The sequence below is a fragment of the Scyliorhinus canicula genome, chromosome 15 (genome assembly GCF_902713615.1).
Source record: "Scyliorhinus canicula chromosome 15, sScyCan1.1, whole genome shotgun sequence".
Classification (NCBI taxonomy): domain Eukaryota; kingdom Metazoa; phylum Chordata; class Chondrichthyes; order Carcharhiniformes; family Scyliorhinidae; genus Scyliorhinus; species Scyliorhinus canicula.
In genome coordinates, this window is record NC_052160.1 from 58,637,405 (window position 1) to 58,781,583 (window position 144,179).

At 47.8% G+C, this 144,179-nt stretch overlaps 3 protein-coding genes across 5 annotated transcripts in view; 2 read left to right on the top strand and 1 right to left on the bottom strand.

The window, feature by feature from the left end:
• Nucleotides 1–6,556: 6,556 nt before the first annotated feature.
• On the top strand, nucleotides 6,557–39,240 carry LOC119978913 (mesothelin-like protein). The gene is made up of 11 exons (XM_038820849.1): nucleotides 6,557–6,780; nucleotides 12,265–12,380; nucleotides 14,744–14,775; nucleotides 18,939–19,008; nucleotides 23,692–23,873; nucleotides 32,097–32,243; nucleotides 33,233–33,366; nucleotides 34,294–34,427; nucleotides 34,635–34,729; nucleotides 36,967–37,153; nucleotides 37,577–39,240. The coding sequence occupies exons 2-11, from the start codon at nucleotides 12,317–12,319 to the stop codon at nucleotides 37,660–37,662; spliced, it is 1,131 nt and encodes a 376-aa protein (XP_038676777.1). The 5' UTR covers nucleotides 6,557–6,780; nucleotides 12,265–12,316; the 3' UTR covers nucleotides 37,663–39,240.
• A 2,116-nt stretch (nucleotides 39,241–41,356) lies between these two features.
• LOC119978802 (mesothelin-like protein) lies at nucleotides 41,357–116,994 on the top strand. Of its 3 annotated transcripts, none has more exons than XM_038820678.1 (11): nucleotides 41,357–41,495; nucleotides 80,333–80,431; nucleotides 81,841–81,872; nucleotides 82,711–82,804; nucleotides 87,671–87,852; nucleotides 91,845–91,991; nucleotides 92,429–92,562; nucleotides 94,368–94,501; nucleotides 94,692–94,786; nucleotides 105,309–105,495; nucleotides 116,396–116,994. In XM_038820678.1, the coding sequence occupies exons 2-11, from the start codon at nucleotides 80,362–80,364 to the stop codon at nucleotides 116,491–116,493; spliced, it is 1,173 nt and encodes a 390-aa protein (XP_038676606.1). In that variant the 5' UTR covers nucleotides 41,357–41,495; nucleotides 80,333–80,361; the 3' UTR covers nucleotides 116,494–116,994. The 3 variants fall into 3 exon arrangements, with proteins under 3 accessions (XP_038676606.1, XP_038676607.1, XP_038676604.1); XM_038820679.1 differs by lacking the exon at nucleotides 41,357–41,495 and adding an exon at nucleotides 63,572–63,626; XM_038820676.1 differs by lacking the exon at nucleotides 41,357–41,495 and adding an exon at nucleotides 64,756–64,786.
• Nucleotides 116,995–134,168: 17,174 nt separating this feature from the next.
• LOC119979023 (UDP-glucuronosyltransferase 2C1-like) overlaps nucleotides 134,169–144,179 on the bottom strand; it is a 21,204-nt gene continuing 11,193 nt past the window's right edge. Inside the window, exon 2 of the mRNA XM_038820996.1 lies at nucleotides 134,169–134,282. Within this exon, the coding sequence (XP_038676924.1) occupies nucleotides 134,250–134,282 (33 nt within the window). The 3' untranslated portion in view covers nucleotides 134,169–134,249. The remainder of the gene's footprint in view (nucleotides 134,283–144,179) is intronic.

The window sequence follows — 144,179 nt, forward strand, 5'->3', positions numbered from 1 at the left end:
GACTTGAACCTGGAACTCTGACTCAGCTACTCTCGCCAGTGCACCACAAGACGGCCAACAGGATTATATGATGTTGGTTTTTGAGTTAGAAAAGTTCATTGCAATTCATACCCATTCTTCCTATATTTAATCTGGGAGTGGGGTCTCCCGGCATTTGACAGCCACGTTGTGCCAAAGTGCACTGCTTTTTGGGCACAGCGTGGCCAGGAGATCATGCCCCTGGTCATTTTATTGGAGCATGTGGGGTTTCCCACTGCATCATCCCACACATTTGGACTTGCAAAAGTAGCATTCCAAGATCCAGCTGGTGATCCCAAAGCTTAATTTAATCAACTCAAGATGCATGTTGGTAAGTAATCTTACAATTTGGTTTGATGATTATTTGATGAGTTATTCAAAGACACAGTTAATGATTGCAATTTGTATGAAATAGGTATCAATGCAGGATTGCAGCATCATTCAGTGTTTTATTGCATTCTGCACAAAACAGATATTAGATACAGTGTCCAAAAACAATCATTAATTCAATCCACTGCAGATTAATCATCATCATTGTCACACAACTGCTATATTTATGACAGTTTACCTAGAAACTCAGCTCCGTAGAAAAGAGAATAACAAGAAGGTCATCATATTTCAAGCAGGTTTAATAATAATAATAATAATAATAATAATAATACTCGCTTATTGTCACAAGTAGGCTTGGACTAGATGAACTCAGACTACTTGCCTGTCATTAAGCAAATAATATCATGTTAGATTTTCAGTGAAATGGTGCAGGGTCAACAACAGACCACCGATTCACTATTGCCCAATTATGTTAATGCTCAAGAGACCATTTCACCCACGGTATTTCTATTTAAGGACAACTCAGCTAGAGCTACACAGTTCTGATTGATTGGAGGCAGTCAGACTAGGATTGGAGTGAAATCCTTCTGACTAATGTTATTGACAGATATAAAACACGGAACAGGTTGAAGCAGAGACCATGTGAACACTCCGGATCAAATTGAATAGGTAGATGAAGGAGATGGGGTTGAAGGGATCTGGAACAGGGCTGGTATATATGTGATTAAGATTAGTTACTTGCATGGATTGTAAAACACATCACATTTGGATTGAGCGGCCTGTCTTGGTATTTTTAAAAATGTTTTTCTATATTTGTTACTTCTTCAATAGTGTGTCCCTCTTTCTGACATATCATTAAATAACTACATAGAACCAAAAATGAACATAATCCTGTTGTTCCAATATAACCGATTTATTTTTCAGAACCTCATTACTCAGAACATACGAGATCTACTTGGAATAAATCTGAATTCTCTTACAGTGAATGACAAATGTGAAATAGTACGGCGTTGGGTTAACTCACACATGGTAGAGGAGTTTCTGAATCTGGGAATTGGCTTTCCAAGGAGGAATACCACCAGCTGAACTTGAGAACTTTTCCTTTCAGAAACATAAGTGGATTTTTACATCTGTTCTTCTCCACACCCATAAAAACATTGGGTGGTATCTAGGATTAGTTGACACCGCCATGGCAGCAAAGTAGAAATAGTTTATCAGAAAGCCTACCATCCTTGGATATGTATATATACTTCTATAAAGGCTCATACTAACAATGCAGTTAATCTACACAGTCACAGGCACTTCAATTGAGACATAATGATGCATCAAAACCAGCTAATAACATGTTATTGTGCATCACCAGATGAATTGAACAATGTAGTCAGAAAGAAAATGAACAATTTGAAAAGTGCAGCCCTTCAGTATGAAGTGATACTCATATAAGATCCATTTACAAAAGGTTAATTCACAGGACAACTATTAACAACGTGTTTCTTTATTTCATTTTATTTTCCAGTGCCCAGTTCTCTCCAGTCAACAGCTCCAGTCTCCTGCTTTCCATCTGTATCACTGCAATGGGAATCACATTGCAATACCTTTGATAAACCTCCATTCAACACATCTGTGTCTTCTGCCATATTAAGTGGAGAGAATCAGAGATTCCAGCATCAAGTGACGGATATTAAACAAAGTTTAACAAACTGACCACTTTTTAGACTGATATCTGCTTACAGCAATCCCCTTTGGACTGGCTTTAAACAGGCTTTCTCAACACTGGGCTGATCAAGTGTTAAACACAATAATTGAAGAACAATTTTGGATTGTCATTAGAATGATGAAAGTTATACTTAGGTTTTCAATTTTGAAAACCAAATGATTGTACATGAACTTGGTCATACCTGTCAAACACACAGAAATTATTTGGAAATAGTCAGTGTTGGGGCGAGGAGCGAGGATTCTAAGTTCTGTTCTCCAAGATGTAATTATGGAAAATAGGTATAATTCATATTTGGCAGAAATCGATTTCTCTCCAAGGGTAACACATGCTGGGAACATCACATTGATTACTTAGGGATTGATGAGATTTTGAGCAGCAATTGTTCATATGGCTGGCATCAGAGGGCATCAATACTCACTGAAAATTAGGGTAGACTCAGCGGCCCAGATTTTTGTCCTGGTGCACAGAGCTGGGAGAGTTCTCGGTTCTGTGAACCCAATTTTCCACAGGTCGGGTTTTCAGTTGGGGGTGGTTGTGGGCAGGCTGAAATAGGAGTCGGACAGGAACCCTGAACGAATATGGAGGTTGCTGGGTGCAGTGGCGAGCTGGGCACATGGCCTTCCTCTGGCCTCTGAAAATGTTAAAATTCAAACAGTTTTAAAAATCCTTCCAGCTCACATCCTTCACACACACTTGCTATGCCCTGTCCATGCCGGCACTCATGCTTCACCCTTTTCCAACTCCCCTCATATCCATGGACAGTTCCTAGACAGTTTTGACACTTCCTTGGCAGCGTTGACAGTGAACAGTTCCTTGACAGTTCCAATGAGTTTCTGTGCAAAATATGAATCATGTTTAATGTTAACAATCCAAAAGGATGCCTCATCTTTCCCAAAGGTATCCCAGCACCTAACCCAAAGGGATACCGTACCTCTCCAAAGACTAACTAAAGAACCCACCAAGTTAAGATCTCTCTTTACCTGGTCGAATCTGTGTACTCCAGGATTCACGCAGCTAGAGTCAAAGATCTCACGTCAGTGGGGGTAACTGGTGATTTAAATGATCAGTTGCCTCTGCAATTCATGAACTCCAGTCTGACTCGATTCCATTCCTGCCGTCTCTATGAATATAGGAAACACCAAGTTCGGGGGCAGGACATTGTAATTTTGGCCAAATCTGTTATTCTCACCATGATAGTGAGCATCCCCATTGTGCCGAAAATCTGGGTCAGAAACACTGTTGTTCTGACACTGTAGGGGTCTTAAGTTCCCGTCATTGAAGGCAAACTAGATAGGTTTTAAAGGCGATTTTTCCAAATGCCAGCTCACAAATTTTCAGATTTATTGAACTGAACTTTACAACTTGCTTTGAACTCCTGAACCTTGGCTAACTATTTCAGTACACTACAACTCAATAGCCTGTTATATATGTAATGTAATTTACTACTAACCACTTACAGTGACTTAGTCCCTGCTGAGTGTCACTTCTTATATTAAATATGAATACAGAAAATAGAAGTAGATATTAATTATGTGGCCAATGAATATGGACCTCTACATCTATTCCACTTGTCTACCTGTCTCTTGATACCGCAGTGCTCAAAATCTAAGAATCTCAATCCTAAACATACTGACTGACTGAGCATCCACAATCCTCTGGGGTGGACAATTCCAAAGATGCACAACCCTCTGAGTGAACCAATGTCTTCTTATCTCCTCCTAAGTTACTGACTCCTTATCCTGAGACTGTGACCCTCAAGTTCTAGACTGTGCAGTCAGGGGGAACAGTCTTTCAGCTTTTACTCTATCAAGTCCTCAAAAATATGTTATACATTTTCAATGAGATCACCTTTCATTCCTCTAAGCTTTAGAGAATATAGGCCCTTTCTACTTGAGCCCTCCTCACTGGACAATTCTGCCACCACAGTAATCAATCTATCTAGCTGCATCTCATCTGAGGTAACAGTATCCATCCTTGGGTGAGTGGACCAAAACTTTCCACAGTACTCCGGCTGTGGTCTCAATAAAGCCCTGTCTAGTTCCATCAACATTTCCTTACTCTTATATTCCAATCTCCTCACAAGGCTATTTTCCTTCGTAATTGCTTGCTGTACCTTTATGATAATACTTTGATTTACAAAGAAGGACCCCACTAAAACTCTCTGAATGCCACCATTAAATAGTCTCTCATTTTTTTCAAAACATATTCTGTAATTTCATTCTTCCTGCCATAAGGAATTATTACACACTTTCTCATATCATATTCCATCCATCATCTCCTTGCCCAATCAGTTAACTGGTCAACACGTTTCAGCCTCTTAGAATCATCTGCATTGTTTACTTTCCCTCTGAGCTTTGAATCGTCAGCAATCCTGGATACATTACACTTGGTGTCCTCATCTAAGCCATTGATACAGATTGAAAGTGGCGGAACCCCAAGCATGGATTTGTGTGGCACTCAACTATAGGTACACCTTGCCATCCTGAAATGCCTTGTTTATTCCTACTGTCTTTTCTGTCTGTTAACCTGTCCTTAATCCATGCTATATTACCAATGAGCCCTTATCTTGTGCAACTACCACTTGTATGGCATCTTTTTGAATATCTTCTGTTAGTTCAGCTACCATGTCCTTGGAGAATGTCAGTGACCATGGACTCTTTGGTTGTTCCACCCTCAAAAACAAAACTTCAATGGATCTGTCAAATGTACTTTCCCATTCATAAAAACACATTGATTCTGCCTAATCATATTTTAATTTCTCAACTGCTCTACTATAAAATGCTTAATAATGGGTTCCCGCATTTTCTCCTCTACTGACTTCAGTCTAACTGACCTTTGTTCCCTGTTTTCTCTCCTTCTTCTCTTGAATGGCAAGGTTTCATGAACTACTTTCTGTATTTTTTCAAATTTAGAGTACCAAATTTTTTTTTTCCCAAGTAAGGGGCAATTTAGCGTGGACAATCCACCTACTCTGCACATCTTTGGGTTGTGGGGGTGAGAGTCATGCAGACACGGGGCGAATGTACAAACTCCGCACGGACAGTGACCTGGGGCTGGAATCGAACCCGGGTCCTCAGCGTTGTGAGGCAGCAGTGCTAGCCACTGTGTCACTGTGCTGCCCACAACTATCTTCTGTTATGTATGAGAGTAACACCCTTGGCTAGTGCAATGTCATATGAAATGAAATGAAAATCGCTTATTGTCACGAGTAGGCTTCAATGAAGTTACTGTGAAAAGCCCCTAGCCGCCACATTCCAGCACCTGTCCGGGGAGGCTGGTATGGGAATCGAACCGTGCTGCTGGCCTGCTTGGTCTGCTTTAAAAGCCAGCGATTTAGCCAAGTGAGCTAAACCAGCCCCTGGTGTCATCGGAGCATTCCCGGGCTTTTGTGGAGTTCACCAATGCACCCTGTGTGAGCAGCATCTTGTAAATAAACCCCTTGCACTATGTTATATGAACGCGACATGATTGTTTCACTTTGCCGCTACAACAAAGGACAGAACATCTTCCAATCCACAGGGACCATTATAGATTCTAAGGAATTTTGGAACAGATACATACACTGCCCCTGCAGCCCCCTCTTTTAAAAATGTTGGGGTATGGGCCACCAGGTTCAAGATATGTTCCAATCTTTAACTCCATTCATTTCTCCAGTACTTTTGCTTTCCAAATATCAATTACTTTAAGTTCCTCACTCTCATTGAAACCCTGGTTTCCGCATAATTTCCGATATGTTCTTTGCGTCTTCTATTATGAAGACAGGCACAGGACGCTTGTTTAATGTCTCTGCTGTTTCATTTTATCTATCAAAGTCTCTGCCTACAAAGGACCCACATTTACTTACACTATCTCTTCTTTGTGACCAAGGTTGATTCGAGACAACTCATCCTTCTATTTGTCACGGTGTTTGACTTTCCTCTGGAACTTACATTCAAATTTTCCCCAAGTCAGGCCGGGACAATTTTGTGAAATGTGCCAGGAGACAGGACCTCAGCTTTAAAATTCTCATCCTTATTTTCAAATCCGCCCCCGTAGCCTTGCAACCACCATGCACGTGCGCACGGGACATAGAAAAGCTGTTTTACACAACAAATTCAAAACTTGCTGTCACAAGGCTGAGGTAATAGCGCTGACCTGTTTACGGGAAACTACTCAAAGAGGTGAGGGAGTAAGGAATAGAAGGATAGGTTGATGGGGTTAGAGAGGTGGAAGGTGGGTCATGTGGTGCGTAAGTACTTACGTAGGCCTGTGGAACCAAATGGCCTGTTTCTGTGTCTTAGAGTTGACGTAACTCGGTGAATTGGTTGTAATGGAAACTCGGAGTGTTTTTAGAAGTGTTGCAAGAATATCTGCCAGAAGGCCTTTGGTGTTGTGGATGTTAGTTGTTATGGGAACTAAAGGAGAGAAAAATGACTAAATAGAGTGACTACAGAGAATAGAATGTGGTATTTATTTACCTTAAATTGAAGTTATTTAGCCTTCCATTTTCTGGCTGTACCAAATAGCCTCAGAGCATGAATCACCCCTTTCCATGCCAATATGAATATCACTCATGTATCTTATGTGTTCAAAGGCGTAGGTTATGTTCGTAAAGACGTAGGAGCCACACCTGGATTCCACTATAAAGAGAAGCAGATAGTGGTTAGCTACAGTTACAAGCCCTCTGTGTTCTGTTTCTCTATCCGGTGCTCAGCAGGCTGCCCACAAAACAGGAGGTAAGTTTTCAAGATTTGATTTATTTCTATGCATTTAAGATTAACACCGTTTTATTAAATGTCAACACAGAATTTACTTTGGGAAAATGTTTTGAGATCACGGAGTACATTTTCAAATCACATTGGTGTCAGATGGAGTATTATCTCACTTTCAGAGTGACTTTGATATGACTTGTGGAACTAAAGTTTGAAACCTTTCGGGTGGTTCATATGTATCTCAGTCTATTGGCACATACCTCCCACTGACGGTCTGTGCAGAGTACGATGGATCATGTCCGAGGATACACCGTGTCCAAATCTCCAGATAAGGAATGAATATACTCAATGTCACCCTCATCCTGATGGACACCTTTGCTGCGTCAAGCTGTGGGTAGGTCCTCGGTATGCGAATATCAAGTGTCACCACGTGCTGAGGTTCTAGTCTGTCTCTGGTGTTGCGATACTGCATATCGACAGTACTTCAGACCACTCGCAGACAAGTGAAGACCGCGTTACCGCGGAACGCCCCACGTAGTTGGACTATGTCATATCACCTGTCCCTCATGGAAATATTTATTCAGAAAAGCAGCTTTGACACAAGTCCGTCAAACAGCCATGGCCCTGAGGGGACAGGAGATGGTGGATCCTGTCGGATGGTTCCCTGAGTAAACTGTCAAGATCATTTGGCAGAATGCCTCATTACCAGAACTTTCAAACAAGCATCAAGACCTAGCTTGGCTGGTGGTGTGATCCCCGCCAGATCCTTCATGCACGCCTGAAGCCTCTGTGCCACCTGTGTGCTGTCCTTGAAGTGGCTTCAGGGGGAAGAGACGGTCGCACACTTCCTCGGGGAAAGTGCCTTTGCAAAAGAAATCTGGAGGAAGATGCAATGGCATTTGTCGAGATTCATCCCGAGCAGCTCTGTGACACAGGACTCTGTGCTCTACGGGCTGTTCCCATGGACGCTCACAGAGACAAACATCAACTGCTACTGGAGGATCATCAACTCGATGAAAAACACTTTTCGCTCTGCCCGAAACATGTCGATTTTCCAGTGCAAAGAATTGTCCTCAACCGAGTATTGGAGAATAGCACATTCCAAGGTCCAGGACAACGTGCTGAGGGATGCACTCAAGCTTGAGGCAGCTGCCGCCAAGGTGCAATGGGTAAAGCCCACTATATGGCGCAGATTGCAACATGATCAATGTAGATAGTTTGAACAGAATTGTACTCCCTGCAATTAAAATATTGACGTGTGTGTAATGTTCTCATTACTGAATTGAAGCATCTCAGAGTGCATCTTGATCTCTGCAGGAAATACGAACATCATTGCATTTTCCTGTTCTGACAATTTGAAATGTTTTTGTAATGTTTCTTTCAGAGATTGAAGTATATTTTCACATGCCTGATTGGAAACCTAATCTCCATCTGTCTGTTTCTACTTCTCCAACGATAGCCATTTGCAGCAAAACATGCTTGCAAAATAACTGCACAATGAATTTTTATTATTTTTCATGTATTGGGTTAAACATACTCAACACAACATTGTGAAAAATACCTTAGCTAGTTTAAGAATTTACGATGATTCTTAAACTGTTTATGTCAGATCTTCACTTGTCTGCGAGTGGTCTGGAGCACTGGTGATATGCAGTATATAAAGGGATGAATGTTCCTCTTTATCATCTGGACCTTAAGCATCTCATTACCAAGCACCGAATCGAAGATCTGTGGGGACTTTGCATGCCGCTTACGGAACTGGCGGATTTTACCTCAATTAATTTTAACGGCAGGGACATCAGTTGGGTTCTGCATGATGGGGTGCTCAATGTTCCGGCCAACCCCCTATCTTTCTTTAACTCCCTTGTCAATTAAGAATGTATCCAACTCAGCTTTAAAAATATTCCATGACCCTGCCTTCACTGCACTCTGGGGAAAGAGAATTCCACGGACTAATCACCCTCTGAGAAAAATGATCTTTCCTCATGTTGGTCTGAAATGGGACAGCCCTTATTTTTAAACTGCGTCCCCTATTTCTAGTCCCTCCCATAAGGGGGAAACATCCATTCAACATCCACCCTGTCAAATTCCCGCAGAAACCTATGGGGCGGGATTCTCCGGCCTCCCAGCTGCATTTTTCCCGGCAGTGGGAAAACCATTCGCTGGCAGCAGGATTCTCTGCTCCCGCTGCTGTCAATGGAAATTCCCATTGAAGTCACTCATACCGCTAGGAAACCCGTGGGGTGCAGTGTGCAGCTGGAGGGACCAGAGCATCCTGTCACCAGTGAATGGCCGGAGAATTCTGACCATTAAGTTTCAATAAGACCACCTTTCATTATTATAAATTCCAATGCATACAGGCCCAACCTGTCCCACCTTAATAAGATAACCCCTTCATCCCAGGTACCAGATGATTGAACTTTCTCTGAACTACTATTAATGCTATTATATCATTTCTCAAGTGTAGACAGTATGCACATAATACTGCAGATGTGGTCTCATGAAATTTACAAAAAAACGTTCCTACTTTTATACTCCATTCCCCGGCAATAAACAACAAAATTTCATTTGCTTTCCTAATCACATGCTAACATTTTGTGATTCATGTACCAGAACACCCCGATCCCTCGGAACCACACAGTTTTACAATGATTAAATAAACAAGCATTAAATAAATTTCCCTCATGGGAGTTATCATGGCTCCAACGAATGTATCACCTTTCTCTGTTAAGAATGTTTTGTTTAAAAGGATTGGGAGTCTATGACGTTTTAAATGTTTAATCTCATTTTTGGTTTGAAATGTTTGATCCAATATTGTAAAAATGGACACAATGATGGAGTGAGAGCCACCTACAACTTCTTCAACTAATTACGGCATATTGAGCTATTGAAAGAGTACTTTTAGTAAAAAAATATGAGAAAAGACACTGATCAAAAGATGGGCTGCTACTGTAAAGTGACCACTTTCTGGAAAATTCGTATGTGGATTATGTTCAACAGGTTTATTTAAAATCACTAGCTTTCGGAGCACTGCTCCTTCCTCAGGTGAATGAAGAGGTACATACACATACCTCTTCATTCGACTGAGGAAGGAGCAGTGCTCCCGAAGCTCGTGATTTGAAACAAACCTGTTGGACTTTAACCTGGTGCTGTAAAACTTCTTACTGTGCTCACCCCCAGTCCAATGCCGGCATCTCCACCTCGTGGATCATGTTGACAGACCTATTCTGGGAGGGCATGGAATTTCACACCTGAAGAGTTGTCAAGGTCCACTTCAAATGGAGACTTTTGGAACGAAGGCATGGAAAATCCGAAAGGCTGGACTTCAATCTCCTATATTGTGAAGACAATGGAAACTGTCCCCCCTCAGCCAACTACATCCCCATTAGACATCCAAAAACCCATCTCCTGGTGATTTATATCTCAGAATGAGTCAGAAAAAAGTTTCTGGGATTAAAGCAAAAGGGCTTTGGGATGCAACTTCCCCTCCCAGGAATACACAGGGAAATTATCTAAAACTGGCTCTGATGATCAATATAGGCAGTGGGAGAGGAAAAGAACCACAACAGCATCACTCTTTCCCTCTCTCTCTCTGTCTCTTGCTGGAGGCAAGCGTGTTTTAGCGGAGACAGACAGCAAGCAGGAGAACACAGGGCACCCTCCCCAGTCACCCCTGCAGAGGCAAGCATGTCAACCTGCCCTTTGGGATAAACCAACAAGTGTCTCCAACAGACTGCCAAACCTCCAAAATGTGCTCCAGGCTTTACCAAAAGTACATAAACAGCCACAGTGTCCCACCATATACACCTCATGGACAAGCCAAGGACTGATTTGTATATTTCTTTTAACTTCTTTTTGGGCTCAACTTTTATTTCTGATCTGTGTGAATGTGGGTTGCATCTTCTATTATTTCCCCTCGGGTTTGAAAGACTCAGAAACTTACTCACTTCCTCCTCATTCGCTGAGGTTTCAGCAAGTTACTCAAGAAACCCTGGTTTAATTGGCTCCTTATTAAAATATAAATACATTTGGATTGGGAAACAGTATTCACAGGGAAAGAATTTTAAACTTACCTTTGTTGTGGCCAATCCTGTGGGGTGGATAAAGAGGGGAGCCGGCTCATTTCTCCTCACCGTCAAATGAACAGTAATCCCAGATAAATGACAAGTTTCATTTTGGATGTTAAGTCTTCATGAGATCAGATGAAAGATAGACACTCGAATGTTGAGATTTTAACTTATTCACAAGTTACCCATTTGTATCTTAAATCAGGCCTGAAATGCCAGTTTGTCCTTTCGCCTCACTGATGTCGACTGTTCTTTTGTCCATTTTCATGTTTTGATTTTATCTTTGTAAAGTTTAAAAAAAAATAACATGGACAATAAGCTGACTGGCAGCAAGCTTTCTGGGTCACGTTGGTCTTTATTCAGTTCCAGTTATTGTTTTGAGTCGAATTGTTATGAACCATTCATAAGAAAAGGACACCTGGTACACAGTGACAGAACTGATTGGGCCTATATTAAATTAACCTGACCTACTCAGCGCCGAAACCTCAGAGAATGAGGAGGAAGTGAGAGCCAATCAATTGCAATACGATTGATAGCTTAGAAACAAATCTACATCCAAGAGTATTCAGTGAAGAAAGTTGTGATGTACCATCAATTGGACTTGAGACACGATTAAGATCCAAACTGTGGCTTTAATCAGCTAGTTGTTAGCCCGTGGTCGACTAAAGAGAAAGGCCGACCACCGGGAACTCTGGGTACTTATGCCCCGCCTCAGAGGCGGGGTCTACTTGCCGCGCGACCAATTGGTGAGCAGTCACATGACTAGTCCCAGCCAATCGGACAAGAGGCACATGACGAGCCAGAGCCAATGGGAAACCCATGCTCTGCACCAATGGCAGTGCTCACATTCATACCACCACAAGTTGGAAATTACTATTGATTTTAGAAAGTTAAATTGGCCAACAAAGCTGGAAGTGGTGTTAGAATTCAGATTGACAGCACCTTTTCTTGTATTGTGACTTCCCTAATGCTGAACTAAGAGGAAACGGAAATAGAAACAAAAAATACTGCATTCAGTTGGGATCCTTTCACTCAGAATCCATAAAATCCCTCCAGTACAGAAGGAGGCCATTGCATCTGTGCTTCCCTCTGAAAGAGTACCCCATCTAGGCCAACTCCCCAGCCCAGTCCCAGCAACCCCACCTAATCTTTGGACATTAAGCAGCAATTTAAGCATGGCCAATCCACCTAACCTGCACATCTTTGGACTGTGGGAGGAAACTGAAACTCGGAGGAAATCCACGCAGACACGAGGGGAAAGTGCAACTCCACACAGGCAATCACCCAAGGCTGGAATTGAATCCGGGTCCCTGGTGCTGTGAGGCAGCAGAGCTAACCACTGTGCCACCATGCGTTTCCCAACCATATATTTTGGTCTGTGAAAACCAAGCATATTGCATCTTGCTTGCCAGTATGATAATTATGACCCTTGTTTTTACAGGAAAAGCCTTGGTTCTTTTTGGTTTGGAAAGGGCCACATCTGACCAGCGAAGATGAAGAATGCAGCGTTGTTTGACTGTACCATTTCAATGAAGGTCACGGTAGTCACCATCATTGGTAAGTCAATCCTCTTGCTCAAACAAGAACAGAGGACACTGGGAAAACTCTGCAGATCTGCCAGAATCTACCAGCAGAGAAACCGAGAAAATGTTTTGAGTCCTCTCGACTCTTCGTCACGACTACAAGGAAGGAGAATGTGGAAACTGTAACAAAAAGTAACAACTTTAAGAGCCTTAAGTGGAGGAGACAGGTCAAAATTTAATGTTGCCGAGTAGGGCAGCACGGTAGCACAGTGGTTAGCATAGTTGCTTCACAGCTCTAGGGTCCCAGGTTCGATTCCCGGCTTGGGTCACTGTCTGTGCGGAGTCTGCACGTTCTCCCCGTGTTTGCGTGGGTTTCCTCCGGGTGCTCCGGTTTCCTCCCACAGTCCAAAGCTGTGCAGGTTTGGTGGATTGGCCATGCTAAATTGCCCTTTGTGTCCAAAATGGTTGGGTTGGGTGGGGCTACTGGGTCATGAGGATAGGGTGGAGGTGTGGGCTTGGGTAGGGTGCCCTTTCCAAGCGCCGGTGCAGAGTCGATGGGCCAAATGGCCTCCTGTATTGTAAATTCTCTGAGATCTATGAGAACTCAACATTGAGTCCCGGGAGCTGATATCGGAAGTTGAAATGCTGCGGCAGGGGAGGCATGGTGGCACAGTGGTTAGCACTGTTGCCTCGTAGTGCCAGGGACCCGGGCTTGATTTTGGTCTTGGGTAACTGTGCAGAGTTTGCCCTTTCTCCCCGTGTCTACATGGGTGCTCCAGTTTCCTCCCACAGTCCAAAGATGTGCAGGTTAGGTGGGAATATGGGGTTGCAGGATAAGGCAGAAGAGTGGGCCTAGGTAGAGTGCAGACTCGATGGGCCGAATGGCCTCCTTCAACACTGTAGGAATTCTCTGCTCCTCTAGCTTGTGTCTGGCTTCACTGCAGCACTACACCAGGTTAAGGCTGCTTACTGTTGTTCAATTCCAGAAACCACCTGTAGCTGAATGCTGGTTCAAAATGGGAAAAGCCAGCGTAATAAAAGCAATGGCATTTTCAGATTGCGCTGGTAACACCGGCTTCACTGAGCAGAGGATCATTTGCAGCCACTTACAGGCCAAAATAAAGAACTGCTGGACAGACCATCAGCCCCGATTGGAAACCTGGTGGAGAAGAGCCTTCTCAGCAGCCGGGCTCAATGAGTCCTGACAGTTTTTAAATTTAGTTTTCAGCTGGCTCACAAAACCCTGCGCTTAGAACTCGGTACTGCTGGCACAGATAAAAGCATTGTAATTCAAACCTATCATCAGAGGAATTTAATTTGCGGAATTCGATACCTCAGAGATCTTGAATATATTGAAGAGTTCACTGGTCCAAGATTCTTCCACTTGTGCCGGTTATGAAAAACATCAGTGGAAAATTTGGCAGGAATAAAATACTAAATATAAAGTTAAGTCTCCAATTGTTTGCACTTGGGGTTGGCGAAGCATTTAGATGGCTTTGTAGTGGCTTCAAGTGATTGGCTCTAAGTATTGTAATGGCATCGCATCATGTAATATCAAGCTTTTATATAGCTAAATAACTCTCCTTTTGCAGGATAAAATAGTGGATGCTGGAAATCTGAAATAAAAACAGTAAATGCTGGATAAACTCAGCAAGTCTGGCAGCATCTATGATGAGAGAAAAACAGAGTTAATGGGGTAAATTTTCCGCCTCCTCAGCCGCATGTTTCTCTGCGGTGTGCTGTCGTTGGCAGCAGAATTCTCTGTCCCCGCTCCAGACCAATGGGATTTCCCATTGTAGCGACCCAACACTGCCGGCGGAATGGAGAATGCTATCAGCGGGGATGTCACTCCAATGATTCGGGTCCATATGACGTTGACTCTGTTTCTCTCTCCACAGATGCTGAGTTCATCCAGCATTTTTGTTTTTGCTCCTTTTACTAGGAGTTTGATCCATGCACTGACCATCCCCATCATCGGTGCTGCTCAATATTCAATCGCCAGTTGCTGGGTTAGAGGATCTGAATCAGTGGGTGGGATTTCCTGGCTCTCCCACCCCACCTGACCCCCACCCCAGCGGAGGTGTCCCATCATTGGCCGGTGGCAGGGTCTTCCGGTCCCGCTGAGACCTACGGGGCTTTGCGTGCTCTGCAACCCCTGCTGACAGTGAACACGGGGGATAGGGGGGGATGGGCCGTCATCGGCCAGACTAGAAGATCCCACTGGGGGTCAGGGGGACGGTGACAGAGCAGGAAATTTCGGCCAGTGTTTTTTCTTCTTCGACTCGTCAACGTATCAACTATTAGACACCGGGTTGATTCATGAGGTGCATGTGTTTTTATTAACAAATGATTTGTGGGACTTTCCTTTAACATTTTTGTTTTGATATTTTCTTCTAGGATTTTTTCTGACCGTTTTGTACACTCAGCTGGTAAGTAAACAAAACCTCCCCACAAAAAATTTCCAAAACAACTTTATGCAACATTACTTCCAATAACACATGTAAAACTGAACTTATCACATTCCCTCAGTGCCTGTGTTACACATGCTCATGCCTGGCCTAGTGCTCCCAGCCCAGTGGCTAAAGCATGGCTGGTGGAAGGCTGCTGGAGGAGACTCCAGTTGGCCTTAGAGAAAGGCCTCAAGCAGATCTGGGCCTTGTGGGAGTGTGAGACTCCAGACTTCTTCACCTCAACAGGGGTAGCAGCATTCTGGGCTGGCTGACTGACAGCCCACAGCGAAGGCGCTGGCAGAGTGGCATTGCTGGGAGTACGAAGGCTGCCTTCCAGAGAGAGGACAGCAGCACCCTGAACCAGTTGCCATGGAGCCACTCCCTCAGGGCAGTACTTCCAAGTGATATGCTGGAGCACAGATTTCTGGATTGTGGCAAGGGTCTGGTGGCCCCTTCGAGCACTGGTATCTGTAGCTATGACGACAGCAGTCTGAGCCTGCATAGCTGGACTTGTGTGGAAATAAATATGGTTCTCACGACCTCAGACTAGGCTTCCCATGTAGCATTGGGACATTGGGTGACCTCTGCCTGTGCTGCGGTGGAAGCTGAGATGTCAGTCCAGATGCTGCATCACCAGTGGATCCATAGCTGCCATCTTAGAGTCAGCCATCACTTCAATGTTGAAAAGGATGAGCTCCAAGCTCTGTACAAAGCCCGAGACATGTCAGAGCCAAATCCTCCCTGCTCCTTGATAGTTACAAGCGGCTCTGTGGCAGGCCTGAATTTTGATGTGCATTTGTATCAAACTTCTCCTCGACCATTGAGCCCACAGTCTCAGTATTTGTCTGTGAGCACCTCCTCTGGTGCATTGTCACACAAACTATTCTTTGCACATGGCCAGTGTGGCTTATTTGTATCCAGTGATTCACCACATACCTGATTCATCGGCACAAGTTTATGCAGTGCCAAACTGTGCTGGTGGTTGCCAATGTCAGATAAACTCATGGTGCTTCTTCACCAGGGGTCGAGCATTGTTCTCAGTATTCACACGGAGGCTGCACTGGTTGGCCAGGCTGCAGTTCTTGGGTATCTGAAAGCAGAGGGGGAGGCTGAGGTGGGATGGAAAGCAATAGATTCACCATTGAATGAGCCATGAGGTCATGTTGCAGCTGTACAAAACTCTGGTGCGGCCGCATTTGGAGTATTGCATGCAGTTCTGGTCGCCGCATTATAGGAAGGATGTGGAAGCATTGGAAAGTGTGCAGAGGAGATTTACCAGAATGTTGCCTGGTATGGAGGGAAGATCTTATGAGGGAAGGCTGAGGGACTTGAGGCTGTTTCCGTTAGAGAGAAGAAGGTTAAGAGGTGATTTAATTGAGGCAAACAAGATGATCAGAGGATTAGATAGGGTGAACAGTGAGAGCCTTTTTCCTTGGATGGTGATGTCTAGCACGAGGGGACATAGCTTTAAATTGAGAGGAAATAGATATAGGACAGATGTCAGAGGTAGGTTCTTTACTCATGGAGTAGTAAGGGTGTGGAATGCCCTGCCTGCAACATTAGTGGACTCGCCAACACTAAGGGCATTCAAATGGTCATTGGATAGGCATATGGACGATAAGGGAATAGTGTAGATGGGCTTTAGAGGGGTTTCACAGGTCGGCGCAACATCGAGGGCCGAGGGGCCTGTACTGCGCTGTAATGTTCTATGTTCTATGTTCTATTGGCAACCTGTACTTCATGCCGGATAGCAGGATGAGTGCAAAGCGGGGTTTAAGAAGGTGCATAAGGCAGGAACTTATCATCATCCTCATTGTTGACACCAACTGCAATGGCCTAGGTCACAGCCAGCTTCATGATGAGGAGCACCATCTCCTCCTGAGGGCTCTGGAGATGGAGGTGTGCCTGTCCCTCAGTGGTTTTATTCTGATTCTTTCAGTTATGTGCCTGACAAAACTGAAAAGTTGGGAGTCTGTGGAAGTAGTGAGGGGCAGTTGCAAATCTGGCAACATTGGAAGGTGTGTGAGAGTGCATTGAGGAATGTGCTAAGCTGTGATGTAGTGGTTCGGAGTTGTTCTTTGAAGATGCATCCCTGCCATTGATCACGTGTGTTATCACCTTCCGGAACTGCAGCCAGGGCCAGATTCTGAGAACTGACTTTCCTGACCACTTACTCCCATTCCCTCCTCTGGGTGACCTTGAGAGCCTGCTGGCCCCTCTGTGGAAATCTGACATCCCTCCTTTCCAGCTCCATCATTAATCTGGTTTAGCACACTGGGCTAAATCGCTGGCTGTGAAAGCCGACCACGGCAGGCCAGCAGCACGGTTCATTTCCCGTACCAGCCTCCCCGAACAGGCGCTGGAATGTGGCGACTAGGGGCTTTTCACAGTAACTTCATTTGAAGCCTACTCGTGACAATAAGCGATTTTCATTTTCATTTTTCATCACAGCTGGAAAATAAATATTTGCTGTCTTTTATCTTCCACCCTAGCCTCCAGAGAGACAGTCACAGCAGCTTATATTAAATTAATTCAGATCCTCTTTAAGAGGGATAGGCTGCCTACAAGAGATTGTGATCAAAGTAGGACAGTGTCATATTATATTTTAAAATTTGTTGTAGTAATGTTATTAAAAACCCTGGTTTAATATACCTACAGGCAGTATGTCTACTAAAGCTGTGATTAAGGAGTCATAAAAGGGAGGTAATAATTGCTTCTGCATGGCACGGGGGCACAGTGGTTAGCACTGCTGCCTGCAGTGCTGAGAATCCGGGTTTGATTATTTAAGAATTGTTTACATGTTAATTGTAAAGCTGTTTCTTTATTGTAGTTAATTCTGTTTTTAATTAAAGTTGGTTTTAACATAAAAGGTATCTGTTGGTCAGAGTCATCACTCCTGGGGTGAAGCATCCTTTCCTCACAATTGCAAATTGTTTGGGGTTTCTCGTCCGACATTCTAACAGAAATTGGGATTTGGTCTGTTGACCTAACAAGAACCAGGCTGTCTGCGCAATGTTAACCAGGCATGTAACTGGGTCCCCTGTTGAGAGTTTAACCAATCGGCAGCATGGTCCACTGGGTTGCATGCTAAGTCATTTAAATGAGTAGGCAGCACAAAATCTGAGTGCTTCAATGGAACCAGGGGTGGGTTAATTGTGCATTGCGATCCCTGCACCTGTAATTGGGCCTTATACAACATTCCCCTCAGAGTGTGTATAGAAGCAACAGAACCGACTTAAAACATCAAAACCATTTAATACCATGGGTGGAATTCTCCTTTCGCGGGACTAAGTCCCCACATCGGCAGGAAAACGGGCACGAACCCACTCTGGCATCAACAGCCCACAAAAGTACGGAATTCTCCGCACTTCCGGGGGCTAGGTGGACGCCAGAGGGGTTGCCGGCACCGAAGGGACTGTGCAAGTTTGAGCATGCGCCGAAGGGCCGGCATGATCTCGCGCATGCGCGGAACCACCGGCGTGATTCTGCGCATGCGCAGACCGGCCAGTGTATTCTGGCACATGCGCAGGGGGTTGTCTTCTCTGTGCCGGCCATGGTGGAACCCTACAGGGGCCGGCGCGGAAGGAAGGTGTGCCCCATGGCACAGGCCCGCCCGCAGATTGGTGGGTACCGATCGCGGACTAGGCCACCGTGGGGTCCCCCCCCTCGGGATCAGATCCTCCTATGCCCCCCGAGGACTGCCACAGCCGACTTACCTGCCAGGTCCCACCATGTGGGTCCATGTCTAACCTACGCCGGCGGGGCTGGCCAAAAACGGGGGGCCACTCGGCCCATCGGGGCCCGGAGAATTGCCGGGGGGGGGGGGGGGCGCTGCCAAATGCCCCCAACCAGCATGGTGTGAACCCCGCCCCCGCTGGAAATCCAGCGCCAGAGAATATGGCAGCCGCCGTTGGGGCGGCCATGCGGGATTCGCGCCACCCCCCCCCCCCCCCCCCCCCGGGATTCTCCGACCCGGCGGGGGGGGTCAGAGAATCCTGCTTCACATGTTGATTGGTGGTGTATAACCTACTTGCTGAATATTCACCATTGGCTACTTTTTTGAGTTAATTGTTCACTTCATTGTTCATTTAAATTGTATCACAAACAGATTCGCAGTTATATTATTATTTCCCACTCTGCAGGCTGTCGGTGAGAACGAATCACAGAGATCCAGTAGAATGTTATTTAAAAGAAGCTTGAGAAGCAACACTAGTAAGTAACAGACAGTGAAGCATAATATTCACCTGACTGTATATGCTGTTAGGGAAGGGTGTCCTAGTCGCTAGTTTGCTGTATGTCTTAGATACTGAGTTATTTCAGAGATCACAGTGCAGTTAGGAAGGAATTTCCAGGATCATGATCCAGTGACAGGGGAGAAATGATGACAAAGCTCCAAATCAGGATGGTGTTTGGGTTTGAAGGGGAAATTGCAGGCGGTGGTGTTCCTATGAATCTGCTGCCCTTATCCTTCTAAGTGGGAGAGATCGCGGATTTCGAAGGTGCTGCAGTGCATCTTGTAGATAATAATCTTTATTGTCACAAGTAGGCTTACATTAACACTGCAGTGAAGTTACTGTGAAAAGCCTCTAGTCGCCACATTCCAGCAGACACGGGGAGAACGTGCAGACTCCGCACAGACAGTGGCCCAAGCTGGGAATCGGACCTGGGACCCTGGTGCTGTGAAGCAACAGTGCTAACCACTGTGCTACCGTGTCTGTCACCACTTTTGCCACTGTGCGTCGGAGGCAGTCGGAGTGAGTGTTTTAAATTTGTTTATTGTCACGTGTACCGAGGTACAGTGAAAAGTATTTTTCTGCGAGCAGCTCAAACAGATCATTTAGTACATTAAAATAAATTTTTAAAAAAAATACATAAAAGGGCAACACAAGGTCCACAATGTAAACAAGTAGACACCGGCATCAGGTGAAGCATACAGGAGTGCAGTATTAATCAGATAAGTCCGTGCTGTTTTCTCCTGGATGGTGTTGTGTTTCTTGAGTGTGTTGGAACTGCTCATCCAGGCAAGAGGACAGTATTCCATCAAGCCCCTGACTTGTGCCATGCTGATGGTGACCAGGCTTTGGGGAATGAGACAGTGAGTTACTCGGTGCTGAATTCCCAGCCTCTGACCTGCTCTTAAAACCACAGTATTTATATGGCTAGTCCAGTTCAATTTCTGGTCAATGGTAACCCCCCCAGGATGTTGATAGTGGGGGATTCAGCGATGGTAATGCCATTAATGTCAGGGGAGATGGTTGGATTCTCTCTTGTCAGAAATGCTCATTGCCTGGCACTTACTTCTCACTTACCTGCCCAAGCCTTGTCCAGGTCTTGCTATATATGGCACAGGCTGCTTCAGTGCCTGAGGAGTCACAAATGGTGCTGAACATGGTGCAGTCATCAGTAAAATCCCCACTTCTGGGCAGCAGTCGTTAGCACAGTTGCTTCAGAACTCCAGGGTCCCAGGTTCGATTCCCGGCTTGGATCACTATCTGAGTGGAGTCTGCACGTTCTCCCCGTGTGTGCATGGGTTTCCTCCGGGTGCTTCGGTTTCCTCCCACAGTCCAAAGATGTGCAGGTTAGGTGGATTGGCGATGATAAATTGCCCTTTAGTGTCAACAAGGTTGGGTGGGGTTGCTGGGTTACGGGAATAGGGTGGAGGTGTGGGCTTAAGTGGGGTGCTCTTTCCTAAGGGCCAGTGCAGACTCGATGGGCTAAATTGCCTCCTTCTGCACTGTAAATTCTATGGTTCTATGATTCTATGATTCTGACATTATGAAGGGAAGTCATTGATGAAGCAGTTTGGCACTGCATAAACTTGTGCCGATGAATCAGTACTCTGAGGAACTCCTGCAGCTGAGATGATTGCCCTCCAACAACTACGGCCATCTTTATTTCTGTTAGGCATGACTCCAGCCAGAGGAGAGTTTTCCCCGATTCTACATTATCTTCCCGATGCCACACTCGGTCAAATGCTGCCTTAATGTCAAGGACAGTCTCTCAAACCTCACCTCTTGAGTTCAGCTCTTTTGTTCCTGTTTGTACCAAGGCTGTAATAAGGTCATGAACTGAATGATCCTGGCGTAACTCAAACTGAGCATCAGCGAGCAGGTTACTGTGAGTTAGTGCCAATTGATAGCATTATTTTCTTTTTAATTTAGAGTAAACAGTTCTTTTTTTCCAATTAAGGGACAATTTAGTGTGGCCAACCAACCTACCCTGCACATCATTTTGGGTTATGGGGGTGAGACCCATGCATACACGGGGAGAATGTGCAAACTCCACACGGACAGTGACCCGGGGCTGGGTTCAAACCCAGGTCCTCGGCGCCGTGAGGCAGCAGTGATAACCACTGCGCCACCGTACCGCCCCAATTGATAGCACTATCGATGACTCTTTCCCTTACTTTGCTGATGTTTGAGGGTAGACAGATGGGGCAGTAATTGGTTGAGTTGGATTTCTCCTGTTTTTTGTGGACAGGACACATCTGGGCAATTCTCCACATTGCTAGGCAGATGCCAGTGCTGTAACTATGCTGGAACAGCTTGGCTAGCGGTGCAGAAAGTTCTGGAGCACAAATCTTCAGTACTATTGCCAGAATATTGTCAGGGCTCATAATCTTTGCAGTCTTTAGTGCTTTCATCCATTTTTTGATATCATGTGGACTGAATCAAAATGGCTGAAGACTGGCAGCTGTGACCTAGGCACCTCGGGATGAGGCCAAGATTAATCATCCACTTGACACTTCTGGCTGAAGATGGTTGATAATGCTTCAGTGTTGTTATTTGCACATATAGGAACAGAGGACTTAGTTGCATAAGTAGGCCATTCAGCCCATCAAACCTGCTCCAGCATTTGATAAGTTTATGGTTGATCGGGTTGTCACACCAACTCCACTTTCCTGTCTGCCCCTCCATAATCCTCGACTCTCTTGTCTATCCAAGATCCAGCCAACTTGGAACAATAGAATCAGCATAAGCTTGCAAAGTGTCTGTTACAGGAGTGAGAGAGAATTGCAAAAAATACCGATGATATAGCTTGTCACTCAACATAGGTACGTTAGTGCCAACATCAATAAAAAAATGACACGGAGATACCCACAATCTCAACTCAGCACTCCTTAAAATGACCTGGTTCTTTGTCTTTTCTAATAGTATACCGTATATACTCGCGTAACATGCGACTTTTGAGCACCTAATTTGAAGCCTAAATTTCAGGGGTCGCATGATACGCGAGGTACAAAAATCGCGGGTGTGAAATGCTGGCCAAGATAAGTCACATAGCATCCAGCTGGCTTTACTAGCGTCGTTCAGCCACTTGCCGTTTCCATTCATAAAAACATGAATGGAAACGTCAAGTGGCTGAACATCTTCCCATCAGAATACTACTCTTCAGATTTTGACCACAGCATTCTGATGGGAAGATGTTCAGCCACTTGACGTTTCCATTCATGTTTTTATGAATGGAAACGGCAAGTGGCTGAACAACGCGAGTAAAGCCAGCTCGAAAGCTGTTCGAATCGCGAACAGCTTTCACAGCAGAATCCACTCTTCCCATCTTCCCATCAGAATACTACTGATTGTGACCACAGCATTCTGATGGGAAGATGTTCAGCCACTTGACGTTTCCATTCATGTTTTTATGAATGGAAACGGCAAGTGGCTGAACAACGCTAGTAAAGCCAGCTGGAAAGCTGTTCGAATCGCGAACAGCTTTCACAGCAGAATCAACTCTGCAGAAACCACACACAATGATACCATTTGGAAATTTTAGTTTCCAAAATTAATTTCCAAAAAAGTCACTCGCATGATACATGAGGTATACTTAAAAGCATGTTTTTGGGCCGAAAATTTAGGGGTCGCATGATACGCGAGATCGAAAGTTACGCGAGTATATACGGTACATGTTGTATCTCACAGTCAGGAAGAGATACATCTATGTGGCAAACCAATGAAGTTTTCTTCTTAGGTGACCCACACACCTTTGCAAAATGTTTCCATTTTTAGCATGAGTTGTACTTCCTCCCTCAAGCTCGCCATGAAGTTCTGACCAGATGAGCATTTCCACAGGATGATGAGCTAACTGAGATCTCCTTGTCCGCAATTCTTTGCACTCGAGCTGACCTTTTCCAGGGGTTAAGTTATCAATCTGCATGAGGAGATGTTCTCGATTTCATGAAATTCAAGTATTTTCAATCAATTGGTCACAAGTTAGTTCATTGATTGATAATTTGCCACAATGCTGCCATATATTGTTTGATGGACATGCAATTTCTCGGGAATCTCTGATGAAATGTTTATCATTTGATCATCACATTTTTCTACGGCCTGAAGTATTTTGCGAGAGCACTCATTGCTGTATCAAGCATAGATATACCTTCTCTGAGCTACTTGAACACCCGCTGACCTTCTGTACTGGGACAAGTTACAAGCACAGCTTTCTTGTGCATAATTGCGACGTCTAGACTGTTTCCCTGTAGTGAGGTAATAGATCTTGAAACTTGAAAATCCTTCACTCCTGCGAAATGGGGGGATCTCCTGGCAATGAAGAATTCATTCTCTAGCTAGTAAATTTAAACTTTCGCAACCATCCTTCTCGCCAACGTTTGGTATGCATTTGACAGTTTGTTACATATCTTAGATATCTGATTTATTGCACATATTACTCGAGTTTTAAAATTGCGGCTTTCAGGACGCACCCACACTAACATGCCCATCACAGAATAACATTATTAGGCATTGGATGTGATGAGAGCGATGGGCTGACTAACATTTTCTCAATCTGGTTCTTCCTCGGTCCCTATGTACTGAACAAAGTGCTGATTGGCATTGTGATATCCAATATAAAATGATACTTGCAGACTTCTCGCGCATCAAATATGTTTTGTATTCACAGGTTGTACCGAGGGCTTTATTACAAGAGAAATGACCAACAATTCATTATTGGCTGCATTTTATTCTGCTGACCAGTTAGACGCCTGTTTGAACAATAGTGTGCTGGTGTCGAACCTCACTGAACTGGGACATATCGCCTTTAGCAGAGGCCAGCTTCTTATTCTGAAAAGGAAGCTGAGAGAGGTAAGCCTGCAAGATTTGAGCAGATGCTTTTTGTGCTGAATCCTTCCGATACCCAAAGCAACTGACCCCCTAGAACCACAGGAACATAGAAAATAGGAGCAGGAGGAAGCCATTTGACCCTTCGAGCCTGCTCCACCATTCATTATGATCATGGTTGATCATCCAACTCAGTAACCTGTTCCCACTTTCTCCCCCATATCTTATGATCCCTTTAGCCCCAAGAACTTTATCTAACACTTTCTTGAAAACATATGTTTTTGCCTCAATTGCTTCCTTTGGTAGCAAATTCCACATGCTCACCTCTCTCTGGGTGAATTAATTTCTCTTCATCTCAGCCCTTAGACTATGATTCCTGGGGCAGAATTCTCTGACCCCCCCGCAGAGTTGGAGAATTGCCCAGGGCCGGTGTAAATCCCGCACCCGCCGCGGCCGGAATTCTCCGCCACCCAGGAATCGGCGGGGGCAGGAATCACGGCGCGCCGGACGGTGGCCCCCCCGCGGCGATTCTCCGGCCCGCGATGAGCCGAAGTCCCGCCGCTGTCAGGCCTCTCCCGCCGACGCGGTTAAACCACCTCTGGTGCCGGCGGGAGCAGGCAGCGCGAGCGGGCCCCGGGGTCCTGGGGGAGGGGGGGGGGGGGGCGCTGGCCGATCTGGCCCACAGTGACCTGACCCGCGATCAGGGCCCACCGATCGGCGGGCTGGCCTATGCAGTGGGGGCACTCTTTTTCTTCCGCCGCAGCCACGGCCTCCACCATGGCAGAGGCGGAAGAGACCCCTCCACCGCGCATGCGCCGGGGTGACGTCAGCGGCCGCTGACACTCCGACACATGCGCGGACTCACGCCGGCCGGTGAAGGCCTTTCGGCCAGCCGTGGCGCCGGTCGGCAGGGCGCCAAAGGCCGTTTGCACTGGTCGACGGAGCGGTAACCACTCCGGCGCGGGCGTAGTCCCTAAAGGTGCAGAGAATTCGCACCTTTGGGGACGCCCAACGCCGGAGTGGTTCTCGCCACTCCGGTTCACCGGGACCCCCGCCCCGCCGGGTAGGGGAGAATCCCGGCCCTGGTTCTGGACACCCCCACCATTGGGAACATCCGTCCTGCATGTTCCCTGTCTAGTCCTGTTAGAATTTTATAGCTTTCCTTAAGAACCCCTCTCATTCTTCTGAAATCGAGTGAATGTATTCCTAACCCACTCAATCTCCCCTCATACATCAGTCTCGCCATCTCAGGAACCCGTCCAGTAAACTTCTGTGCACTCCCTCTATAGCAAGAACATCCTGCCTCAGATAAAGTGATCATAACTGCACACAATATACCAGGTGTGGCCTCACCAAGGCCCTGTATAACTGCAACAAGACATCCCGGCTCCTGTACACGAATCCTCTCGCTATAAGGCCAACATACCATTTGCCTTCTTTACTGCCTGCTGTACCTGCATGCTTACCTTCATTGATGTTGTGTATCAGGACACCCAGGTCTCATTGCATATTCCCCTCTCTTAATTTATAGCTATTCAGATAATAACTTGCCTCCCTGTTTTTGCTACCAAAGTGGATAACCTCACATGGATCCACATTATACTGCGTCTGCCATGCATTTTCCCACTCACTCAGCTTGTCCAAATCACACTGCAGCATCGTTGCATCCTCCTCACAGCCCACGCTCCCATCTAGCTTTGTGTCAGCTACAAATTTGGAGATATTACAGGCGGGATTCTCCCAACGGGAATCTAAGTGCTGATGCCGAAGTAAAAACCGGATTGTTCTTGACCCCATTCTGGGGCCTCCGTGGGGCTGGCAGGGGCGTGGCGCGATTTGCAGGGCGGGGCCTTGGCGCGGCGTCGGAGACCTGGTGCCGCGTAAAAGACACGGGGCCTTGGGTCCCTCACATGCGCAGTTGGGTAGGCACTAACTAGCGCATTCGCAATGGCCGTCCTCCCCCAGGCCGCCTCGCACAAAAATGGCGCAGGGATCTCACATTGCCGTCAGAGGAAACGAGGCCTGCTAACAGAGAGGCCGGCCCGCCAATTGGTGTGCCCCGATCACGGGCCAGACACCATTGGAGGCTCTCCCCCCCCGGTGAGGGAGCCCCCCTTCCCCCCACCCAGGCTGCCCCCCCGAGCGTTTCCGCAGAGTTCCCGCCAGCAGCGACGAGGTGAAACGCGCCGGCGGGACTCTGTTGTGTTGGAGCGGCCGCTCGGCCCATCGGGGCCAGAGAATCAGCGGCCCCGCCGATTCCAGCGGCCCATGGCCGGCGCTGCACCAAACGCACCGGCGCAAATGGCGCAGATACTCCGCACCTTGGAGAATCGCACGGCGGCGTCGGGGCATCGTGGCGCAGTTGCTCCGTTTCTCCGGCCTGGCGCGGGCCTCGGAGAATCGCCCCCTATATTCAGTTTCATTCTCTTGTTATGGGCCAGGGTTTAGAAAACCCCAAATTGTATCATGGAGTTCACCTGACCCACAACTTTTAATAGATTGTGGTATGGGGAGCACACGGTCCACTCTATAGGTGTGGTACAGCAGAAATGGAAAAGTAATTTTAAAATCAAAACAATGTTTGTTCTATCAACTCAAGTTAACCTTTTTGAAACATACAGTGAACATCTTAGCAACCATCAATTCAAATATAACCCCCAGAGAATACAACACTAAGTAATCCTCAATAACTTCCCAAACAATGTCCAGAAGACAGAAGAAACACCTTTCAACATTTATAATTCTGAATTCACCAAATGATCAAGAGATACTCTTTTGATGGCAGAGAGAACAGCAGTACACCTGCTTGGTCTGGCTTCAGCTCCAACACTGAAAACAAAACTAAAACACACCCTGCAGCAAACAGCCTCAAGCGAAAGTAAAAGCTGACAGACAGCCCAGCTCCACCACACTCTGATAAACACCCATTTCTTAAAGGTACATTTCTAAAACACCCATTTCTTAAAGGTACTCTCAAATGACACTCTTAAAACATTAATATATGTTGTGAAAAGCTGGGGTCCTGGCACCAATCCCTGCGGTACCCAACTGGTCACTGTCTGCCATTTGGAAAAGGGCTCGATCTGTCCATTCCAAGGTCCAGTCCACAGATAAAGTACCCCCCTTCCAGCGATGAAAAGCTCCTCAAACACGGTCACAAACATCCCCCACCTTTTCTCAAACTCCCCTGCTGAGCCCCTTAACTCATACTTTATCTTCTCTAACCGTAGGAAGTTGTACAGGTCACCCAACCATGTTGCTACCCCCGGTGGCGATGCCGACCGCCACTCCAGTAAAATTCGGCCCAGTGCAATCAGAGAGGCGAAGGCCACGACATCTGCCTTCCTCCTCTCCATGAGCTCCAGCTTCTCTGAAACCCCAAATATTACCACCAAAGGGTCCGGGTCCACCTCCTCCCCCACTACCCTGGCTAAGACCGCGAATACCCCCGCCCAGAATCTTCCAAATTTTTCTCAACCCCAGGACATGTGCGCGTGATTCGCTGGCCCCCGCCCGCACCTCTCACACTCATCTGCTACCCACTGAAAGAACCCACTCATTCTCGCCCAAGTCTGTATCAGGCTCATCCTTGCACAAGAGAAGGTCCCATTTACCCTATGCAGTGCCTCACTCCATACTCCCCAATTGATCTCCCCTCCCAACTCCGCTTCCCATTTCCTTTGAACTTCACCACCCACTCGCCTCCCTGCTCCCCAGCCACTTGTATATATCCCCAATTCTTCCCTCCCCTTCCACATCCGGAAGCAGCAGTCGCTCCAGCAGGATGTATCCCGGCAACCTAGGGAACCCACCTTCAGACCATTCGCGCAAAGTCCTTAACCTGCCGGTACCTGAACTAGCCAACAACTTGTTGACAAAAGCTGTATCATCCCAGTTCGGTGCATACAAATGGAGTACCCACCAATAACTCACGTACAATCATGGACCTCCCATTTGGATCCACCAAACTTTTTGTTGCTGAGAACGATACTCTCTTATTCACCAAAACTGCAGCCCCTCCGACCCTACTATCAAATTCCAAATAAAATACTTACCCCACCCAGCCCTTCTGCAACCTTGTTTCATCCTTAATTCACAAATGGCTCTCCTGAAAGAACATCACATCAGCATTCAAACCCTTAAGGTGGGCAAACAACTTGGAACTGTTACTGGCCCATTCAACCCCCTTACATTCCAGGTGACCAGCTGAACAGGGGACTGCCTAACCCACGCTACTGCACCACCCCTCCCCCTGACCCAGATACGGTCATTCTCACCATGGGAGCAGACCAGCACCTACTCAAATAGAACCCATACCAGGCCCATACAAGATGGCCACCAAATCCCCCATCCAAACAGGACAAAGAAAAAGTAATGGCCACCGTCAGAGAACTAACTCCACCTAAACCCCCCTCCCCACACAACTCCCATCAATATTGCACCCAAATCAACCAGTAAACCACAATAAGGCAAACAAAGGCCCCTACACGACCCCAAACAAAATGTGGTCCCAACCGAACTCAGGAGGGAAAGACATTCCACCCTCCCCCACCATCTTTCCAAACAGCTGCGACATATATTTTGTTTGGGTTCGGACCTTCCAGACTCTCCGCCAGCCCAACGACTCTCAAATTCTGCCCTCTGGAGCGATTCTCCAGATTGATGACCTTTGCCCTTAATGGCTTAATGTCACTAGCACCCGTGTCATCTCCACTTCCAGGGAAATGATCTGGTTACTCTGCCTCCACATCCTTTAGCACCATACCTTGCACCTTTATCGTCAGGTCAGCTTTTCCAGGGCCGCACGAATAGGCCCCTTTGATTGCTCTGTCTGTAATCATCTCAGCAGTTAATGGAGCCAAGGGCACAGTAGGAGCCTCAGCAGATGATGCTTTTGAAGCTCCTGAGTCTTACTTTTCTGCTGCTTGGTTTTATACTTATGGGGCATTCCTTTTACATGGGGCTCTTACCCCATCAAACTAACCAAGTTTCTCCCCAAATCACCTCTGGAAAACGGTGGGAAAGGGTCAAAATCAAGGTACTCTGGCAGGAGTCACCTCATGTGTGACTGCTCTCTGCTCGTCTAGATGCCGCCACCAAAAGTCTATTTTCTCCTTAATCAATCACTGGGTCCTCATTTGCTGAATTGTAAACTGCTCCAAATCCTCAGGTCTGTTGTTTTTCTTGCCCAATTTGTATGCCTCTTCCTTGGATCTAATACTATCTCTAATTTCCCTTGTAACCCATGGTTTGGTCACCTTTCCCATTTCACTCTTGCGCCAGACAGGAATAAACAATTGTTGCAGTTCCCCCCAGTGCTCTTTGAATGTTTGGCATTGCCTATCCACTGTCATCCCTTTAAGTAATGTTTCCCAATCCATTGCAGCTAACACGTGCCTCATACCATCGTAATTTCCTTCATTAAGATTCAGGACCTTAGCCTCAGAATCAACTCCACCACTTTCCATCTTGATGAAGAATTCTATCATATTATGGTCGCTCATCCCCAAGGGGTCTCACATAACTAGATTGCCAATTATTCCTCTCTCATTACACAATACCCAGTCTAGGATGGCCTGTTCTCTTCTTAGTTTCTCAATGTCCAAAAAACCATCCTGTACACACTTCAGAAATTCCTCCTCATTATTGTGACTAATTTGATTTGCCCAATCTACATGCAGATTAAAGTCACCCATAATTGCAGGTGTTCCTTTGTCACATGCATCTCTAAATTCCTTTTAATGACATTCCCAACATTACCACTACAGTTTGGGCGTCTATATACAATCCCCAGTAATGTTATTTGCCCCTTGGTGTTTCTCTGCAGATTCCACATTGTCGGAGCTAATATCCTTCCTCACTATTGTGCTATTTTCCTCTTTAACCTGTAGTGCAACTCCTCTGCCTTTTCCTTTTTGTCTGTTCTTCCGAAAGACTGAATGCCCCTGGATGTTCAATTTCCATCTCTGTGCATCCTGCAGCCATGCCTCCGCAATCCCAACTGTATAATATCAATTTAATCATCCACTTTATTGCAAATGCTCCGCATGATAAGGCACAATGTCTTATGGCTTGTCTTTTTAACATTCCTTGTCACATTCTGACTATTATTCAGTGTGGCCTCCATTTGATTCAGGTTTCTCTGCCTATCACTTTTCTTATTCCCTTTTCTGTCTTTTTGTTCTTTTCCGTGTTTCTCCCTCCTCTGACACCTTGCACAGGTTCCCATCTCCCTGAAATTTTAGTTTAAACCTTCCCCAACCACTCTACAGCAATCTGAAACCCTCCACTTGACACTGTCTCTTCAGCCATGTATTCTTCTGCTATATCCTGCTGTTTCTGCTCTGACTAGCACATGGCACTGGTAGTAATCCTGAGATCACTACCTTTGAGGTCCTACTTTTCAGCTTACTTCCTAACTCCTTATATTCTGTTTTTAGGAACTCTTCCCTTATTTTGCCTATGTTATTGATACCGATGTGCACCATGACCACTGGCTGTTAACCCTCCCCCTCCAGAATGTCCTGTAACCACTCCGCGACAACCTTGACCCAAGCACCAGGAAGGCAACGTACCATCCTGGAGTCTCATTTGCAGCCACATAAACACCTATGTATTCTCTTTGCAATTGAATCCCCTATAACTATTGCATTCCCACACTTTCTACTCTTCCCTTGCGCAGCAGAGCCAACCCTGAGGCAGCAAATTTGGCTGTCGCTGCTTTTCCCTGAGAGGCCATTCCCCTGAACTGTATCCAGAGCATGATATCTGTTTTTCTGGGGAATAGCCACTTGAGATTCCTGCAGTGCCTGCCAGTCATCTGGAGCCATATGGAGTCTGAGCTTGCGGTGTGACCACTTTTCTTTCCGTGCTACCCAGAATACTCTTCGCCTCACGGACGTGCCACAGTTGCTCCGAAACCCAGGCTTCAAGGAGCTCCAGCTGGATACACTTCCTGCATACATGCTGACCCTGGGCACTGGAAAGGTTCCTGGATTCCCACATGGAGTGGGAAGAGCACACCATGGCTTTGATCTCTCCTGCTATGACTTACCCCTTTAAATTAAACCTTTGGAAGATGCTTAATATCAGATAATATCAATTACTCTCGGACCCTTCTTTGCTGGTCCTAGTTACTAAAGAATATAACCCGTACAACTTATAAATCACAAAAAGACCTTACATACTATGAGCAATAAAAGTAATAAATACTTATCCGACCTTGCCCACTAATTACCAGTCACCTCTCCCTTGTCGCCTCTACTGGTGTAGCAGGGCAAGACCACCCTGAAGATTAAAAAAGTTAGAAAGCAAAGAACAAAAGCAAAAAAAACTCCACTTTCTCCTCTGCATTGTCCATGCATTACTGCAGCCCACTTTGTTGAGCCTAATGGTCAATGGATGCCAAAGAAAAGTCATCTTTAAACTTTTGGTGTATCTTAAAGAATGTTAGATTGCAGCTTTAGTGCTGTGCTGAGTGCTCCATTCAGTTACACACCCACGATGGTATTTTCCCCTTCTCAAGGTGAGGTGAATGGTTGGGTTTTGAGTGATTTTAACCTGTCACGTTCCCTAGATCGAATGTCTCCAGAAAAACCCAATAAGAAGCAATTGATTGAACGGAGAAGACATGGGGGTCACTAAGATTAAAACCAGGAGAGTGACCCACTACAAGTCCACATTTGTTAATGTGCATTTTTGACAAGTTCCACCAGTAAGTTCTCTTGTAGCATGACAAAAAGAGAAATCCCATGACACAGCTGTCATAATATACACCAGTATATCATGGTGCAGACACACACACACTGATGGACGCACAGTAGGACCAATCAACACGCATAACACCGCAGCCAATCACCAGTTAGAGCACACTCACTATAAAGACAGAGGGCATCAGTTTTCCCGCTCATTCGGGATGCAGCCTGTCAGAAGGACAGAGCTCACAGCTTGCAGCACAGATCCTCACCATGTGCTGAGTGCATAGACTGGTTAGGATAGGCACAGGTCTTTAGTTTAATCTAACATCGTGTTGACCCACAGTGAAAGTATGTTCAACAGTTTCTAGCTTAATAAAATAGTGTTGTCCTATTTTAAGTGTTGGTAGCCTGTATGTGTTCCACGGATCCAGAGCACCCAACACATCAACAGCCATATACAAAAACCAGGAGTTACAGGGAAACGTTGAAAATGTAGTTTTTGGAGGGAGCGCACTTTAATCTAACTCTTATTTTTGATATTTTGGAACAGATCTACACAAGTGGACTGCCGGAAGATCAGATACAACAGTTGGGATTCATTATTACTGTGTATGGCCCTGAGGAGATCAGCACGTGGAACATAACTCGGCTGGATACCCTTGCACTTGTTTTGAGGAACAGCCCAAATCTTAACACGGTACGGATTATCAGCAAGCTTCTGACTGCATGACTATCTTAAAGAGATTGCCTTGTATCCAATCGCTCAATGCTGTTTGTTGATGTATCTCATTTGCTTCAGAAGACTTGGTAAAATATTCTGCATTAAATATTTTTCCGAGGGAATGGGAATCCTGTCTCTGATTGATGCTTCCATTTCCCATGACATCATGCTTGGGTGCTAGTGACATAAAAGTTACTTAATAAGGGAAAAATAATTATTAGAGAAATAAATCGCCCATTAACCTGAATCTGACAAAACCTATTTTGATGTCAGTGACCACAGTGAGTGCTGGAAATACCGAGCAGATCAGTCAATGTCTGAAGGATCGTCTGTTCTGTTTTCATCCTTTATTGTTGTGGTAAACACCACTGGTGATATATTGTATGTATTACAGCACTGCCCATATATTACAGGTACTATGGTAAATCCCTGCCTGTTGGCTCCTCCCAGCAGGCAGTGTATAAAAGTGTGTGCTCTCCTGCGCTGCTCCCATTCTGGTTCAAGCTGCAGGAGGCACAACACCTTGTGCAATAAATTGATGTACCGTCAATTACCACGAGACGAGAATGGTGAAACAATCGAGGCTTTATTGCACAAGATGTTGTGCCTCCTGTAGCTGAACCAGAATGGGAGCAGCGCAGGAGAGCACACATTTTTATACACCGCCTGCTGGGAGGAGCCAACAGGCAGGGATTTACCGTAGTACCTGTAATATACGAGCAGTGCTGTAATACATACAATATATCACCAGTGGTATTAACCACAATTGTTTTCTGTTTTGATTCCAGATTTCTAGTAAATTCACCTTATCATTTTGTAATTTCCACTATTTCAATTATTAGGCCCTCACATATTTTATAAAGCAGTTCAAAAGTGAATATGCCATGAGAAAACACTCTTGAGTTTTTACAGCGTTTGAAGCGAATGTTAATAACGTGAATGCTCGCTGTTTCCTTCCATTTCAGACCAAAGTAATTATTGAAAATTACTTGAGGGGCTCTGGGTCACTAAATGCTGGCGTGTTGGATGTGATCGGTGGTCCAGCATTGTGTAGTCTGAGTGAAGAGAACCTGAGAACCATTCTTCCCAGTGAACTAAAGTGAGTGTTAATCACCCAGCCAATCTACTCTTTCAGTTACATTTTAAAAAAATTAATTTATAGTACCCAAGTCTTTTTTTTCCAATTAAGGGGCAATTTAACGTGGCCAATTCACCTACCTATTTTGGGCTGTGTGGGGTGAGACCCATGCAGACAATGTGTAAACTCTATACGGACAGTGACCCGGGGCCGGGATCGAACCCCTGTCCTCAGCGCCGTGAGGCAGCAGTGCTAACCATTGTGCCATTGTGCCACTGTGTTTCTTTCAGTTGCATATATAATGGGCTGGATTCTCTGCCGGCTGGATGCTCCATTTTTCCGGCAGCCCGGGGGGTTTCCCAACGGCATGGGGCTGCCCCACAATGGGAAACCCCATTGACCTGTCGGCGTAATGGAGCATCCCGCTGGTGGGGTGAAACTGAAATGTGGCGCGGCGGGATGGAGAACCGGCCCATCATTCCACCCACTCATGTCTATGAAGATGAACGTGGCGCATGGTACAGAGACAATTGGTATGGATCCCAAACGCAGGTACTTTCTGAAGAAAACAGTTGAACAGTTTGAGATTACTGACTACTGGGCAGAGCAGCAAAACTAGAGGAGCGTTCATCACGGTCAGCACTATGCCAATTGAACACTGTATGTTCAAGCTGCTAGCCCACAGAAGTTAGATTTGAAAGTCAAGACTAAAGGAAGAAAACAATTGGATGCCATCACTTTCGGTGGAGCCCACAAAATATCCCCTTAAACCTCTCACCAATGACCCAATGAATGTTTAGAAGACCCAAGGGACCATTTTGTAAACAGAGATCTTCTGTCTAAATGAAATAAAGTTGGATTGCTCATCTAGTCATTGAATACAGACCAGCAAAACCCTAAAAGTTTTAATGTTAAAGAAAATATAACATCACCACCATTCTGTTGCAGGAAAGCCAAGCCACTTGATATTTCCACGTGCACTCAGGCAAAGAAAGACATCATTTTTGGGATCGCAAAAGTAGCATTCCAGGATCAAGCTGGTGATCCCAATGCTTATTATAACCTCACCAGGCCATATATTGGTAAGTAATCTTACAAACTGGTTTCGGATTATTTGAAGAATTATTCGAGAATCTTCATTTTCAATTCAACACAATCTTTACCTTGGAAAGCTTGTTACTAATACCAAATAAATTAAATCTTCATTTTAACTCTATATTATGTGTAGTTATGCATATAAATATATCAATATACAGGTTAATCTGACGGTTCTTTCTGTTCTCTAAAAGGTGGTGCACGAGCATCTGATTTACGAAGTTTAGCTGCTGGTAACATCAGTATGGACTTCCAGACATTCAGCACACTCAACCCAGTGGAAGTGGAAGTAAGTATCAATGGAGGATTGCAACATCATTCAGTGTTTTATTGCATTACGCACAAAACAGGCATTAGATACAGTCCCCAAAAATGTTTAAAAATACATTTAAAGTAGCCAATTCATTTTCTTCCAATTACGGGGCAATTTAGCCAATCCACCTACCCTTCACATCTTTCGGTTGTGGGGGCGAGATCCTCGCAGACACGGGGAAAATGTGCAAACTCCACACAGTGACCTGGGCCGGGATCGAACCTGGATCCTCGGTGCCATTAAGCAGCAGTGCAAACGACTGCACCACCGTGCCGCCCACAGTGTCCAAAAACAATCATTAATTCAATCCACTCCATATCAATCACCACAGACCAAACCATTACCACACAACTACTCTGGCAGGGATTCTTCAATCCCGCGGCCAAGTTCTAACACCAGCATGAAAAGCGGCGCCAACCACTCCGTCGTCAACGGTCCTCGATCATCAGGTATGCTCCCCTTCCTAGGAGGCTAGGTCGGTGCCGGAGTGGTCTCCACAACTCCAGCTGGCGTGGCACGTCTGCCATGAGTTTGCACATGCACACTACGGCCGGTGCGAGTTTACGCATGCGCGCCACGGCCGGTGTGATTCGGCACATGTGCGTGGGTTCCTGTCTCTGCGCCGGTACCCGGGCAATATGGCGGAGCACCCACGGAACCAGCCCGCCCGCCAATCGGTAGGCCCCGATCGTGGGCCAGGCCACCGTGGAGGCCCCTCCTGTGGTCGGATCCTCCTGCCTCCCCACTAGGAGGGCCTCATGGACACAGAACGTCCAGGTCCTTGGGGAGGGGCCGCTTTCAACAGCCCCGACTGGCGTTGCGGCGATCTCGTGGGTGGCCAGGAATCGGTGCCGGAGAATCGGCGAGCCGGCATCGGGGCTGCGTGGTGTGGGGTTGGAGAATCCCAGCCATTATTTTCTCAGCTGTGTAGAAAAGAGAATCACCCATACCTGGCAGGGTGGGTGGCCCCGGCGGGACGGAGTGGCATGAACCACTCCAGCGTCGGGCCGCCCCAAGGTACAGAATCCTCCGCACCTTAAGGGGCTAGGCCCGCCCCGCAGTGGTTTGTGCCCCGCCGGCCAGCGGCATATGGGCCTGGTGCCACGCCAACCGGTGCTAAAGGGCCTCCGCCGGCCGGTGCGAGTCGGCACATGTGCAGGAGCGCCAGCGCATGCTGGCGTCATCCCCGCACATGCGTGGGAGGGTTTGTTTCCTCATTGGCCATCGCGGAGGACCACAACGGCCGATGCGGAGTAATAGGATGCTCCCACGGCACAGGCCCGCCCCGGATTGGTAGGCCTCGACTGTGGGCCAGGCCACTGTGGGGGCACTTCTTGGGGCCAGATGCCCCCGCAACCCCCCAGGAACCCCGGAGCCCACCCGCGCCGCCAGGTCCTGGAGGGAAGGGACCTACTCTGATTTATGCTGGCGGGACCGGCTACAGACGGGCCGGACTTCGGCCCATCGCAGGCCGGAGAATTCGGCCGGCCCCGGCGCCCATTGAGTCGTGCGGGACTTCGCCATTTTCCAAGGCGGGCGGCACGACTCACGCCCGGCCAGTTTTTGGGGGCGGGTGAATTGGGAGGACGGCGGGGACGGGATTCACACCGACCCCCAGCGATTCTCCCACCCGGCGGGGTGTCGGAGAATCCTGCCCAAGAAGTTCATCATATTTCAAGCAGGTTTAAAGTGGAGTTAGATTAACTCAGACTGCTTTCCTGTTGTTGAGCAAATGAGTTAATGATAGATTTTCAGCTGTCATTCATTTCTAGTGAAATGGTGCAGGGTCAACAACAGACAACCTGTTGTCGAATTGTGTTAATGCTCAAAACCTTTCCACCCAGAATATTTCTATTTAAAGACAATTTATAGAACCATTCAGCTGGAGCCACGCAGTTTTAATTAATCGTAGGAAGTCAGATCAGGGTTGGAGTTAAATCCGTCTGAATAGTGTTATGAGCAGATAAAAAGTACTGAAAAGATTGACGCAGTGACTACATGAACACTTATGATTCGATTGGGTAGGTCGCTCATGGAGATGGGTTGCTGACCTCTGGGAACGGGGCAGGTAAACGTGATTAAGATTATTTACTTGCGTGAATGATAATGGTCAACACAAAACATTTAGGCCAATTGACTGTTCCTGAGAACAACATGAAAACAAGAGTGAGGATAGCATTTACATTGTATTGTGTTCATTTTATCTTTTTCAGAAACTCACGGCTCAGAACATACGAGAACTGCTTGGAATAAACCTGAATTCTCTTAAAGATAATGAAAAGCATGAAATAGTGCGGCGCTGGGTGAACTCACACACAGTCGCAGAGGTTATGAGTCTGGGAATTGGCCTTCGAGGAGGAATATCACCAGCTGGACTTGGGAATTTTTCCTTTAAGGAATGTAAGTGGATTTTTACATCTGTAAGAACATTGGGTCGTATCTACGATTGGCTGACACCACCATGGGAGGAGATATTTTATTTGAAAACTATGCCATCCAGAGGTTACTATATGTGCGCAAACATTCAAACTCAATATTGATATAGCGGTTAATCTACACAGACTTACAAACAGTTCCAATCGGGTAGAATGGTGGACAGAGCCAACTCACACCAAAATTGATTGAGCATAGCTAGAAGAAATGAACAATGTAACGTGTAAAAGAAGACCACAATTTGAAAAGTAAACACTCTGCACTTTCGTGTGAAATGACTGTGAAAAATGTTGTATAGAAACTAAAACCAATTCTGGATTGAAAACGGTTAAAGCTTACCCCAGACAAAGATTATTTACTAGATTTTCTCTGTTTCATTTTATTTTCCAGTGCCAGGTTCTGCTCCAGTCAACAGCTACAGTCTTTTGCTTTCCATTTGCATCGCTGTGATAGGAATCACTTTGCAATACCTTTGATAAACTACGATTCAGCCACTTTGTGCTTTCTACTCTGTTAAATGGAAAACATCAGAATTCTCTTTTGGGTACTAATGAAGATTTAACAAGCTCAGCAGATGCAAAGTGAAATCTGCTTATATTGCTGCATTGTGGACTGACTTCAAACCAGATCCTAGGCAATGTTCTGATCAGTTGGAAAACATGAAGCAACTAGATTGGGTTTTCAGAAGAATGATGACAATCCAGCAGCAGTGGGTACTGTTTACCAAGTCGTGTGTTGTAATCTTTATTCAGTTTTGTTTCATGGAATCCTTACAGAGTGAATAAAATTCCAAATTGATTGCATAGACTTGTAACTGGTAACTTGAGCTAATATTCTGACATGTTCTGAATAAGGGGAGTTGAAGCAATCTTGCACACTTACCTCTTGTAAGGTTGTATAGTGAGTCGCCATCAGTGCAAATGTGGAGACTGGTGTCACAGTTTTGTCGTGACAATGCCACCAATACATGCATCTGCTAGTTCACCTGGTTTTGTAGGCCCAGGGGAGTTTGTTGGTTGTAAGAATGTTTTTGAGGCTCTTGATTTATACATTCATCTATATGTCTCAAAAAGTTGTTTGAATGTTGTCACATTTTGTGCTCTGCCTCATAGGTAAAGGGCACTGCTCTTGAAGCAGTCTGAAGCTCAGAGTGGGTCTGTGCTAACTTCGCTTTTTTTAGTGCAACAGCAGTTATGGCACAAATGTTTACCTTGGTAATTTGGAATAGAAAAGATATTTAGAGTTCCTGCCTCTGAGCTTTGCCTTGTTACCCAATTGGGAAGTGCTTGTTGCCATCTTCAGCCTGAATTGTGATATGCTTCACAATCGAGCAGTGTCATTTTCAGCCTCAGCAAACTTAAAACAGTGTCCTCCTCAGACATTAACTGATAAAGTAAAGTTGCCAGGGTCCCAGATGACCATAGCCTGCTTTCCCCTTTGAGGAGGAGAGCTGGCTGGTGGCGACTTAACCTGAGGATCACCACACCTCAGAAGAGGAGCAAGATTGAGAAGGTGGGGCCTTCATGAGTAACCTCAGCCAGTACAGGAATATGAACCCCCGTTGTTGGCCTGACTCTACATCACAAACCAGCTGGCCAGTCAATTAAGCTAAACCAGTTCCTCATTCAGGATAAAGAACAACAAGTGGGGAAAGGCCGCTGGCACGATATTCCAGCCAGAGTCAGAGCCTCCAAGAGGGAACATGAGAAAATTTGGTGAAAAAGACACAGATTCTCCGATCCCTCAGCCGTGTGTTTCCCGGCGGAGGGAGAGGGCGTGTCGTTTGCTGGCGACGGGATCTCTGTTCCTGTTGCTGTCAATGTGATTTCCCATTGAAGACACCCAACGCCGCAGGCAGGGATGCCCTGCTGGTGGGACCAGAGAATTCGCCCGCCAGCAAACGACCGAAGAATTCTGGCTTGGATTAAGCAGTCACCTATATATTCTTGATATCGAGCAGTATTCAATGCCATTATTATTGGATGTTTACATTATTTGATGCCTTATCTTACCGCTTTCTTACATAATGTATTTATTAAATTTATTGCATGATGCACCTATTGATTTATTTTGCTTGTTGCCTTATACGGAAAAAAATATATTTTCAATAAAATTGTAAATATATCTGATCAGAGATCCATCAATATCCATCCAAAATCCATCAATTTTGGGCCTCACGGTAGCATGGTGGTTAGCATCAATGCTTCACAGCTCCAGGGTCCCAGGTTCGATTCCCGGCTGGGTCACTGTCTGTGTGGAGTCTGCACGTCCTCCCCGTGTGTGCGTGGGTTTCCTCCGGGTGCTCCGGTTTCCTCCCACAGTCCAAAGATGTGCGGGTTAGGTGGATTGGCCATGCTAAATTGCCCGTAGTGTAAGGTTAATGGGGGGATTGTTGGGTTAAGGGTATACGGGTTACGTGGGTTTAAGTAGGGTGATCATTGCTCGGCACAACATCGAGGGCCGAAGGGCCTGTTCTGTGCTGTACTGTTCTATGTTCTATGTTCTAATACCTCAGACATTAATCTGGTCATCCACCCACATACAGTCCGGAAATACTCAATGTTGTTGAGGTGAGGAACGTCTGTTCTTCAACAGATGATTATGTAAATAGGAATAATATACATTTTTCCAACTGCCCTCAGGATGTAAATAATGCTGTCAAGGCCACGTTAATTATTTATATGTTGATGCACATCAAGGGAGAAGATGCTGCCCAAGTCATAGTGACAGAGGGGATTAACCGTAGACTGGGTGACCACATTGCGGAACACCTTCACTCAATCCGCAATCATGACCCCAACCTTCCTGTCACTTGCCATTTTAACTCAGCACCTTGCTCACATGCCCATAAGCCCATTCTTGGCCTGCTGCAATGCTCCAGTGAAGCCCAAACCAAACTGGAGGAGCAGCACCTCACCTTCCGACGAGGCCCGTTACAAGCCTCAGGACCCAACATTGAGTTCAGCAACTTTGTTTAGACTGTGAACTTTCTCCAACATCTTAACCCTGGTTTTTTTATATCCCATGCATTTTTTTTTGTCTCAATGCCAGCCCTTCCTTCCTCCCTCCCCTTCCCACACTGGCCTGTCTGTCTTTTGTTCTTGAGGTTCCTACACCTTGTTGTAATCTCTCTCAACTACAGTTAAGAACCAACACATCTTCCCTCTCTTTAGTTATGATGAAGATTCGGACAGACTGGAAATGTTGGGTGAGATTCTCTGTTTCCCAACACCGATTTTGTAATCGGCGATCGGGCAGAGAATCCCTTTTTACGATGGATTCAGGGCCGCACCTGTTTTACACAGGCTTTTCATGCTCCGCCCCCTCTGAAATGGCATCACCGTTGGGAAGGCCTCAGAACGTCACCCGGAGGCCCTCCCCCGATGCTCCACCCCCCATGGGCAGTATCCACGATGGAGCTGGGGACATATGGACCCAGTCATGTGGGAACCCGGTGTGGCAGCTGCGGACTGTGTCCAGCACCGCCACATTCGGCCGCTAGTCGTGCTACTGGCGGGAGGTGCTTCCGTGAGAGCTGGGGGGACTTGTGTGGGGGGAGGGGGTTGGTGAGGGTGTGTCCAGGGGGGGCGCGATCTGGCAGTTCGAGTCCGCACATGGCTGGCGCCATGTTGTACTGCGCGACTGCTGCAGTTTGTCGCCGTGCGCCTGCGCGGCCACGGAGCTGGCAATTCTCTGGCCGTTTATTTTGTGGAGGCCGGGCGTTTTACATGACGCGTCTACTAGCCCCTCACCATTCGCAGCATCGGTTAGGGGGCGCCGTGGATTTATTTCCCACTTAAAATGTCACGGATCTCCGCACTTAGCCTCAGAATTGGAGAAACTGGCCCGTTAACTCTGTTCCTCTCCCTCCAGCACTGCCGAGTTTTCTAGCATTCTCTGTTTTGTTTCAGATTGCAGCATCCGATCTGATTTGTTTCTTTTTCTTTTTTTTTTCTTTTTTTAAATTTAGAGTACCCAATTCATTTTTTCCAATTAAGGGGTAATTTAGCGTGGCCAATCCACCTAGCCTGCACATCTTTGGGATGTGGGGGGAAACCCACGCAGACACGGAGAGAATGTGCAAACTCCACACGGACAGTGACCCAGTATTTTGTTTATTTTGGCTTTACTGAAACTTGATATATCAGCAGGATCAGAGTCCAGGGATAACACAGACGTCCAGTCACAGCTGTCTCTCCAACACACCACCATCCCAGAGACACTCACCTCAGCTGGGTCATTTAGTGGAGAGGCTCCTGAGACACCATCTGATGCGCACCACACAGCTGCTCTGGTGCAACAGGTGAAGGTAGGAACACCGAAGGGGGGGAAGTTCAGAGGGCGTACTGACCACAGGAATCAGCTGCCGTCCAGATGGGCTTTGGGCTTCTGTAGTGGATGGTCCCATCGATCGTGGAGATGTGGTCACAGAGCCAGGAACTACATAAGTGGTTGTCGGCGAGCATCCAGCAGGTGCAGCTGGAAGAGTCCAACTGCATGCAGCAGCAGGAGGTGGCGCCAACCATGCATGACACCCAGGCTAGCACTGCACGGGTGGCGTCCCTGGTGGAGGCATGTAGGGTGAGGGCCTTGGCTGTGGATCAGCATGTCGAACGCCTGCCGCATTCTGTTCAGGTGCTGGCCGAGGCCCAGGACAGGACTGCCCTCCCACAGGAAGCCATGTGCTAGAGCCACCTGGAAATTGCAGCGGTACATCTGAGCGTGGCTCAGTCACAGTGGGTCATGGCTGAGAATGTTGGCGGTATTGCCCAGGTGCTGGCCGATGTGGCGCAGTCAGAGAGGGAGGTGGCTCAATCCCAGAGGGTGATAGTCCACACCCTATGCTCCATGGCCGCGAGCTTGCACACCCTGGTGGAGACCAGAGCGGGCCTCCAGGACTGGTACCGCCAGGTGGTGGGGGGGCCTCAGGGGAGCTTTCAGGAATCACTGGAGGCAGGAAGGGTCCCAGAGGACTGGAAAGTGGCTAAAGTAACACGGCTGTTTAAGAAGGGAGGGAGGCAGAAGATTGGAAATTATAGGCCGGTTAGCCTGACTTCGGTCATTGGTAAGATTTTAGAGTCCGTTATTAAAGATGTGATTGCGGAGTACTTGGAAGTGCATAATAAAATAGGACTGAGTCAGCACGGATTTGTCAAAAGTAGGTCATGTCTGACAAATCTGTTAGAGTTCTTTGAGGAGGTAACAAGGACGTTAGACAAAAGAGAACCAGTGGGCATAATTGATATAGATTTCCAGAAGGCCTTTGACAAGGTGCCGCATAGGAGATTGTTAAATAAGTTCAGAGCGCATGGTGTTAAGGGTAAGATGCTGGCATGGATAGAGGATGGGTAACTGGCAGAAGACAGAGAGTCGGGATAAAGGGGTCATTTTCAGGATGACCCTCAGGAGCCTGTGCTGGAACCACAACTTTTCACAATATCTGGAAGAAGGAACTGAAGGCACTGTCGCTAGGTTTGCAGATGATACAAAGATCTGCAGAGGGACAGGTAGTATTGAGGAAGCAAGGGAGCTGCAGAAGGATTTGGACAAGCTAGGAGAGTGGACAATGAAGTGGTAGATGAAATACAATGTAGAAAAGTGTGTGGTTATGCACATTGGAAAGAGAAATTTAGGCATAGACTATTTTCTAAATGGGGAAATGCCTAGGAAATCAGAAGCACAAAGGGACTTGGGAATCCTTGTTCAGGATTCTCTTAAGGTTAATGTGCAGGTTCTGTCAGCAGTTAAGAAGGCAATGCAATGTTAGCATTCATGCCGAGAGGGCTAGAATACAAGACCAGTGATGTACTTCTGAGGCTGTATTAGGCTCTGGTCAGACCCCATTTGGAGTATTGTGAGTAGTTTTGGGCCCCGTATCTAAGGAAGGATGTGCCGGCCTTTGGAAGGGTCCAGAGGAGGTTCACAAGAATGATCCCTGGAATGAACAGCTTGTCATATTAGGAATGGTTGAGGACTCTGGGTCTGTTGGAGTTGAGAAGGATGAGGGAGGATCTTATTGAGACTTACAGGATACTGCGAGGCCTGCATAAAATGGACGTGGAGAGGATGCTTCTACTTGTAGGAAAAACTAGAATCAGAGGACACAATCTCAGACTAAAGGGACGATCCCTTAAAACAGATGAGGATGGTGAATCTGTGGAACTCTTTGCCGCAGAAGGCTGTGGAGGCCAAATCACTGAGTGTCTTTAAGACAGAGTTGGATAGGTTCTTGATTAATAAGGGGATCAGGAGCTATGGGAGAGGGTAGGAGAATGGGGCTGACAAAATTATCAGCCACGGCTGACTGGCAGAGCAGACTCGATGGGCCGAGTGGCCTAATTCTGCTACTATGTCTTACGGTCTTATGGGAGAGCTCCGCTCGGACCCCTGTCCAATGGAGTAGCCCAGGGGCCATCAGGCACACCAAGGGAGGAGGAGGTGATGGGCCCTGTGCCGGTGACTCCCGCAGGGGCGGTTCTGGAACACCGCAGCACCTTGGACTGCCCCCTCCCCTGCCCCTGGCGCATCTGAAGGGCAGCGGGCAGAACAGGGCGGCACTACACCACCTGGGACACCCGAGCAGCAGCCCCTGAAGATGGCTGTCAACAGGGACCCAGGTCACAGGGCGGGAGTCACAGTAGGCCTCCTCCAATCCTGATGTACCATCTGCATCCTGCTATATCCTCCACAACATCGCGCAGCAGAGGGGCGACGTGTTGGAGAAGCATGAATGGCGGGCCATCTGGGGATCCATCTGGAATTAGTGTTAAGGCCTGTAAGGCCAGAAATTCAGACACCAGTTAGGTTGGCTTGGGTGCGTGGCACAGTTTACTTATAGAGGCTAGGGCACAAATCTGTACATATTTGTGCACATTAAACATCTGTAAACACTGTTACAAACTGCCTTGGTGCTCTGTCAGGTGGTTGTGAGGGCTGGCTGGTCTGGGCTGGCCAGAGAGGGGGTGCAAGGGGTGGGGGGACCTGGGCTCTCTACCCTCAACCCCCTCCTCCCCTTGACCACCTCAATCACCCCAGGGAATCGATGACACCGTATGATGGAATGGCTAGCTCGCTTGCAGGGTTCACCCAGGTGGACGGTAGAAGGTGCTACCGTGGACAGGAGCCAGATGTTACTATATGATGTGGAGCACCACAGCTCATCACAGAGTGGGTTAGCATAATCCTCCATCCCATGGGCCAGTCCTGGTATTACTGCCAACCCAGGGCCTCACCGTGTAGTGCGGTAGGTATGTATCATGGAGGGAGTTACAGATGGGTTGGGGGGGGGGGGGGGCGGGAGAGGGGTGGCGGTGGCTGGGGGGAGGCAGGAATGTGCGGGTGTGGAGGTGGGATGCGGTGTCTGTGCCCTCCCCCGCATCCTCCTCCTTGGAGAAGCCTACCATTCACCCTCCTCCATCACGTCGCCTCTCTGCTGCGCGATGTTGTGCAGGGTGCAGCAGGCCACCGCGTTTTGGGTGACCCACTCAGCGTCATACTGGAGGGCTCCTCCAGAGTGGTCCAGGCACCTGAATTGCATCTTCAGGATGCCGAAGCACATGTTGATCATGCCCCTGTTTGCGGCATGGGCGTCGTTGTAGAGGGTCTCGGCGTTTGCCGTGGCCTCCGGATAGGCGTCATCAGCCATGATTGCAGTGGATAAACCCCAGGGCCGGCCCAAGGCACCGGCAACTCGGGCAGTCGCCCGGGGCGCCATGTGTTAGGGGGCGCCAGAGACTCGGGTCCCGCGCATGCGCAGTTGGGCCGGTGCCAACCAGCGCATGCGCGGTGGCCGCCCTCCCCCAGGGCGACCCCCTCGGGCCCGCCCTCGGGCCCGCCCCCCCCGCGCGCCGCCTCGGGCCCGCGCGCTGCCTCGGGTCCGCCCCCCCGCCGCCTCGGCCCCGCCCCCTGCCTTGCCCCCCCCTGCCCCGCCCCCCCCCGCCCCCCCCGCCCCCCCGAGAATGAAGATATTCATTGAAGATCTGCACAGTGTCTGCGAGGTACGGAGTCCCGTTTCAACACTCACCCAAACACCTAATGTGTTCTGTGGGTGGTCAGGAAATCTGCACAAAGAGTGAGAATCAAGTGGCGTGGATGTCCTGGGATCTGGTCAGTCTATCAGGAAGAATCTGGGATCAGGTCAGTTAATTGAGGCTGGGGGTGGTTGGCAGGGTGTCTGGGTCAGAGTGTTGAAGAAGGGGCTCAATAACATGGCAGGAGGTGATCATTAACGATGAGATGGGGTCAGTGTAATGTGGAGAGGATCAGCTTAAAGGGGTAAGAGTCAGTGTAAGGGTAGGAGGTGGTGGTGTTTGGTGTCTAGGACCAGTAAGTGTAATTGGTGGAGGGGCCAGTCATTGTATTGTGGGAGGGTTAGGATCAGTTGGGATGAACTGTGCATGAGGAGCTGATAGGACTGGTTAAAGTGCAATTTAGTTCCTTTCCTCTATCTAACCCCCGCCCCGCCGTGGCCCCGCCCCCGCCCGCCTCGGCCCCGCCCCCGCCCGCCTCGGCCCCCCCCCGCCCCGCCTCCGCCCCGCCTCGCCCCCCCCCCCCCCCCCCCCCCCCCCAAGGGCGCCGAAGTTCAGCTTGTCCGGGGCGCCAGCAACCCTAGGGCCGGCGCTGATAAACCCTGCCACCCAGGAGCCAATACCCCCAGCTTGGGGGGGGGGGGGGGGGGGGGGGCATCTCGAAGAGGCCAGGAATCATCCAGTGTGCCAGGATGAAGATATTGTCCACACTGTCCGGGGACTAGGCACACACGTGTATGATGCGCATCTGATGGTCACATATCAGCTGCATGTTATCGAGTGGAACCCCTTTCAGTTTGTATAGAGTTTGTAGGGCGATATGCATCCATTGAACAGCCCGTGGACCCGCGGCATGTTGGCGATGGTGGCCAACCCCGCTGCATCCTGGTAGGCCTCGGTCCACATTGAAATGGATGTATTGTGCCGACTGGGCGTATAGGGCTTCCATGACAGCATGGATGCACCTGTTCATCGAGGTCTGTGAGATCCCGGAAGGACACCTTGGCATAAATATTCAGGGAAACCATCACCTCGACAGTCACCAGGAGCACGTGTCCTCCCCCATACCACGCGGTGCCAGGTGTGCCACCACCTGGCAGAAATGTCGCACCACCTCCCTGCTGAGCTGGAGACCCACCTACATGCCCGGACCGGCAGGTCCTTGAATGACAGGCACCGCCGGTACTCAGGAGGCCTCATGAGGCGCCTCCTTGGCACCTCCTCTTCCTACTCAGCCTGTTGGGTGGTTGGTTGTCCATCCTGGACAGCTGCCTCCTATTCCTCTGGGGCACGCTCCGCTGCTGCAGCTTCCTCTCCTCGAGCCGCGCCAGCTCGTACAGCCGCAGGACATCCCCCAGGACTGTGGCAACTAGCAGGAAGGCCACCATTGCTGGTTGAATTCCAATATCCATTGTCTGCAGGGGGTGAAAGGCCGACGTGTTAGCACAGTGCGTAACCTCGTGTCCCCAGGTCCAATGGGCTACATGGTGGCCCCGGTTGACATTGCCGGCTCTGCCCTGCATGACCTCCCTCCCCCCATGATCCCAGCATCACTGGTCTCATCGACCCGGTGCCATGGGGACTCTGGACCTGGTGCCCATTCCTGCTGCCAGGGGTACCGTCGGCTTGCCAGTGGTATGCTCTGCGGCCCCGACCCAGTGTCCCGATAAGGGCTATATTGGGCGTTGCCCTGGGTGGGCTTTTGGTGCCCCGCCGGCGGATGGTGACTGGTTGGGTGGTGGGGGTATTATGGCAGAAGGTGGAGTGCAGGGGTGGTTGGGTGGAGGGTGGGACTGGGGTGGTGTGGTGGGGGCACCCATATGGTCGGTGTCACTCTGGAGAACCATGGGCCAAGGTGGATGGTCAGTGGCGAATTCGGCAAATAGCTGTCCTGTAGGCCATGGTAATGGCGGTCAATGCCTGGACACAGCCCCAGCTCAGCAGTGGGTCACCCCGGCCACTCGGCCTGTTTCCCATCATCCCCTTCCACCCAGCCCCAGCAGGGCCCCTTCCACCCCAGTCAGCCCGGCCATTGTACGGCCCGGCATCCCATGGTCACTTCTCTCCGGGTCCTACCTCCTCTTTCTCTCCCTCAGCAGCCACTTACTGCCGTCACCATGGCCTACAGGGCAGCTATTTGCTGCAGACACCACTGACCATCCACCTTGACCCATGGTTTTTACGAATTTATGATTTTTAAAAGCATAAATGAACCTCGTCGTTGGGAACTCGGCCTATTGGAGGCGGAGATTCGGGGAGGCCCCGGAGAATACCAGGTCAGGCTTGCTAACGATATGCAAGCGGTGTTTCTTGTACGTGCTATCCAGAATGCATTGACGCGGCTGTTGAGGCAACGGAGAATTGTGATTTGGTTGAAATCGGCGCCCGCCGTGATTTCAGCGTTGGAACCGATTCTCCACCCAATCCCGTTTCCCGATTTTGGCATCAGCCATTTGGCCCTTGTTGTTTTGACCCATGAATGGAAACGGAATCATCCTCAGATTGTGGATGATAATCTGAGGAAAACTGGTTGAAGAATTTCATTTTGTTTTGTTAAAATGTGACCTTTTCCCCATGCTGGGAATAAAGAGCCATTCCCCCACCTCCCATTGAGAAGAATGGAAACACGTTGTTTGTCATTTAGCCAATTAAGAAAAGTTCATAAATTTTAGGGTAGTCAGAATCTGAAGATCTAGTAGAGGTGGGACTGGTCCAACAACATAGCTTTGTGCACTTTAATGTCCCTCTATCCACACCTGTCTGTTTGATTGCATGGATTGTGCAATGCACAGATTATAACCGCTCCCCGCATTGTGTTACAATTTATTAATTTGCCGTGAAAGCTAACACAACAGGAATACAAACACAATGGGATAAAGAAACACAGCCTTTAAGGACACAGAGACTTTGCAAGACAAAAACTGTTTTTGCAGAATAACAGAAACTGCAAAAAGGAATCCCATCAGGCGACAAGTCAATGGTCTTTGGAGACCGGGGAGCTATCGAACAGAAATGATTCTAACTGTGGTAATGAGGAAGAATTGCCGGGTGTTTCCCGACAGTGAGGCCGTCACCGGTATCTAATTTAATGAGAGCACCTTATGATGTCCCACGGGCTTCATGCTTCAAATGACCGTACCGCCAACTGATTGCCCGGGATTGTGCCCAGCAGCTTCCCGCTAAAGGATGGAGCATTACTTAACTCAACCCTCACGGTGGGCCTCACGGTAGCATGGTGGTTAGCATCAATGCTTCACAGCTCCAGGGTCCCAGGTTCGATTCCCGGCTGGGTCACTGTCTGTGTGGAGTCTGCACGTCCTCCCCGTGTGTGCGTGGGTTTCCTCCGGTGCTCCGGTTTCCTCCCACAGTCCAAAGATGTGCGGGTTAGGTGGATTGGCCATGCTAAATTGCCCATAGTGTAAAGGTTAATGGGGGGATTGTTGGGTTAGGGGTATGTGGGATTAAGTGGGGTGATCATTGCTCGGCACAACATCGAGGGCCGAAGGGCCTGTTCTGTGCTGTGCTGTGCTGTACTGTTCTATGTTCTATGTTCTAACCCCACACAGCAAACCCTAGACAGCGCGCAGTCATGCCACCGCGCAGACTAGCCCCACGATTCAGAGATGCCGACCTGGCCAGACTGATAGACGCAGTCGAGTCCAGATGGGACACCCTGTTCCCCCGAGGGACTCGGTGAATCAGTCACAGGGCAACCAGTGCTGCCTGGGGAGGCGGTGGCAGCAGCCGTCAGCGTGGGGAGTGTGACAGGTAGGACCGCCACCCAGTTCCACAAGAAGCTAAACGACCTCCATCAGGCCGCAGGGGTGAGTTGGCATCGGCCCCCTGGCACCGGTCCTGCCTGCTACCCCTCTCGCACTGGAGGCCCCCACCTCTGACAACCCAGTGCTTGGCACCTCCCCCCGCACCGCTCCCCCCTCCCATCTGTACAATACCATGGTGTCTAGCACACCCTGGCATTCATTACCACACCCTATCCATGCCCAGCAGTGGTGCACCCGCCTGTCACCCGCCATGTTCCCCCACCCCAACGATGCATGAAGCGTTGGCCTCACATTGCCGCCTGTGTCCCTGCACGAGACGGCCCACAACAGATGAGATAGGGCCCAGAGGATGTCGGGGCGGGGTGCCAGACCTCCGGGTCTCCCCCACTATGAGGTACAAATTCTGGAGACCGTGGACTGAGGACAGATCGGCCACTGATATAGAGATTAGTCACCGCTGCAGAGGTGTGTATCCACCGGCCCTAACCCAGGGGACCTGTCACACATGAGTTGTCATGCCAGGACGATGATCCTTCCCTCTCACTTACCACATGTCCATTCTCCCGCAGGATCTCCATTCAATGGCGCTGCCACCCCCACATCCCCCCCCCCCCCCCCCCCTCCCCCACCGCCGCTCATGAGAACACCTCGGAGGAAAGCTCCGAGGATGCCACCATTGAAGCGTCATGCTTTCATCGCCACCCTCGACCAGCACAAAGACACAGACCTCAGTGGGCAAACATCGTGGACAGGCTTCAGGGCGACAATCTGGTGAACACCACACAATTGCACTGCTCCAGAGCATGGCCCGGTTGCTGAGGACAGTGTGCCAGATGCAGGGGAACATTGGCGAGGCAGGGCAAAGAATGGCCTGCTCACCGAGGGGCATCGCTGAGGGCATCAACACCTTGGTGCAGACATTGGGGAGCTGCTAGGCTGGCAGGTCAATCCAGCTGCCCCTCTGACCCGAGGTGACCCCCAGGGCCCTATAGGCACCGATTGGGAGGAAGGAGCGCTGGAGGTCAACCCGGAACTGCTCTACAGGGAGACAATGGCGGGCACCAGCTCACCAGAGACCACCACCCCCTGACAGCGGCGCATCTTGGGGTCAGCATGCCATTGCCAAGTCAAATGGAGCCCTCCAGCCCCAGGAACATGGTGCAGAAGGAGACCATTCAGCCCATTCAGTCTGCACCGACCCATTTAAGCCCTCGCTTCCACCCTATCCCCGTAACCCAATAACCCCGCCTAACCTTTTTGGTCACTAAGGGCAATTTAGCATGGCCAATCCACCTGACCTGCACGTCTTTGGACTGTAGGAGGAAACCGGAGCACCCGGAGGAAACTCACGCAGACACGGGGAGAGTGTGCAGACTCCGCACAGACAGTGACCCAGCAGGGAATCGAACCTGGGACCCTGGCGCTGTGAAGCCACAGTGCCATCCACTTGTACTACCGTGCTGCCCAATGGCAACTCCAGTGGCATCAAAGGCCGCAGAGTGCGGTAAACAGAGGCCACACCTCTGATGAGCATCCTGGGGAAACACTTAGATGTAGCGGCAGAGCAAGGAGAGCTAAGCAGAGAATCACTGAGTGGGCACTATGCGGAGGGGGGGGGGAGGGGGGGGGGGGGGGCGGGGGCAGCATTATCAGGGCCTAGAGGCAATTGGACTTTCGATTGTACAACATTAAACCATGTTACACCTGAGGCATGCAAAGCCTCAGTGACGTTATTCCGCATTGTGACCATCCTGCACCCCCCTGCCCCAGTTGCCCTCAGACCTCCCCCCAGCCCCAGCAGCTAGGCCCTGCTACTGACCTAACCCCTGCCCCCCAAAGACGTACCACGTGCAGGTGATGGGTGTCAGAGTTCAACCATCATGAGGACATCGCGCGACAAACGCCAGGCAGGAATGTTCCCTTCCAGTTGGGGAACACTTCAGCAATCAAGGGCATTCAGCCTCTGATCTTCGGGTAAGCGTTCTCCAAGGCGACCTTCAGGACCTAAGCGTTCTTCAAGACGACAATGCAGAATCACCGAGCAGAAACTTATCGGCAAGTTCCACACACATGAGTGCAGCCTCTACTGGGACCTCGGATTCATGTCGCATTACATTCACCCCCCACCATCTAGCCTGGGCTTGCAAAATCCTGCCAACTGTCCTGGCTTGTGGTAATTCACACCTCTTTAACCTGTGATTATTCCTCTTTCCAGTTGCTCCGTCTGGACCTGTCGACTTAATTACCTGCAAAGACTCGCATTCAAAGTATCGTATTGCATCATTGACTTTGTCTATGTATGTTTCTGGAAATTACCTCTTCATTCACCTGAGGAAGGAGCTGTGCTCCGAAAGCTAGTGATTTGAAACTAATCTGTTGCACATTTAACCTGGTGTTGTCAGACCTCTTACTGTGCTCACCCCCAGTCCGACGCCGGCATCTCCACATCGCAGATTGAGGTGCATCAGAGCTCAGCTCACAGCAGGTTATCATCACCCTCCTGCCTTTTTTATTGACCCGCTGACAGCGCTGACACAGGCCCATCATCATGGAGTTATGTAACAGACTTGGGAGGGCAGAACAGAGCAATTCCGGGGGGGGGGGGGGGCAGAGAGGTAAGGGGGCAGGTAATAGGTGGGGGAATGGTTGGGGGGGGGTCACAGGTACAGTGGGATGATGATGGGAAGGAGCGAGGTGGGAGGCAAAGCCACGTCCTATGAGAAATGGTTGGGGATGAGGCCTCCCTGCTCTTCCCGGCCTGCTGGACCCTCACTGCCGCCTGTCCTCCATCCTCCACCGTCTGCTGCTCCCACAGGTCTGCCCAGGCTTGATCTCCAGCCCTTCGTGGCACAGTTCCTTCTCGGAGGTGGCCGCATGATCCTCCTCCTCCAGCACATTGCCCCGCTGCTGTGCCAGGTTGTGAAGGGCACAATAGACCATTGCCACATGGGCGACCCTCCAGGGGGTATACTGCAATGCACCACCAGAATGGTCGAGGCATCGGAACCACATTTTAAGCAGTCTGATGCACCGCTCAATGACAGACCAGGTGGCCACATGGGCCCCATTATATCGGTCACCGGCCTCCGTACTGGGTATCTTATCCTCCAAAAGCCAACCTTCAGCTTGGGGTGCCCCTCAAAAATTCTGGGGATCTCCGACTGCCCCAGGATGTAGCTGTCGTGCAATCTCCCAGTAGTCGCACATACGTTTGGCGTTTAGGGAGTGGAAACCCTTCCTGTTGATGAAGGGTACAACCAGACCGCCCGGTACGAGCAAGGTGACATGTGTGCCATCTGTTACTCCCTGGACCGGAAGCATTCCGGCAATGGCAGAGAATCCTGCTGCTTGGGCACCTTGCTGGGTCCAGGTCAAAGTATCTGTAGTCAGCTGCCCGGGCAAACAGGGCACCCCTGACTTCACGGATGCAGGAGCCTGCACATTCTCCCAGTGTCTGTGTGGGTTTCCTCCGGGTGCTCCAGTTTTCTCCCACAAGTCAAGAAAGACTTAGGGCGAAATTCTCCGCCCCCCACGACGGGTGGGAGAATAGCGGGAGGGCCTTCCCGACATTTTTGCCGCCCTCCCGCTATTCTCCCCCCCACCCCGCCGAAGTCCCGACCCGAATCGCTGCCGCCGTTTTTTTACGGCCGGCAGCGATTCACAGCGGTTAGATGGGCCGAAGTCCCAGCCCTTTACGCCGTTTTTACGAACGGCAAACACACCTGGTCTTGCCGTTCGTAAAAACGGCGTGACTAACTCGCTATTAATAACCATGACACCGATTGGCACGGCAGTACCACGGCCGTGCCAAGGGTGCCATGGGCCCGCGATCGGTGGGCACCGATCGCGGGCAGCGGGCCCGATGCCTGCGCACTACTTGTCCTTCCGCCGCCCCGCAGTATCCATTCGCGGGGCGGCTGAGGGGCAACCTGGCCCGCGCATGCGCGGGTTTCGCGCAAAACGCGATGACGTCACCCACGCATGCACGGGTTGGAGTCTTCCAAACTGCGCATGCGCGGCTGACGTCATATGACGCGTCAGCCGGCGCTAACTCCGGCAAGCGGGCTTAACGATTTTCGTTAAGCCCGTCATGCCGGAGCCTACGGCGTCGGGCTGCTAGCCCCGACCGGGGACCAGAATCGGTCCCCGGTCGGGAAGGGGCGCGCTGCCGTAAAACCCGCCCGGGTTTTACGCCAGCTTTACGATTTCTCCCGTTTTGGGAGAATCGCGCCCGTGGTGTTAGGTGAATTGGACACTTTGAATTCTCCCTCAGTGTACCCAAACAGGCGCCAGAATGTGGCAACCAGGGGATTTTCACAGTAACTTCCTTGCGGTGTTAATATAAGCCTACTTGTGACAATAATAATGATTATTATTATTACTTGTGGGCTGTTGGTTGGGATATGTCGCACAAGTCCCCACTCAAGCCCTGGAATGATCCTGAGGCTTAGAAGTTCGGGGCTGCGGTGACCGTGACGCTACTGGGAGTGGGTATCTTCCTCCTCACGAGGACGTGGCACAGTTCCTGCAACATCTCCTTGTTGAGGTGGAGCCTCCTGCTGCACATGCGGACTGTTATCTGTTCGAAGGACCAGCGATGCCTGTACACCTTAGGCTGCTGCTGGCCTTCCCCTCTGGGTCCCTCTCCAGCCCGATGGGCATCCGGGTCCTCAGGGTGGAGGATGGGGCTCTGAACATGGGGCACCACCTTGAGCCTCTGTCGAGGTTGCTGCCGCCTCCTTCTCCAGCATCCGGCCGCCTGGACTGGCAACGCCATTCCTCAGGGTGTCGTCGAACACGCCCTGCACATGCACCCCCGGTCACAGCAATGGTCCCTAGGCACTGGACCGCAGACCCTGTACCCCAGACACTCGCTGGAAAAGTTTCCTTGACTGAGCGCTGGTTTCTGCTCTGGTCCAAACACCCACCCTCTGGTGGTGGGGATTTTCCAGCGCTTGGATGTTCGAATGTTGGTTGATGCCTCTGTGGTGTTGATGCCTCTGGAGTCCAAGACATGTTCAACCCCACAGCCTGATTAAAATGTTAGGCACTAACAACCACCTGCATCATGGCACAACTACCCACGGGAGTTCACTTGGGAGCTGTGAAGTGCTCACATTCCTGGGGTTGCCTATTCCCCATTAGCAATAGCCTTCAGCTGTGCGGCCAGCAGCCGCCACAGTTAACGGGGGTTAAAGTGATGATCACCATATTACCACGCACAGGGCTCTGGGGGCGTTTGATGCGACAGACAGGCAGCAGTTGGAGCTCCCTCTGTCTGGGGGGCCATGGTGGACTGGTGGGCGCTGGGCCCCCTCGCCCCACTGTCCAGTGGCGACCCCCGAACGATGGTGGCTCACCTTCCCACCCCTGACCAAGCCCGCCCCCCCATCTGGGGGTCTCCCCTCACCCCCGGCCCCGAGCTGCCCCAGTGCCCCCCGGCTGACTGCCTGAAGTTGGCTAATCACCTCATCGGATCCCCACAGCAGGAATTGTACTAGCTTCACATTTTAAAATAGGTGTACTAAATGGCCTCCGCGTGACTGCTCGCTGGGGAGGCAGTTAGATCACAGGATGCTGTTCGATAGGGGGCGTTCCTCGCTGGGGAGGATGCTGTTCGATAGGGGACGTTCCTCGCTGGAGAGGCAGTTAGATCACAGGAAGCTGTTCAATAGGGGGTGCTCCTCGCTGGGTGGATGATGTTCGATAGGGGGCGTTCCTCGCTGGGGAGGATGCTGTTCGATAGGGGGCGTTCCTCGCTGGGGAGGATGCTGTTCGATAGGGGGCGTTCCTCGCTGGGGAGGATGCTGTTCGATAGGGGGCGTTCCTCGCTGGGGAGGATGCTGTTCGATAGGGGGCGCTCCTCGCTGGGGAGGATGCTGTTCGATAGGGGGCGTTCCTCGCTGGGGAGGATGCTGTTCGATAGGGGGCGCTCCTCGCTGGGGAGGATGCTGTTCGATAGGGGGCGCTCCTCGCTGGGGAGGATGCTGTTCGATAGGGGGCGTTCCTCGCTGGGGAGGATGCTGTTCGATAGGGGGCGCTCCTCGCTGGGGAGGATGCTGTTCGATAAGGGATGTTCTTCGCTGGGGAGGCAGTTAGATCACAGGATGCTGTTCAATAAGGGATGTTCTTCCCATTAATGGGATGGAGATCGGTCTTTTAAAAAAAAATTTAGAGTACCCAATTATTTCTTTCCAATTAAGGGCCAATTTAGCGTGGCCAGTCCACGTAACCTGCACATCTTTGGGTTGTGGGGGTGAAACCCACGTGAACACAGGGAGAATGTGCAAACTCCACACTGACAGTCAGTGACCCAGGGTGGGGATCGAACCCGGGTCCTCAGTGCCTTAGGCAGCAGTAAAAACCACGGCACCGCTGTGCCGTCCTGAGATTAGTCTTAATTGGTGATTATTGGTTTCTTGCCACGCCGCAGTGGGGTCCTGATCTTGCTAATGGGAGTGGGCCGGTTAGATCAGAAATGGTTAGATTGTCCGCCGTGGTTCCCGATCTCAGTCTCTCCCACGATCTAACCAGCCCGCTTGTTTTCGCGCCTGGCGCAACGCGGCCGGTAGATCGCGCACTGGGATTGCCGTACGTCCTTTCGTGTTCCAAAGCCTTTTGGATACACCCTTTTATATTTCTTTGTTGCCGCAAAGAGTGAAGGTAATTAGGTGCCCACACTCTGGATTCTTGTTTAACACGGTGAGAGGTTTTATCAAGGCTGTTGCTTATACAATCAAGATAGTAATCTGCTCAAAGTTCGTGCACTCTGTAGACGTCACTACATCTCATGTGACGCAGAACCAGCAGAAATGTATTCACAGATACATAACAACCCTCCCTCTTTACTTCATTCATGCAACAACAATTAACATTTATACAACAGAGAAAATGCTGGAAAATCTCAGCAGGTCTGGCAGCATCTGTAGGGAGAGAAAAGAGCTAACGTTTAGAGTCCAGATGACCCTTTGTCAAAGCTCAGGTAAAAGTGAACTGTCCAGGGTTGAGAGATTATGAGGTTGGAAGCCGTCGAGGGAAAGCATTCGGAGGAAATGAGGTCGCTGACGGTGTTGTAGATAATGGCTGGACAGTCAGTGGTCTGGTTATGGACCAGGGGGAGGTAGGAGGAAGTATCTGAGAGTTGGCGTTCAGCCTCCGCGAGGTAGAGGCCAGTAGGTCAGACGACAACAGCACCCACATTGACGGCAGGTTTGATGACAAAGTCGGGGTTGGACCTGACGGAGTGAAGAGTGGAAAGTTCGGAAGGAGAGAGGTTGGAACGGGTGAGGGGAGTAGAACAATTAAGACGGCCAATGTCCCATCAACAGTTCTCAATGAAAAGATCGATGGCAGGTAATTGTCCCGGCAGGGGTGTTCAATTTGAGGCAGAATGTTGGAGGCACATGAAAGGATCTGTGGAACAGGGGGAGGACTCTTTTTCCAATTTGAGGTTTCAGATTCCAGCATCCGCAACATGTTTCTTTTATTTATACAGCAGATATCCTTCTGTATTATTTCTACACATATATACCGTTCAATAAGGTAGACTCTGTGGTTTAATCAGTTCCTTTTTTGCAGAATTTGGTGTTCTTCAACTCAGTTACTTGCGACCACAGAAGTGAGCTCATTCCTTTATATAGATGTACTCTTATTAGTTATTTCAGTATCTGTCATTATAAGCATTTAAAAGTCCTCAGAAACAGAATCTGAACTTGTCACTGTCTCTGGTCTCCATTCCAAAGTATAACTCTCTAGATCTTCTAAAGGTAGAATCTCTTCAGAAGTTTCAGCAAACTTCTTTGTGGAGCAAGTAACCAATCAGCATGACGTCACCAAATTCTTTCATCATCCCTCTGTACCGTGTATGAAATTGGATCTTTCTTTGCCAAGCTCATAGCTGCTACCTATTTCTCTTTGGTGGTGTAACTCCTAGCTTACACGCTCTCTCCCTGGTTGAATGCTCGCAGCGAAGGTTTACCAGGTTGGTTCCTGGGATGGTGGGACTGTCATATGAGAAGAAACAAAGTCATTTAGGATTATATTCATTTGGGGTTTAGAAGAGTGAGGGGGGATCACATAGAAATGTATCAAATTCTATCAGGACTATACAGGGTAGATTCAGAAAGAATGTTCCCGATAGTGGAGGAGTCCAGAACTAGGGGCCATAATTTGAAGATGAGGGATAAACCTTTTAGAAATGAGGTGAAGAAGAATGTCTTCACCCAGAGAGTGGTGAACCTGGAGAATTCACTACTACAGAAAGTAGTTGAGGCTAAAGCATTGTGTAATTTCAAGAGGGAATTAGGAATAACTCTTGGGGCGAAAGGGATCAAGGGATATGGGGGAAAGGCGGGATCAGGGTATTGATCAATCATGATCATAATGAATGGCGGAGAAGGCTCGAAGGGCCGATTTGCCTACCCCTGCTTCTATTTTCTATGTTTCTATGTATGGCCTTCGAGAGTGGCTGAACACTGAGGCATCCTCTTCTTCCTGCAGCCTCAGCAGTGGCTACACCTATAGGTGGCGCTGTTGAGCTGCTGACCCTCTGATTGGGCCGCCCTCAGTAAAATGCTGCCCAGCATCCTGCCACCCCTCCATGTGGGTGTGGTGAATGTGATTCACACCGGATTATAATCTGTATATACATGTGTCTGTATTGTAAGTGCAGTTGCACTACCTGTCCTCCAGGGGGAGTAGCTCTCGGAATGCTCGAGTTGTATGGGGCTTCTCCCTTGGCTCTGCCCAGGACTCCTCCCCCGAAAGCTGCTGTATAAAAGCTCAGTGCCACATGGTCAGCCGGCCAGTTCACCGAAAGTTCAATGGCTAACCGGCTGGCTCTGTTGTGAGTATATTAAAACCGCTATTCTAATCCTACAAGCACGTGTCCGTAGAATTGCTGGTTCCAACAATTTAATATACTCAGGAAACAGTCGAAGAAATCATGGAAGCAGCCCTCAAGCCCGGACGCCTAGAACTCGACCCAGAGGATGCAGAGGCTAAGGAAATTTTTTGCCACTGGCTGAGATGTTTTAAAGCCTACCTGGCAGAAGCCAGCACCGCCGGAACAACGGAGGAACAAAAACTCAGCCTACTGCACGCGAGGGTAAGCCACAGAATATCCACACAGCTAAATCCGGTCGGTTCTTACACCGCAGCGCTGGCAATATTGGACAAAATGTACGTTAGGCCCATTAACAAGGTTTATGCACGCCACGTGTTTACGACCCGCCGTCAGCGGCCTACAGAAACGCTAACCGAGTTTGTAAGGGAATTGAACAATCTTTCCAATGACTTTAATTATCAAGCCGTTACCGCGGCTGAACATAGGGAGCTTGCTTGTGCGGGACGTTTTCGTGGCGGGCCTTAGGTCTAACTATGTGCGCCAAAGACTGCTAGAAAAGAAGGCCCAGGACTTAGACACTACTGTGGAGGCTGCTACCACTATGGAAGTTTCCTTCCGCAGCCTCACCTCGTTTCCCGCGGACCCCGCGACCTCATCGTGGACCCCCGACCAACAGTCCCCCCAAGCCTGTGCCGCATGGCCCCCCAGCTACCGCGCTGCCAAAGCCAGTTGCTCTGCTGCCCCAGTCAGCTACTCGGCTGCTTCAGCCTGCCATTTCTGTGGCCAAAGCCAGCACCCACGGTAGCACTGCCCGGCCCGTAACGCGACCTGCAGCAGCTGCGGGCGAAAAGGACACTATGCCAGAGTGTGTCTGGCGAAGAAAGCCCCAGCCTCTAACCCTCCCATGGCTCAAAGCACCCGTTCCCTGAATTCACAGGCCTGCAGGCCCCGAAATGCTGCAGCCTGTATGCCGACTCCGCCCCCACCCGACATGTGCGACTCATGGGGGCAGCCATCTTGGCAATCCTCCTCCATGCGGCCGACTATGTGCGACTCATGGGGGCGGCCATCTTGGGATCCATCCCCTTCAAACTCTGAAACTCACCTCGACGACTACGAACTCAGAGGGCAGTCATCACGGGGCCACTCCAGCACAGCTCATCGTGCCGCCAACTACCCGCAACTCAGCGCAGTCACCCTGGATCAATCCCGCCCCAAGCACCTACGAAGTTTGATGGCGGAGGTCCAGATCAACGGGTACAGCACGCCATGCCTCTTTGACTCCGGGAGCACCGAGAGCTTTATACATCCAGAGCTGGTAAGATGCTGTTCGCTTTCTATTTTTCCGGTGAGCCAAACTATTGCCCACGCTTCAGGCTCCCACTCAGTCCAAATCCAAGGACGCACCGTCGCTACGCTCACAATTCGAGGCACTAGTTATTCTAAATTTAAACTTTATGTCCTGCCCGACCTCTGCGTGCCACTCTTATTAGGCCTGGATTTCCAGTGCAACCTCAAGAGCCTCACCCTCAGCTTCGGCGGGCCCCTGCCCCCACTCACTATCTCCAGCCTAACCACGCTGCGCATCTCCCCCCTCTGCTCTTCGCCAATTTCACTCCAGATTGCAAGCCAGTAGCTACTCGCAGCAGGCGATACAGCCTACAGGATAGGGTCTTTATCCGATCGGAGGTCCGACGGCTGCTCAGTGAGGGGATCATAGAGGCCAGTAATAGTCCTTGGAGAGCTCAGGTGGTGGTCGTCAAGACCGGGGAACAATTTTGCATGGTCGTCGACTATAGCCAGACCATAAATCGCTTTTCGCTCCTAGACGCGTATCCCCTCCCCAGAATTGCAGACATGGTTAATCAGATCGCCCAATATCGGCTATTTTCCACGGTGGATCTGAAGTCTGCATACCACCAGCTCCCAATCCGCCTGGAGGACCGCCACTACACGGCATTCGAGGCCGGTGGCCGCCTCTTCCATTTCCTCCGGGTCCCTTTCGGCGTCACTAACGGGGTTTCGGTGTTCCAACGATCAATGGACTGAATGGTAGACCAGTACGGGCTGCGGGCCACGTTTCCATATCTGGACAATGTTACCATCTGCGGCTATGACCAGCAGGACCACAACGCCAACCTCCACCGTTTTCTCCAAACGGCACAGAAATTAAATCTCACTTATAACAAGGAGAAATGCGTTTTCCGCACAAACAGACTGGCCATCCTCGGCTACGTCGTGGAGAACGGAGTCCTGGGCCCAGACCCGGACCGCATGCGCCCCCTCTTAGAACTCCCCCTCCCTCATTGCCCCACGGCCCTCAAACGGTGCTTGGGGTTCTTCTCATACTACGCCCAGTGGGTCCCTCAATATGCGGACAAAGCCCGCCCACTCTTTAAGGCCACACGATTTCCCCTGTCAGCTGAGGCGCGCCAGGCCTTCAGCTGCGTCAAGGAGGACATCGCCAAAGCAGCCATGCAGGCGGTGGATGAATCCACTCCCTTTCAGGTTGAGAGCGACGCCTCAGAGGTAGCTCTAGCAGCCTCTTTAAATCAGGCAGGGAGGCCCATTGCATTTTTCTCCCGTACCCTATCCGCTTCAGAACTCCGACACTCCTCAGTTGAGAAGGAAGCACAAGCCATCGTGGAGGCTGTTCCTCACTGGAGGCACTACCTCGCAGGTAGGAGGTTCACCCTCATCACCGACCAACGATCGGTTGCCTTTTTGTTTGACAACTCACAAAGGGGCAAACTAAAAAATGATAAAATCCTTCGGTGGAGGATCGAACTCTCCACCTATAGTTACGATATTAAATATCGACCGGGGAAGCTCAACGAGCCCTCGGATGCCCTATCCCGCGGGACATGCGCCAGCGCGCAGATCAGCCGCCTGAAAGCCATCCACGTTGATCTCTGCCATCCAGGGGTCACCTGGCTCGCCCACTACATCAGAGCCCGAAACCTGCCTTTCTCCAACGATGAGGTAAAAGCGGTCACCAGGGACTGCCCGATCTGTGCAGAGTGCAAACCGCACTTCTATAGACCAGACAGGGCCCACCTGGTCAAGGCTTCTAGGCCCTTTGAACGCCTTGCGATCGATTTCAAAGGGCCACTCCCCTCCACTAACAAGAACATTTATTTCCTCAACATCATCGACGAGTTCTCCCGATTCCCTTTTGCCATTCCATGCCCTGATATGACCTCCCACACAGTCATTAGAGCCCTGCATAGTGTCTTCACCCTGTTCGGTTTCCCCAGCTATGTGCACAGCGACCGGGGTTCGTCCTTTATGAGCGACGAGCTGCGTCAGTACCTGCTCGGCAAGGGCATCGCCTTGAGCAGGACTACCAGCTACAACCCCAGGGGGAACGGGCAGGTGGAGAGGGAGAATGCGACGGTCTGGAAGAACGTCCTACTGACCCTCCAGTCTAGAAAACTCCAAGTCTCCCAATGGCAAGAAGTCCTCCCAGACACGCTCCACGCAATCAGATCCCTCCTCTGTACAGCTACAAATCAAACCCCTCACGAGCGACTTTTCGTTTTTTCTAGGGGCACTACCACAGGAGTCTCACTTCCGGCGTGGCTGAGGACACCAGGCCCGGTCCTCCTGAGGAAGCACGTCAGGGGGCACAAAACTGACCCCCTTGTTGAAAAGGTGCACCTCCTCCATTCCAACCCCCAGTACGCATTCGTGGAGTTCCCGGATGGTCGCCAGGACACAGTATCCCTTCGGGACCTGGCACCCGCTGGATCCAGCCCCCCTACCCCCGCTGAGGAACCCCTTACCCCGTTCCCTATGCTGCCGCCCCCTCATGCTCCCGATTCCGCAAGCTCACCCCACCGGTTCCACGAGCTAGAACCAGCCCACCCCCAGCGCCCCCACTCTCCGGTCGAGCCAGAGGTGTATAAGTTCGGACGGGACCCTCCCCGGAGTCTGCCATCGTACCCCAGCTCTCAACACCCACACAGCCACCGCAAGAGGCTGCAACCCCGGTGCTCCGCAGATCGAAAAGAACAATTCATCCACCGGACAGACTAAATCTGTGAGCCACCACCCCCGCTGGACTCGATTTTTTCACAGAGGGTGAATGTGGTGAATGTGATTCACACCGGGTTATAATCTGTATATACATGTGTCTGTATTGTAAGTGCAGTTGCACTACCTGTCCTCCAGGGGGAGTAGCTCTCGGAATGCTCGAGTTGTATGGGGCTTCTCCCTTGGCTCTGCCCAGGACTCCTCCCCCGGAAGCTGCTGTATAAAAGTTCAGTGTCACATGGTCAGCCGGCCAGTTCACCGAAAGTTCAATGGCTAACCGGCTGGTTCTGTTGTGAGTATATTAAAACCGCTATTCTAATCCTACAAGCACGTGTCCGTAGAATTGTTTGTTCCAACAGTGGGCTCAAGACTTGCTTTTGGATTCAGAGGCAGGATAACTCTACAGTTGAGAAAATCTCAGTTTAAAGTGTCAGCCATGGCACAGTTGATAGCATTTGTGCCACTGAGACAGAGGGTTCTGGTTTAAGTCTCACTCCAGGACATGAGCATGAAAAAACTAAGCTGCACCGAGGGTAAGCCGCATCCTCAGATTTGTTCACTTTTGATGTGATGTCAAAATTGAAGCTCTGTCTGTCCTTTCAGATGGTCGTAAGAGATTCCATGTCACCATTTCATAGAAGAACAAAGTAATTGCCCTTTGTGGCCTTCTGGCTGATAATCTTCCCTCAGTCAACATCACAAAAATAGATTATCTCAAACCTTTCACACTGCCGTCGTGTTGTGTACATCACAACAGTGATTGCCCTTGACAAATGCTTCACTGGCGTGTGAAGCAGTTTGGCTGTGAAAGGTGCTTTATAAACGCAAGTCTTTCTTTTTTTTTTCTGGTGATTAGAGTTCAAATTCCACTGCAGCAGTTGGAAAATTTAAATTCAATTAATTAATTAAATCTGGAATTAAAGCTGAGTATCAACAATGGTGACTATGAAACTATTGGAATGTTGTAAAACAAAAAACCCATCTGGTTCACTAATGTCCTTTAGGGAAGGAAATCTGCCATCCTTATCTGGTCTGGCCTACATGTGACTCCAGACCCACAGCAATGTGATTGGATCGTAACTTCTCTTTGAAATGAGATAATGAGCCAGTCAGATATATTCAAGAGCTCTCCACCTTTTCATGGGCAATTAGGGGATGGTGATCAATGGCAGCAATCAGCATATCCCCCAAATTACTTTCAAGACAAGAGACATCTGGTAACCCCCATACCTGCCAACTGCTGCCAGAGTTTGTGACCATGGGCGGGGCCCATGGACAGTGCCCCTGGGGGTGTGGCAATTATCATTTGTTAAGCAAGTGATTGGTTGCGGGTTAAATGTTGACCAGGACAATGGGGAAATCGATCTCATCCAAAAACAGACACCAGCAACAGTGCCGCGCTCCCTCGGTACAGCATTGGTGAGTCAACATGGATGTTGAGACGAGATTAGCTAATTGATCCACAGATAAATGATTCTGCCTGTCCAGACCCTGTTTTGGTCTTGCCCTCCATTCAGGCACACCCTGCTGCACCCATTCAAAATGGTTTGGCATGAAGTGAAATTCTTATTGAGGCATCAAAACATAGAAAAAAAACAAATCCAACTTCTTCCAAAATTTCCCACGTTAATTCAGTAAAGCCATTGCGTAACTATGAATATCCACACCTTGATTTTCTTATGAAACAGCCTCGTAGCTATAGTCCCATTATCCCTTTGTTCCACAGACACTAGAGGACACAGAATTCAAAGGTAAGCCCCAGGAAACATGCATTTTATTACCAGCATTAAAGTGTTTTTATTCTAGTTTTGTGCAGTGAAAATGTGAGTAGAAAGTATTGCAGGTTTTAATTAAGTATTCATAATAAAGCTTTTACGGTGTTGCAAAAAAAAAAAATGTGAGGTTGAATTAAAGAAAGAAACTCGTAGGGTGATGTAGTCGAGTTGCTCCAAATATTTCCCTGCTCTTGGCCAAATAGCAGGTAGAAGTTAAAATACCTTATGGAAACAAATCCTTTCTCTGTTTATTTCTCTCAAGATGGAATTTAATGTTGACGACAGGGTCTCACCTGCCCGCTGGGCAACTGGTGGGAGCCTCCATTGGGGAAGGCCACTGGAATGAATTGGCTAGTGTTGGGTCATCCCCGGAATCTAGAACCCCCAGGGGTGGGGTTGGGGCGGGGAGGGATATACATTATAACAGTGGCTACACCTCAAATGTGTTGAACTGGATGTGAAAAATGTAGAATGTCCTCGGATCCTAAACCGTGCTTTATAAATGCAGCAATAGCATTGTGGGTGTGTACCCCTAACAATGTTGCGGGCGTACCCACACCACATGGACCTCAACGATTCAGAAGACAATTTGTCACCACCTTCGCAAAGGCAATTAGAGATGGGCAATAAATACTGGCCTAGCCAGTGACACCCACATCCCATGAATGAATAAACAAACATTTTTTACCCAGTTTTCTTTTCCAATTAAGGGGCAATTTAGCGTGGCCAATCCACCTACCCTGCACATCTTTGGGTTGTGGGGGTGAAACCCGTGCAAACACAGGGAGAATGTGCAAACTCCACACAGACAGTGACCTTGAGCCGGGATCGAACCTGGCACCTTGGTGCCATAAGGCAGCAGGGCTAACCCACTGCGCCACCGTGCTGCCCTTCATCTTCCTCTTCTATGAGGTTCAGTTTTAAATTGGGTGGTCCAGTTACCCACCGAGCCACCATGAGATTCTGTTAAGATAATTTGTAGATTTGTGCTGATATTGTCAGCTAAGTCTGAAAGAAATTAGGAGATTAAAGATTAATAGTTTCTGTCCTGAGTGTATTCAATCTTGTCTTCTGGTTTATCAGTATGTAATTGAAGAGGACTTTCATTAAAGCTCGTGAAATGCTTCTTTCTAATGGTAAGGTGGAATGCACTTGTTTCTTTATAACATTGTGTGATACTTGCTCAGACTTGCCCATTACAGCCTTAATTAAGGAGTGCCAGAGCCTCAGGAATTAAGGTGTGCTCAAATGTAAAGATGTGACTTTCTCTTCATAAAGCAAATGATTGTCTCCATGTTCTGGTCCCGGCTGGTCATTCTGACCCCTCCCCCTGATGTTGTCGCAAAATTGCAGGGAACGCTCATACGCTTCCTCTGGGACAAAAGTCTGCTCTGGGTCGCTGCTGCGGTTCTGAGACTCCCACTTGGGGAGGGCGGTCAGGTGCTGGTGTGCCTTTGCACCCAGCCAGGTGGTGACCATCCACATTTGGGCCCTGTAGCGATACCTCCTCATTGATCCACCTCCACGATGGTGTACCCTGGTGACGTATTTCTTCCGCCAGACGCATGACCTGAACTACGACGTGCAGCTCCTGTTTATAGGCCTGAGGAGTCTTCATCACTCCTTGCAGGTGCTGTTCATCTTTTACCAGGTCCTGCTTAAAGTCTGGAACATGGCCACCTTGCGCCGCAGATCTCTCCCGTCAGGGGTAATGGCTGTCACCAGGGAGCCGTTACTCAGGAATGCGCACCCCCACCAGTACCATTTTGAGTGGTTGGTGGAGTGAAGGACTATGGCTGCTGGGGTGACCATGGTCGGATATGTGCTGGGTGGCGGAGGAGTGGGCTGGATGACACGCCATGAATTAGAACGTCGTGTGGCAGTGGGTTGCCTTTGCTCGCAGCCGATGCCTTCCATGGCCTCAAAACGGTCATGCTCGGACCAGATGGCACTCATGGCCTCGAGGATTCAAAGGTGTGCGGTGCACTTCCGTCTGAGCATATACCTGCTCGGACAGAATTTCACATTGTCCCCAAACCCCGAACCCTCGCTCGGGAGCCAGAGACCCACAACCTTAGCTGCCTCATGGAAATGCCCTCTGTGCCTTTTGCAATGCACAAAGGGGTTTCCCGTATGGGCTGTGTGGTGATGTGCATCACTGTAAATACACAAGGGGTTAATGTAGATACACTAGGACTAAGTGAACACTAGAGGGAGCACCAGAGACATCATGACAAACAGACATTCAACCAATAGGTCAGTAAGATAGGACACGACCAATGGGCAGTCAAGACACACCCAGAGGTGACACTACCACAAGGGGGTGACCCATATAAAAGATCAGGGCACACATGCTCTTCCTCTTTTCCACAGGCGATACTCAGAGAGGCACAGGGTCAGATCAGGAAGCATCACACCCACCGCATGGATTAGAGCAGACTGGTTAGTTAGATTGAGTTACTATAGTAAGATTAGCAGGAGAGTCAATCTCAAGTAGGAGAATTGTTAACTGTTCAATAAATGTATTAAATCTATCTCCAAGTCTAAACCTTCCTTTGTCAGAGTATACATTAAGGAAGCAGCTTATGCTACATGAAGAATCATAACACAACAGGCTGCACACCTTTCACCTCCTCGCCCACCGCCCAGACATGCCTTGGCACATCTTGTTGCTGTCCGGCAGCGGAGGTCTCCACCGGAGGTCCCTCTGCGGAGAAGTCCTCCTCCTCAATCTTGGGGATCCGGGATGGAGGGTGTTGCATGCAGCAGTGCCATGCAACTGTCGAAAGCACCGGTTCATGGACTCCCAAGATGTAGCTGTGTGGAGTCCATGGACCATGCATACATTAAATGATTTTAGCTGGACTCCCTTCTTAATTTCTTAACAAACCTTTTATTACAGTTTTGTTTGCATTTCAGACCCATGTCCCTGATCTACGGGGACCCAGTGCAGAGAGGGGTGGGAAAGGGGCCGGTTTACACTGGGCTAAATCGCTGGCTTTTAAAGCAGACCAAGGCAGGCCAGCAGCACGGTTCAATTCCCGCACCAGCCTCCCCGAACAGGCGCCGGAATGTGGCGACTAGGGGCTTTTCACAGTACCTTCATTTGAAGCCTACTTGTGACAATAAGCGATTTTCAATTCAATTTTCAAGTTTCAATTTCTAAAGGAGGAAGACCTCCTCAGGAACCTGCTCCTGGGCCTGGCAAAACTTGCCATTAACTGGTCCAGGATGCGGGCGATTGAGAGGGTCAGCCAGCCCAACTGTCAGCCCCTCTTTCGTGGCTACATTCATGGGCGAGTTTCCCTGGAGAGGGAGCATATGGTATCCACAGGCACCATTGAGGCCTTCAGTGCCCAATGGGCACCACAGGATCAGGGGTGCTTTATTGACCCTTTTAATCACCTTTTGGTTTAAATTTTTAAGTTGTCTTTTTTCATTGTTTTTCTTTAGGGCAGTGCCCCTTTAAGGAGCAGCTCCTTTTAATTTATCCGTCCATTTGTTGATTTAGTTTAATTAGTTGGAACCCAAAAGAGTTCAAAGGTGAGACTTGTTTTTGTGAACTTCGAGAACACTGAGGGTGGGAACATGTCTAACTCTAATGTGCAATGCTCATTGTAATCAAAACTGATTTTGGAGATCATTTGAAATACAGTAATAAAAGAGAACAATTCTACAGCAGATTTTGCGAGTGAGGGAAACAAATTTGCACTGACTGATGCGATAACAACAAAGTACAGTGCACGGCCCGATATTGGCACTATGTACTGTTCATACCACATATACTTTTAAAAAGGTCCACAACTTTCATAATAAATGTTCTGAAACATAGTGCTCAATAATCCCCCCTTTGTCCCTCAAATTGAGGATGCCCTGTACTCAGGGTCATGTGTTTCTGCCATGTGATTGAACAAGCTGATTTTTGAACCATATATTTTTGGATGCATGGACAGGACATCCTATGAAACACTGGGATCTAGAGTGCAGGGTTTATTTCCTTTTCCTTCCTTCTCTGCCCCCATTTTGCCTCATCGTCAAGAGACTTTGGACTCAAAATGTGATGCAACTTGATGGACAAGTTGTTGCCATGATTCGAAGCAAGCTCCTCCCAGTCACTGCCGTTGCGTCTGAAGGAGGGTTTCAGAAGCATTTTCTTTGCCTTCCCCTGGAATATTGTCCATTTGGGCGTTGGGAAAACAGGACTAGGTAGAGGAGATGCATTTCTGGCCATCGGGACACAGTGTACAGTCCATTAAAGTTGATTCTGCGGGGGTTTAGCTTGAAAGTTTGTGGAGCTGGCTTCAAGAGTGTTTCTTTAACAGTCCTCCCATTGAATCCGAAGAATGTAGCAAAGGTATTGTTGTTGGAATTTCTCTAGTGCTCTTATGTGTTGGATTGGATTGGATTTGTTTATTGTCACGTGTACCAAGGTACAGTGAAAAGTAATTTTCTGCGAGCAGATCAACAGATCATTAAGTACATGAAAAGCAAAGGAAATAAAAGAAAATACATAATAGGGCAACACAAGGTATACAATGTAACTACATAAGCACCGGCATCGGATGAAACATACAGAGATCAGTCCATAAGAGGGTCGTTTAGGAGTCTGGTAACAGTGGGGAAGAAGCTGTTTTCGAGTCTGTTCGTGCATGTTCTCAGACTTCTGTGTCACCTGCCCGATCGAAGAAGTTGGAAGAGTGAGTAAGTCGGGTGGGAGGGGTCTTTGATTATGATGCCCGGGAGGTGTAGACGGTGTCAATGGGAGGCAGGTTTGTGTGATGGACTGGGCTATGTTCACGATTCTCTGAAGTTTCTTGCGGTTCTAGGCCAAGCAGTTGCCATACCAGGCTGTGATGCAGCCAGATAGGTTGCTTTCTATGGTGCATCTGTAAAAGTTGGTAAGGGTTAATGTGGACATAGCAAATTTCCTTAGTTTCCTGAGGAAGTAGAGGCGCTGTTGTGCTTTTTTGGTGGTAGTGTCGACGTGGGTGGACCAGGACAGATTTTTGGTGATGTGTACCCCATGGAATTTGAAACTGCTAACCATCTCCACCTGGGCCCCGTTGATGCTGACAGGGGTGTGTACAGTACTTTGCTTCCTGAAAACAATGACCAGCTCTTTAGTTTTTCTGGCATTGAGGGAGAGATTGTTGTCGCTGCACCACTCCACTAGGTTCTCTATCACCCTCTGTATTCTGACTCGTAGTTATTCGAGATCCGGCCCATTAGGGTCGTATCGTCAGCAAACTTGTAGATGGAGTTGGAACCAAATTTTGCCAAGCAGTCATGTGTGTACAGGGAGTAGAGTAGGAGGCTAAGTATGCAGTCTTGTGGGGCCCCGGTATTGAGGACTATTGTGGAGGAGGTGTTGTTGTTTATTCTTACTGATTGTGGTCTATGGGTTAGAAAGTCGAGGATCCAGTGGCAGAGTGAGGAGCCAAGTCCTAGGTTTTGGAGCTTTGATATGAGTTTGGCTGGGATTATGCTGTTGAAGGTGGAGCTGTAGTCAGTAAATAGGAGTCTGATGTAGGAGTCCTTGTTGTCGAGATGCTCTAGGGATGAGTGTAGGGCCAGGGAGATGGCTTCTGCTGTGGACAAGTTGCGTCGGTATGCAAATTGCAGTTTATCAAGGCACTCTGGGAGTATGGAGGTGATGCGCTTCATGACCAACCTCTCGAAGCACTTCTTTACGACTGAAGTCAGGGCCACAGGATGGTAGTCATTGAGACACGTTGCCTGTTTCTTCTTTACCACCGGTGTGATGGTAGTCTTCTTGAAGCAGGTGGGGACCTCGGAGTGGAGTAGGGACAGGTTAAAGATGTCCGCCAACACATCTGTCAGCTGGTCCGCACAGGCTTTGAGTGCACGACCAGGGACCCCGTCCGGACCCATCGCCTTCCGCGGGTTCACTTTCAAGAAGGCTGATCTGACTTCGGAAGCTGTGATGATGGGTATGGGTGAGTTATGGGCTGCTGGGGCACTCGACAGCGGATTGTTGGTTTCCTGCTCGAACCGAGCATAGAATGCATTGAGTTCATCGGGTTTGGGTGCGCTGCTGCCGGAGATACTGCTCAGCTTCGCTTTGTAGCCCGTTATGTTGTTTAGTCCTTGCCACAATCGCCGAGAGTCTGTCTGGGACTCTAGCTTGGTTTGGTATTCTCTCTTGGCATCTCGGATGGCTTTGTGGAGGTCGTACCTGGATTTCTTGTAAAGGTCAGGGTCGTCTGACTTGAACGCCTCAGACTTGTCCCTCAGTAGGGAGTCAATCTCGTGATTGAGCCATGGTTTCCGGTTGGTGGCACGCAGTCATCCACACATTTGCTGATAAAGTCTGTGGCGGTGGTGGCATACTCATTTAAGTTGGTCGCTGAGTTCTTAACTATTGACCAGTCCACTGTCTCTAAGCAGTCACATAGGAGCTCTTCTGTTTCCTCGGACCAGCACTGCACAATCTTCTTAGCTGGATTCGGTAGATAATGGGGAGCCAATGGATGTGGTATATCTGGATTTCCAGAAAGCCTTTGACAAGGTGCCACACAAAAGGTTGCTGCATAAGATAAAGATGCATGGCATTAAGGGTGAAGTAGTATCATGAATAGAGGATTGGTTAATTAATAGAAACCAAAGAGTGGGGATTAATGGGTGTTTCTCTGGTTGGCAATCAGTAGCTAGTGGTGTCCCTCAGGGATCAGTTCTGGGCCCACAATTGTTCACAATTTACATAGATGATTTGGAGTTGGGGGGCCAAGGGCAATGTGTCCAAGTTTGCAGACGACACTAAGATGAGTGGGTAAAGCAAAAAGTGCAGAGGATTCTGGAAGTCTGCAGAGGGATTTGGATAGGTTACGTGAATGGGCTCGGGTCTGGCAGATGGAATACAATGTTGACAAATCTGAGGTTATCCATTTTGGTAGGAATAACAGCAAAAGGGATTATTATTTAAATGGCAAAATATTAAAACTTGCTGCTGCGCAGAGAGACCTGGGTACACTAGAGCATGAGTCGCAAAAAGTTGGTTTACAGGTACAACAGGTGATTAAGAATGCAAATGGAATTTTGTCCTTCATTGCTAGAGGGATGGAGTTTAAGACTAGGGAGGTTATGCTGCAATTGTATAAGGTGTTAGTGCGGCCACACCTGGAGTATTGTGTTCATTTTTGGTCTCCTTACCTGAGAAAGGACGCACTGGCGCTGGAGGGTGTGCAGAGGAGATTCACTAGGTTAATCCCAAAACTGAAGGGGTTGGATTACGAGGAGAGGTTGACTAGACTGGGATTGTACTCGTAGGAATTTAGAAGGATGAGGGGGGATCTTATAGAAACATATAAAATTATGAAGGGAATAGATAGGATAGATGAGGGCAGGTTGTTTCCACTGGCGGGTGAAAGCAGAAGTATGAGGCATAGCCTCAAAATAAGGGGAAGTAGATTTAGGACTGAGTTTAGGAGGAACTTCTTCACACAAATGGTTGTGAATCTGTGGAATTCCTTGCCCAGTGAAGCAGTTGAGGCTCCTTCATTAAATGTTTTTAAGATAAAGATAGATAGTTTATTGAAGAATAAAGGGATTAAGGGTTATGGTGTTCGGGCCGGAAAGTGGAGGTGAGTCCACAAAAGATCAGCCATGATCTAATTGAATGGCGGAGCAGGCTCGAGGGGCCAGATGGCCTCCTCCTGCTCCTAATTCTTACGTTCATATGTTCTTATGTATTCTCCCGCTTGAGTTTCTGCTTGTATGCCGGGAGAAGGAGCACCGTCTTATGGTCTGATTTCCCAAAGTCCAGGTCGCACTTCAGGCAGTGCGACAACAACTGCTGTGCTCACACACCCACTGCTGTTTGTCTGTGATCTTCACTGATTCGTACAGAAGCTTGGAACCCATGGCTTCCTTTGCCCTCTTGCCCATGACATCTGGAAACACATTAACCTTGCATCCAGGTAAAAATGCTGATTAGCTACCTTTAATCTCAGCTTCCTTTCATCTTAGAAATAATTGGGCAATTACAGCATAATTATTTTCAACCCAATACCTAACACCGTTTTGCGACTTTGGGAGACTCAAAATCTACCCATGGTAAACTCAAAACTGTAGCCATAGTTTCCAGCATAAATAATTTGCAGCTTCTTCTCAGTAAAACAATCCACGCCTTCCTTTGATTCCTAACAATTAAACCACCCACGCTAACTGTCAGGTAGATCAACTTTACTTTGTTGTCTTATAGATAATTCACTCTTGTTGCTATTTACTAACGGATATGTCTTGCTACACTGTAACCTTTTGAGTCGGGAAAGCTTGGGACCTAGTCATTTCTGGATTTTGGAATTTTCTGGATTATAGAATGGTGTTAGGACTAGAAGTGCGTGAACCAGAAAATAGATTAAAATATTTACCTGAAATGAAAAATGGTGTTGAGACATCATGGACGCGATTCTCCCAGCCCCGCGAGGTGCGGAGAATCGCCGCCATTTGCGCCGGTTGCGGGCCGCTGTCCGCGGCGGGGCCGCCGATTCTCCTGCCCGGATGGGCCGAGCGGCCGCGCGGAAGCAGCAGAGTCCCGCCGCCATCGTCCATCCCTGGTTGCTGCCGGTGGGAATTCTGTGCGAAGGGTCGGGGGGGAGGGGGAACTTTGTTCCGCTTCCGGCCCCAGAACCACCTCGCCATGTTGCGTCGGGGCCGGAGCGTTCCGCGAGTCTACCGCGCATGCGTCGGTTGCCGCTTCGCCACTGACATGCGCGGGTTGGCGCCGCCCCCAGTCCGCGCCAGGATGTAAGGCTGGAGTGGTGTGAACCGCTCCAGCACCGTGCTGACCCCCTGCGGGGGCCAGAATTGGTTGGCCCCGCGCCCGTTTTGCGCCGTCGTGTTCACGACAGCGCAAACACTTAATCGCCATTTCGGAGAATCGCGCCCTATGGCCGGAATTTTCGGGCTGTTCTCACCAGTGGGAATTTCAGGTCCCACTGACCGCTGCAGGATTCCCGGTGGCAGGGATGCAAACCCCATTGACAGTGGCGGGACCAGAAAATCCCACCGCCGGCAAATAGCAGGACTCCTCAGCAAAACACACCCGCCCTATAAATTCATAATAATAATCATTTTACTTTCAAAAATACTGTGCCCCACCGTAAGAAGATATTGAATATTCATTATCTTTACTGAACGTAAGCCTTCTTGATTTGTTGCAGCGAAATGTGTTGAACAGTCATGTGGCGAGTCCTGAAGATGCTTGGATCAGTGCACAAAATTTCTGGGCAACTGGTGTTTCCGAGCAATAGATTAACGGACTGGAGTGGTTATTGGGTATAAGTCTGCAGCATTCTATACCGACTTGCTGCTTCTAACAAAAGATGGAATGATAAATTTCAAGATAATTTATTTCTGTAGAACTAATTTATTTTCAGTTGAGTAAAATATTCTGTAATTATATTGAAATATCTTGCAGTTTGGATTACTGGTAAATCAACTAACCATTACTTCAAACTTAATCCAAGAGCTCAGTGGTCACTGCATCAAATTTTACTTATACCTCCTTGCTCTAGCTAAAGGTTACTACAATATAAAGCTGGAGCACTGTGTTTGACTCTGGGCACTGCATCTCAAGAAGGAGATAATGGCCTTGGAAGGAGTCCAGCTCTGATTCAAGGGAGCAATAACTTTATTTAAGGATTAAATTCTAAGTGTAGATTGCACAGAAATGCATTTCCTTGCGTAAAGAAGCCTATCACTAGATAATTTACAGAACTGAGATGCTTCAATAAATTGATAGGGTAGACAGAGAGAAAGATTTCCTCTGTTAAGGGACTCCAGAATAAGTTGATATAACCTATGTGATGAATGTAAGCAATTGTTACATTTTATATTTTATTAAAATGTTGTTTTAAAAGGTGTCTAGTGGAGTCCTCGGGGGGTCACGGGGGAATCCGGCCCTGGGCGGGGCCCCCACGATGGCCTGGCCCGTGATCGGGGCCCACCGATCTGCGGGTGGGCCTGTGCCATGGGGGCACTCCTTCCTTCCGCGCCAGCCTCTGTAGGGCTCCACCATGGCCGGCGCGGAGAAGAACCCCCTGCGCATGCGCAGGAACACGACGGCTGGTCTGCGCATGCGTGGAACCACGGCAGCGGTTCTGCGCATGCGCCAACTCACGCCAGCACTTTGGCGGCAGTTGGCACGCGCCAACCGCTCTGCCGCCGGCCTCACCCCCGGAGGTGCGAAGGATTCTGCAACTTCCGGTTGGCCCGATGCCAGAGTGGTTGGCGCCGTTCCTGGCGTCGGCGTCGGGCCATCCCGCCAATTGCGGGAGAATCCCACCCAATAATTTTGATAGGTGGATAAAAGAACATTAAAAAATAGGCCAAACATATGAAGCTCTTATTATGGAGGAATTTATAGATCCACTTCCTGTGGCAGTGGGAACTCGTGGAAGAGCAACTGCTACACAGGCAGCAGAAATGACAGATTATTTTGAATTGGATTTCAACATCACTTTCAGTCTTTGAAGGATAGATGTTGGGAAAATGAGAAATGCACAGGTGGTCAAGGCAAAGGAGATATTAAAGAGATTTTGCCTCAGGTTAATAAGGAAACTTTTGAGGATAGAAGAGAGATATTTAATAAATAAATAAATTTAATAAAGTCACAGTGTTGGTGGCTTAAGAAAATACTGGGGAGACAGACTCTTTAAAAGAGAATAATCCAGTAGAGTGTATTAAAGTGGCAGACGACATCATGGTTGCAGCTGAAAGGTGTAAAAGTGTGTACAGCCTGTTGGTTGACAAGCAGGTGTCAGATCTGTTTAAAGATTTTATTTGTGACGGTAAGATTTACTCATGTGTTCAACATGGAGTAAGTAAGGATGTTAAAATCTTAAGGAGCATGTCCATCTTCAATGGTAAGAAATAAGGAGTTATGTAGTTCGGAAGGATTGTTGCCAAAAAAGGTGGTATAACGTGGGATTAAAGGTGAAGTGAGTAGTATTCCATTATGTAAGGAAAGGCTAAAGAGCAGCATGGTGACACAGTGGTTAGCACTGCTGCCTCATGGCACCAAGGACCCAGGTTCGATCCCGGCCCGGGTCACTGTCCATGTGGAGTTTGCACATTCTCCCCATGTCTGTGTGGGTCTCACCCCAATGACCCAAAAAGATGTGTAGAGTAGGTGGACTGGCCACGTTAAATTGTCCCTGAGTTGAAAAAAAAAAGAATTAGGTACTTTAATTTTTTTGTTAAATGTAAGAAAAACATGTAAGGTAGGGTTAGAGAGGCCGGTGAAGAGTGGTGAAGTGGTGGTAGAGTAAAAGAGAAATTACCTTTTTTAGAGATACAGTTTATCCTGGGTAATGATATAGCTGGATCACAGGTGGGAGTGATGCTTACTGTGGTTGAAAAGCTGATGGCAAGTCAAATTACTGAGATGTTGCAAGAAGCATACCTGGGGTCTTTCCACATTGTGTGGTTAAAAGATCACAAAGCCACAGGTGGAGGAGAAATCAAAGATTAAAGATAGGGAGCAGGATTCTCCCATCCACCAGCCGTGTTTTCCAGTGTGCCCCCCGCCAGTGGCAGGATTCTCCATTCCCGCGGCTGGCCAATGGGGTTTCCCATTGTGGTCACCTCACGCCGTTGGGAAACCAGCGGCCGTGGGTGCACTGCCAGCGGACCTGAAAATCCTGCTGACAGAGAATTCCATTGAGGGAGTTTGAGGTTCAGTTTCAGAAACAATCTTTGATCAGATTGTTGATAAAGAACAAAAGTAGGTGGAGAATGAAAGTTCATGAAAGTTGGCAGAATTCCAATAGAAGGATTCAGAGATAAACCTGTTGTATCAGAAAGCATACACAGAAAGAGAATCGGAGTGTATACAGGTGTTATTACATTAGAAATAATGAATTAATGAGAAAATGGAGACATTTACATATTCAGGCAGATGAGAAATGGGCAGAGGTTCATCAAGTTGTATTACCAGTGGGTTATAGAAAGAAGATCTTGCGGGTAATACATGAGGCTCCAGTAGAGGGGCATTTAGGGGTAATGAAACCCCATAAGGGTGTAGTTGAATTTTGTAGTATATGTCACACTTGTCAGGTGATAGCAAAACATCAAGTTGTAATCAAACCAACACCGTTAATACTCATTCGGAATTTGAGGAATCTTTCACTAGGGCCCGAATTGATTGTGTGGGACCTGTTCCTAAGATGAAAAATGGGAATCAGTATTTGTTGACTATAATGAATTTGTCTATGAGATTTCTGGAGGTCATTCCATTCTGAAATATTGCAGCTAAGAGGGTTGTAAAGAAGTTAACTATTTTATTTTACCAAATACAGACTACCAAAAGAAATTCAATCAGGTCAAGGGTCCAATTTTATGTCTAAGTTATGTAGGGAAATTATGGATAGTTTAAGGTAAATCATTTAAGTCAATTGAGTATAATCCAGAATTGCAGGGAGCATCAGAAAGGTGATACCAAACTTTAAAGTCAGGATTATCCAGATGATTGGAATATACCATTTGTACTATTTGCAATTCGGGATGCACCTAATGAATTAACTAAATCCAGTCCTTCCGAATTGATTTTTGGTCACGAGGTAAGAGGACTACTTCAGTTAATTAAGGATAATTGGCCAGTCAGCGCTTTGAGACTACATTGTTGCCCTATGTGCCAAGCTTTAGGGAGCAATTAAATAGGGCTGGTGAGTTGATTAAAAAGCATTTCAAATTGTCACAATTTCAAATTGCAACGGTATGTGATGTATGAAGAGACGGATAAGAAATCAAAAACTCGTGGTCTTATTAGTGGGGAGAATGTAATTGAAAGGAACTTGTGTGAGGTAAATTATTTGATAAGAATGTTAGATAGAAAGAAAGCTCGGAGTGTGTCATGTTAATATGTCCAAAGGTTATTTTGATAGGGAAGGAAAGCATGAGGATGTGTTAGTCGTTATAACTCAGAGAGAAGAGATAAAACCAGATGATTCTGAATTTGACATTCCTCAAATTAGATGAGACAATGAGGAAGTAATAAGAAATTCGGATAAATTACTGAGTTACCTTCCGGAGGAAGATCAGAGTGACCGGAAAGAGCTATTACAATCACTTGTAGCTCTATGCAGGAACAAATTAGGAAGTACAAGAGTAGTTATGCATGATGTACATGTAGGAAGTTCTGTTCCAATTAAGCAACATCCATATAGACTAAATTGACTAAGAATGGCACAGGTACAAAATGAGAGTGAAAGCATGCTTAAGAATGATATCATTGAAATAAGTTGCCGTGATAGGAACTGAACTATCGTGATCGTACCAGAATCAAATGGAACGTAACAATTGTGTGTGGACTATAGGAAAGTCAATGCAGTAACAAAGTCAGATTGGTATCCTATTCCTCATTCGGAAGTCTGCATTGAAAATGTGGGAGAAGCAAATTCCATTGCCAAAATTGACTTACTTAAAGGATCCAATTAAACCTTCAAATGAGAATTGGATCAGTATCCGAGAACAAGAAAATGTCAGGGCTATAGGAAAGGGAGGAAGGAGACTCAGTCAGTATAAGGGGCATCTTGACAAATACATGAATAGGATGGGAATAGAAGAATATGGTCCCCGGAAGGATAGTAGTTTTTAGTTCAGATGGGCAGCATGGTTGGTGCAGGCTTGGAGGGCCGAAGGACCTGTTCCTGTGCTGTAATTTTCTTTGTTCTTTGTTGATATTGGCGAGTATCTTTATCGGAAAGGGCAAAGGAGGTTTTGGCTTTCATAACACCAGGCTGTACTGGTTTAAAGTTATGCCATTTGGAATGAAGAATGCTGCAACAGTATTCCAATAAGGTCATTTCTGGACTAAGGAATTGTGCAGTGTACATAGGCGATCTTACGGTGATCAGTCAAATATGGAAGGAGCATTTGGAACATTTGAAGGAATTGTTAGATTGACTACAAGAGGCTGGCTTGGTGGTAAACTTGACTAAAAATGAACTTGCGAAAACACAAGTCATGTTCTTGGGTCATATGTTGGACATGGTCAGGTGGCCCCACGGAACGTGAAAATGAAACATTTTGGAGAGTTTCCAATACCGTCAGTGACAAGAGACATTTTGAGATTTCTGTACATGAATGGTTTCTACAGAAAATTTTTGCCAAAGTTTAGCATTGTGGTTTCTCCACTAACTGAACTTTTGAAAAGGAACTAGAAATTTCATTGACTTCAGAATGTCAGGAGGCATTTGATAATCTGAAAACTGTGTTAACGACAGCACCCGTTTTGGCGACGCCGAATTTTGACAAGAAATTTAAGGTGGCCATTGATGCGAATGATGTGGGCGTTGGTGCTGTACTATAAGAAGAAGATGATGAAAGTTAGAAAGACCTGTTGGTTATTTTTCTAGAAAACTAAATATTAATCAAAGGAGGTATTCAGCCATCAAAAATAAAATGTTGAGTTTGGTACTTTTTTCGCAACATTTTGACATTTATATTGCTAACAATTCATCAGAGTCAGTTATTCATATGTGTCATGTGAGAGTGCCTTTAAGAAATGGGTGTTTATTACTGCAGTGATGTCAGAGTGTGAGTGGAACTGGGCTGTCCGTCAGCTTTTGGTTTCACTTTGAGAAAAGCTTGGGTGTGTCTGTGTTTTTCTTTAGGTTTTGTTTCAGTGTTGGAGCTGCAGCCAGCCAGAGAAGGTGTAATGTTGTTCTCTCTGCCATGTAAAGACTATCTAGGAGGAAATAAAGAAAATTGCTTATTGTCATAAGTAGGCTTCAAATGAAGTTACTGTGAAAAGCCCCTAGTTGCCACATTCCGGCGCCTGATACGGGAATTGAACCCGCGCTGCTGGCCTTGTTCTGCTTTACAAACCAACTGTTTAACCCACTGTGCCAAACCAACCCCGTGAGCATTTGGTGATCTCTTGATCATTTGGTGAATTCAGAGTGATAACTGTTCTCAGCAGTGAATTTAAACCTGATGTGCTTCTGTTTAAAAACATTTTTTTTAATGTCTTATGGATGTTAAAAGGAAAGTTTAAGGATTACATAATGTTGTATTCTTTGGGGGTGGTATTTGAATTAATGGTTGCCAAGATGTTAACTGTATGTTTTAAAAAGATTAACTTGAGTTCATAGAATAAACATTGTTTAGCTTTAAAAAATACTTTTTGATGTCTGCTGTACCCACCTGTAGAGTGGGCTGTGTGCTCCCCGTACCACAATCTAGTAAAAGTCGTGAGTCAGGTGAACTCCATGATATACTTTGGGGTTCTCTAAACCCTGGCCCATAACATAAGCAACATAATCCGTTGAAGTTTCTGGAGAATTTTAAAGATTGCAATGCAAAACTATTTAGATGGAGTTTGTTGCTACAATTATTTAACTTGAAAATTATACATGTAACACGAAGACAATCATGATTGCAGAGGCTTTATCACAATTGTGAAACATGAGATGAATGGAACATTTAAAGTTGGGAAAGAAAGACTGAAATATACTATACTGATGTTTAAATTTGCATACATGAAGTTGATGAGATATGTATCTAATAATGTAATTGTAGTTGTTTTGTAATGAGCAGTATTTAAAGTTGAAAAAGCTTTGGAAAATGAAGCTATCTTTTCATATTGTTGGTTCATTTATTTAAGGGGGGGAGGTGTGATGAATTTAAGAAATTTTTATATTTCATATTTGTTGCAGTAATGTTATTTAAAAAACAGATCTAAAATGCATACAGCCAGCATGTCGGCTAAAGCTGTGATTAAGGGGCCATATAAGTGAGCTAATCCTTGAGATTGCAAGGAGACTGTTCTGCTGATAGATTTGAGAAGCATTTATTTGAGCTAGGTCATACAGGGTTGATGCCAGGAAGCACCTATTCACACAAAACCAAGAAGAAATCTGGAATTGTTCCCCCCATCTCCCACAAAAATGCTATTGTGGCTGGGGACCAATTGAAAACTTCAAAATGTAATTTTTTGTAAATAAGGCTACTAAGTGTTAGATGCAGTTAAGGCACAGATCAGCAATGGTCTAATTGAATGGGAGAGGCTGGGAATTTTGTCTGGATGAGTGCAGCCCAAACAACTTTCAAGAAGCTCAACATCATCCAGGACAATGCAATACACATGATTAGCACCCCATCCAACACCTTCAACATCCACTCCCTCCATCACTGATGCACAGTAGCAACAGTATGTATCAGCTACAAGATGCACTGCAAAAACTCAGCAAGGCTCCTTTGATAACACATCCCAAACCCGCGACCTCTATCTCCTCGAAGGACAAGGGCAGCAGATGCATGGGAATAGCACCTCCTAGAATGCCGCACACCATACTGTTTTGGATATATAATATATATCGCTGTTCCTCCTCTGTCATTGAGTCAAAAGCTTGGAACTCCCTCCCTAACATCACTATGGGTGTATCTACACCACATGGACTGCAGCAGTTCAAGGAGGCGGCTTTATGAAGGAAATTAGGGATAGGCAATGAATACTGGCATTGCCAGTGACACCCACATCCCATGAACAAATACACTGTAAAAATGGCACAACAGGCAAACTTGGGGGACTTAACGACTTTCTAGTTCTTATGTTCTTGGAGAGAAATCTAAAGGAGTGTAATACCATCAGACATCAGCACAGTCTGATTAGCACTTCCTTTACAACAACAATAAGGGCTGTTGCTTCTTTTTTGTAGAAAAGTGTTCGGACAACATACGGCCAATAATGATGGAGAAGACAGTGTCGCCCAATTGGACAATTGTCCCAAAGCTCATGATGGTTACAATCGCCTTTGGTAAGTCAATCCTGCCAGGGGTATGTCTTGTTGTGTACTGCCACAACCTAACTCTAGTCTCATTAAGGTTAAGGTGTCAGGCATTCAGCCCTGAGGCCCCATCTGTGGCAATCTATCTTTTGAACCCTGGTCCTATTTGAGTCTATATTCATTTTATTTGTTGGTTTATCCTGTTTCAATTTCATGGGCTTGGACATTTAAAAAAGGTTGTTTTTTTTAGTTCTGCTTCCTTGCTGGTGGATAAATCCTCAAACCAAGGTTAATCAGTCCCACCAAGTTGAGATATGAAAATTAGTGGGAGCATGGATTTAAATTTTATTTGTGACTGTCTATTTTGCTTCATATCTACGCTAAACACATTGTGAGGCCTGGATATATTTTGGTATATCTCTGAAGAGAATGTTCTTTAATGGGAATCTTGTACATTAAATTTATAAAGAAAATTATCAACAGGTCAGTTGAGGTTCAACAGATTGCATGTGATTTAGCCAGAATAATACTATACATAATTTAAAAAGTTAATGGATCTGAAACGTTTGGGTTTTCTTCGTCCCTCAGCAAGGCGGGATGGAGGGGTCCCGTTGTCACGGACAGGATGATACATACAGATCGCTATTTTTCATTGAACAAATATCCCATTGCAGTATAAGAATTAGATAATATGGTTTGGTTTCCCTACCCGAGTGTTATTCGCATGTTGGATTCTCGTCTCCAGAGAGTAGCATCCTAGGCGGAGTTGGAGTTTTGATAGACAAGGAAGTCGAGGGTTATGGAGGGCAGACAGGAAAGTGAAATTGTGGCCACAACTATATCAGCTGTGATCTTGTTGAATGGTGGAGCAGGCTCAAGGGGCCAAATGGCCTACTTCTGCTCCCATATCTACGTTCTTATCTGACTTCAAGGAGCGCTGACACAATTCCGAATATATTGGTTGGAGTGTCTCAGAGTTCTCAAAATCATGAGCACCAACATGTTTCTTTTTGTTGCTGAATTTGGGCAGCACGGTAGCATAGTGGTTAGCACAGTTGCTTCACAGTTCCAGGGTCCCAGGTTCAATTCCCGGCTTGGGTCACTGTCTGTGCAGAGTCTGCACGTTCTCCCCGTGTCTGCGTGGGTTTCCTCCGGGTGCTCCGGTTTCCTCTCACAATCCAAAGATGTGCGGGTTGGGTGGATTGGCCATGCTAAATTGCCCTTAGTGTCTAAAAGAAAGAGGTTAAGTGGGGGTTTCTGGGTTACTGTTATGGGGTGAGGGTAGATACGTAGGCTTGAGTGGGGTGCTCTTTGTAAGGGCCGGTGCAGAATCGATGGGCCGAATGGCCTCCTTCTGCACTGTAAATTCTATGAAATATTCTATGAATTGTAGATCAGATAGATTTGTTTTAATACATTATGTTTATGTTTTATTCTAGGCTTCTGTGTGACCATTTTCAGCCCTCAACCGGTAAGGATCATTTGATGTATGTCGGACTTCAAACATTATAAGTGTAATTGGAGAGTTCAAAAACAATTGCAGCATTTGTCTTCTTCATTATCCCACCCCACCACAAAGCCACCCACATTTACCTGGTCCTAACTTTAATCTGTGGACTGTATTTAGTCCCATTCCAGGTCATTGCTGCTATTGGAGCTGTTGGAACTGCAGAACTGTGAATCAAATTGGCTGGCAGTTCTCGGAGGCAGGACTCCGAGCGGCGGAAGTCCCATCTCCCAGCCAATTATCACTATTTGGAGTGTTAAATGGCTGTGGAGAAGCCAGTATCAGCAGGAATGTGTTCCCTGTTGACTCCTCCGGTGGGAAGACCGTCAAAAACATTCTACCCAATAAACAAAGGAAAATAAAATAATTATGAGCACACTCTTTTTATAATGATTATAAATTTGATCATTCATGCTTTACAAATGAAACTAGGAAGTCTTGTTGCGCACTGGGTAGTAACCCTACCTCTGAGCCAGAGTCTGGGTTTGAGCCCCGCGCTAGGACTTGATGGCCAAGGAAGGTGCGTTCATATTGTGACCAAGCAGGTTGAGTATCAACTTTCAAAATCCTTCCAAACATATAAATGGCTGGTGGTAAGAGCAGGAGAAACTCCTGCAGACACACTTGACTGGGGGTAATGCCCCTCAAGCTATAGGCCGCATTGTAACAGACTAGCAATCGGAATTACTGGTTATGGAAAAGGACAAGAGTCTGCCTTAGCACATCACTAGGTGCGGGAAGCAAATTGGAATGGGAAAAATGAAACTTCTTAAAAATTTTAACCATATTCTCAACTCGGCAGACCTTTGCTGGAAAAGTCCGGGATGTATCGGTGAATGAAAGATCAGAAAGATCCCCCCAGATGCTGGCAAAAGAAAGAGTCAGACGTGCTATTGGTACGTAACCAGCGATTGACCTAAGTATTTCTGACTGTTGAACTGGATAGCAGTGTAAATGAGGTCCACCCTATGAGAAAAATCTGAACTTGCTAAAGCTCCCCTGAGCTTTCTTGTTATTGAAAAGTCAAGATGAAAGGGATCAAGGTCAATGCGCGTGATGCCGGCAGGGTCACTAAGAGTTGGAGAAGGGAATATTAAGTGAAGGAGTTATGAGCTTTCAGATCAAGCTGAATTTTAAAATACTTTTCAGATGCTTCGAGAGTTTTGTAGTGTAAGGTCCTGGAAAAGGATGAGTTCGAGACAGAAAGGGTGTGGTTTCTCTCATCAGCTGAAAATGGCCATGGTGTTCAGTCACCCTAAGCTTTCTTATCAAAAAACAGTAATTTCCCATCAATAGGTATTATCGGCTAATTGATCTATAATTCTCTGCTGCCACCCCATCACCTTCCTTAAATAGCAGAGTGACATCCATAATTCATCAAAATAAAGGAATGGTTTTCCAAATTGAGAGAACTTTGGAAGATTATATTTTGGGCATATGCAATGTTCGCCCCAATTCTTTAAAGATCCTGGGATGGAAACCATCTGTACCTCGGAGTTTCTCCCCCTTAAGAGCCAATAATTTCTCCATTACTGATATCTTGCTGATCTAAATGTTGTTGAGTCCTTGGTCCAATTCATTAGGATTCCTTGGGGTGTTTAACATGCTGATCCTTCCTCTCCTGTAAGTAAGTAATGTCCTGTAATTACAGAAAGTAGTTATTCAGCAAGTCTGCCAGTTGCATATTTACATTCGTGGCCTCACATTGTTTCTGACGTGCCTCTTTTTCTTGATATAACCGTAGAGGTTTTTTGGTGTGTTCATTCTCATATCTCGGGCAATTTACTTTCTTTTTTTTTTGTAGCTCCTACCTTTCACCATTTGCTGCTTTTTGTACCTTTCACATTTGCCAGTGCTGTGGGAAGACAAATGATTAGGATTTATTAACAACAATCTATTTGGGTAATTAGCAATTATTCTTAAAGTTTTGAATCTAGTATACTAAAGCAATCAAGGTCAACTTTCTTAAAGATGTCAGCTAAAAGCTGATGTGGCAGCCTCTGTAGCAGTCAGCATAAGAGTCAAGCAGCATGTTCCAGTTAAACCAAATTTCAGTGACCTTAAACACATCGTTCTTAAGACACAACGTTCAGCAGTCCGCATAAAGGTTAACAAATATGTTTAGGCTCATTGGGGAGGGGGGAGGGGGGGGGGGGGGGGGGGCATCCCATGGAACATTAACGCTATTTCTCCCTCCACTGATACTGGCTGGCCTGCTGAGGATTTTCAGCATTTTCAGTTTTAATTTCAACATCTACATTATTTTATTTCTGTACCACAAAATACTTAGTGCCTGAGCTTCCACTGCAAGTGTTTGGAGGTAAAAGAAAATAAAAAGCAGGACTTAATTCCCTTCATTTGTTTACTTCTTTTTTGTTATTGGGACATGGGTGTCATTGGCAAGGCAAATAGTATTCTGGAACCGTTGCAGGCCATGTGGCGTAGTTATACCCACAGTGCTATTAGGGAGGGAATTCCAGGATTTTGATCCAGCAATCGTGAAGGAACGATGATATATTTCCAATTCAGGATGGTGAGTGACTTGGAGGGGAACTGGCAGACGGTGAGGTTCGCATGTGCCTGCTGCTCTTGTCCGCTAGATGATAGTGTGGGTTTGGAATGTGCTGTCAAAGGAGTCTTGGTGAGTTCCTGCTGTGCATCTTGTAGATGGTACACACAGCTGCTACTGTGTATTGGTGGTGAAGAGATTGAATGTTGAAGGTTGTGAATGGGGTGCCAATCAAGTAGGATGCTTTGTTCTGGATGGTGTCAAGTTTATTCGCTGTTATTGGAGCTGCACTCATTCAGGCAAGTGGAGAGCATTCCATCACGCTCTTGACTTGAGCCTTGTAGATGTTGGGCAGGTTTTGCAAAGTCAGGAAGTGAGACACCACAGAATTCCCAGCCTCTGACCTGCTGTTGTAGCCACAGTATTTTTATGGCTGGCCCAATGCAGCTCCTGGTCAATGGCAACCCCCAGGATGTTGATAGTGGGGGATTCAGCGATGGTAATGCTATTGAATGTCAAGGGGAGATGGTTAGATTCTCTCTTGTTGGAGATGGTTGTTGCCTGACACGTGTGTCGGACAAAAGTTACTTTCCACTTCTCTGAATATTGTCCAGGTATTGCTATATACGAATTCGGAAGACTTTAGTATCTGGAGAGTTGCAAATGGTACTAAATATTGTATAAGCATCAGTGAACATCTCAACTTCTGACCTTATGATGGAGTAAAAGATATTGATGAAGCAGCTGAAAGTGGTCAAATGTAGGACTTTTGCCTGAGGAACTCCTGCAGTGATATCCTGGAGCTGAGACAATTGACCCATCCCACAACCATCTTCTTTTGTGATAGGTATGAATCCAACCAGTGGAGCGATTTCTCCTGACTCCAGTTTTCCTTGGGCTCATTGATACCACACTCAGTCAAATGCAACCGTGGTGTCAAGAGCAATCACTCTCACTTCAACGCACCTTTTGAGTTCAGGGCCAGGATTCTCCAAAATCCCGGCCAAGTGTTAATACCGGCGTAAACACCGGAGTGGTGTACACCGGCATCAACGGGCCTCCTGGCCCAGCGATTCAGTTGTCCTCAGGGGCCAGCCTGGTGCTGGAGTGCTGCGCGCTGCTCGGCACCGAAAGGCGGCCCTGCACTGTCGGTAGGGGTCCATGCATGCATGCGCGTGGTGGCTGTCTCCGCACCGGCGTCACATGGCACAGACCTACATCGGGCCCGCACGGAAGGAGGTAGGCCCCATCCAGATTGCGGGTGCCCGCCGATCAGTAGCCACCGATTGCGGGCCTGGATGCCATGGAGGACCCCCCCGGAGTCAGATCCCCCCCACCAGGATGGCCATCGCGGCCACGGATCCAAGCTCCCGCCGGGTGGTACCAGGTTGGAATCTCGCCAGCGGGACTCGGCGGGAATTCAGCCAGTTGACCTCGTAGAATCGTGTGGGGGGGGGGGGGCGCTTTCAGCGGCCCCGGACCGACGCCGCGTCGACTGTGCGGGCGTGATTGGCGGCAAATCGCGTCCTGGCGTCGGAGCGGCGTGGCAGGAATTTCCCGCGTCACCGGCGATTCTCCGACCCAGCGCGGGCTTGGAGAATCCCGGCCTAGTTCTTTTGTTCATGCTTGGCTAAGGCTGTGGTTGGGTCAGGAGCCAAGTGGCTTTGGCCGTATTAGATTTTCCCTGATTTCTGTGGACAGGACACACGCTGTGTGGAAAAAGTCTTTTCTCACATTTGCAAACCACCTTAAATCTGTTTTCCCGCTCATTTTTGATCCTTTTCTGAGCAGGAACAGTTTATCCCCATCTCCTCTGTGCAGTTCTCTCATGAATTTGAACATCTCCATCAAATCTCTTCTTTGCCTTCTTCTTAGCAAGAACAATCCCAACCTCTCCCATCTATCCTCATAACTAAAATTTCTCATCCCTGGAACTATTCTTGGAAACCTATTCTTCTCTCTCCAATGTGTTCACATCCTTCCTATAGTGCGTGTCATGTTATGCACTAATGTACAGACAGACACCCAAATAACACAACAGTGCGGTTCCCAGAACAGCGAACAATACACCAGCTGTTCTTTATGGTGTCACAATGCTCGCACTTCTGCAATGTGGCTTATTTGGGAGCAGTTAAGAAGTAATAATCACATTTCCCTCCTTCAACACTCCCATACTTCCATGACTGCAATCTTACCTAGTACAAAAAGAGAAGTTTCACAGTTGGCCCTGAAAATGTTCATCACTCATGCCTGTGCATGTTCTCCGCCACAGTCAAAAATGCACAGATATCAGGTCAGTAGATTATCTTGCAATGCTTCATTGAAACAAATGTGTTTCTGCACCTGCTGCTTATGAGTACGGTGCTGCCTTTTTGACCCCTGGCCAGGCTCACTGTGGGAAACGCCCTGTTTGAAGTGCCGTAGCCACAGCGGCAGCAGAACACGTCCAAAGATAAGGTGAAACCTGTTCAAATTGATGGGAAAAACAATGGGGCAAGTCCAAGCTTCTGACAGATGACCGAATGGTGTAAGTAAAGTGCACGGACAGCTGCACAATCTTGTCTGGTTCCAGAATGCCACAAAATTCCCAACTTCAACAATTCCTGCTATGGGGCTTCTATGCACCCACCCTTATAATGCTCCTGCTCTTTTTAGCGACAACTGGCATTTATGTCGCACCCCAAAACATCCCAAGGCGCTTCACAGGAGTATCATCAAACAAAATTTGATACAAAGTCATATAGGGAGATGTTAGAATAGGTGACCAAAAGGAGTAGAGAGCTAGATAGGTTTAAAAAAGGAATTCCAGAGCTTAGGGACTTAGCATCAATGTCTTATTAATCACGTTGTTAAGGTTTAATGGCAATCACATTGCTAAACAGGGTGATGGGTATTGCACACCTATAAATGGGGATAGCTGGGACATTGGTGTGTTGGACAAGTTTTGATTGTGAACCAAGTCAATAAACTCTCCCCAGCATAGAAAGCTGCTGTGCCTTAGTTTTAACCTCACCAACCTACTTGCATCCAGCTAAGACTTAGCAGCTGAAGACATGGGACCCCAGAATGCCTCTGTCTAAATGTATGCCACCTGTGCCCACCCTATTCATATGAGACTCATTCGTGAGGGTGCCATGAAGACAAGTATCGACTCTGTATCATCTACGGAACGGAATAATAGAACAAAACTTTGTTGATTAGAAAATTAAGATGTAATTATATCTCTCACGTTTCATTCCCTTCACATTCACAGTTTGCACATTGGTCTTCATCACACCAGACAAGACCGATAATTTTTTGCTGCCTTCAATGTATTCTGCCACCAATTTGGAAACCTGTTTGAACAATAGTGTGCTGGCTGCGAACCTCACTGAACTGGGGAATTTAGCCTTTACCACAGAGCAATTAGTTGTTATTAAAAGAAAACTGGGAGAGGTAAGACTCAGGGGTGGAGACACCTCATTTTACAGAAGAAAAGATTTTGACGTTTTGGAGCAGAATAATTACATTCTCTTGCTCTTTTTCAGCTCCACCCTTGCTCCTAACTCACTCCTACCACGGCAAGCTTTATTCTAAATGATTGTCATATATCCAATGTCTATTTTTGGTTGTACCTGTTACAATGTGAATTTGGGATCAAATTAATGGAACCACAGACAGAGGAGAATATTGATGGTTTATTTTTTTTCATGGAGTCTTTAAAGTTCTAGATGTTTTCGGCCCTACGAAATTCTCTGGCATCGCTGCGGAAGGGAGCGTGAGAAGATGTGGCTGAGCACAATACCCAGAAGGATTCCAAACTATTGAGAGGAGGTCAGGAAGTTACACAAGGGGAGGGGAGAATGGATCCTCCAACCAGTGCCATGACAAAGCAAGATGCTCTCCGCAATGCCCAGAAATGCTACCTAATTGCCCCAGTTAAATTCACCTTAGGCATTTATTCCATTACAGGCCTTCCAAATACCCCAAAATGCCAAAGGAAAGGGTAATTGATCCCTGAGGTGATCATTACCTTGCAGAGACAGCGAATTGCGCAGTTTTATTCCAAAATGACATTCCCCGGATTTCCTTTGCTACACTGAACCAGTATGCTGCTGCTCTGTCATCATGGGTATTTGCCAATGTATGCCCTTTACAGGCACAATGTGCCCACCGTGAACATGTACATGGTGATGCCCCAATTGGGATGGGGTTGGGTATCCGTTATAAAACTTAAGATTTAGGCCTTCCATTATAACATTTCCACCAGTGGACTGAAACTATTGAAATTTCCACTTTCAAACTTTGTTCCCAAGCTAGAGACTTCATCCCTCGCCCAGCAACAATCTGGAATTCAGCAACCTTGGTGAGATATATGAAATGAAACGAAAATCGCTTATTATCCCAAGTAGGCTTCAAATGAAGTTACTGTGAAAAGCCCCTAGTTGCCACATTCCGGCGCCTGTTCGGGGAGGTTGGTACGGGAATTGAACCGTGCTGCTGGCTTGCCTTGGTCTGCTTTAAAAGCCAGCTCTTTAGCCCTGTGCTAAACCAGCCCCATGTTCATTAAAGAATGGCGGGTCATATCAAACAGCATGTCCATTCTGCTGTTTGCAATGGGCAAGGTACAAACCATATCCAATAGGCCCGTGCTCGCAAAACTCAAAACACAATGTCTAACATTAGACGTGATTCCATGGCTGGACAACATTTGCGAAATAGTCCACAGTGTACAAAAAATAAGGCTGACAACCAATTTAAGGTTGTCTGTTGGGCTCACAATGTGGCATATTTATATTTGCTGGAAGTTGCAAATATTAATAAACAGGGCCCTATTCTTCACAGACAGAAAGAATATGTACACACATTGTGTCTGTTTCAGTTAAACAAAATACATGATAGCCATTCACAGGTTCATTCGTCAGGACAATACCTTGACCAATTAGTGAAGCTGCCTGGTCTAAATTTTCAAACAATGCTTGGCGTTTAACTGTCAGTCACCATTAACTGGTGCATTCTCCATGGCAATGCCTCTCCCAATCAGAATCCACGTGCCAACCAATCAGCATGAACAGAAAAGCTTTGACAAAATAACTTTTTTCATCAATACTAATTGGTAATGCTTCATTACACTGCCAACTCGGGTATGTTCTAACAACTAAATCCTAATATGGTCACACAGCTAGACATGGTGCTAATTTCTACATGCTGCACAAAGATAACCACAGTCTAAAACCCCCAGGGCTTCCAAGAGGTAGAACAAGTTCAGTGAGAAAAAAGCAGGTTTAAAAACAGCAGTTTGACTAAACATTATAAATCTTCTCCAACATCACCATCCTGGGATTGTATGACTTGAAAAAAATATTTTTTTTCAGGAACTTTGAGGTGTGCTTAGCTGCAGTACCCTAAACTATCCCCACCAAGATCATGGGCAGAATCCTCCACACCTTCACGGGCTAGGCCGGCGGCGCAGTGGTTTGCGACCCGCCGGCTGGCGTAGAAGGCCCTGGCGCCATGCCAGCCGGGGCCGAAGGGACTCCGCCGGCCGGCACGAGTCCGCGCATGCGTGGGAGCGTCAGCGGCTGCTGATGTAATTCCTGCGCATGCGCAGAGGGGGGGGTTCACCTACGCATCGGCCATCATGGAGGCTGACATGGTCGACGCATAGGAAAAGAGTGCCCCCACGGCACAGGCCCGCCCGCGGATCGGTGGGCCCTGATCGCGGGCACCTCCCGGGGCCAGATCGCCCTGCGCCCCCCCCCCCCAGGACCCTGGAACCCGCCAGGTCCTGCCTAGTCCAATCTACGCCGGCGGGACTGGCAAAGAACCAGCGGGACTTTGCCCCATCGCGGCCGGAGAATCGCTGGGGCCCACTGCGAGCGGCCGCCAACCGACGCGGTGCAATTCCCTCCCCCGCCGAATCTCTGGTGCCGAAGAATTTGGCGGACGGCGGGGGCGGGATTCACGCCACCCCCCGGCAATTCTCCGACCCGGCGGGGGGGTTGGAGAATCCCGCCCCATGTTTTGCACATATTTGTCCATCTGCTGTGGCATCATACATGTTCAAGTTGGAGAATACATCCCTCAGTTAGCTATCTCCATTGCCTTTGCTATCAGTCATTAGTGGCACTCATCTCCTGAAGCAGAAAGTTGCAGTTCGAACCCCACTCTACCCGAGCACATATTGCAGGCCTATGCAATACTGAGAGGGTGCTGCATTTTGAATGTATCATCTTTCACAATGTTAAACTGGGGCGCTGTCAACCCTCTGAAAGATCACTTGCAGAAAAGCTGGGGAGTTTTCCTGATGTTTGAGACAATAGAAAAACGAGCAGGCCATTCAGCCCCTCAGGCCTGTTTTCCCATTCAGTTAGTCCATGGTTAACTGCCACCTGAACTCCATTTGCCTTTGTTCCATATTCCCTGATGCGCCTAGCTGAAAAATCCATCTATTGCAATCTCGAAAGCTCCAATTATCCGAGCATCTAGTCTTCGAGAATTTTTGATTTTGACTCCACTTCATTTGAATAAAGTGTGTTATCATTTCACTCATAATGATGAGCTCTAATTTTAAGATTGTAATATGTACCTCTCAAGCAAAATCTCTGTGATGCTTTGCTGATGAAGTGAAAATAGACTGCTGCATTTCCCAACACCATTTACAGTTCCAAAATACTTTTGTTAGGAAAGGATAAAAATGAGTAATGATCAAAGTTGGGTGGATAGAGTTGAACACGAGGTCAGCACTGATCTAGTGGAATGGTCGATCAGGCCTATGTATCGATTGTTCATAAAAACATTTGGAAGAAAGGGAAGTTAAAAGATCCCATAAAAATGCAAGTTCTTCCTATTGCTGGTTCTCTGTCTGAGCTTTGGTTTCCATCTCTCTCTCTATCTTCTTCATTCCTCCCTCACTTATCCTGTCCTTTCTGATAAGAGATGGTGGGCTCTGTGTTTCGGTGTGCAAGGGATAAGAGTCACCTAGGCTGCATTTGACACTGGAGTTGAGGAAGATGTGTCTCTCTCAGTGGTTTTCTTCTGATGTTATCACTGATTACTCACACTCCGGCCATCTACTCCGACTCGCTGTGTTCCATACACCTCAGCTTGCTACTGCTCCTTCCTGTCCCACCTTCCCCTCATAGCCATCATGCCACGAACTCTTCCCCTCTCAGGCATTCAGGGGCATTAAAGTGAAGTCCGATCTTTTCTTCACCCACTATCCACAGGGCTGTGCCCTTTCCGGCAGGAGTCGCTGGATCACAATGAAGAGCAGGGCCTCAGGCGATATTGTTTCCAGCTTTTCACACATGTAACATTCACTCTGCCCACTGGCTCTCAAACCCCAATCTAAAAGCTGATTTGACACAGAGCAAAGCTGAACCTGAGATGCTTTGGTTCCAAATATACCTTGATGACTGCCTTGATTTTTAATCTTTCTGACACAGATATACCCCGGTACACTGCCTCAAGAAGAGATTAAAAAGTTGGGATTAATCATCACTGTGTACACCATTGAAGATGTCAGCCAGTGGAAAATTACCGATCCAGATGTTGTTGCAGCTGCCATAGAGAACAGTGGAACTGCTGAGGCGGTAAGGAGCTGCAGTAATATTCCATATTCTCAATGAGGAGGTTGACAAGTTTTAGTGTCATAGGAATAGGCTCTTTAGTCCCGTGAGCCAGTTCAGCCTTTAGATCAAGGCTGATCTGCATGTCTTGGTGTCCCTCAACAGTAAAATAATTGAATCCAAGGACATAGAAGGAGAACATTCAGCCCATCAAGTTGATGCTGGCTCTTTTTGAAGCCCCACTCCCCCTCGTTCTTTCCCCAGGAAGCATTTGCCCAATTCCCCTTTAAAGTTTGCTATTGAATCTGTATTCACTGCCCTATCAACCTAACCACCCGTTGCACGGGAACCACTTTTTCCTTCCTGTCACCTTTTGCTAATCACCTCAAATCTGTGCCAAATTCTAAGACCAAATTTTGCCTGCGAGCAAAACTCCAGCGATTGTGCTTTTCTGGTTTCAGATTAATGTATTGAAGTCGCACTATCTAAAAGGGCCTGGGGTATTAAATGCAACTGCATTAAACGCGATTGGTGGCACCACGCTGTGTACGGCCACTGAAGAGAGGCTTAAAACCATTCCTCCCACCGAATTCAGGTGAGTGTTACATTCTCTAAGCTGTGTCATTTTAGCACCCAGGTATTCTTTGAGTTAAAGATTTGGCTTTGAATGACAAGCCTGCCCAGTAAAAATAAAAATTGAAACATTTTACACTGAATTTGAGAAGTGCTAAATAACAAAAGTCAACTTTGGCCACGACTTGCCATAGAACCTGGAGGCCATCAGACTTGCACTTCCATTTATGATAAATGGCGCCAACAAAGAAAGAATTTGCAGTTAGATGACAACTTTCACCACCTCAGATGTCCCTAGATGCTTTACAACTAATGAACTATTTAACTATTTTTGAAGTGCAGTCACTGTTGTAATATGAATGGCTTGAAGGCCGAATGGCCTCCTCCTGCTCTATTTTCTATGTTTCTATAGGGAAATAGAGTAGTCACATTTTACACAGCAAGCTCCCACCAAAAAAAAAGAGATAATCGCCAACAACTAAGCTTTAGTGATATTGGTCAAGGGACACAAAGAACACTTGGCGATTATCTCTGCTGTGTTGAATAGTGGCATGGAAACTATTTTGTCCAAAGTTGACATTTGTTGTTTAGCACGTTTCAAATTGGTTTAACATCTCATCCAAAAGTCGGTGCCTTTGGCAATATAGCGCTCCCTTAATACTGCACAGAACTGACAGTCAGGATTTTATGCTCTGGTCCCCAGAGTAGGACTTGAACCTACAACCTTTTTATACAGAGGTCAGTGTGCTACACACGCCATTGCTGTTAAATGGAAATGTTTTGAAATAGATAGGCTGCAAAATTGGAATTTAACCCCGACAAATGCGAGGTGATGCATTTTGGTAGCTCCAATTCAGGCTGTCTGGATCCAAAATGCCCTCTTTCATTGGGGATAATTTTGCGCTCCCGTTTTCAGGGACCAGATCAGCGGCGGGAGCGTGTAATTCCCCGGGAACCCCAACCACAGTTCATGCCGGCGGGATTTTCTATTGCGATTGTCCCCGTGGTCTGTCACTGGCATAACAGGAAACCCGATGTTGAACCCCATTTGAATGCATTTAAATATGATTAGCAGGCCTTTGCGCCTAATAGATCCCCCCCAGGCGTTAGGTGGTCCATTCACGTCAGCGTGAGGTTGCTCTGATGTGAATCACAACATGTTTCCTACAGCGTGCACCTGGTGAGCAGCATGAACCTGCCGGAGGAGTTCAGATGAGTGCTTGACTCAGGGGGGAGAGGGTCATGCCCGGACACTGCCCCCTGGCACTGCCCGGTAGGGGGAAGGGTGTGGTGCGATGGGGAGGTTCAATTTTAATTTTTTTTGTATCGGGGCAGCCTTTAAAAATGGTGCCTTGATCTTTTACAACCAAAGTTGCTGGCCGGGCGGTCTCAAACCTGGCCCACTCTGCCAGTGAGATATCGCCCTTTCTTTTTTCTGCTGATGTGGCGGACAATATGACAGGCCTTTGGGGTTGACGGCATCCTTGCTATTTTTCCTACCCGTTACGCCATTCTGCCTATTTCTGAGAAAATGCCTCCCATCGTCAAGCCTGTAGCCTAGCCCCGTATTTCTCAGGATTCTGAAAAATGTGTACTCCCTCAGTACTACACAGAAGTCTACAATATCTACTCAAATCCCAGAGGGCTGTTTGAATCTTTTTGACTTTGAGATTGGAGTGTTGCCACTGACCCACGGCACACACTTAATGGTAAGGTGGATAAGACTCCTCTTTCAGAAGAAAGGTGCGGGAAATTGTGACCTTTTTGATGAAGATAAACTATCATTAATGTAAACCAAAATATAACATCACAACCATTCTATTGCAGGAAAGCCAAGCCACTTGATATTTCCACATGTACTCAGGCAAGGAAAGACATCATTTTTGGGATCGCAAAAGTAGCATTCCAGGATCAAGCTGGCGATCCCCATGCTTATTATAACCTCACCAGGCCGTATGTTGGTAAGTAATCTTACAAACTGGTTTGATGGGTTGTTGAACAGCTTAATGTTTGAGGATATTGTTTACGAATGAAGACATTTTTCAATGTAAAGGGATGAGATATTCCAGCCCTTGTCCCTGTCCTAACCTGGTTCATTTTAAAAGACTTGTGCAGGCACCCTAAACTAAAAGTCTCTTTCCTTTCCTAAAGGTGGGGCCCGGGCATCAGATCTACAGCGTTTAGCTGCCAGAAGGGTTAACATGGATTTTGAGACATTCAAGGGACTCAATCCTCCTGAAGTAGAAGTAGGTGTCAATGGAAAGTTATTTCTGATGTCCTATGTTATTGTTCTATCCGCAGTGTTGTCTTTTGGATTGTTTAATGAGGCAAAAAATTATGAACTCTTCCGTCTAGTTTCCAGAGACATTGAAATAGTCGGCCAAATCTTCAGGGGTGAACTTTCCAGCCCTTGTGGTGGCGGGCTTGAAGGTGAAAGGGCTGAAGAAATGGGGCGCAGGGGCCTTCTGACCACTGGAGATGCTTCCCGTGGGTGAAGGTGTGGGGGCTGCCAATTCAGCTGATTATGGATCCAGTTAGATCCAATTTTGCGGGCACGCTAGCATTTTGCGATCATTTCCTTCCCCCTGTGGAGTCCATTGTCCCCATGGAGATGGCATCACCGTGGCAGGCTGGAGCGGGGTTCATTGGAACTGGAGGCTTTATACCTCAAAAGATGGTGGTCTGTGGGCAGAAAAGACCACACCCATAGCCCAATTGATGCATCTGGAGGAGGTTTCCCCCTGCTGCAAAGGTTGTTCCCCGAATAATTTTAACCCTAAATACCTTCCTCCAAGTAAGACTTCTTACTGTGCTCACCCCAGTCCAACGCCGGCATCTCCACATCATTCCTCCAAGGACACCACCGTGTTGAGGTGCCCTTGCAGTCACATCTGTTGTGAGTGCAGAGGGCCCAGAGCTACTAGCCCTCTAATCGAACCGTTGACATTGAGAGCCCATTACGGGGAAAATAACTCCTTCGGACATCATGCAAGTAATTGCAGGCTTGGGGCTATCATTTGGGAACAGTTCTGAAGCCATGGAAAATTCCACCTCTTAGTCTCAATCAATCGCTCTTGTAACAGCTGGGGCGGGATTCTCCGAGCCTCCACGCTGAAATCGCGATCAGCGCAGGGGCGGAGAATGGGCGTTGATGCTGAAAACCGTCGTGACGCCACTCCCAGAATTCTCTGGTCCCCGGAGAATCACCGCGATTCGCACGTGAGCGGTCTACACGGCGCAGGTAGGGGGCCTGACAGAGGCCCTGTTGCCAACAATAATTTAAAACAGCAGCATCACATTTCTACTTAATCCTAATAAAGTTAAAGAGGTACATGGTTTATTTTTAGCAGCGATTGTTACATGAGTTCAACTTTGTTGAATTCCAAAGAAGGTGGCTCGGACTGTATATATCGGGGAGCGGGAGGCTTTTTCTCGCCATTTACGGAGTCGGAGTGTCTGAATGACACTGCAGATTATTGCAATTACTAGAAGGGCCTCTGCTATGTATGAATGGGGTTCCATTTGGCAATGTTTTCGCACCAGGTGGGGATTTCGATGTCTGTCTTTATGTGTGGTGTAGTGTCCGGGCTGGTGCTGGCCTGTTGTGTGGTAGTGTTCAGGGCTGGTGTGGAGTTTGTTAAAACAGTCCGTTGCGCACGCAGTTGCAGAAATCCAGCGATGATCCAAACACATGTCAGCAGTCCTTGCTTCATCCTGTGTTTGCTGTTTACCGGGTAATCCTGGGGGTGCAAGCATTGTATCTGTTATTATCTTTGGTTAATATCTCATTTTATTAGTCTTTCTCTCCTTACTCCAATTACCCGTTATGATTGTCACTATGTGTGACTCCCTCATTTTTTTTCTTTTTTTGAAATACCATTTTGGAGAGACAAGAAATGCAAATTTTTAATTACAGAGACTCTCGCAGCTTGTGGTCGATGCCTGGAGTGGGCGGACAATTTCAGTCCTTGCAACCTGTGGTGGTTGAGGCTTATCTTAACCAGCCAAATTTCAGGGCGGCCAGTTTTATAGAGTTTCATCCCAGGGTTCAAAGGTAGTTCATGTGTAGCAGCATGTATAGCAGCAGTGATTAGCAACCAATTGTGTCATATGTGTAAATAGCAGGTGGGGAGCGACCGGGGGTCGCGGGAGGTGAAAGAAAGAAGGGGTGAGTGTACAGAACGTGGCAAAAATGCATTCTTTATACCACAACCAAGGTAGAGTAGAGAAGGTGAAACTAAGGCCTGACAAAGGCAACGCAAAGTGTAGAGAACCATTCCAGAGTGTATGAAGTGAAGGGAACATGAGGTGCGTGTGGGCCGCTGCGGGATAAGAATGGGTGGAATCCCCAGGTAGGGCGGGGGTCAGTGCCGTTACTCCACAACCCGAGCTTAACTGATCGGATAAATTTGGGGTCCTCAGGTAGGGCGGGGATCAGTGTCGTTACTCCCTACCTGGGTGACCTGAGTGGACAGTAAGAGTTTGTAGTCGTGTGGAAACTTGTCGTAAAGACTGGGAGAACAGTGATCTGTTTTTCGACAAACCTGTGCCGTTAACTGACATTGGGCACCTTACCATCGAATCAGAAGAGTAATTGTGTGTTGGGCGACATGAATTAAAACCATGTAGTAGAACAAAGAAGAAGAGAAAAGGTGGGCAGGCCCAACAGAACTTTGGACACCTTAATACTTAGGCGGTGTCTCTTTGTCATCATCTGGATACCTCAGGATTCTGTACCAAACAGTGTTGTAAAAGCATTACCGAAACGAGAGTCAGTATCTGAATCATCACCATCACCCGGTTGCCAGACTCGTGTCTGCCGTTTCTTTACCTTGGCCGCGTGGCCTGTCGGATGGTCCGAATCGTCATGCCTTACTAGTCTGCAAGAGTTGCCACGGTGCCAAAGTGAGGCTTGTTTGTCGTGAGGCGCAGGGGCGGTAGGAGTGGAGGGCAAGTCACCGTGGTCGGGCAGTGGCTGTGGCGGTGGCTGGGGGAGGGCATATAGGGGGTCAAAGCTATCTAAGTCATGGTTCCAGGAGCTGGGGTCACTGGGGACAGAGGTTGTGCCAGTGTTCAAGGATAGTAATCAAATCCAGGAGGTTCTCGCTGTCGTCGGAGTCAAGTTCAAGATGAAAGTCCGTACCTGTGGGCGGAGACAAGTCGGGTCTGTGGGCGTGGACAAGGGATAAATGCCAGCATGGCTGGGGGCGGGTTGGCGTAGGGGTTGGACTAGGTTGTCGATGGGCGGGCGTAATCGTCTCCTATTGCCAGAGAGATGTGGTGGGAGTGGCTACATTGGGACCCGTACTTTGAATTGGTTCATGTAGAACCAACCAGTTTTACCGTTGGGGTACGTAATCTTGTACACGGAGGGGCTCACTTTGTCCGAAATGGAGTAGGGTCCTGCAAATTTGGGGGAGAGGAAAGAACTGAGGTTGTAAACTGAAACCATTATTTGCTGACTGACTGTGTACTCTACGGGGTGGATGGTTTTGTCAAAGCAGGCTTTACTCTGCTTCCTTCTAGCGCCTAATCGGACAGCTACAGCGCTTTGTGCTGCTTTAATGTTATCTGTAACCTGTTGGACTGCTTTTCCGTTGGTGAGAGAGGTTACTGTAGGGCTTGCCAAATCGAGCCCTAATAAATATTCAATACCCTTCATGGGTCGTCCGGTCATGAGAGTGTGGGGGGTGAAACCTGTGGAACTGGAAACGGTGTACCGAATAAACATGAGAGCAAATGGGAGGACTGTGTCCCACGTGGTATTGTTCTGTTGCACCATCTTCCTAATGGTCGCTTTTAAAGTTCAATTCACTGTCTCGACAATGCCATTGGATTGGGGGTGATATGCTCTATGGAATTTCTGCCTGATCCCAAATATTGTTCAAACATTTTGCATGACTCTGCCGGTGAAGTGGGAACCTTGGTCTGACTCAATGCTGCGGGGGAGACCCCAGCATGTGAATATCTGTTGAGTCAAAATCTTAGCGGTGGCCTTTGCTGTGTTTGTCCGTGAGGGAAATGCTTCTACCCATTTAGTAAAGGTGTCGATTACAACCAGCATGTACTTGAAACCATTCCTGCAAGGGGGAAGGGGGCCAATGTAATCGAGTTGCAAATTTGTTCAAGGGCTATTCACAGGTCGAGTGTGACATAACTGTCCTTACTTTGAGTAACATTCGGGATTGTTCTGAGCCCAGATAAGGCAATTCTCGACATAATGGGTTACATCGCTTTTTAAATCGGGCCACCAACACAACGGTCTTAAATGGGCAATGGTATTGTCTATCCCCTGATGCCCATGTCCATCATGAAATTGGTAAATGAGCTGGTTTCTGGGTGGGGGCCACATAAATTGCGTTTTTTAAAACTATGCCGTCCTGTACAGTCAGTGCTCCCTTCCATTTATCATCGGGGCCTGGGAAGGTGCCGTCTAAAACCTGTTTGAGGGTGTGGTCTGCTTTTTGGGCTTGAGATAGATCCTCAATATTGGTCTGGGAAACCTGGACTGAGTGTATCGGTTCGCTTTCGGGTGGCTGCCAGAAGTGACCATGGCGTAATCCTGCTTTGGCTAAGGCGTCTGCCTTTACATTACCGTGTGGGGAGGAGCGATGATGGCTTCTTACTTTAATTATAACATATGTGCAATCTGAGGCTGTCTCGAGAATGTGCTTTAACAACGGGGCAGAGGGTAGGGGTTTTCCATTGGCTGAAACAAAACCTCGAGATTCCCACAGGAGCAGGAATTCTGTTAAGCTGTTGCACGCATACAGGCTGTCCGAGTGTATGTCTGCGGGAGTTGGAAAAGAGTCAGGGTGCTGAATTACATAGGCTATAGCTGCAAGTTCTGATGCTTGTGAACCTAGGTGGCCGGGCAATTGTAAAGAGACCTCTTCTAGTGGGCGTCCCTGTGCGTCTTCCACGTAAATTCCACAACCAGTAATTCTAACACCATTTTCAATTGTGGAAGAACCGTCTGCATACATTTTTAAAGTATCCCCTGTGGTTTGGGAATCCTGTGTCTTACTGCCTGCTCATGGGTGTAGCGACTTTGGGATAAAGGGTCCTGTGTGGTGTTGGGCTGCTATGATCTGACACTCATGCGGGGTCCCTGCATATTGGAGATTATCGGCCAGAAATGTGTGGGTCTTGGTGTGTTTTACCGTAATGTCCCTTGTAATGCCTTGTAATAGTAGTGTCCAGTGAGCTGCTCTGATTTGGCCGACTGAACAGTCCTTTAATCTACCGTTTAGTTGCGTGGGAATGTGCTCGGTCAAGATCGTGACTGGGTTGAGGCCTGTGATGTACGCAAAGTACTGTACAGCCCAAAAGACTGCCAGCAAGTGCTGTTCGCAGGCTGAGAATCCTTGTTCTATGGGGTCTAATACTCCTGAGGCATAGGCTACAGGTCCTAATTGATCGTGTTGTTCTTGCAGGAGTACTGCTGATAGGGTTCGGTCGGTGGTTGCTACTTCTATGGCATAGGGCAAGTCTGGGTCTGGAACTTGTAAAGCGGGGCTGTGCCTATGGCACGTTTTAAATCATCAATGGCGTCTGTGTGCTGCGGAAGCCATTCCCATGGGGTGTTCTTTTTAAGGAGTTCTGAGAGTGGGGCTGCTTTGGTGGCAAAACCATTTACATAATTTCTGCAATATCCTACCAAACCTAGGAATGACCAGTGCAGTGACATTTTGGGGCAGGGGCAATTTGACGATGGACTTGATCCGTTTTTGCTCAATTTCTCTCTTCCTGTGGGTGATGATGGTGCCTAAATAAAGAACCTTTTCCTTTAAAATCTAGGCCTTTTGCGGTTTGCCTTACATCCAATTGATTGCAGTAGGCCTAGTAATTCAGATAAGAGCTCTACGTGTTCCTCTTTTGTGTCCGTTTGCAAGAGCAGATCATCTGCATATTTTATTAGGCATTCGGGTAGGGAAAATTTAGAAAGTCTGTTGGCCAATTGTCGGTGGAAAATGGAGGGGGAGTTATGGAATCCTTGTGGGAGGCATGTCCACGTGTACTGTTGCCCTTGAAACATAAATGCGGATTTATACTGGCAGGTCCTGTCTCACGGGATGGACCAAAAGCCATTGCTGATGTCCAGCACTGTGAAGTACTTTGCCTGTACTCCCTGTTTGAGCATGGTTGCGGGACACGTGGCAACAGTGGGGGCTGCTAAAGGGGTTATCTTATTAAGTTCTTGGTAGTCGATCGTTAGTCGCCATGAACCATTGGGCTTTTTTACGGGCCACATTGGACCATTATTTGTGGATGCTACAGGTCGAATAACTCCTTGGTCTAACAAACTGTTCATAACCTTCAAAATCTCACCCTCGGCTTGCTGTGAGAAATCGTATTGCCTTTGCGGCTTTTGATCGGGACATGAAATCTTCACTGGATCTGGGATCTTCCCATAATTATGTTTGCGTTGTGCGAACGAAGCTTTGTGTTTTATGAGGACCTCTCTAATCATCTGGTCTTCACTAATTGTTTGCGGATTAAACCAATAGTCCCCTACTGAGCAAATCCTGTGTTCATAATCCCCTACTGTGAGCGTAGCGGGAGCCCTAGCTGTTTTAGCCAGAAACATTTGTTTACTGGGTCAAAAGAAAGGAGCTCATAAAATCAATGCCAAAATTGTGCTCTGCAGTTTGGAGTAAGTCAACTAAAACGGCAGGGCGTCTGGTGCTAATGTTCCCTATCTGAATGGGTACAGGAGATGTGATATATCCTTGTTGCATGTGGACTGTGAATCCACTCAGGGTGATGGTGTCTGTGGTGGACCATTTGTCCTGTTGAAACATGGTGGAGGAGTTCAACGTGGTGTGGGATCCTCCTGTGTCCCAAAGAAAATCGACTGTATGTCCCCGGACTGTGCCTGTAACTACTAGTCTGCCTGATTTGTCCCAGCATGTGTCACAGACGCAAGTTGGGGAGTCTGAACGCCGTCAATCTGTGGAGTTAAACGATAAGTCGTCTGAATGGGCGCTAACATTATGCATGGGCCTAACATTGTTCCTAGGTGGGGGGTTTCGTTTTTGGTATCGTTGCTGATTTAGGGGGTTTTGCCGGCAATCGCGGGGGTAATGTCCTATGTGGCCACAATTGTAACAACCTCATAGTGCCTGTGCTCTGGGTTGCTGTCCCTCGTGTCTACCCTCGTTTATCCATGCTGGGTCCTGGCTGGTCCTAACTGGGTGCATGTTTGCTTCAATCTCATCCTGATCTGTCTGACGGTGTTGGCTTTGTTTCCATGCTCTAGAAAGTCGTTTCAATACCCAAACCTCATTGTGTGTGTGGTCTGCGGGGTCGTAGTTTACACAAGCCTTTTGACCTGCTTCTGTGTCATGCAAGACTAAGGTGTGGGGCCATTTAGTGGTGTCCTCCTCATTTAGGTGCGCGCGGTTCAATTGTCCGTATACTGAAATGTAATGAATCCATAGGCCACCAGCAAATGCGGTTGAGTGTTCTCCCTTCTTTTCCCTGCAGTGATTTAAACCCTCGACTGGATCTCCTTTGTTAAAGAAATCCAGAGTGAAACCCCTGCGTTTTGACGTTGGAGTGGGGCCATAGCCCCATTATTGGAGAATCCCGCCCCTGGAGTCCTACAGTGCATATGTCAAAGGCTACAATACAAAATACTACACTTAAATAATTTTCTTATTGCTATGAATATATCAACTAATTAGTTTAAGTATTTAGTATAGGGGCAGTTGGTGCATTTATATCAAACATTTAGAGATTATTTTGGTGCAAGGGTGTAAATTGATGCTTAATAATGTTCTGCTGATAAAATGAGTCAGTTTGAAAGTCTTATTTCAACACCAAACTTCGGGACTGATTGCTGATCCTGTTATTTGAGTTTGCCTGAGTGTGTTAAATCAGCCACCTGCAGGTTTAGTACTCACTTGCTGATTCGTCACACTTTCTGCCCAGCAGTACATGTGGATACCATGCACCCTCTTCCACTGAAGATATGGGCTGGGATATTCTGGCCATTCCCGCCCACAGCGTATACTGGTTAGCATGGTGGTACATATCCGAATTGCTTAGGGAGCAAGTTAGGGAGCTCCTAGGTTTTCAGGTGTGCCACTGGAGGTCCTGGTGGAGGAGGGACCTGCAGTGTCCACCCTGTCCTCCAGCGTCCCCCACCCCCACCCCACACCGCCCATAACCACCGACCGCAGCTGCTGCTGCTCTGCATGGCCTCACCACCCTCCTTCCATTCCTCCTATAGATTACAGGTGACCCTAAGCAAGTTGTTGATGGCCAAACACTCACTTTCTTCTGCAAACTTCTATAAAGTATCCAATAAGGTAGAGTAGCATAACACTCACCTATTTTCAGGTGAAACTCTAAGAGAAATCACAAAATAAACATTGACAAAGTGCGGTGAACTCTTGACACCAAGCTTAAGTTCATCTGACCTAATATCGCCTGATGTGGCTTGGTCACAAGATCACAATCATAAGAAATAGGAACAGGAATAAGCCATTTGGCCCATCAAACCCGCATTTCATTAGATCGAGGCTGATCTGATTGTAGCCTCAATTCCACTTTCAGCCAATGCATCCCCATCCCCACATAACCCTTGACCCCCTTATGAATTAATAAACTGTCAAATTTAGCCTTAAATATATTCAATGAACCAGCCTCCACAGCTTGCTTGGGAAGAGAATACCAAAGATTAACAATCCTCAAAGAGAAGAAATATCTCCTTATCTCCGTCTTGAATGGGAGATTCCTTATTTTAAACTGTGTCCCCCTAATTCTCCATTCCCCATGTAGGGGAACATTATTTCAGCATCCACCCTGTTAAGTCCCTTCAGAATCTGTTTCAGTAGGTTCACCTCTCATTCTTCTCAACTCCCATGAGTGTAGGCCCAACCTGTTTCCTCATAAGAGAATGCTTTAATCCCAGAAACCAGCCTAGTGAACCTTCTCTGAACTACAAGAATATCCCTCCTAAAATAAGGTCATCAAAGCTGTACACAATACCCTACGTGTGGTCTCACCAATGCCCTATAAAGCTGTAGCAAGACCTGCCTACTTTTACACTCCATCTCCCTTGCAATAGTGAGCAACGTTCCATTGCCTTCCTAATTATTTGCTAACTTTATTGTGCTTCATGTTTGAGGACATGCAGATCCCCTGGTCATATCAGATCCCCTGGTCATATTTTACAGTGCTCTTGTGAAGCACCTTGGGATGTTTTATTAAAGGTTCCACACAAATCTAAGTTATGCCATTGGTTATTCCTAATCAATTGGTCAGTGTTAGTATTGTAGAATAGATAATATTGTGGTCACCGCGTAGATTCACCAGAACATTACCAGAGCTTCCAGGATTAGATTATGAGGAGATATAACATAAACTAGGCCTGTATTCTCTTTAATATAGAAGGGAAGGGGTGATTGAAATGGTTGGAATTTCTAACTGATAGTGAGGTAGAACCATTTTCCATTGCTGGGCAAGTCTAGAACAAAGAGACATAACATTAAAATCGGAGCTGGGCAACTCAAGCGAGAAATTATGAAACACGTCTCCACAGAAAAAGTTCCAGGAGTGTGGAATACTCTCCAGCAAAAAACAACAGATGCTAATTCAATTAATAATTTGAAATCCATGATCAATAGATATTTGCTTGCCCAGGGTATCAATACATGTGGAGCCAAGACAAGTGAGTGGAATTAGAATTGAAATTACTCAAGATCTCATCGAATGATGATGTGGAGGTGCTGGCGTTGGACTGGGGTGGCGAAACAAACTTGTTGGACTTTAACCTGGTGTTGTAAGACTTCTTACTGTGCTCATCAAATGATAGAGCTGAATGGCCTATTTCTGTTCCAATGTACATGTAATTCTTCAATCACTAAGTTCGCTGCCATATATTGTTAAGGAATACACCAAACTTAAATAAAATTAAATATGATCCCAATATCCATCTGTGCTATTGCCTGAGGCCTTTCTCTCAGGTCCCCCTCAAGCTTTCTATTGGCACAAAAGTGAGCACAGTGTCCAAGGAACAGATATAAACTTGGTCATCTTTGATTAATCGTTGCTAACTTTAAGTGTGCTTTTTGTCCTGTGGGTAAATAAGATAGGACAACATTAAATTCACAGCATAGAAATAAGCTGGTCTGTGCTGGTATAAATGCTTCACACAGCCTCACGTGACCATCTCATCCTATCAGTGAAACGTTTTATTCCTTTCACCTTCATGTACTTCGCTAGCTTCATCCTCAACTGCAGAAGATTTATAATGAAGTAAAAGGCTCCTATTTTTCATTTTAGCCAAAGAGGTGACACACCCCACAGGTGTAGGGCAGCACGAGAGCACAGTGGTTAGCACAGTTGCTAAACAGCTCCGGGTCCCAGGTTCGATTCCCTGCTTGGGTCACTGCCTGTGCGGAGTTTGCACGTTCTCCCCGTGGCTGCATGGGTTTCATCTTGGTGCTCCGGTTTCCTCCCACAGTCCAAAGATGTGCAGGTTCGGTGGATTGGCCATGCTAAACTGCCCTTAGTGTTCAAAAAGGTTAGATGGGGTTACTGGGTTATGGGGATATGGTGGAGGCGTAGGCTTAAATGGGGTGCCCTTTCCAAGGGCTGGTGCAGACTCGATGGGCCGAATGGCCTCCTTCTGCGCTGTAAATTCTATGCTTCTGTAAGTGATAGACCGTGTGATTCAATGTGTGATCTCCAGGGTAAGATTGATCAAAGAACAAAGATACTGACCATCTTACATTACTCCCATTTTATCTCTTTCAGAAACTCACAGCTCTGAGCATACGTGATCTTCTTGGAAGAAACCTTAATGCCCTTAAAGAAAATGAAAATCAAGAAATAGTGCAGCGTTGGGTTAACTCACACACAATGGATGAGGTTATGAGTCTGCGAATTGGACTCCAAGGAGGAATATTACCAGCTGAAGTGGGAATCTTTTCCTTCAAGTACTGTAAGTGGAATTTTACATCTTTTGTTCTCCACACCAAGGACATTGGGCAGTGCCTAGGATTGGTTGATATCATGGGAGTAAAGAAGAAATTGTTTATTTAAAAATTGTTCTGTCATTGAGAATATAGAGGAAAAGGCATATATATTACATACTTACATAAAGGGCGTGATAGCTAACCCCTCACCTTGGAGATCATTATCGATGAATTGAGGCTTGTGGGGGGGGGGGGGTTGAGGTTACATTGGAGGGAAGATCAGAACGTCGTGGAGCTCCTCAATGCAGAAACCAGGATAAGTGCAGCCTTGGCCATGTGTTCCCCGCTGAGGCCCCCAATCTACCCATATGGCCGCTCGATAGCATGGTGTTTCTGGGCAGTCCAAGCGGGACTAAGTTCCCATTTGGGTAGATTGCACCCAAAGAGGTGGTTAACCTGCGCAGTTTCACAATCCCATACAGTCATCAATAATGATGTAGAATTTGTACACAAAAAGCATTTCAGGAAATATTTTGGATAACTGGAAGCATTTCAGGAAATAAAGGGTAAAAGAAAATCACAGTTTGAAAAGTGAACTTGCTGCTTTTTAGTGCATCGTGATGTTTCTGAAAGATACTGGACGGAATTTTCTCATTTTTTTCCAAAGTGTTGCCTTGGGTAGGAAAAGTGGAGGGCATCGCACTAGCTGGCTTGTCAACCTTTCCCGCCAAATAGATGAACTCCAAAGTTGCTTATTCCTATTTGGCGCAAGAGTAGAAACTGTGGCCACACCACATGGGATTGAAGGAGGATAAATCTCCAGGGCTTGATAATCTTCATCCCATAGTAGTTAAGGAAGTGGCCTCAGAAGCAGAGATCCAATGACGGTCATTTTCCAAAATTCGTTGGACTCTGGAATGGTTTGTGACGATTGGAAAGTAGTTAATATAATCCGCTATTCAGCAAGGGAGGTAAAGAGAAAACAAGGAACTATAAATCAGTGAGCCTAATGTCATTAGTAGGGAAGTTGCGACAGTCCATTATCAAGGATTTCGTAGCACAGCATTTGGAATGCAGTGGTGTAATCAGAGCAAGACAGCATGGATTTATGAAAGGAAAATCAAGCTTGACAAATCTACTGGAATTCTTTGATGCAACTAGTAGAGTTGACGAGGGAGAATCGGTGGATGTGGTTTATTTAGACTTTCAGAAGGCTTTCGACAAGGTCTCTCATGACCGATTACTATGTAAAGTTAAAGTGCGTGGGATTGCGGGTAGTGCAGGAAATCCGTTTAAGTGCGACCTCGTCAGGGAGTTCCTCACTGAGGCCCCGTTTCTAACCGAATTGTAACAGAGTCCCGTTCTATAGTGTGGGGTTTCTCAGTGCTCCGAACGCTGGGAAACACCCGGCTAAACACACTCATTATGGGACTGTTCCCATTTGGGTAGATCGCACCCGCTATGTAATTTCCAAAAAAATGCAAGTGGTGGGCCCCACAACATCATGCTGGTGGGGTGGGCTCTGAATGAGCAATGGCTCCTAACAGAGGGTACTCTTTAAAAAGAAAGAAAAGGCTCCTCCCCATGGAAACAGAACCCCACCCATGAACGTTCGCTTCCCCCAGGGTACCACACACCCACAGGAATCCCCATGCACACAGGGACCCCCCCCCCCCCCCCCCCCCCGCCCCCGCCTCCCGCCTCCCCCGGAAACCCTTTCACCCCCATGGATGTAGGGTCACTCCCAGGGATATCCCCCAATGGATCTCCCCAATGGAAGACTCCATGGAAGTGCACCAGGAAGTGCGGTGCCAGGGAGAAGCACCAGGGGAGCAGTGCTCGGACACTGCTAGGTTACTGCCCACCCATGACCTTTTCTCTCCCCCCCCCCCCTCCCCCCACACCCCGGGGCTGTACTTAAGTGTGCATCCCCAGCTGGTTCTCTTTGCCAGGTCCCGTTCGCCCAGACCTGTTGTAAACCTTCCCGATGTGATGTCATGCAGGCGGGGGTGGATTCCTAACGTGGGTGGATAAATCACTAGGATACGAGTGAGAAGCACTAATAGGTGAGGTCCTTAGGGTACAAAGCAGACACGCCCCTCCATCAAATAAGAATGCTACTGCCAAATCTAGACCCTCATCATCTCGAGAAACACAGGGGAAGATTAAATGAAAAACGAAAGCTTATGATAGTCACAAAAAACTCAACATTGCAGATCACCTGGAAAAGTGCAGAAAGTACACGGATCAAGTAATAAAGAAAATAAGGAAATCAGAGAGAGGGAATGAACAAATAGTAGCAAGCAAGATTACGGGGAATAAAAGATGTTTCACCAGTATATAAAGAGCAAATCGATAAGGAAAAAGTGGAGAAATTGTGAGAGGATGCAGAGGATACAGGAAGAGTTTTAAATAATTTTTTTTTGTTCTGTATTCACAAAGGAAAGGGATGATGCAGATATAACAGTCCAAGAGGAGTAGTGTGAACTATTGGGTAAAATAATCATAGCAAGAGAGGAAGTGTTAGAGGAGTTGGAATCCTTGAAAGTGGATAAGTCGCCAGTACTGGATGATTTAGCTCAGGGGCTGGGTTAGCTCACTCGGCCAAATCGCTGGCTTTTAAAGCAGACCAAGCAGGCCAGCAGCACGGTTCGATTCCCGTACCAGCCTCCCCGGACAAGCGCCGGAATGTGGCGACTAGGGGCTTTTCATAGTAACTTCATTGAAGCCTACTCGTGACAATAAGCGATTTTCATTTCATTTCATTTCATTTTTTCCTGGGATGTTCAAGGGGGTAAGGGAGGAAATAACATGCGGTGAATATTATTTTCCATTCTTCACTAGACACAGGGGAGCAGCCGGACGACTGGAGGAATGCAAATGTGATTCTGTTGTTGTTTAAAAAGGTTACGAAGGAAAGGTCAAATAATTATAGGCCGGTTAGTCTTTCTTCGGTAGTGGGAATATAGTTAGAATAAACCCTAAGAGATCAGATAAACTGTCGCTTAGAAAGGCATAGACTAGTCAGGGATAGTCAGCGTACCTTTGTTAAAGGAAGGCCATGCCGTACAAATTTGATTGAATTCTTTGAGGAAGTGGCCAGGAGGATCAATGAGGGTAGGGCAGTGGATGTTGTCTACATGGATTTAGTCAGACATTTGACAAGGTCACACATGACAGACTGGTCAACAAAGCAAAAGCCCATGGGATACAGGGTAATGTGGCAAATTGGAACCAAAGTTGGCATAGTAACAGGAAACAAAGAGTAATGTTCAATGGCTGCCCTTGCGAATGGAATGCTGTTTCAAGTGGCGTTCCGCAGGACTCGGTGTTGGGACATGATGTTTGTTTTATATATCAACAATTTGGACTTGAACGTGGGGGGCACAATTGGGAAATTTGAAGATGACACAAAAATTGACCGTGGAGTGGATAGCGTAGAGGATAGCTGTAGGCAGCAAAATGATATAGATGAGTTGGTAGAATAGGCAGGAAAGTGGCAGATGGAGTTCAACTCGGATATGGAGTGGCACAGTGGTTAGCACTGTCGCCTCACAGTGCCAGGGGACCCGGGTTCAATTACGACCTCGGGTGACTGTATGGAGTTTGCACGTTCTCCCCATGTCTGCATGGGTTTCCTCTGGGTACTCCGGTTTCCTCTCACAGTCCAAAGATGTGCAGGTTGGGTTACGGGGATAAGGTGGGGTAGACAGGGAAGAGTGGACATGGGTAGGGTGCTCATTCAAAGGGTCAATGCAGGCTCAATGGACCAAATGGCCACGTTCTGCACTGTAGGGATTCTATGATTCTAACTGTGAGGTAATGCATTTAAGCAGGCCAAACAGTAACAGGAAAAGTACAGTAAATGGGAGTATACTGAGAGGGGTAGATGATGGATCAGACGTTATGGGGAGAAGGAGTTGGCCAGAGTTGATTGGAAGGGGAGCCGAGAAGGGAAGACAATGGAACAGCAATTCCGCAATTTTAGGGGGAAATTCATCCAAAGGAGGAGGAAACATGCTTAGAGGAGAATGAAGCATCCATGGCTGACGAGGGAAGTCAAGGACAGCATCAAGGCAAAGGAAAAAGCATATAGGGTGGCAAGGATTAGTGGCAAGCCAGAGGATTGGGAAGCCTTTAAAAGCAAGCAGAGGACAACTAAAAAGCAATAAGGGGGAGAAGATGGAACATGAGTGTAAGCTAGCTAGTAATATACAAGAAGATTGCAGATTTTTTCGATATATAAAAGGCAAGAGTGAGGCAAGAATGGACATTGGACCACTGGAAAATGTGGCTATAGAAGTAGTAATAGGAAACAAAGAAATGGCAGAGGAACTGAATGGTTCCTTTGCATCAGTCTTCACAGTGGAAGACACCAGTGGCATACCAGAACTTCAAGAGAGTCAGGGGACAGAGGTGACTGCCGTGGCCATCACTAAGGAGAAGTTGCTGGGGAAACTGAAAGGTCAGAAGGTGGATAAATCACCTGAGTCAGGGTTCTGAAGAAGATAGCTGAGGAGATTGTAGAGGTATTGGTGGTAAATTTTCAGGAATTACTGGAGGCAGAGAGGGTCCCAGAGGATTGGAAAATGGCTAATGTAACACCCCTGTTTAAAAAGGGAAGGAGGCAAAAGACAGGAAATTATAGGCCGGTTAACCTGACTTTGAATTTTGGTAAGATTATAATATCAAAGATGAGACGTCATGTCTGACAAATCTGCTGGAATTCTTTGAGGAGGTAACGAGAAAGTTATACAAAGGCGAACCAGTGGACATGATCTATAAGGCCTTTGACAAGGTGCCATACAGGAGGATGCTAAGTAAGATAAGAGCCCATGAAGTTAGGGGCAAGGTACTGGCATGGATAGAGGATTGGCTGATTAGCAGAAGGCAGTGAGTGGGAATAAAGGGGTATTTTTCAGGATGGCAGCTGGTAACTAGTGGTGTTCTGCAAGGGTCAGTGTTGGGACCACAGCTATTCACGATATACATTAATGATCTGGAAGAAAGAACTGAGGGCACTGTTGCTAAGTTTGCAGATGATACAAAGATAATGTTGAGGGACAGGCAGTGTTGAGGAAGCAGGGAGGCTGCTGAAGGATGTGGACAGGCTAGGAGAGTTGGCAAAGAAGTGCCAGATGGAATACAACGTGGAAATGTGTGAGGTTATGCACCTTGGTAGGAGGAATAGAGACAAGGGGCGGGATTCTCCCCTACCTGCCGGGGCGGGGGGTCCCTGCGCCGAGGAGTGGCGTGAACCACTCTGGCGTCGGGCTGCCCCAAAGGTGAGGAATCCTCCGCACCTTCAGGGCCTAGGCCCACCCTGGAGTGGTTTGCGCGGCGCCGGCGGCGGGGAAGGGGCTTGGTGCCACGCCAACTGGTGTCGAAGGGCCTCCGCCAGCCAGCGTGTGTTGGCACATGCACGGGAGCGCGTCGTCATCCCAGCACATGCGCAGAGGGCTTCGTCTCCGCACCGGCCATGGCGGACCGGTAGAGCCGCCGGTGCAGAAGAATAGAGTGCCCCCACGGCACAGGCCTGCCCGCGGATCGGTGGGCCCCGATCGCAGGCCAGGCCACCGTGGAGTCACCTCCCGGGGCGCGATCCCCCCACGCCCCATCCCCCGAGAACCCCGGAGGCCCCCCGTGCAGCCAGGTCCCACCGGCAAATACCTGGTGTAACATACGCCAGCGGGACCCGCTGAAAACGGCCGGCCACCCGGCCCATCGCGGGCCGAAGAATTGCCGGTGGGCCGCTGCCAGCTGCCGCCAAGTGGCACGGCGCGATTCTCACCCCTGCCAAATCTCCGCTGCCGGAGATTCCGCAGCCGGCGGGTGCGGGCTTCATGCCGCCCCCCGGCGATTCCCCGACCTGGCGGGGGGTCAGAGAATCCCGCCCATAGACTAGTTTCTAAATGGGAAAAGGCTTCGGAAATCAGAAGCACAAAAGGACTTATAAATCCTAGTTCAGAATTCTCTTAAGGTTAACATGCAGGTTCAGTTGGCAGTTAAGAAGGCAAATACAATGTTAGCATTCATGTTGAGAGGGCTAGAATACAAGACAAGGGACCTACTTCTGAGGCTGTGTAAGGCTCTGGTCAGACGTTATTCGGAATATTGTGAGCAGTTTTGGGCCCCGTATCTAAGGAAGGTTGTGTTAGCCTTGGAGAGAGTTCAGAGGACGTTCACAAGAATAATCCCCAGACCGAAGGACTTGTCATATGAGGAGCAGTTGATGACTCAGGGTCTGTACTCGATGGAGTTTAGAAGAATGAGGGGGGGATCTTATTGAAACTTACAGAATACTGAGAGGCCTTGATAGAGTGGATGTAGAGAGGAATATTCCACTAACAGGAGAAACTAGAACCAGACGACTGCCTCAGACTAAAGGAACGCTCCTTTAAAACAGAGATGAGGAGGAATTTCTTCAGCCAGAGGGTGGTGAATCTTTGGAACTCATTGCCCCGGAAGGCTGTGGAGGCCAAGTCATTGAGTGTCTTTAAGACAGAGATAGATAGGTTCTTGATTAATAAGGGGATCTGGAGTTACGGGAAGAAGGCAGGAGAATGGGGATGAGAAACATATCAGCCATGACTGAATGGCGGAGCAGATTTGATGAGACAAGTGACCTAATTCTGTTCCTATACCTTATGGTCTTAGGCAGGAGAATGGCAATTAGGAACATATCAGTTACTGTCAAATGGCAGAACAAACTTGATGAACTGAATGGGCTAATTCTGCCCCCATATCTTATTGTCTTATGGTCCAAGTGAGAGATCTTGGCGTGCAAATGCACAGGGCCCTTAAGGTAACAAGGTCGAGCAGCACTTAAGCTGCACTTGCTCAGCCAACCCCAGCCAGCTCGCAATAATGGCGCCGAGGGGACTGGCCCCAAGATTCAGGGATGATGACCTGGGGAGGCTCCTGGATGTGGTGGAGACCAGGAATATGTCCTGTTCCCCCAAGGCTCCCGGAGGGTGAGCACAGGGCAACCAATGCTGGCAGCTGGCTGCCTCCAGCTCTGATGTGCTTCCTGTGGACACAACTAGACCTAATGGTAGAACTAAGAGGGCAAAGCACATGAGGGTCACTGAGGACACCGGGGATGGGGTGAACGGGGTAGGTAAGGGGTGAAGGGTGAATGGGGAGTGAGGAGGTGGGGAGATGCACCATCGGGAGAGTGGGGGCATATATTGAACAATAAACACCCTTGTGCACAACCAGTAGGCTGCCTCTGTCACTTTCCTCCTGATGTACCGTCAATTACCACGAGATGAGAATGGTGAAACAATCGAGGCTTTATTGCACAAGATGTTGTGCCTCCCGCAGCTGGAACCAGAATGGCTGCAGCACAGGAGAGCACACACTTTAATACAGCACCTGCTGGGAGGAGCCAGCAGGCAGGGACTTACCGTTGTACCTATAACATACGGGCAGTGCCGTAATACATAATATACCACTAGTGGTTTCTACCACACTTCCGGAATTCATCACCACGTGCAGCTGATGGGTGTGAGCGAGGACTCAGCACAAAGGCAGGGGTCAGATTAGGCATAGATTGAGGAGCAGCAGCGCTCAGCTCTCTGCAGGTTATCATCACCTCCCCTGCCCTCAACAGTGACCCGCTGACAGTGCCGGCACTGTCCCAGCACCCTGGCGTGATGAGACACAGACCTTGGGAGGATGGGAAATGGGAGTGGCGGGTGATTAAGAATGCGATGATGAACCAGGCCATATCCTAGGTGAATCAAACCAGTATGAGGGCCTCCCTGGCTTGCTGGTCCCTCACCTCTGACGCCTGTCCTGCAACCCCCGGCTGGGCCTCAGATTCCTCCCCAGCCTCATCCTCCGTCCCCTGCTGGTCCGGCACCTCCTCATCATCCTCAATCCAGTCCCCCTCCTCCTCAGAGGTGGCCACATGTTCCTCATCACCAACTTCCAGCTCGTCACCCCGCTGCTGTGCGAGGTTGTGGAGGACACACCAGACCGCAACAAAGCATGTGACCCTCCGGGTGGTGTACTGGAGGGCACCTCCGGAGCGGTCAAGGCATTGGAACCACGTCCGATGCACTACTCAATGGCAGTCCGGATGGCTGCATGGGCCTCCTTGTACCACGTCTCCGCTTCGGTCTCCGGCCTCCGTTATGGTGTCATTAGCCAGGTCGTCAGCGGATATCCCTTACCTACCAAGAGCCAGCCATCCATCCTGGGTTGCTCCTTGAAGAGTGCAGGGATGACTGACTGCCCCAGGATGTAGCTATTGTGCACACTCCCCGGGAATGGCGCACACACATCTGCATCTGGTGGTCGCACACGAGCTGTTTGCTGAGGGAGTGGAACCCTCTTTGGTTAACGTAGAGCACCCCCAGATGGCCCGGTGAGAGCAGGGCAACATGCGTGGCGTCTAAGACACCCTGGATCTGGGGCATCCTGGCGAGTGTGGAGAAACCTGCTGCCCAGGCATTCTGTTGGGCCTGGTCCATGTCAAAAACAATGTGGTTTTCCACTCAGGCAATCGTGACCTGTTGAATGCACCTGTGGGAAGTGGCCTATGAGATAGCACACAGGTCGCCACTCGAGCTCTGGAATGATCCCATGGCATAAACATTCAGGGCTGCAGTGACCTTGATGGCCACTAGGAGCGGGTGTCCTCCTCCTCCACGTGGTGCCAAGTCCGCGAGGATGTGGCACAGGTATTGCACTATCTCCTTGTTGAGGCATAGACTCCTGCGGCACATGCTGTCCATCATTTGTTTGATTGACCAGCGACGCCTGTGCACCCTGGACCGTTGCGGGACTGCCCCGCTGGGTCCCTTTCTGGCTTGATGGGTGGCTGGGTCCTCATGGTATGGGACAGATCCGGCACATGGTCCTTCACCTTGAACATCTGCAGACACTGCTGCTGCTCCGGTGTCCGGCCACATTGCGTAGCCCCAGCATCACTAGGGTAACGTCTGCATCCAACATTCTTGCCATAGCGTTCAATATCTGTAAGGCATTGGCAGAGGGTGTTAGACTGACAAACAGCGGATGCTTCCACCCCAGGACCCTCTATTGCCCCATTGATTACCCCCCCCCCACCACCCTGCTCGGAATGGCATTTCCAAATACCCCTGGCCTCAGCGGGCCCCCCTCACCAGGCCCCAGACCCTGTACCCCAGACATCTACTCAAAACACCACCCAGACCGTGTGCTGGCTGCCTCCCCGTGGCACTCCCCCACCTTCCGGCCGTGGACATGTCGCTGGAGCTGTGCCCCATCCCTTCAGGTATACTGTCCAGGCATCGCGGTCTGTTTGGGAAGCCAGGCAATGACTCCTGCATACTACATGGCACGCCCACACACGGGATTACACTGTGGTGTGAAGTGCTCAGTTAACCATGATTGCCAATTCCCTATTGGCAATAGCCTTCAGCTGCATGGCCGGAGGCCCCGTCAGCCGGAGGGGGTTATTGTCCGGGGGCAGACGGGCAGGGACACGCGTTGCCCCATGAATGGGTGCACCCAATCCAGGGATTGGCATGGAGATGCAAAGAGAGGTTTCCCACCTGTTGCACCCCCGCCCCAGCGTCCCCCTCCCTCCCATGGCTGTACACCCCCCCCCCCCCCCCTCCATCGAGCTCAGGGGCAGAAAACCCAGCGTCACCGGGCTCTTTGTCTATGAGCAAAGATGGTTACTCACCTCCTCGGCTCCCTACAGCAGCCCTTCTGTCAAGTCTCGCGTTTTTCAAAAGCTGGCTAATCGGCGCCAGCGTGACCACTTCCTGGGGAGGCCGGTTTGGGAGGCAGTTGGATGATGGGTGGCTCTCGTTAATTGTATGGAAATAGGGCTTCAGTGGTGATAATTGGTTTCTCGCCATGCTACGGCGAGATCCCGAATGCGCCTACAGGATCAGGCCTGTTGCATCGCAAGCTGGTGCCTGGCGCGGTTCCCGTTATTGGCCTTTCCCGCTATTCACCAGCCCTGTTACCCTTGAGCGCGAGTGTAACGAGACCGGAAGATTACGCCCATCGAGTGCTCTCCTTCATTGACAGAGGTATAGAATACAAAGGCAGCGATGTAATGATGGAACTGTATAAGACACTGGTGAGGCCACAACTGGAGTATAGTGCTCAGTTCTGGTCATTACAGGAAGAGGGTAATTGCTCTGGAGAGAGTGCAGAGAAGATCTACTTGAATTTACCAGGGCTGGAGAATTGTAGCTACGAGGGGAGATGGAGAGGGTGGGGTTGTTTTCTGTGGAACAGAAGAGGCTGAAGGTGACATGATTGAGGTATACAGAATTGTGAGGGGTAGAGATAGAGTGGACAGGACTAACCTGTTTCCCTTAGCAGAGAGTTCAAAAACCAGGAGTCATAGATTCAAGCTAAATGGATTAGAGGGGACAAGAGGAAATTCTTTTTTATGCAGAGGGTGGTGGGTGTCTGGAATTCGCTGCCTGAGTTGGCAGTGGAGCCAGGGACTCTGAACACTTTTGAAAGGTACCTGGATCTGCACCCTAATTCTGTAAGCTGTAGGGCTATGGGCCGTGTGCAGGGAGATGGGATTAGAAAGAACACCTGGGGCTCTTTGGGCCGGCATGGACAAGATGGGCTGAATGCCCCCCTTCTATGCTGTATCTTTTCTATGGTTCTAATACAGTGGGAAACCCCATTAATGATTTTAAATATATGGCAATGGCATTTACAACCTTTCATGGAGGGAACTCATTACGTCATTGGCGTGGGGTGCAGACAATCTGAATGGGAAATCCTGCTGGCATAAAAGCCATTTAGGGACTCTCGTTGGATTTTCCACACACCCCCAATTTTTCCCACCCGCCGAAAACAGGGGTGGAAAATCCCAGCTATTGATTAACACTAAATATAGTTCTGGCTTGAAAAAGATTGAAGGATGCAGATTATTTAGAATGTGTTTCTTTATTTCAGTTGCCAAAGTGAGTTCTTCAGCTTCAGTCAAGAGCTCCAGTGTCCTGCTTTCCACCTGTGTCGCTGTGATGGGAATCACAATGTATTACCTCAGATAAACTGTGATTCGCCCCCATCTGTGTTTTCTGGCATGTTAAATGGAAAAGAATCAGAATTCTTCAGAATCAAGTAAGGGATATTAATGATGGTTACAGACAGAGTGGATCTGTTTGTAACAACTCCCTTTGATCGAGCTTTGACATATTTCAGAGAAATCACCCTGCCAGGCATGAATCACATCAGAAATTTAGGTACCGGCTTTGGTTTGTCATTGGGAATACAGAGAATTTCCTCAAATCACCTGTTCCTGATTTATCTATATAATGGTCAACAAGTCAAATTTCAAGTAATGTCCAGCCCGGCGCACAGCCTCGGGCCTAACTCCTATCACTGCCTTTTTTTCTTTAAAACTGTGTAAATATGTCTGCATTATCATTGCTGAGATTTACAGGGAAGGGTTTGGGTAGTTATCTTTGCAAGTTGTTTGCCATGAAAACATAAATTATGTTGAAAAAAGGCAAAATACAATTATAAACAGTGAATAAAGGTGACTAAATGAACAATGGTGTTACACCTTGGCTTTTTACTTCATCATTAAAAATAACTCTAAACCAGGGGCTGGATTCTCTGGTCCTCCAACGCTGGCGGTGGGATTCTACACTCCCGCCGCTTGTCAATAGGATTATCCATTGAAGCCACCCCTCGCCGTCGGGAAGCCTGCTGGCAGGGGTATGCTGCCGGCGGCAACAGCCAGGGAATTCCGGCCCTTCTCCATTCAGTTCTATTTGATGGGGCCCTTCTGTACTGCAGACATAAACAATATTCAAAATGATTTTCTTGACACTCCGGAGAACCCTCTTAATTCCTAGGAATAGAAAAATAAGTTATTGCACAACTGAGGTCGAGAGATATTTGCAGCAAAAACCAGTCTTGGCTGTGATGCACAAAAGATAATGTTGATAAGATCAATGAACAGCTGCCAGGAAAACTAGGTGAGCAACATTTAATACAATTTAGATGTCGCAGCTAACACAGAAACACAAACACAGAAACAATTCACAGAAACGTATTCAAAGCTGGTAAATAATAAATAATTATTAATAAATAATAAAGATTAATGCTCAAAAATTCAGTTTTATAGCTCCAGTAAGTCTGGTGCTGGAGCTCACAATGGCTTCCGCACTGCTCCCCACCACTTATGACGCAGTTTATGGCCAACGCCATCCTGTTGCAATCCTGTCACAGTGAAGTGGTTGCTCCGACACCAAGTGAGCACAGCTGTTACTAACCGGGGAAAGGTTAGGGTATTTTTCTGTAGTATATGAAAACCGGTCTCCAACTGTGGCTTAGCTTTCTGGGTTTTGTGTATAAACCTACATTATACCTGTTGAAGAAAGACTGGCTCCAGATTCCTCCTTTGCTCAGTGAATGAGCAGCCAATCACATTAGCAGAAGGCATTGAAACAGGCATTACGACCATGCACCGAACATGTGCTGAGCAGTGATGTCAGTCAGTGTCAAATGCTGATTTGGCAAAATGACCTGCCATTTTCAACCTTTTCACCCTAGCCAATGCTCAATCTCAAAGTGGGACGTCCTCACTTAAAGAAGAACTTGCGTTCAAGAGCACATGGCACCCAGGGGCTGTTTAGCGCAGGGCTAAATCGCTGGCTTTGAAAGCAGACCAAGCAGGCCAGCAGCACGGTTCAATTCCTGTAACAGCGTCCCCGAATAGGTGCCGGAATGTGGCGACTAGGGGCTTTTCACAGTAACTTAATTTGAAGCCTACTCGTGACAATAAGCAATTTTCATTTCATTTCACCGACCAGTGCCTTCGATAAGATATTGTCATTCAACTTTTAAGTCAGTGCTTATTACTTTCTATTGGCTCTTGCAGAACTTGTGGAAGATCTTTGGGCAGCACAGTAGCACAAGTGATTAGCACTGTGGCTTCACAGCGCCAGGGTCCCAGGTTTGATTCCCGGCTTGGGTCACTGTCTGTGCGGAGTCTGCATGTTCTCCCCGTGTCTGCGTGGGTATCCTCCGGGTGCTCCAGTTCCTCCTACAGTCCAAAGACGTGCAGGTTAGGTGGATTCGCCATGCTAAATTGCCCTTAGTGTCCAAACAGGTTAGGAGGGGTTATTGGATAGGGTGGAAGTGAGGACTTAATGTGGGTCGGTGCAGACCCGATGGGCCAAATGGCCTCCTTCTGCACTGTATGTTCTATGTTCTATCTGGGCATTTGAAATAGTCCATAAAATTGGTAGAGGCTACAGGGAGTGAGGAAGGTGCTGGTTGCTACTGCAAGGCTGCTGAATGCACCACTTGCTCCCAGTCATGAGCAGCAGTTGTTACCTCCCTATGGCTGAGTCTTAGAGAGAGTTGGAGTAGATGCAGTAGAGAAGACATGCTGTTCACGAAGGAAGGAGGAGGAAGGTTATTAGCAGGGGGCCTTAACTAATTGTATGGTGTTGTGCGTGCCTGCATGCCATTGCAATGTGAAGTTTCTCGGCAGAGCAAAGGTTAATAACACCGGCCACAGTATGATGTATAGAGTCACATGGCAATAAACCCGAGAGAACACTCTCGAAGCAATCTGTATGGAGACCGCAGCACCATGCATGCAAGTAACTGGGATCTGTACATAGTTGAAGATTAACAGTAAATGGTTTATGTTTCAACATACATACCTCGAGATCTCATAATTGAGACAACAAACCAACACATGATGCAACATTACCCACCTCTCATCTGCAGGGTGAACTTCCTCTCCGTACAGCTAAGCCAGGAGGCTGTGATTCAACAAAGAAATGGTTACAGAAAAGTGTCATGTCTTGAAACCAGACCTGCACACTCAGAGTTGAGCAAGCTTGACCTGGCCACTGATGGTCAAGGTGGCTGAATGTTTACTCCAGTAGATCCTTCCAGGCTGGTTGCAGCAGATATCTTTCAATTTGCCACTCCATCACTGTGTTAGGGGGAAGGTGGTCACAGAGGCTCTGTACGCCTGGAGAGGAGATTTCATTATCATCCTCCTCAACAGAGAGAAGCAGAACGAGTGTGCGCATTACTTTGCCAGGATAACATGGTGTTACATCTTAATGATGCAATATATTTTTTAAATAATAATAATCTTTATTAGGGTCACAAGTCGGCTTACATTAACACTGCAATGAAGTTACTGTGAACATCCCCTGGTTGCCACAGTCCGCCACCTGTTTGGGTACACGGGGGGGGGGGGGGGGGGGGGGGGGAAATGTTCAATTCATCTAACAAGCACGTCTTTCCACAAACACTTTGGAATAGATGTCCGTTGTCTGACTTTCTGAGCTCTGGACTAGGGTTGCCAACTGTGATGAAATGTATTCCTGGAGGTTTGATGAAATGGTTCGCTTCTTGTTATGTACCACGTCCTCCTTCACCAATTGGAAAGCAAATTGAATCATGACTCAACTGGACATTGTGCAACAGTCAGACAAACACCCTTTTCTCCTCCCCCACTTCCAATATTTTTGTATCTGATAAACAGAAATGTTCAAAGAAAATTAAAAATAAATCATCTTTTGTTAATGCCCCAATGATTTTGTTCTCCAGGGTTGCACACAGCAGTGGCCTGGAGATTGATCTTAAATTCCTGGCGACTCCTGGCCAATCCTGGAGGGTTGGCAACCCCAGAATGCTGCAAAATATCTTGAGCCGATTCGACTGACAAATGTCAAAGTCCGGTTTTGGGCGCATTCGGCGGGGTATTTCGCGGCAGCCACGTTGGCGAGATTGTGGCCGGTATTCAATGGCACCTCGAGCCAAAAATGAGCCCCACAAGTTTTGCAATCTTACTGGCTCCCTCGCCAATGATTCGTCCAACTCGTACCTCAGCTTCTCGCCGCTAACAAGGGGGAGGTGCTTTTAAATGCTCCCTCACCACTCACTCTCAGTCAACACACAAGCATGGCAGCGCACAGACCTGCTCACCTCTTTGAAGATGCCGACCTCACAAGGCCTCTCAATGCTGTGGATGAGAGGCGAACCACCCTGTTCCCCCGAGGGCATCGCAGGACAAGCAGCAGGGTCAGCAATGCTGCCTGGGAGGCACTGGCAGTGGCTGTCAGTTCGGGTACCATGACAAGAAGGACCACCTTCCAATGCCAGAAGAAAACCAATAACCTCCACCAAGCTGCAAGGGTAAATTACCACCTCTCGCCTGCCATCAGTTCCACCAGCCACCTCTCAAATTCCCCCCAAAAAACCCTCCTTCCCCCCAGTCGACTGGCTGACACCTCACATGCTCCCCACACCCGATCTTCAAGCTCGTTCCTCAGAACCCCTTGGTGTCCACCAGCACAACCCCTGCAAATACAGGTGTGCTGCCCACACATGCCACCTGCCGTAGACCTCCCAACCCATCAAGCGTGCGGCTCACTTTGCCCCCACGGGAGAAGAAAGCCCATAATAATGGCCAAGCCAGGGGGAGTCCTCACCCCCTATGAGGGACAGGCCCTGGAAATTGTGGTGTTGCCCGAGGAGAGAGCAGTCACCGAAGCAAGGTTGGCCTGTGCCAGAGAGGTGAGGATTCACTGCCCTTCGCCAAATGACCTCTCTCAAGTGAGTAGTTCATGTCAGACAAAATGATCCTTCCCTCCCACTGATCACATGTCTTTGTCTCGCAGGATCACCATCAGATAAGGCTGGGTCATCCGGAGTGGCTGGTTCCCAACCCCCCCCCCCCCAACACCGTCATCCAAGAGACCACCTCAAGGAGAGCTCCGAGGAGACTACCGACGAGGTGAACCTTCCAACAGCGCAGAGCCACACACCTCGGGCTCCCCCTCCCACAAACATTGGGGCAGCAGCTCTGCTGCCCTTGAGCTGCATGCCGAAAAAATGGAAATGGATACTCAACTCCTCAATTTCCCTCAGTAGTCATTGTGCCAGCTTCACGTTTTTGAAAAGGAGTTCTAAACGACGCCCGTGTGACTTCCCGCTGGGGAGTCGGGTAATTCCCGGGAGGTCGCTGCATTCGACTTTTATTTTGTTCATGAGATTGAAATGAATGCAAATGAGAGTCAATGATATCCTCAACATTTGTGGGCATGATCCGGAATTTGCCATTGGGAGCGGGTCGGGTGAATCGCAAACCTGTTTGGTGCGAATATCAATTTTGCTCTCTCCCGCTATTCAGGGCGCAATGCATTCACTGAATCGCGCCCCTGAGCTATACATGGAACAGAAGGCCCATACATTTGGTTAATTCAACTGCTGAAAATGGGGGGGGGGGGGGGGAAATGTGAAGCCACAACTTAGGTATAAGCCCAGAAAATCTGCAAACCCTTTTGAGGGGCTGGGAGTGCGAGTGCAACTTTCACCTGCTAATCTGCCCCGCCACTGACCCTGGCTTTGGAATTAGATAACTGCCAGGCCATAAGTGAGATGGGCGTTTCCCCTTCTATGCTGCCAGTCTTTCAGCCCCTCCAAACCAACCTTCATCCTATTTTGGTTGGATCATCGGCCAACGGAATGTTAATGAGGGCCTGATGATTGGCTGGAGCTCCCAGATTGGCTGGCGGGTTGCTAGGCTGCTGTTAAAACGATGAACACCATGAGTGAAGCTGGAGGGCAGGACGCACTTTCCATTTTAATCCTCCCTGCACACTAAACCTTCTTGTCATCGGTTACAGAGAAGGGTTAAGGTTGTCTACGTTGCTCGTTATGCTTTCCTTAATTTGCTCTGTTTTAATTACCTTTGCTCAAGAGTCGCCAGGTATCTTTCTGATACCACCACAAGGTTCAAAATCGAATACTGATCAATGACTTGATACACCAGTTAGCAAGTTTGAAATTAATGCACATTTATTTACACACACAGTCAATTATTACTCATGCACAAACTCTACTCGCTAAACTACAACTACTACTAAAAGCCTATACTTAGCTTCGAGTGCCCACTCAGTCAGAGGAACAATGGCCGTTGTCCGGATCTGATGAGTCAAAGGCCAAGGTGAAGGTGAAGAAGAAGAGTTCAAGAGAGCCCTCTGACCTTGAGGATTCTGTTTGATACCCCAAAGGGTTTCGTGCCTCTCTGGGCGGTTCCTCAACTTGGTCCCAATTAATTGGACCATGTCCCAATCATTTGTATCGATTCTCTCCAATAAAGGGGTCGTTTCTCGATCGCTGGGCAGGCCCTAGGTAACCATTGGCCTGCCTTCGTTTTAGTCTCCACTGGCGCCGGGGAGTCTGCCCTGGTACCGATTGTTTAAATGTTTCTATTTTGTCCCCAGAGATAGCTCATTACTATGCTAATGACTTGTATTATCAGTTCTGTCTGGGGTCTGCAAGTTCCAACCCACAGGCAAACCTTGCACCTGCTTGTTTTCCTAGCACTGTCCATTTTTCCCTGTACTCTTTGCGAGTGTCCATTTTGGAATCGGGACGTGGCCACCCCAGGTGGCTACATCTGTCTCCAGACAAGTCCAGTGAAATACTTCTGCTGTTGCTGCCTTAGGCAGTATCCTTGCCAGATTCTAGTCACACCATCTCGCCTCTCTGACTTTCTCTCTCGTCTCTTCAAGTGGCTGACATAATCGGGTGTGGCTCCACAGGCACTGTCATTCCACCTGTAACCTCAGGACAAATGGTTATGCTTCTTTTATAAGACCTCACAGTAAATGTCAAAAAGCTTTTTGATGGTGGAATACACTACAGCTCAACTTCACCCTTTCCACACCCAACATCTCGCCCAATGTTTCTATGCCGTATATCCTATATAATGCCGAAGCATACTCATACTTGCCAGGAAAGGGAGCAGGGCAGCAATCAGAAGCACAGCTAATTCACAAAAGCAAAATGGGTAAGAGGGCCAATCCATAGCTTCCAAAGGAAATTAGAAATAGTAACCGATCCAAGGAAGAAGCATACAGATTGGCCAAGAAAAATAATAGGTCTGAGGATTGGGAGCAGTTTAGAATTCAGCAAAGAAGGACGAAGGGATTGATTAAGAATGAGGAAAGTACAGTACGAAAGTAAGCTTGCAGGGAACATAAAGACTGACACTAAGAGTTTCTACAGATATGTGAAGAGAAAGTGATTGGTAAAGACAAATGTAATAAGGGACAAAGAAATGCTGAGCAATTGAATACATGCTTTGGTTCTGCTTTCACAAAAGGGGACACAACAAATCAGACACCAGAAATGTTAGAGAATGAAAGGTTTAGTGAGAGGGAAGAACTGAGGGAGATCAATATTAGTAGAGAAATGTTGCGGGGAAAATTGATGGGATTGAAGGCAGATAAATCCCCAGGGCCTGATAATCTGCATCCCAGAGTGCTTAAGGAGGTGACTCTGGAAATAGTGGATGCATTGGTGGTCATCTTTCGGGATTCCATAGACTCTGGAACAGTCCCTGCAGATTGGAGGGTAGCTAATGTCACTCCAATAATCATAAAGGGAGGTAGAGAGAAAGCAGGGAATTATAGACCAGTAAACCCAACATCAGTAGTGGAGAAAACTTTTGATCCATTATCAAGGAATTTATAGCGGAACATTTAGAAAGCAGTGTGTCTACAATGGGTCTGGTGGCCTGAAGTGCATATGTTTTAATGCAAGAAGTATTACGGGTAAGGCAGATGAACTTAGAGCTTGGATTAGTACTTGGAACTATAATGTTGTTACCATTCCAGAGACCTGGTTGAGGGAAGGACAGGATTGGCAGCTAAATGTTCCAGGATTTAGATGTTTCAGGCGGGATAGATGGGGATGTAAAAGGGGTGGCGGAGTTGCACTACTGGTTAGGGAGAATATCACAGCTGTGGAGGACACCTCAGAGGGCAGCAAGGCTATATGGGTAGAGATCAGAAATAAGAAGGGTGCAATCACAATGTTGGGGGTTTACTACAGGCCTCCCAACAGCCAGCAGGAGACAGAGGAGCAGATAGGTAGACAGATTTTGGAAACGAGTAACAACAACAGGGTTGTTCTGATGGGAGACTTGGGGCGGAATTCTCCACAAGGCCCAACGCCGTCGTGAAACCTGGAGAGGTTCACGACGGCGTCGGGAGCCTCTCCCTGCCCCCAATTCTCCCCTACCCGGGGGGGATAGGCGGGCCGTACCGGGAAACTCGATGGCCGGGCCTTGTCCTTGCCTTCAAGGCCCGGCGCGCCAAGAATGACACCGCGGCGGTGCCTAATGACGTCAGCCGCGCATGCGCGGGTTGGACAGCTCAAACCCATGCATGTGCGGTTGCCGTCTTTCCCCTCAGCCGCCCCGCAAGACGTGGTGGCTTGATCTCGCGGGGCGGCGGAGGGGAAAGAGTGCGTCCCCTTGAGACGCCGGCCCGACGATTGGTGGGCACCGATCGCGGGCCCGTCCCCTCCCGAACACGGTCGTGGTGCTCGATCCCCGAACCGCCCCCCCTAGGCCCCACACTTACCTGGCGCGCCATGTTCACGACGGCAGCGACCAGGTGTGGTTGCCGCCGTCGTGAACAGGTCGGGAACAGCAGGCCGCTCAGCCCATCCGTGTTGGAGAATCGCGGGCCGCCGTGAAAAACGGCGACCCGCATTTCTCCGAGCAGCGTGTCGGAAAACCAGACACGCCATTTTGGGGGGGGGGGGGTGGGAGAATAGCGGGAGGTGCTGGAGCGGACCTCCCGCTATTCTCCCACCCATCGTGGTTGCGGAGAATCGCGGCCTTAAACTTCCCCAATATTAACTGGGACTCACTTAGTGCTAGAGGTCTTGACGGGGCAGAGTTTGTAAGGAGCATCCAGGAGGGCTTCTTAAAACAATATGTAGACAGTCGAACTAGGGAAGGGCTGTACTGGACCTGGTATTGGGGAATTAGCCCAGCCAGGTGGTAAAACTTTCAGTAGGGGAGCATTTCGGGAACAGTGACCACAATTCAGTAAGTTTTAAAGTGCTTCTGGACAAGGATAAGAGTGGTCCCAGGGTGAATGTGCTAAATTGGGGGAAGGCTAATTATAACAATATTGGGCAAGAATTGAAGAACCTAGATTTGGGGAAAATGTTTGAGGGTAAATCAACATCTGACATGTGGGAGGCTTTCAAATGTCAGTTGAAAGGAATTCAGGACCGGCATGTTCCCATGCGGAAGAAGGATAAATATGGCAAATTTCGGGAACCTTGGATAACGAGAGATATTGTAGGCCTCTTCAAAAAGAAAAAGGATGCATTTGTCAGGGCTAGAAGGCTGGGAACAGACAAAGCCTGTGTGGAATATAGGAAAAGTAGGAAGGAACTTAAGCAAGGAGTCAGGAGGGCTAGAAGAGGTCACAAAAAGCCATTGGCAAATAGGGTTAAGGAAATTCCCAAGGCTTTTTACACGTACATAAAAAGGAAAAGGAAGGGTTGGCCCACTGAAGGATAGGCAAGGGAATCTATGTGTGGAGCCAGAGGAAATGGGCGAGGTACTAAATTAATACTTTGCATCAGTATTCACCAAAGAGAATTAATTGGTGGATGTTGAGTCTGGAGAAGGGTGTGTAGATAGCCTGGGTCACATTGAGATCCAAAAAGACGAGGTGTTGGGCGTCTTGAAAAATATTAAGGTAGATAAGTCCCCAGGGCCAGATGGGATCTACCCCAGAATACTGAAGGAGGCTAGAGAGGAAATTGATGAGGCCTTGACAGAAATCTTTGGATCCTCACTGTCTTCAGGTGATGTCCCGGAGGACTGGAGAATAGCCAATGTTGTTCCTTTGTTTAAGAAGGGTAGCAAGGATAATCCAGGGAACTACAGGCCGGTGAGCGTTAAGTCAGTGGTAGGGAAATTACTGGAGAGAATTCTTCAAGACAGGATCTACTCCCATTTGGAAGCAAATGGACGTATTAGTGAGAGGCAGAATGGTTTTGTGAAGGGGAGGTCGTGTCTCACTAACTTGATAGAGTTTTTTGAAGAGGCCACAAAGATGATTGATGCAGGTAGGGCAGTGGATGTTGTCTATATAGACTTCAGTAAGGCCTTTGACAAGGTCCCTCATGGTAGAATGGTACAAAAGGTGAAGTCACACAGGATAAGGGGTGAGCTGGCAAGGTGGATACAGAACTGGCTAGGTCATAGAAGGCAGAGAGTAGCAATGGAAGGGTGCTTTTCTAATTGGAGGGCTGTGACTAGTGGTGTTCCATAGGGATCAGTGCTGGGACCTTTGCTGTTCGTAGTATATATAAATGATTTGGAGGAAAATGTAACTGGTCTGATTAGTAAGTTTGCAGACAACACAAAGGTTAGTGGAATTGCAGATAGTGATGAGGACTGTCAGAGGATACAGCAGGATTTAGATCATTTGGAGACTTGGGCGGAGAGATGGCAGATGGAGTTTAATCCGGATAAATGTGAGGTAATGTAGACAGGGAATATACAGTGAATGGTAGAACCCTCAAGAGTATTGAAAGTCAGAGAGATCTAGGTGTACAGGTTCACAGGACACAGAAAGGGGCAACACAGGTGGAGAAGGTAGTCAAGAAGGCATAAGGCATGCTTGCCTTCATTGGCCGGGGCATTGAGTATAAGAAGTGGCAAGTCACGTTGCAGCTGTATAGAACTTTAGTTAGGCCACACTTGGAGTATAGTGTTCAATTCTGGTCGCCACACTACCAGAAGGATGTGGAGGCTTTAGAGAGGGTGCAGAAGGGGGGCAACCCCCGTCCCCCGGTAATAACCAGCACGGGGGATACAGTGTGGTGATGGATGACTGTTTTCCCCGTTTTCCTTGGGGAGCGCGAGCTCCCCCACCACAAGCGGGTAGCTTACCCGTACTTGCATAAAAGGTCAGCCAAACTGGAACCGACTGACAGGAGAGAGTACCTGGTGAGTTCTCCCCCCCCCCTGCTTCCGCACCTGCAGCAGGTTCCTAAGCAGTGTGGCCAGCAAGGAACGCAAATGGCCATTGCCACTGACAGGACTGGAAGATCCCGCCATTGGGCGGGGCCAGAAAATCCCACCCTAAATCTTTATTTCTTTCTTTCCTCCACTGTTCACTCGACTGTTATTAACCCATTCAGAGCTATGAGGTAAGTCGCCTTCACTTAATATATTTTTGAGAGCAGATTTAGGTTTACTCTGGTATTTTGGGGGTTAATTTTAATAAAACGTTGCTACACATCCTCATCAAACCGTTGGATTACACAGTCTTTGCTTTAAGGTTGTGAAATCATTTCGCAGCTTTTAAATTTTGCATTTAATGTATTTTGCTTAACCTTTGCTCAAACGTGCTAAATGTTTATTTCCCATGGAGAGTGTTATAAGGGTAGAATAAACCTACATTAGAATATTATATATCTATACTTGCCCTGACATGTCAATTTAATTCAATTACAGGGAGTACTGCAGCCTAAAGGGGAAAGACAAAAATGTAATGTTGAAATTAAACAGTATAACACTTGGATGCCACAGCAGATCAAAAAGCATCAATAAAGGGTGAATGGCCTTCAGATCAACTACAGGCTGAAAGATAAGGAGGTATTTTAGTTAGGTTGGGGGATAAAAGAACATACGTGTGGTGATTTGTGGGGATTGTCCCTTTAAGGGCAACACGGAAGAGGGTCACCTGGCTTAGGGGACCAATTGGGACAGAGAATGGGAAATCACTCCAGAGGGTGGAGTCCTGTCTTCGGCAGAAGGCATCAAAGAGACATGTCGGGACATGGTCGGCTGTGTGGGCTGCTCGAGGGCAGTCCTGGGACTGCTGGCCTCTCTATAGTTTTTCTTATTAATAAATACCTTTTGTGTTTCTAATGAAGTCTGTGAATGTGCATCGTTACAATACGGACAGAAAAATTAGGAGCAGGGGGAGGCCATTCGGCCCCTCGAGCCTGCTCCACCATTCAATAAGATCATGGCTGACCCGATTGTAACCTCATCCCCACATTCCTGACTACCCCGATTACCTTTCACCCTCTCATTAAATAAGAATCTATCCAGCTCCGCCTTAAAAATACTCAAATACTTGGCATCCACTATCTGAGGAAGATCCAGTGACTCATGGCCCTCTTGAGAGGAAAAAAAAGTTTCAGAAAGAAAATGAGAAGCAGGTGAACTACCGAAACAGGATTTACTTTAAACCGAATGTCCACCCCGAAGTGCTTCAGCCGAATATTAATCAGCAAAAATTGATGCTGAGCCACATTAGGAGATGGCTGGACTGGAAGATTAGTCAAATGGATGTTTTAAGAAGGAGTTTAAAGGTGAGAGGTAGAGACACAAAGTGATTTAGGGAGGGAATCACAGAGTTAAGGGGCAAGAGAAATGAAAGCCCACCCTCCCCACAACCGACCACCCACCCCTTCCCACACTGTGGTGGGCTGAAGAATATAAGGATGCGATTCTATCACAGCATCGTGCCCAACTCACGAGGAAGTCCCAAATCGGTTGGAGGGGGTCATGCCCATGAAAGGAGGGGTGAGGGGGAAATGAAGGGCGGGAATGAAGGGTGTGGGGGAAAGGGGGTATGAAGGGGCCTCATAAATGGTTGGGGGATGAAGAGGGAGTGCTGAAAGCGAGGATGGGGGGCCTGAAAAGGCACTCAGCAACTGCATGGTGGGGTTTCTTCACTTGGGGGGGGGGGGGGGGGGGGTAATGCCCATATCTGTAGGGGGGGGTGGCATTGCCCGTGGATGGGAGGTGTGGGAGACCCTGAAGCTCATTTGAGGATTGGGGCACCCTTTTAAAATGGTGGCGGGATCTCTCAGGAGCCGTTCTCACAGAGAGTTCAGCCCCCCCACTGCTGAAATTTCAACGTGTGGGCTGGACCAGGGAGAAACTCCCCAAACCCCAAAAAACGATTGTGTGGGTAAATACCAGTCTGGATCTCACCCAAAAAGTCAGCGGGAAATAAGAAAAACTATAGAGAGGCCAGCAGCCCCAGGACAGCCCCAGGACTGCCCTCGAGCAGCCCACATAGCTGACCCTGTCCCGACATGTCTCTTTGATGCTTTTTGCCAAACCCGCCCAAAATGATACTTAATAATCTATCACAATTATTATCTAATGATAATAATCTTTATTAGTGTCACAAGTAGGCTTACATTTACACTGCATTGAAGTCACTGTGAAAATCCCCTAGTCGACACATTTCGGCGTCTGTTCAGGTACACAGAGGGAGAACCCAGAACACCAAAATTACCGAACAGCATATCTTTCGGGACTTGTGGGAGGAAACCGGAGCACCCGGACAGAACCCACACAGACACAGGGAGAACATGCAGACTCCGCAGACAGTGACCCAAGCCGGGAATCGAAACTTGGACCCTGGCACTGTGAAGCAACAGTGCTAACCACTGTGCTAGCATGCTGGCGCCTTCTTTCATACTCCTTCCTACTCCCGCCCCCCCCCCCCCAGCTTCTTTCTCCACAAGGGGTGAATGTGGTGATATGACTAGGTTTACGGTACCTATCTGCCATTGGTGCAGAACACTTGCTGCCCATTGGCTCAGGTGGGTCATGTGCCTCTCGGCTGGTTGGTTGAGACTAGTCATGTGACTGCTCACCGATTGGTCGGGAGTCAAGTAGTCCCGCCTACGAGGCGGGGTATAAGAACCCGTAGAACCCGGCAGTCGGCCTTTCTCGGTAAGTCGACTGCCGGGCTCACAACTAGTCGATTAAAGCCTAATGTTTGGATCTTCATCTCGACTCGTGTCCAATTGATGGTACATCAGTGATCATCACTTTAACTCCCACTGACTGTGCGGCTGCTGGCTGAAGGCTGAAGGCTATTGCTGATGGGGGATTGGCAAGTCTAGTAATGCGATCACTTCACAGCTGCAGATGGTGTTTGTTGATTGCTCCTGCTGGTGACTGCAGATGCCTGGAGGCTGCTGTTGCTGTTTCCTCCCTTTTCTGTAGCTGCAAAGAAGGGTCCTGGAACACCTGGCTCAGGGGGACGTTTGAGTCCAGAAGGCAGTCTGGTTTGAAGGAAGAAAATGCTGATGCGTGACATTGATCCAGAAGGGCCTCGCTGGAAGTCAAGGATGTTCAACTGCACCATAAACATCAGTGGAATATGTGGATGCCAGGATTTGGTTCCAGTGAGATTGAGCCGTGTTGGAGGGCTGGCACAGCTGCGGCTCCTGGGCATCGAATGGCACTGATACATGGAACAAGTAACACATTGATGGACAGATCATTTCTCCCGAAAAGTTCTGGACATGCTAACACATTCTCAGGCTTATCTTCCATTTCTGTTGAGAAACCTGCGAGGGGTAATACTGTTTGTTAGTTTTTTTGTGTGACAATGAGCTGATACAGCTTTGTCTTGGTAACAATGTGGAACGGTGACGTTTTCCTGTTGTTTAATGGTTAGTGTGATATGTCACCTATTTGATTTTCAAAACTTTGTTACTGTTGACTGTTTAATAAACAAAATATTCCCAAATGGATTCCCATGGGTACACGTGCCATGAAGTAGGCGGTTGTTACTGCCTAGCATCCCAATCAGGCCGTGAGGCCTAGACACTAGTCCTGAACTCTGAAGGCATCAACACCACAGAGGCAGCAGGCAACATTAGAACACCCCAGAGCTGGGTCTCAGCACTGGGGACATTCCCATAACCAGAGGGTGCTTGTGCGAACTGGTGAGGGAAGCAGCGGTCGGTCCAGATAGTGTTTCCAGCAGGTATCTGGGGTATAGGATCTGGGGACTGTGGCCTAGGGGCCACTGCTGCGGCCAGGGGCGTGTGTGCAGGGCATGTTGGATGGCACCCTGAGGGATGGCAGGGGATGTGGGGGTAGAAGAGGCCTGGGGGATCCGAGGGTACCAGGGCGGAAGCCGTTGCTGATTGCCAGTCTCAAACCCTCTCCAAATCCTCACAGATATCATATTATGAATAATATCTTGGATCCTGCGGACGTTGCCTTCGCAGTGGCGTTGGCAGCCCATGCGGCCAGAAGCTGGAGAAGATGGTGGCAGCAGCATCGACAGACACTTGAAGTGGAGGCACATGAGCAGTGCCCTGCCCCACACCCTGAGGTCTTGGCCGCCCATCAAGCCAGGGAGGGACCCTGAGGGGGAGGCCGATGACGGCCCAAGGTGTACAGGCATCGCTGGTCCTTCGAACAGATGACGGACAGCATGTGCCACAGGAGGCTCCGCCTCAACAAAGAAACGTGCAACACCTATGGCACATCCTTGCGGACCTGGCACCACGTAGAGGAGGAGGATGCTCACTCCTGGTGGCTATCAAGGTCACCGCAGCCCTGAACCTCAGGATCATTCCAGGGCTGGTGCGGGGACTTGTGTGGCATCTGGGTCGGGGTTGGTGGATCCTGACCTCTGCAGCGCAGGCCAACCTCAACGTTGGTGACCGCTGCTGCCACTAGCTCCGAGGCACCACTGGCTAACCTGTAGCTGACTCTTTGACACTCTAGGAAGAACAGGGGCTGGATTCTCCGACCCCCCCGGCGGGTTGGAGAATCGCTGGGAGCCAGCCTGAATCCCGTCCCCGCCGTCTCCCAAAATCTCCGGCACCGGATATTCGGCGTGGGCGGAAATGCCCCCCCCCCCCCGGTGATTCTCTGTCCCACGATGGGCCGAAGTCCCGCTGCTGTAATGCCGGTCCCGTCGGTGTGAATCAAACCACCTCCCTTGCCAGCGGGAATGGCGGCGCGGGCGGGCTCCGGGGTCCTGGAGTGGGGGGGGGGGGGGGAGAGGGGGGGGAGCGGGCCGATCTGGCCCCGGGGGATGCCCCCACGGTGTCCTGGCCCACGATCGGGGCCCACCAATCCATGGGGTCACTTTTCTCCATCCGCGTCAGCCATAGACTACACGATGGCCGACGTGGAAGTGACCCCCTCCCCTGCGCATGGGTTGGGAAGACGTCAGCAGCCGCTGACACTCCCGCACATGCGCGGACTTCCGCTGGCCGGTGAAGTCCCTTCGGCCCCAGCTGGCGTGGCGCCAAAGGCCTCCCACGCTAGCCGGCGGGACGGGAACCACAACGGCACGGGCCTAGCCCCTCAAGGTGAGGGCTCAGCCCCTAAAGGTGCGGGGAAAGGCGGCTCGACGCCGGAGTGGTTCACGCCACTCCAACCCGCCGGGGACCCCACCCCCCCCCGGGGACCCCACCCCCCCCCCCCCCCCCCCCCCCCCCCCCCCCGCCCCGCCGGGTAAGGGAGAATCCCGCCCATGCTTTCCCATCTGTACTCGACCACGTCCATCAGTCTGGCCAGATTGGCACCTCTGAATTGTAGAGCAGACGGGCGCTGTCCCGGGAATCAGCCGGCTGGACAGTCATTTGCAGCGTGAAGCCCATGGGTCATCATTAAGTGCCCGAACTAAAGTTAGATACCGGTGAAAGCCTCGCTGGGTCAGGCCTCACGAAGCACCCGGTGATTCCTGCTCACTACTGCACGTAAACGAATTTGGTTAGATCATGCCCTTAAAAAGTATTTGGGTGAATCGTATCCTATGTTCTATGTTCTATAGGTCTGCAAATGTAGGCTTTTAAATGAAACTTCCAGCAAATACAGTGGGTTCACCACCATAAGAAAAGGAAGAATAAATCAACAAGGTGGTAGAGATTTTCATCTTGCGATCGCCGCCAGAGAGAACGGCAACTAGGAAGGAAAATCTGGAGAGACTTAGGAAATGCGATTCTATGCGGAGAGATTGCGTTTCCTGATTTTCCCCGCTCCTCTCCGGTGATGTCATGAGTTCCACGGCCGTAAAGGGCAGGAACCCCTCATTTAAATGTATTTTAGTAAATTTTATTATTATTACTGGGCCTCCCCACCACGTGATCCCCCCTCACTCGATATTCATATGTCGCCGATGTGACAACATGTCGGAAAGTTTTAGAACAGGTTTGGCAAAACGGGAACAGCTAAGGGGATCCCTCTGGGGGCTCAAAATTAATTATAGCCCCCAAGGGGAAAGGGACATGTCCTGGCACTGCCCCCTAGCCAAGAGGTAATGCCATGGCTGGACTCTCGTGGATGCCCATGTGGGGTGTTCCATTAATGTGTGGTGGGGGGCGGGGGGTGGGATCGGGAGAGCGAGCAGTGAGGGAGAAATTGTAGGCATGGAGGGGAAGTGGGCACGGAGGGTGGGGAATGCCAGCGATACTTCCGCAGTGATGAGGGGGCGTGATGTTTGGGGGGGGTGGGGAGTCCCATTATAGGGGCCATCAGTCTTATTTCAGATTGGTTTAAAGATGGTACCCCGATCTCTGTAGATCCGGATGCCAGCTCTATCAGGGCCCACCCCACCAGAGTGACGTCGAGGGAATACCTGTGTAGTCTCTGTAATCCATTCTTCTAATTTAACCCTTTCTAGCCCCATTATTTAGATTATTGAGAGAACAAATCCAAAACGTGTTCGGAGCCTTAGTCCATTATGTGCACTGCATGAAGTGGAAGATGGACATGAATGGAATGATGATAGTTTTCTTACCTTTTGAACTTGAATATTGTTCACTATTTCAAGGGAAAACTGTGGTGATTGTATATCAGTGTAGATGCAATACAACTGAGCAAGCACTAGAGGGAGCACGGGAGAGCCATTAATACAGAGGAACAGGAAGTGAGGAGACACTTCACAGAAGGGGGAACTCAGCATTGAGGTAGCTGTAAGTTAAGCACTGAAGACAGAACAAACTCACAATAGAGCATCTACTCCAACTTTGAGACTACGAGCTTTATTAAGACACAAGGAACAACACATGGTACCAGCAGTGGCTTCAGATGCTTACTACAAGATTACTCAAGGAACAGCTGCAGACACGGAAAGACCAAAATGGCAAGAAAAACTCCTACCGGGCATTCGACTTGGGAAGACCTTGCTTATTCGATGATGTGGGTTGGAACCCCACCTCAGCTGGACATAACCGGTAATGTAAGTAATGCCTGGAAAAGATTTAAACAAGTGTTTGATATATATATCATAGCTAATGATTTAGCAGCAGCCTCAGACGAAATGAAAATAGCACTGCTCATCGCAGGACATGAAGCTAGAGAAGTATATAATGGCTTTTAATACTCGAAGGATGAAGACAGCAACAACTTAAAAATAATACTTTAAAAATTTTGAAGAGTACTGTATGGAATTTGAACAGCACTGTATGCTCAGAGGCCAAACTGAACAGGGACTGAGTGATGCAAAACTCAAACAATCACTATCAGAACAGAAAGGGTTCAGTCTAGAAATCACGAGTGAAAAGTCCAGATCGAAAGGAAAGAGTAACATGAACTTTTCACAAAGACAAAACGCTGAAATCCAGTTTAGATCAAAAGGAAAAAGTAACTTGAACTTCTCACATAGACAAAACGCTGAAATCCAGTTGAGATCAAAAAGAAGTAACTTGAATTTTTCACAAAGACAAAACGCTGAAATCCAGTTCAGATCGAAAGGAAAGGTAACTTAAACTTTTCAGAAAGAAAAAACACTGAAATCCGCTGTAAAATGGCGTCGGAGCACATTTTACAGTCTCAGGGCAACAAAGGATGAAATTCTGCGTCTGCGCATGCGCAGGAAACAGAAGCCGCGCATGCGCAGTTACAATCAGCCGTTTTGCGTTCTGCGCATACGCAAGCCGTACATGCGCAGTTAAAAAAAGTTTTGGTTGCGGATCGTTACGTGCATGCCCAGTTGAAAGGAACGAGTGCACCATTCGAAGGTGGTTCTGCGCATGCGCAAGCCACACATGCGCAGTGGACACAAAACCGCACAGTAAAGGAAGGCCGATTTGCACATGCGCAATTGATTCCTATGCATGACGTCACGAGCGTCATGACGTCTGAGGACCCGGACCACGCCCACTTAAAAGGGAAATGCCCGAAAATTAAAAACAAGATACTTAAAGCTGTAAAACCCAATTTTCTTATCTCAAAAGACAGAAAAACGCCTGAACTTACACCAGCAGTTGAAAATAACTCTCACAACACCCTGGAACAAGCAATCTGCACCACCCAAAGTGAAGAGAACAAAAACAATTCCAAAACAAAAAAAGATGAAGAAAACGATACCAAATCCGAAACAAAAAAAGATCATTTGTTTTTCGAACAATACTACTCCTCCAGAAGAGGAGCACCAAGAGTCCAGAGAGACCATGTCAATAGAAATCGTGAAGATTTTGACTCCAGAAGAGGAGCACCAAGACCAACAAGAAAATGAAATCGTGAAGAATTTGACTCCAGAGGAGGAGCACCAAGAAAGCAAAGAAGAGGAATTAAATCCACCGCAAATTACTCCAGAAGCGGAGTACAAAGACCAACAAGAAAATGAAATTGTGAAGAATTTGACTCCAGAAGAGGAGCACCAAGAAAACAAAGAAGAGGAATTAAATCCACCACAAATGACTCCAGAAGAGGAGTACAAAGGAAGCAAAGAAGAGGAATCAAATCCACCACAAATGACTGATGTCACCAGCATCAATGAAACATCAGATCATTCTCACCATTCTCTAGACGAATCTTTCAATGTTACAGATTCCACTAAGGACACTCGCACCAATAACTGTGACAATGACTCAAATTATCCACACGGGACACTCATTGAGCACAAGAAGAAAAACAAAAACCACAAGAAGCAGAGCAGAAACAAGAACAACAACAGCAAGAACAAAAGCAACATGAAGCGCAATAAGAACAATAAAAATCGCAAGAAGCACTGCAGAAACAAGAACAGCAACAACAAAAACTACAAGAAGAACAACAAAAACAACAAGAAGCATAACAAAGACAGCAATAAGCACGACAAGAACCAAGACAGAAACGACAAAAACAACAAGAACGACAACGAAAACATCAAAGACTGAAACAACAACAATGAAACTACGACTTGTACAAAATGGTACAACTCTGCACATGAAGGACAATGCCACAGCACACTGCAAAACAATGACAAGACTACAAACATGCCATGGGATGACAATGAATCTCACAAACTCACATCTGCTCCAGAACACGCAAGCACACCAGCTTCCAAGGCAGATAACACACTAAATCAATACCACAAGCACAAAAAAAATGTCCATGTCAGTCAACATCAGTGGTTCGACCATTCAAACACGTATGACGTATTGGTTACTTAAAATAACAAGAACACCGACAACATTCACAACGGAGTTGCAATAGCAATATCACCACGTCAACAACGAAAAAGAAAAAATTCAATGAACAAATTCATCAAGTTTGTTTTTATGAAGATTGGACTCATAAATATAAATTGGCTTTGTAAAATATGCAATAGCACCATCACTTGTACAGATACACATATCGTAAGTAATCTAACTGTTTTGTACAGTTTTCTTTAACAATGTACAGAAAATATGTAAAGAAAAAAGGGGGGAGGTGGTGATTGTTTTTCAGTGTAGATGCAATACAACTGAGCAAGCACTAGAGGGAGCACGGGAGAGCCATTAATACAGAGGAACAGGAAGTGAGGAGACACTTCACAGAAGGGGGAACTCAGCATTGAGGTAGCTGTAAGTTAAGTACTGAAGACAGAACAAACTCACAATAAAGCATCTACTCCAACTTTGAGACTACGAGCTTTATTAAGACACAAGGAACAACACAAAAACTATTGGCGAATTGCAAAGTAGGACAAATGATAGACAAGCTGTATGCAAACCCAATTTCATTGAGGTACAATAGTAAATAACTATTAATTCAGATTGTATGAATAAAGCATACTGACGTTCAGTGAAAGAAGTGAATGCAGGTTAGTACCATGTTTCCTAATTCTATCAAACAAGTTTTTAAAGAAGTTGCGATATATATTAGCTTCTCAAACGTATTGGTCTTCGCAGTGGGAGCATCCGCAAACCCAGTTCTTAACAACCCTTCCAGATTATTGCGATGGCAGTACTGATGACGAGTAAGCACCAGAAATGCTTAAAGAAGAGCAGAGATCGAGTTCAACTTAAGTAGCACTCAGAGGATTGTGAAGGTATTAGACAGAATATGTGGCAACAGTCTAGAAGCTCAGTTTACAGATACCCTTTACACTCAGTTTTTATTATTACCTGCCTGGATCAGATGGATCTGGCCACTTACAATGGCAAAATCTTGGGCAACTTCATCAATTTCTCAGCACTATTATCCATGAAGTCCAATAGCAGAGTTTTCATATTGAGTTACTGTTCAATCCACAGAGACAGTACAGACCAGGAGCGAGGAACCGCTCCGGTACTGAGTGCGTTGCAGGAAAAAGTGAAAAGTTTGCAAAGTAATGTTTCTCATTTCCATTTGAATTAAATGTACTAAGGCCAGGAGCTTCTGTGGTGGGACCCGCTGCGGGAGATTCAGCAGCCCAGCCAAACATCAACTGATTTTCAGCAGGACCGCACAATCCCAGTGGGAGCAGAAAAGCCCACTCTAAACCTTTCAAGACTATTATTTCTCAAGTGCTTGGCCCCAGACATTATCAGCAGTCTGGATCAGAGGTCTGTGGATGTTTTCAATGGCGAAACAAGAAATCTCCACTTGCTGTTACCAGATAAGTGTCATTAATCCTGTAGCAATTGGTTATGTAACCCAACATGTAATCCTTAATTCTCCAGAACACAACACCGTCTCCGGCAATCCATGTTGAATTGTGTCCCCTGCTAAGAGTTAACATAGAACAAAGAACATAGAACGATACAGCGCAGTACAGGCCCTTCGGCCCACGATGTTGCACCGACATGGGAAGTCAAAAACTAAAGGCCATCTAACCTACACTATGCCATTATCATCCATATGCTTATCCAATAAACTTTTAAATTCCCTCAATGTTGGCGAGTGCACTACTGTTGCAGGTAGGGCATTCCACGGCCTCACCACTCTGCGTAAAAAACCTACCTCTGACCTCTGTCCTATATCTATTACCCCTCAATTTAAGGCTATGTCCCCTCGTGCTAGCCACCTCCATCCGCAGGAGAAGGCTCTCACTGTCCACCCTATCTAACCCTCTGATCATTTTGTATGCCTCTATTAAGTCACCTCTTAACCTTCTTCTCTCCAACGAAAACAACCTCAAGTCCATCAGCCTTTCCTCATAAGATTTTCCCTCCATACCAGGCAACATCCTGGTAAATCTCCTCTGCACCCGTTCCAAAGCTTCCACGTCCTTCCTATAATGAGGCGACCAGAACTGTACGCAATACTCCAAATGCGGCCGTACCAGAGTTTTGTACAGCTGCAACATGACCTCATGGCTCCGGAACTCAATCCCTCTACTAATAAAGGCCAACACACCATAGGCCTTCTTCACAACCCTATCAACCTGGGTGGCAACTTTAAGGGATCTATGTACATGGACACCGAGATCCCTCAGCTCATCCACACTACCAAGAATTTTACCATTAGCCAAATATTCCGCATTCCTGTTATTCCTTCCAAAGTGAATCACCTCACACTTCTCAACATTAAACTCCATTTGCCACCTCTCAGCCCAGCTCTGCAGCTTATCTATGTCCCTCTGTAACCTGCAACATCCTTCCACACTGTCTACAACTCCACCGACTTTAGTGTCGTCTGCAAATTTACTCACCCAACCTTCTGTGCCCTCCTCTAGGTCATTTATAAAAATGACAAACAGCAACAGCCCCAGAACAGATCCTTGTGGTACGCCACTCGTAACTGAACTCCATTCTGAACATTTGCCATCAACCACCACCCTCTGTCTTCTTTCAACTAGTCAATTTCTGATCCACATCTCTAAATCACCCTCAATCCCCAGCCTCCGTATTTTCTGCAATAGCCGACCGTGGGGAACCTTATCAAACGCTTTACTGAAATCCATATACACCACATCAACCGCTCTACCCTCATCTACCTTTTCAGTCACCTTCTCAAAGAACTCAATAAGGTTTGTGAGGCATGATCTACCCTTCACAAAACCATGCTGACTATCCCTAATCATATTATTCCTATCTAGATGATTATAAATCGTATCTCTTATAATCCTCTCCAAGACTTTACCCACAACAGACGTGAGACTCACCGGCCTATAGTTACCGGGGTTATCTCTACTCCCCTTCTTGAACAAAGGGACCAAATTTGCTTCCCTCCAGTCCTCTGGCACTATTCCTGAAGCCACCGATGACATAAAAATCAAAGCCAAAGGCTCAGGACTCTCTTCCCTGGCTTCCCAGAGAATCCTAGGATAAATCCCATCAGGCCCCGGGGACTTATCTATTTTCACCTTGTCCAGAATTGCCAACACTTCTTCCCTACGCACCTCAATGCCATCTATTCTAATAGCCTGGGTCTCAGCATTCTCCTCCACAACATTATCTTTTTCCTGAGTGAATACTGACGAAAAGTATTCATTTAGTGTCTCGCTTATCTCCTCAGCCTCCACACACAACTTCCCACCACTGTCCTTGACTGGCCCTACTCTTACCCTAGTCATTCTTTTATTCCTGACATACCTACAGAAAGCTTTTGGGTTTTCCTTGATCCTACCTGCCAAAGACTTCTCATGTCCCCTCCTTGCTCGCCTTAGCTCTCTCTTTAGATCCTTCCTCGCTTCCTTGTAACTATCAAGTGCCCCAACTGAAACTTCACGCCTCATCTTCACATAGGCCTCCTTCTTCCTCTTAACCAGAGATTCCACTTCTTTGGTAAACCACGGTTCCCTCACTCTACCCCTTCCTCCCTGCCTGACTGGTACGTACTTATCAAGAATACGCAATAGCTGTTCCTTGAACAAGCTCCACATATCCAGTGTGCCCAACCCTTGCAGCCTACTTCTCCAACCTACACATCCTAAGTCATGTCTAATGGCATCATAATTGCCCTTCCCCCAGCTATAACTCTTGCCCTGCGGGGTATATTTATCCCTTTCCATCACTAACGTAAAGGTCACCGACTTGTGGTCACTGTTTCCAAAGTGCTCACCTACCTCCAGATCTAACACCTGGCCTGGTTCATTACCCAAAACCAAATCCAATGTGGCCTCGCCTCTTGTTGGCCTGTCAACATATTGTGTCAGGAAACCCTCCTGCACACATTGTACAAAGAACGACCCATCTAATGTACTCGAACTATATCTTTTCCAGTCAATATTTGGAAAGTTAAAGTCTCCCATAACAACTACCCTGTTACTTTCGCTCTTTTCCAGAATCATCTTCGCCATCCTTTCCTCTACATCCCTAGAACTATTAGGTGGCCTATAGAAAACTCCCAACAGAGTGACCTCTCCTTTCCTGTTTCTAACCTCAGCCCATACTACCTCAGAAGAAGAGTCTCCATCTAGCATCCTTTACGCCACCGTAATACTGTCCTTGACTAGCAGCGCCACACCTCCCCCTCTTTTGCCCCCTTCTCTGAGCTTACTAAAACACCTAAACCCCGGAACCTGCAACAACCATTCCTGTCCCTGCTCTATCCATGTCTCTGAAATGGCCACAACATCGAAGTCCCAGGTACCAACCCATGCTGCCAGTTCCCCTACCTTATTTCGTATACTCCTGGCATTGAAGTAGACACATTTCAAACCACCTACCTGATCACTGGCACCCTCCTGCGAAGTCAAATCTGTGCTCCTGACCTCTATACTCTCAATCTCCCGTACCCCAAAACTACAATCCAGGTTCAAGCCCCCCCAAAGAGCACTAACAAATCTTCTCCCCCGGATATTGGTGCCCCTCGGGTTCAGATGTAGACCATCCTGTCTATAGAGGTCCCACCTTCCCCAGAAAGAGCCCCAGTTATCCAGAAATCTGAATCCCTCCCGCCTGCACCATCCCTGTAGCCACGTGTTTAATTGCTCTCTCTCCCTATTCCTCGTCTCACTATCACGTGGCACGGGCAACAACCTAGAGATAACAACTCTGTTTGTTCTCACTCTGAGCTTCCATCCTAGCTCCCTAAAGGCCTGCCTGACATCCTTGTCCCCTTTCCTACCTATGTCGTTAGTGCCAATGTGGACTACGACTTGGGGCTGCTCCCCCTCCCCCTTAAGGACCCGGAAAACACGATCCGAGACATCACGTACCCTTGCACCTGGGAGGCAACATACCAAACGTGAGTCTCTCTCGCTCCCACAAAATCTCCTATCTGTGCCCCTGACTATTGAGTCCCCAATTACTAATGTTCTACTCCTTTCCCCCCTTCCCTTCTGAGCAACAGGGACAGACTCCATGCCAGAGGCCCATACCCCATGGCTTACCCTGGTAAGTCGTCCCCCCCACAAGTATCCAAAATGGTATACTTGTTACTCAGGGGAACTGTCACTTGACAACAGCCCCTCCACAAACCACCTTCAAATTAGGCTGACCGCACTGCACGTATGCAAATTTCCCCAGAACAGCTGATCAGTAGCTCTGCTCTGCTGCCCTCTGCTGGATGCTTACCTTCACTCAAACTCCTCAGGTCTTCTTCGCAGGTACACCTTCAAATTAGGCTGACCGCTCTGCACGTATGCAAATTTCCCCAGAACAGCTGATCAGTAGCTCTGCTCTGCTGCCCTCTGCTGGATGCTTGCCTTCACTCAAACTCCTCAGGTCTTCTTCGCAGGTACACCTTCAAATTAGGCTGACCGCACTGCACGTATGCAAATTTCCCCAGAACAGCTGATCAGTAGCTCTCCACTGCTGCACCCTGGCTAGTGTGTCCTATCTATAGGATGCACTGGAGTGACTCACAAACTCGGCCACCAAGGGCAAGGGCAGCAGGTGAATGGGTACACTAGCACCTCCAAGTACCCCTCCAAGTCACACATCATCACCTCTGGATGAAAATTCTGGGACTCCCTATAACAGCGCATGGGAGCACTTTCACCACACTAACCCCGGCGGTTCTAAAAGGTGGCTCATCACCAGCTTCTCAAGGACAACCAGGGACGTGCAATAAATGCTGGCCTTGCTAATGACACCCATGGCTCCAAGGTTGAAATAAGAACGTGCAAAACTGGCAAAATGAGGAAAACAAACAAATTCTCAAAAACCAAAGAGTGACAAAAAGAACTTCCATTATGAGGTATCAACCAGATTCACTCCCAGTTGTATCAGGTGGCAAAATGAGTTTCTCTAAACTGAAACATGCAAACTATATCAGTGCAGCAGATAACCAGTTAAGTGTTGAGATATACTGACGAGAAGAAGAGGACAAGGAGAACCACTTTGATCTACACTTCCAAGATCTCCCAGAACAATGGTCTGATCACCCCGGATAGAATGTCTTGAAATATTGCCTGTCGTTGTATGCCAATGGAATGAAATGCTTTGTAATTTTAATACCAATTTCTGTGATTATTGTCTCAGGGTCAGGACACGTAACGAGGTTAACTTTGGGCTAAGTAGTACAAGTGAAATTAAAGCCTTAACGGTATTGGCACCAACAGAGTGCTTTGATCTAATGAGGCACCGACTCACGGTCAAATTGCAATTCGATAGGATTGTGAAACAATGGGAAGAGAATCGGCGAATTCTTACAGTTAGAGGCATAAAAGGCCCCAACTAAATCTACAAAAGTAGGATTGTAATAGGCAGGAAATTGCAACCTTGTATGGTCCGAATAAAATAGAAGATAAAAATATCTAGACAGGAAATTGCCCAAATGGTAGGAAAAATATTCAGAATTCTGCCTGACTGTAGTTCTTTCTCTCATTCATAGTCAAACACGGTCAGGACTGAAAGAAAAATAGGCAACGTGGTTAATCAGCAGAATGGCTGCTCAAGTCCTAATCAGTTAAAGGAAAATTGTATTCAGTTGAAGGAGGGAAAACAGAAAATAGAAGAAAGAGTAAAGAAATCTAGAGACAGAGAAGGGTCACTGGCAATGAGAGGCATTCTAGGAGCCAAGGCCTAAAGGAGGCCAGAGGTGATTTAAAGAGAAAAAGAAAATAAATATTTTGCTGTGGCAAGAGAAGCCACACTCTGGAAAGTTACTTGAAATATGAGCAACCACAAATAGCCGAGGAATGGAGGTGTTGAGAGGAAGTTGAGAATTCCAATCAGGAATCCCAGATCATCAGGTATTCCCAGTTAGAGCAAGAAAAACATTTTTGGACTCTACGACCCAAACTGCACATCTTTGGACAGTGGGAGGAAATGGGAGAGCATCACTTTGACAGAATACGAGGTGATGCAGCTGACCTTTCTGGGGTGGATGCAGAGAATCACCTCTCCCAACAACCGGATCACAGTTCCATCATTTCATCAAATCCTGACAATCGCAGTGAGTCAAATGTACTCTGAAATAGTTTAAACTCGTCCACTGACACTGTCATTCATTTCACTCAGGCATCAGCAGATCAAGGCCGTCCAAGCAGCTGATCCCCCAGAGCAGGTCAGAGGTTGAGGGGGCTCACAAAGAACCATACCAGCGCTCACCCGCACCTCCAGCAGCGCAGTGGGGGATAGCTCGAGTATAGACTCGGGGTCACTTTCTGGAGAACACCTCATTGACATGTCCCCGCAGCAATTGGAAGCAGGAACAGCCCAGGTCTCCGGCACTCGGAGGGCTGCTGGGGCCCAGCTACCTGCTCAGTCCCAGTCAGTCAACGGGCCTTTGGAAGCAGCTACTCACTGGTGGAGATGCAAAGGGAGGCAGTGGAAAATCAGACAGAGCTTCAAAAGTCACTCAGCAAGGCAGCACGGTGGCGCAGTGGGTTAGTCCTGCAGCCTCACGGCGCCCAGGTTCGATCCCGGCTCTGGGTCACTGTCCGTGTGGAGTTTGCACATTCTCCCTGTGTTTGCGTGGGTTTCACCCCCACAACCCAAAGATGTGCAGGGTAGGTGGATTGGCCATGCTTAATTGCCCCTAAAAATTGGAAAAAATGAATTGGGTACTCTAAATTTATTTAAAAAA

Excerpts from the sequence above, each read along its gene's own strand:
- LOC119978802 (XM_038820676.1), top strand. Across the intron at positions 82,805-87,670 it reads AAGAGTCAGACGTGCTATTG|TTTGCACATTGGTCTTCATC; the intron begins GTACGTAACCAG and ends TCACATTCACAG. Across the intron at positions 105,496-116,395 it reads AATCTTTTCCTTCAAGTACT|TTGCCAAAGTGAGTTCTTCA; the intron begins GTAAGTGGAATT and ends TCTTTATTTCAG.
- LOC119978913 (XM_038820849.1), top strand. The coding sequence starts at position 12,317 with ATGAAGAATGCAGCGTTGTTTGACTGTACCATTTCAATGAAGGTCACG. Across the intron at positions 23,874-32,096 it reads TGAAAAGGAAGCTGAGAGAG|ATCTACACAAGTGGACTGCC; the intron begins GTAAGCCTGCAA and ends ATTTTGGAACAG. Across the intron at positions 33,367-34,293 it reads ATTCTTCCCAGTGAACTAAA|GAAAGCCAAGCCACTTGATA; the intron begins GTGAGTGTTAAT and ends ATTCTGTTGCAG.